Source organism: Leucoraja erinacea, unplaced genomic scaffold, assembly GCF_028641065.1.
Source record: "Leucoraja erinacea ecotype New England unplaced genomic scaffold, Leri_hhj_1 Leri_376S, whole genome shotgun sequence".
In the NCBI taxonomy this organism is placed as follows: Eukaryota; Metazoa; Chordata; class Chondrichthyes; order Rajiformes; family Rajidae; genus Leucoraja; species Leucoraja erinaceus.
This window is the reverse complement of record NW_026576277.1, coordinates 1-129,259: the sequence shown is the minus strand read 5'-3', so window position 1 is coordinate 129,259 and position 129,259 is coordinate 1. Positions and strand designations below refer to the sequence as shown.

The window sequence follows — 129,259 nt, the reverse complement described above, 5'->3', positions numbered from 1 at the left end:
GCACTAAGGAAGACTTAAATGGAGATGCCGGAAATAGCAGGGGCCCGCGGGCAAAAGGAGTGGAGGAATGGAGGGAAAATCCAGGTTGCGGAAGTGGGTTGGGTAAATTGAATGGATTAAAGGCCGATAAATCCCCAGGCCAGATAGGCTGCATCCCAGAGTACTTAAGGAAGTAGCTCCAGAATAGTGGATGGCATTAGAATAATCTTTCAAAACTCCTGAGATTCGGAGTAGTTACAGAGGATTGGGCGGGTAGTCAAAAGTAACCACTTTTAAGAAGGGAGGGAGAGAAGGGGGGGGAAAACGGGGAATTACAGACCAGTTAGTCTAACATCGGTAGTGGGGAAACTGCTAGAGTCAGTTATTAAAGATGGGATAGCAGCACATTTAGAAAGTGGTGAAATCATTGGACAAAGTCAGCATGGATTTACGAAAGGTAAATCATGTCTGACGAATATTATAGAATTTTTCGAGGATGTAACTAGTAGCGTGGATAGGGGAGAACCAGTGGATGTGGTGTATCTGGACTTCCAGAAGGCTTTCGGACAAGGTCCCACATAAGAGATTAGTATACAAACTTAAAGCACAACGGCATTGGGGGTTCAGTATTGATGTGGATAGAGAACTGGCTGGCAAACAGGAAGCAAAGAGTAGGAGTAAACGGGTCCTTTTCACATGGCAGGCAGTGACTAGTGGGGTACCGCAAGGCTCAGTACTGGGGACCCCAGCTATTTACAATATATATTAATGATCTGGAGAGGGAATTGAAGGCAATATCTCCAAGTTTGCGGATGACACTAAGCTGGGGGGCAGTGTTAGCTGTGAGGAGGATGCTAGGAGACTGCAAGGTGACTTGGATAGTCTGGGTGAGTGGGCAAATGTTTGGCAGATGCAGTATAATGTGGATAAATGTGAGGTTATCCATTTTGGTGTCAAAAACGGGAAAGCAGACTATTATCTAAATGGTGGCCGATTGGGAAAGGGGGAGAGGCAGCGAGACCTGGGTGTCATGGTACACCAGTCATTGAAGGTAGGCATGAGGTGCAGCAGGCAGTAAAGAAAAGCGAATGGTATGTTAGGCTTTCATTGCAAAAGGATTTGAGTATAGGAGCAGGGAGGTTCTACTGCAGTTGTACAGGGTCTTGGTGAGACCACACCTGGAGTATTGCGTACAGTTTTGGTCTCCAAATCTGAGGAAGGACATTATTGCCATAGAGGGAGTGCAGAGAAGGTTCACCAGACTGATTCCTGGGATGTCAGGACTGTTTCTTATGAAGAACAGACTGGATAGACTTGGTTTATACTCTCTAGAATTTTGAAGATTGAGAGGGGATCTTATAGAAACTTACAAAATTCTTAAGGGGTTGGACAGGCTAGATGCAGGAAGATTGTTCCCGATGTTGGGGGAAGTCCAGGACAAGGTGTCACAGCTTAAGGATAAGGGGGGGGTCCTTTAAAAACCGAGATGAGAAGAAACTTTTTTCACACAGAGAGTGGTGAATCTCTGGAACTCTCTGCCACAGAGGGTAGTTGAAGGCAGTTCAGTTCATTGGCTATATTTAAGAGGGAGTTAGATGTGGCCCTTGTGGCTAAGGGGATCAGAGGGTATGGAGAGAAGGCAGGCACGGGATACTGAGTTGGATGATCAGCCATGATCATATTGAATGGCGGTGCAGGCTCGAAGGGCCGAATGGCCTACTCCTGCACCTAATTTCTATGTTCTAGTTTTCTATGTAAGTCTGTTGTACTGAACCAATAAACCAGAGCTGGAGAAAAAATCAGTCGGTGGGATCCTTGACTTGTAAAGATAGCTCAGGGAGGGAAAACGGTTGTCTGCTTTTATTTGGGGTCAGTTGATCTATTTGTATGTTGTTAAATTAACATGGGCACTTATTACAATAGTTATTCATATCGACCCTGTTAACAATCATATGCAAAGGATTGAACACTGCCTTCCAACCATTGTGGCATCCTGGTTTCCTTGGCCTGTCATTAAACTGAGGCTGGATTTGAAGACTTCTGCCATTTTCAGATGTGGTTAAATATTGAACTCTGTTTTTTAATTTAATGGTAGAATTGATATAAAAGTTACATCTATTATTTTATTTAATAGATGTTAAGGCAGCAGTTAATCTGATGTTAAATACGTGGTTGATAGTGTTCTCATAATATATTTGTCTTTGTATTTGTCTTGCACAATGTTCAGCTTTCAAGTGCCTGGGCAAAAGGATTCTCCGGAAACTGCTGGAGTATCTTCGAGTATACCAAAGATCAAAGTCTGTGTGGTTAGTGGAGAAATGGAAGGCACTTCATCTCTTGCTTCTGTCTCTCCTTTAAGTAGTCCTAAAATTATGGATGTCAAATCAACTGTCGTCTCCCACAAATATCAACTGATGGTGAAAGGTTAGTCACATTTTGAATGCTGTTCATATCATAGGACATTTCATAGCTTGTAGAGTAAAAAACAAGTACTGTTTTCAATGGCATTTTTCTGGTCCAGTTACATTTAACTCCCCTTATTAATGCGAACAGTCATACAAAATGGAAACAATACTTTTTTCTCATCCTTATCAACCAAGATGCCTATCTAAAGCATCTCATTAGGTCCTTATCCCTGTAAACCTTTCTTATCCATATACATGTTCAAGTGTCTTTTAGTAGTTGTTATTACCTGCCTCAACTACTTCCTCCGGCAGCTCGTCAATTGTACATATCACCCACAGCGTGCAAAAGGTTGCCGCTCGGGTTCTTATTAAATCATTCCCCTCTCACCCGCTGCACGGGTAGGTTTAAACTAAATATGGTCGGGAGGTGGACCTTAACAACATTGAAGAGCATGCGTGGAGTTATCAGGAAAGAGAGTGCAGGAAAGGTCACGGAAGTCTCCAGAAATAATAGGACAAAGTTTAAAAAGGGAGAAAGAGAAGGGGACTATGAGGGCATGAGGAGGAGCTGGCCAAGGTTGACTGGAAAGGGATCCTAGCAGGAATGACGGTGGAACAGCAATGGCAGGAATTTCTGGGCATAAGTTCAGAAGACGCAGGATCATTTTGTTCCAAAATGGAAGAATGATTTCTAAGGGGAGTAGAAGACAACTGTGGCTGACAAGAGAAGTTAGGGATAGAATTAAAACTAAAAGAAAAGATATATAGCACAGCAAAGAGTAGCCAGAGGATTGGGAAACTCATAGGACAACACGGGCAATAGGGCTGAAAAGATGAAGTACGAGGGGAGCTGGCCAGAAATATGAAGAAGGACAGTAAAAGCTTATTTAGATATGTTAAGGGAAAAAGAATAGCAAAGTAACATGTGGGTCCCTTGAAAGGCAGGACACGGGTGAATTTATTATAGGGAACAAGGAAATGGCAGAAGAGTTGAACAGGTACTTCGGATCTGTCTTCTCTAAGGAAGACAAAAACAATCTCCCAGAGGGACAAAGGATCTAAGGGGGTAGAGGAACTGAAAGAAATTTTCATTGGGCGAGAAAATAGTATTGTGTTGGCTAAGGGACTGAAGGATGATAAATCCCCTGGGCCTGATGGTCTGCACCCCAGGGTCCTCAGGGAGGTGGCTCTAGAAATAGTGGACGCATTGGTGATCTTTTTCGAATGTTCAATAGATTCAGGATCAGTCCCTGTGGATTGGAGGATAGCTAATGTTATCCCACTTTTCAAGAAAGGAGTGAGAGAGGAAAACGGGGAATTACAGACCAGTTAGCCTGACTTCGGTGGTGGGAAAGATGCTGGAGTCAATTATTAAAGAGGTAATAATGGGGCATTTGGATAGCAGTAAAAGGATTAGTCCAAGTCAGCATGGATTTATGAAAGGAAAATCATGCTTGGATAATCTTCTGGAATTTTTTGAGGATGTGACAAGTAAAATGGATGAAAGGGAAACCAGTGGATGTAGTGTATCTAGACTATCAGAAAGCCTTTGATAAGTTCCCGCAAGGGAGACTGGTGACTAAAATTAGAGCACATGGTAGGGTGTTGACGTGGATAGAAAATTGGTCGGCAGACAAGAAGCAAAGAGTAGGAGTGAACGGGTCCTTTTCAGAATGGCAGGCAGTGGCGAGTGGAGTGCCGCAAGGCTCGGTGTTGGGACCGCAACTGTTTACCATATATATTAATGATTTGGAAGAGGGAATTAGGAGCAACACTAGCAAGTTTGCGGATGACACAAAGCTGGGTGGCAGTGTGAACTGGTGAAGAGGATGTTAGGAGGTTGCAGGGTGACCTGGACAGGTTGAGTGAGTGGGCAAATGTGTGGCAGATGCAGTATAATATAGATAAATGTGAGGTTATCCACTTTGGTGGCAAAAACAAGGTGGCAGATTATTATCTCAATAGGGGTAGGTTAGGTAAGGGGGTGGTGCAGCGAGACCTGGGTGTTCTTGTACACCAGTCACTGAAAGTTGGCTTGCAGGTGCATCAGGCAGTGAAGAAAGCTAAAGGAATGTTTGGCCTTCATAACAAGAGGATTTCCGTATAGGAGTAAAGAGGTTCTTCTTCTGCAGTTGTATAGGGCTCTGGTAAGACCACATCTGGAGTAGGTTCACAAGATTGATTTCTGGGATGGTGGGATTGTCATATGAGAAAGATTGAAAAAGACTCTGGCTTGTATTCACTTGAGTTTAGAAGGATGAGGGGGGGGATCGTATAGAAAAGTATAAAATTACAAAAGGACTGGACAAGCTAGATGCAGGAAAAATTTTCCCAATGTTGGGCGAGTCCAGAACCAGGGGCCACAGTCTTAGAATAAAGGGGTGCCATTTAACACTGAGGTGAGAAAAAAAATTTTTTCACCCAGAGAGTTTGTGAATTTGTGGAATTCCCTGGTACAGAGGGCAGTGGAGGCCAAATCACTGACTGGATGGATTTAAGAGAGAGTTAGATAGTGCTCTAGGGGCTAGTGGAATCAAGGGATATGGGGAGAAGGCAGGCACGGGTTATTGATTTGGGACGATCAGCCATGATCACAATGAATGACGGTGCTGGCTCGAATGGTCGAATGGCCTCCTCCTGCGCCTATTTTCTATGTTGTATGCATATGGTTGGGTAAAATCAGGATGTTTGTGAGAGGAGGGGTAGTTAACACCGAATTGAATGTATCGTATTTGAAGATAGACACCAAGCCGGAGTAACTCAGGGGGTCAGGCAGCAACTCTGGAGAACAGGAATGGTGGTGGTGCTGGCTCGAAGGGCTGAATGGCCTCCTCCTGCACCTATTTTCTATGTTTCTATGTAACCACATGTGATTTTTTTTTCCTATTACAAATCTCAAAGTGTGGAGTATAGAGGCAAATATATAAATGAAAGGTCTTTGTCCCAAACATTATGGAGGGCACTGTATTTATAATGTTTATCTTCCAGTAGTGCAATTCAATAAACTTTACCTAACAGCGATCAATTTGAATATTTGATGGTAGGCTGGGAACTTCATTGAATTTGATTGAGGGCTCTGTATTAATACCAGTTATTCAGAAGAAATATGAAAAATAATGATGAAACAGCATGTAAGTATCTCAAGCAAAGAGAAAGGTTGGAATATTCTGTAAGTTGAGGATTTATTTATATATTGGTACAAAATAAGATTATATATTTTACATATTTCAAAGTGAATGCATAAGGATTTCAAAATGATAACTAAATCTGAATTTACGTGCTTTAGTGTAGAGGTGTAGATATCCATCAGGATATCTACACCTCCCGCTGCCTTAGCAGGGCAAAGAATAGCATCAAAGACAGCTCCCATCCTGCGTTTGGACTGTTCGACCTGCGGCCCTCTGGAAGGCACTATAGGTGCATCAAATCCAGGACAAATAGACTCAGGAATAGTTGCTTTCCGAGAAATTATATCTCCTATAAATTCAAATTCACACATGCACTGACTTCACAGCCCAACACCCGGACTTCCATCTGTATATATGTACGTAGCGCCGCAGAATTGTGCACCTATCTTCCCCTCCCCCCCTTCTGTTTTTGTTTTTCTGTTTCTTGTTTTTTGTACTAAATTATATGTATGCACTGAGTACGAGCAGCTTTTAATTTCATTATACCTGTATAGTGACAATAATGGCATATCTATATCTATATCTATCTTTGAAGCTTAAGTGTTTACATCCGACAATTGTTTTCCACTTTGCCGTATTAAGTGAGTGGTATAGTTCTGCAATTATTTTTGTTAATTTTTTTTTTCTAGTCCTAAACGAAAACTTGACTATAACGATGCAACTCCAAATCCAAAAAAACAAAAAAAAAATGATGGACGTTCACACGACATGTCTAAGAATGGTGATGCAGCCAGAGACCTCAGTTTTGAAGATGACATAATCCTTCTTGAAGAGAAAAGTACACCAAAGCATGAAGAAAAATTGTGACTTGTCAAAGGTAAAAAAAGAGGACGGTGTGGAACATGTCATGCTTTAACAACTGCAATGGTAATGATTTGCCCAGGAGTCGTGAAGCAATATCTTCAGCTACGCAAACAATGAACTTGAAAGTCTTTGTCAAGGAAGAGGGAACTACATCTCCAGATCAGAGCTTCTCTGGAGGTGCTACTGAAGAGAGAGTACAAATTCACCCGCGCCCCATAATGTCTCACTTTCTTGCTCATCAGAAAGTGTAGATGAAAGTAGCAAAATGATAAAAATCCAGCAAAACTTGAAATCTATGACCGAACAGAAGGACAGCTTGAAGGCAACAAATGAATTGTTAGAAAAGAAACTGAAAACGTCACAAAAGCTTCTTGAAATATCTGGTAATCACGCTAAAAAAGGAGCTCTGCCACCAGTGGACCCCCCGTATGAGTCCATCATGGGGGATGAGACCGAGCGCGTGAAAGATTTCAACAACTTGAGCAATTTCCAAAAGACAGTTTAATACATGCTTGCACCGAAGGAAGTGGAATTGTTAAAGCAACAGAGCCAGGCATTGGTGAATCCCAAGCAGGAATGCTGCATAGAAAAAGAGGAAGACAAACAAGCCCAGCAGCTCGAGGACATGTCGCGGCAGCTAGATACCTGCAAATCAGAGCGGGATCAATTAAAGGATAAAGTAAGTGATTGAACTAAAAATGATAATATTATTGTGACTTACTGCTAGCAGAAAACTTATGTTGAAAGTATTATGTAACTCAAAAGTCCAAAATTGAATATTTTACTGAGGCATATTAGTTTATTTTACCACTTGTCAATTTTGTAATGTGTAAAGCGTTTTACATGTGGACTGTCAGCACGAAGATAAACTATTTTAATATATTCAAAAATTCACATTTTGGGAAATGACCGCTTCAGTGCAGTATCGCTGATTGGTTTAGTTTATTGTCACTTGCACTGAAGTACATTTAAAAGGTTTTTGTTTTGTTGTTGGATACACTATGTATTTCCAGGAACATCTCAGTCATACCTCAATTCAACGTTTAAAAATGCATTAATCTTCAATTTGTTTATTTTTGCCTTTTTTTAAATTCTCCCTTAAATATCATTAATAAAACTTAACAGCTGTATCTGATTCGGCATTTGCTGCTGTAATCTGTTACATCAACTCGTGTAACTTCCCTCTTTGCAACTTGGATATCTGCCTTTTATTAATCCTGGGTTTACCATCTTCCTCTTATTACTGAAACTTCATTCAACAGATAAACAGAACTTAAAGAAAGATGCCGTTGTGTGTTAGAACATCCTTCTTTGAGGTGCAGAATTTGAATATAGGCATCTCGCATTTTACGCCAGGGTTCTGTTCTTGAAAAGCAGCGCGTAATCAAAAACATGCAAATTAACCTTTGTCACTACGCCAGATGTAAATTTGAGCATGTTTTCCAAAATACGAGCGTGGTAAATCGGGCTTTAGTGTTAAATGAACGTGCGTTATACTAAAAACACATAAATCGTGTCTCTGTACATCGTGGACAGCTCGATTGTAATAACGTGTAGTCTTTTCCACTGCCTGGTTGGCACGCAACAAAAAGCTTTTCATTGTACCTCAGTGCATGTGACAATAAACGACATGCACATAAAACACAACGTGCCCGTATCAGAAATCAGACGGTGCATTCAATTGAGTTCTTTCTTTTGCTGTCGATCCTGTGGACTTTTATCCACCTTAACCACAGTCATGAAATAACAGTCATTGCTCATGTAAACGAATGCTATAATTACTGGGAAAACATATACAGTGCCCTCCATAATGTTTGGGACAAAGACCCATCAGCCTGAAGAAACGTTGCACATTTCCTTCGCTCCACAGATGCTGCCTCGCGCGCTGAGTTTCTCCAGCATTTTTGTCTACCTTCGATGTTCCAGCACCTGCAGTTCCTTCTTAAACACCCATTATTTATTTGTTTAAGAAAGAACTGCAGATGCTGGAAAAAATCAAAGGTAGACAAAAATGCTGGAGAAACTCAGCGGATGAGGAGGCAGCATCTATGGAGCGAAGGAATAGGTGACGTTTCGGGTTGAGACCCTTCTTCAGACTGATGTGGGGGTAGGGGGAGCGGGAAGAAGAAAGGAAGAGGCGGAGACAGTGGGCTGTGGGAAAGCTGGGAAGGAGAGGGGAAGGAGGGATAAAGCAAGGACTACCTGAAATTGGAGAAGTCAATATTCATACCGCTGGGGTGTAAACTACCCAAGCGAAATATGCTGCTCATCCAATTTGCGGTGGGACTCATTCTGGTCATGGAGGAGGCCCAGGACAGAAAGGTCGTATTCGAAATGGGAAGGGGAGTTGAAGTGCTGACCCACCGGGAGATCAGGCTGGTTAATGGGGACTGTGCGCAGGTGTTAGGCGAAGCGATCGCCAAGCCTGCGCTTGGTCTAAATTATTTATTTGCCTCTGTACTCCAGTATTTGAGATTTGTAATAGAAAACATCACATGTGGTTAAAGTGCACATTGTCAGATTTTAATAAAGGTCATTTTGCAGCCATCTTTAGCTTATGCTTGTTTTGGGGGCTAGACCTCTTAAGTTTTCTCTTCAGCATATAAAAGGCATGCTCAATTGGATTCAGATCAGGTGATTGACTTGGCCACTCATGAATTGACCATTCTTTGGCTTTGAAAAACTCCTTTGTCACTTTAGCAGTAAGTTTGTGATCATTGTCTGCTGTAGAATGAACTTCCAGCCAATGAGTTTTGAGGCATTTGCTCTTTTTAAGTACTTCTTGGCAAACTGGAACCTGGCCATCTATTTTTTTGCGGCTAACTAGTGGTTTGCATCTTGCAGTGCAGTCTCTGTATTTCTGTTCATGAAGTCTTCTGCGGACAGTGATCATTGACAAATCCACAACTGACTCCTGAAGTGTTTCTGATCTGTCGGGCAGGTGTTTGTGGATTTTTCTTTATTATAGAAAGAATTAGAAACATAGAACTTATGGGCAGGAGTAGTCCATTCGGCCCTTCGAGCCTGCACCGCCATTTAATATGATCATGGCTGATCATCCAACTCAGTATCCCGTACCTGCCTTCTCTCCATACCCTCTGATCCCCTTGGCCACAAGGGCCACATCTAACTCCCTCTTAAATATAGCCAATGAACTGGCCTCAACTACCCTCTGTGGCAGAGAGTTCCAGAGATTCACCACTCTCTGTGTGAAAAAAGTTCTCCTCATCTCGGTTTTAAAGGATTTCCCCCTTATCCTTAAGCTGTGACCCCTTGTCCTGGACTTCCCCAACATCGGGAACAATCTTCCTGCATCTAGCCTGTCCAACCCCTTAAGAATTTTGTAAGTTTCTATAAGATACCCTCTCAATCTCCTAAACTCTAGAGAGTATAAACCAAGTCTATCCAGTCTTTCTTCATAAGACAGTCCTGACATCCCAGGAATCAGTCTGGTGAACCTTCTCTGCACTCCCTCTATGGCAATAATGTCCTTCCTCAGATTTGGAGACCAAAACTGCACGCAATACTCCAGGTGTGGTCTCACCAAGACCCTATACAACTGCAGTAGAACCTCCCTGCTCCTATACTCAAATCCTCTTGCTATGAAAGCCAACATGCCATTCGCTTTCTTTACTGCCTGCTGCACCTGCATGCCTACCTTCAATGACTGGTGTACCATGACACCCAGGTCTCGCTGCATCTCCCCCTTTCCCAATCGGCCACCGTTTAGATAATAATCTGCTTTCCCGTTTTGCCACCAAAATGGATAACCTCACATTTATCCACATTAAACTGCATCTGCCAAACATTTGCCCACTCACCCGGCCTATCCAAGTCACCTTGCCGTCTCCTCGCATCCTCCTCACACCTAACACAGCCCCCAGCTTAGTGTCATCCGCAAACTTGGAGATATTGCCTTCAATTCCCTCATCCAGATCATTAATATATATTGTAAATAGCTGGGGTCCCAATATACTGAGCCTTGCGGTACCCCACTAGTCACTGCCTGCCATTGTGAAAAGGACCCGTTTACTCCTACTCTTTGCTTCCTGTTTGCCAGCCAGTTCTCTATCCACATCAATACTGAACCCCCAATGCCTTGTGCTTTAAGTTTGTATACTAATCTCTTATGTGGGACCTTGTCGAAAGCCTTCTGGAAGTCCAGATACACCACATCCACTGGTTCTCCCCTATCCACGCTACTAGTTACATCCTTGAAAAATTCTATAAGATTCGTCAGACATGATTTACCTTTCGTAAATCCATGCTGACTTTGTCCAATGATTCACCACTTTCTAAATGTGCTGCTATCCCATCTTTAATAACTGACTCTAGCAGTTTCCCCACTACCGATGTTAGGCTAACTGGTCTGTAATTCCCCGTTTTCTCTCTCCCTCCCTTCTTAAAAAGTGGGGTTACGTTTGCTACCCGCCAATCCTCTGGAACTACTCCAGAATCTAAAGAGTTTTGAAAGATTATTACTAATGCATCCACTATTTCTGGAGCTACTTCCTTAAGTACTCTGGTATGCAGCCTATCTGGCCCTGGGGATTTATCGGCCTTTAATCCATTCAATTTACCCAACACCACTTCCCGACTAACCTGGATTTCACTCAATTCCTCCACCTCCTTTGACCCGCGGGCCCCTGCTATTTCCGGCAGATCATTTATGTCTTCCTTAGTGAAGACGGAACCAAAGTAGTTATTCAATTGGTCCGCCATATCCTGGTTCCCCATGATCAACTCACCTGTTTCTGACTGCAAGGGACCTACATTTGTTTTAACTAATCTCTTTCTTTTCACATATCTATAAAAACTTTTGCAGTCAGTTTTTATGTTCACTGCCAGTTTCCTTTCATAATCCATTTTTCCTTTTCTAATTAAGCCCTTCGTCCTCCTCTGCTGGTCTCTGAATTTCTCCCAGTCCTCTGGTATGCTGCTTTTTCTGGCTAGTTTGTACGCATCATCCTTTGCTTTGATACTATCCCTGATTTCCCTTGTTATCCATGGATGCACTACCTTCCCTGATTTATTCTTTTGCCAAACTGGGATGAACAATTTTTGTAGTTCATCCATGCAGTCTTTAAATGCCTTCCATTGCATATCCACCGTCAACCCTTTTAGAATTAATTGCCAGTCAATCTTGGCCAATTCACGTCTCATACCCTCAAAGTTACCTTTCTTTAAGTTCAAAACCATTGTTTCTGAATTAACAATGTCACTCTCCATCCTAATGAAGAACTCAACCATATTATGGTCACTCTTGCCCAAGGGGCCACGCACAACAAGACTACTAACTAACCCTTCCTCATTACTCAATACCCAGTCTAAAATAGCCAGCTCTCTCGTTGGTTCCTCTACATGTTGATTTAGATAACTATCCTGCATACATTCCAAGAAATCCTCTTCCTCAGCACCCCTGCCAGTTTGATTCACCCAATCTATATGTAGATTGAAGTCACCCATTATAACTGCTTTGCCTTTGTCGCAAGCATTTCTAATTTCCTGTTTGATACCATCTCCAACTTCACTACTACTGTTAGGTGGCCTGTACACAACACCCACCAGCGTTTTCTGCCCTTTATTGTTTCGCAGCTCTACCCATACCGATTCCACATCCTCCAAACTAATGTCCTTCCTTTCCATTGCGTTAATCTCCTCTCTAACCAGCAACACTACCCCACCTCCTTTTCCTTTCTCTCTATCCCTCCTGAATATTGAATATCCCGGGATGTTCAGCTCCCAGCCTTGGTCACCCTGGAGCCATGTCTCCGTGATCCCAACTATATCATAATCATTAATGGCTATCTGCACGTTCAACTCATCCACCTTATTACGAATACTCCTTGCATTGAGACACAAAGCCTTCAGGCTTGTTTTTACAACGCTCTTACCCCTAATACAATTATGTTGAAAAGTGGCCCTGGTTTGATTTTTGCCCTGGTTTTGTCTGCCTGCCACTTTTACTTTTCACCTTGCTACCTATTGCTTCTACCTTCATTTTACACCCCCCTGCCCCTCTACTCTTGTACCCATCCCCCTGCCACATTAGTTTAAATCCTCCCCGACAGCAGTAGCAAACACCCCCCAATTTTCTTCTTTATTATAGAGAGAATTCTTCTGTGATCAACAGTGGAGGTTTTCCTTGGCCTGCCAGTCCATTTGTGATTAGTAAGCTCACCAGTGCTCTCTTTCTTCGTAATGATGTTCCAAACAGTTGATTTTGGTAAGCCTAAGGTTTGGCTGAGGTCTCTAACAGTTTTATTCTTGTTTCTCAGTCTCATAATGGCTTATTATTTGACTTTGATTGGCAAAACATTGGTCCTCATGTTGATAAACACCAATAAAAGCTTCCAAAGGTGATGGAAAGACTGGAGGAAAGACTGGGTGCTGAGAGCTCTCTAATACCTGCATTAAGGAGGCAATTAAAAACACCTGTGAAGCCATGTGTCTCAAACATTATGGTGCCCTGAAATGGGGGAACTATGTATAAACACAGCTGTAAGTTCTACATGGTGAAACCAAAACATGTAAAAATACCCTTTAATACAATCTGACAATGTGCACTTTAACAACCAGTGATTTTTTTTTTCTATTACAAATCTCAAATTGTGGAGTACAGAGGCAAATAAATAAATGATGGGTCTTTGTCCCAAACATAGTGGAGGGCACTATTTTAATGTTAATGTCTGGTTTGGGACAAGTGGCTTTTAAGTGGCTTGTTTGGAAAATAGGGAAGGTTTATTCTACGGAGTGTCAGAATTGTGAATTTGGTCCCCTAATTTGAGGAAGGACATTCTTGCTATTGAGGGAGTGCAGCGAAGGTTTACAAGGTTAATTCCCGGGATGATGGGACTATCTTGTGCTGAGAGAATAGAGCGGCTGGGCTTGTATACTCTGGAATTTGGGAAGATGAGAGGGGATCTTATTGAAACATATTATTAAGGGATTGGAGACACTAGAGGCAAGAAACATGTTCCCGATGTTGGGGGAGTCCAGAACCAGGGGCCACAATTTAAGAATAAGGGGTAAGCCATTTAGAACGGAGATTATGGAGTATATTGTCTTTATATTTTATATTCTTGGTGTTTGTAATACTTGATGGTTAAATATCATCCTTTATCTATTATCCTTTGTATTAGCATTGCTCCGCATGTTTTGAATTGTCTTTGCTCTGCATGTTTGGATTAGCTTGTTTATGTTGAGATAAGATAGTTGTGCTCGCCTTTTTGTATGTTTTGTTTATATAAATTGAGGGGGAAAATGTTTGGGTTCTCCTCCTCGAAGCTAGCTCACCACTTAGCGTAAATTAGTTGTCAGTTATATGACCTTTGTAACTTCGTTGAGATGACTAAGAGCGATAAAGGAGGCCTAAGATAGGGAAGTAAACATTTGGTTCTGCTAGCTTAGCACATAGCGTATATCAATTGTGACAATTATATGACCGTGGTAAATCTGTACCAAGCCCTAGCTCAGAGAAATAAGGGGCCCAAGAAAGAGGAGTCGTGTGATTTAAAAATAGGAATTACGGAATGGAACATAACTGGGAAGGAAGAAAAAAGTAAATGCAAGTGATTGGTTATTGCTGAGGGAATGTTTGCAAGTGATTGGGTAAGGAGTGATAAGGGAATGTGTGCAAGTGATTGGGTAAGGAAATGCACAGGGGGTGGGACATACGGAGTTAAACATGCCATAAAGAGGGACAGCTCTTTGTTTTGAACTCTCAAGTGATTTGCGCTTTGTTCTAGCCTTAATGTGCAAATCAAGGTTTGAACTTCTTGAAGAATTCTCTGCGTCGCCTGAGCTAATTTTGAGTATCAGCAACCACAACAAGATGAGGAAACACTTTTTCCACACAGAGTTGTGAGTCTGTGAAATGATCTGCCTCGGTAGAGGCCGGTTCTCTGGATACTTTCAAGATCTAGATAAAGATAGCAGAGTCAGGGGATATGGGGAGAAGACAGGAACGGGGTACTGATTGGGGATGATCAGCCATGATCACATTGAATGGTGGTGCTGGCTCGAAGGGCCAAATGGCCTACTCCTGCAACTATTGCCTATTGTTCATTGATATATTGAAGGTAGTTTTTTGTTCACGATTATACTGTAAATTCTTTATCTAGATGCTGGTTATGATGAGTAAATAAATCGGTCTTTTACCAGCTGTAGGCCCTTGCAGCATTTGCTATAATCTTGTTTTAGCCGTGATGGTGCCACAGTCGTCTCTGGCTGTATGTTCCTGCCCTATTAATGGTTGGAAAATTGGCTGTGCTGAGCTCTCTTCTGACTTCCCAATCACTATTCTGGTTAAAAGAAAATGTTTCAGAAGTGTTCTTACGATAAGAAGCGAAGTTTCAAAGCATGGTCAGTAAATAGTGGCCACAAAAATAAGGTGCTGCATTTGGAAGTAACCTTTACAAAGGTGAGATTACCTTCTGTTTTTTTTCCAAAGGTTGACCAACTGCAAAAAGAAAATGATGCATTTCAGTTGCACTGTGCAAATCTTTCGAATGAAGTTGAATGTTTAAAACAGGAAGTCACTGAAGCAAGGCCGAGCAAGTCTTCAGCAAATACTGGGTAAACATTTGAATACAGTGACCAATTTTTGTGTTTGAGGATCACACATGATAGAAGTTAAAGTTTCAAATTGATGTGTTGAGTGGTTTAATTTTTAGTTTTGAGATATAGAGCATGGAAATAGGCCCTTCAGCCCCATCGAGTCCTCACCGAGCAGTGATTACTCATACACTATTTCTATCCTACACTAGGGGAGTATTTTACAGAAGCCAATTAATCGACAAACCTGCACTTTTTTGGAAAGTGGGAGGAAATCGGAGTAAACCCACGCGGTCATGTGGAGATGCTTGCTCGAAGGGCCGAATAGCACCCATAGTCAGGATCGAACTCGGGTCTCTGGCGCTGTAAGGCAGCATCTCAACTGCTGCGCCACTGTGCCACATATAGTGGCTGATTGTCGATGTTGGGGATGTGGATGGCAAACGTTTATTATATAGCAAGAGTTAGTAGTACTTATCATCAGGGATGTGCAAAAATTATGAATTAACTGGAGAGAGAAGGTCCAAGGTAAAGCACATTTACAAATGAATTATGGGTAAATTATAATGCACAATGTGAAATAGCTTGAAGTTGTGCAGCTGTCAGAGCTGCTGCCTTACAAGTTGGGTTTAAACTTCTGGTGCTGTCTTTGCGGAGTTTTTCAAATGATGTGTCGGTTTCCTCCACGTTTTCTGTTTCTTCCAATGATGGTAGATTCACTGGTCACTGTTGGATTGATTTATTAATAAGAATTGACAAATTAATAAATGCTTCAAGTTTGATTAGTTGGACGTCAGCTCTGAGTTACAATGAGTTCCTCAGTTGAATGTTTTTTATCCATTTGCAAGTTCCTACTCTACAATCTGTATACATGTAAACCATGAATATTTCTAACATAGAATTGTCTCCTTTATTGCATTAGTGTTCTCGGACCAGGAAAGATCTTCAGAGATGTGCACGCCCAGGAATTTGAAGCTCTTGACCTTTTCAACCATCGACCCCTTGATATAAGTGGGCTTGTGGGTCCTCCCCTCAAAGTCTACAATCAGTCAATATGTTTTGCTGATATTGAGGGCTTGGTTATTGTGCAGGCACCATAAGGACAGTTGCTCGATCTCTCTTCTATATTCTGACTCATCCCCATCAGTGATACACCCCTTCCGGAGCTGCGCAAAAGTCGCCACAGGCAGGCGCCATCTTGTCCAGGTTTAGAAGCTTGCGCAATAAATTTTCATGCTTCTCACTCGCCTAGGCCTGTGTTATACTTCCTCTTTTGGTCTTTGGCTGAAATTTTACTAAATCTCACCATTCCTCTTTTTTGCTAAAATTAAAACTTTTTTATTTTGACCTAATATGATCTTAAACTCCCCTTGTTATAAACAGAGACGACCTTTCCTATATAAATGTGTGCCTTAAAGAGATACATATTACTGTAAACCATATTAATTCTTTAACAGTTACTAGCTTATATTCTTTCATACCTTTTAATGTTGTTTCCTAAACCACCGCAGCCAATTCGCACCTCGTGTTTTTGGAGTTTTCCTCCACTACATCTCTTTTGATAATGAAGCATTCAATACCAATCTACAGCAGATCTAAACAACATTTAGGCTTCATCTTACTGGTGGCACCCAGCATTCACAAAAATGGAAGGAGGGAAAAACGACCATTTGGTATCTGCCTCTGACTTTCAATAATATCAGTTTTCAATTTTCCACCATCAATATTCCTGTTAAAAGGAATATAAATTAATAGATCCTATTTATATAAATATTTTTGTAGTAATAAATAAATCCTAATTACACCTTTGCAAATTTTACATTTGTAAATCTCTCCTAATAATGAGCAATCTGTTTTCAAACTAGAAAAAAATGCCTTGGATATGTGAAGAAATCACCAGTAAAATGGAAATGCCTTATTAACAATAATAATAATAATAATAATAATAATCTTTATTTATATAGCACTTTTCAACAAAACCAGTATTTGAACCAAAGTACTTTACAGAGTTTGATTAAATTAATAGAACAGACCAAATGTCAATATATCCATACAAAAACAAAAAAGAGAAAAAAGAAAAAAAAAAGACACAGAACAGTACACTATAGAAATCAACATGAAACGTCCCCCCACAGCAGAATTCACTGTGAGGGAAGGCACTAAAAATACCCAGTTCTCCCCCTCATAGTCCACCCGAGGTCGGGGTCTATATGTGGCCTCCTCAGCCAACTCGATTTTCTCAGACCCTCTGCCGCGATCAATCACACAAATCAAAGTCAGAAAGAAAATTGCAGTGCACAAAAATATATTAAAATGTAAAAACAAATATTACTGCTTATCAAAACACTCAATTGGTAACCAGCATCAATCTTTTTGAAAAAACAAAGCTGTTGATGAGCAGCAAGCCGGTTGGTAAGTTCAGCTGCTAATCAGATCTTCAGCTTATCATCTTTATTTTTAACACACATAATTGACCTTTTTTCCAGGAAGGACATCCTCTGTAAATCTTATGCAATTGTAAAGGGGTGTCCCACTGCGGCGACCTAATTGGTGAGTTTAGGAGAGTTTGAAGAAATGTCATGTTGAAGACCTCCTTCAACTATGTAGAAGACCTCCTTCGACTATGTTGAAGACTAGCTTCGACTAACTTCAGGAAAATCGGACACCAAATAGTGGCGAGTGAAGACGATCTCCTTTGATCTCCTTCAACCTCCCTTTGACTATGTTCAAGACTACCTACGACTATCTTTGACTACCCTTTGACTACTTTCATGATGGCGGACTGCGGGGGTGATGCGCCGTTGTGTATGGCTGCTCCTCCTGCAGTCCGTCCTTTCACCCTTTTTTATTTTTATTTTTAGTCCTGTTCGTATAGAATGTTTCTTGGAGGTCTTCTTTTATGTGTTGGGTGGGGAAGGGGGAAACTATTTTAACCCCAGTCCTACCTGGTCGGAGATGCGGTTTTTTCTCCGAACCGCATCTTCGTCCTCTCTGTGCGGCCTACAATCGAACTGGAGCAGCGCTGGAGCGGCGTTTCCTGCCGGGACTGCAGCTTCGACGGCGGTGTAGATGCTGGGACACCTACATGGAGCGGGCGATGCCTTACCGGGTCGCCTTGCGGTAAGCTCCGGGGCACTGTGACCGCCGACAGCACCGCGGAGCCTGGGATCCGAGATCGCCAGAGTCGGAGGTTCGGCCGGCGCGGCCTGTGAACTTTGGTCGTTGCAGTCTTCGGGGGGGAAGCGGCCGCTTCAGTCCAAGCCGCTGATGGATGTTCACCGACGCCGATGATCCAGCTTCGCGGCAAGAGGGCCTGAAAACACCGGGTTGGCTGAGGAGGCCAGATATAGGCCCCGACCTCGGGTGGACTATGAGGGGGAGAACTGGGTATTTTTAGTGCCTTCCCTCACAGTGAATTCTGCTGTGGGGGGACGTTTCATGTTGATTTCTATAGTGTACTGTGTCTGTGTCTTTTTTCTTTTTCTCTTTTTTGATTTGTATGGATTTATTGCATTGATCTGTTCAATTAATTTTAATCAATCTCTGTAAAGCACTTTGGTTCAAATACTGGTTTTGTTGAAAAGTGCTATATAAAATATTATTATTATTATTATCTCCAGGGTATTTGTTATTCAAAAGTTTTTTTGGTTTGATGCCATTGAAAATAGGCCATGGTGGCACAGCGGTAGAATCTGGTGCTGTAAGGCAGCAAGACCCCTGTTCGATCCTGATTATGGGTGCTGTCTGTATGGAGGTTGTGCGTTCTCCCCATGACCGCGTGGGTTTTCTCCGAGATCTTCCTCCCATATTCCAAATATGTACAGGTTTGTAGGTTAATTGGCTTGGGAAAATTGTCCCTAGGATGTGTAGGATAGTGTTCAGGTGCGGCGATCGTTGGTCGGCACGGACCCGGGGCTGATAATCTAAAATCAATACCCCGTTCCAGCTTCTCCAAAACCATGCAAGAACGGTTCTCTCTACTGTTATTGCATCACACAGAATTATGTTACAATTAATATAGGAACATGTTTTGTCCTTTTTACAGTGCGGAACTCAAGTCTCTACGTATTGGTGTTGCACAGCTTCTGCAAAATATTATACCTGAACTGGACTTGAAACAAATAAATTACGAATCAAATGATGTTGATGAGATTTTGGACCAGGTTATCTCTGCATCATGAAGATCACCTCCTGTTTTGCAATCAAGATGCAATGTGAAGAAATTAGATGGATTATATAACAAAGCCAATAGCCTTGATAAACCAGAGCTTAAAGTGAAGCAGACAATGCACTTCTGTCATGAAAATTATTTCTCTTCTGATCTAAAATGTTAATTTCTCGTCTGGTATACAGTTAATGCCCCAGGAAGTCTATTGGAGCAGTTTGAAGCAAATGGAAATTATTAATTTGCAGTAAACAGTTCAAACTAGTATTAAAATATTCTTGGAGGAAAATAAATTGCAGGTGCTGGATATCTGAAAGCAGAAAAACAGTTAATATTTCAGGTTAATGATAAGTCGTTGGTCTGAAACAGTAACTATGCTGCCAGACTCGTTGAGTATTCCCAGTATTTCCTGTTTTTGTTGGGTTTTTTTAACTGCGCGTGTAGTTCAAGAGTTTCAGTACATGTCATGCTTGCAATGCCGATTTGATTAGCTGCATTGTAGCTTGTTTTTTTTCTCAAGATCTCGCAGAACTTTTACTGTAAATGGACATGGCATAATATTTAGTAAAGCTTGCAGCACAAAAGCAGATTAAGCCATTGGAATAATAATTGTAATCAACTGGTTCTTCCATTGGTAATGAATTTGCACTGCACAATCACTGTCGGGTGTCAGTCATCGAAGTTATTTTTGTATTGGAGAAAATGCAGTTGATGCACCGTGCAGAATGCCACAGTTAATTCCTTTCTGCAATTGAAACTTGTAAAACAGTGAAGAACAAACTTGTACATATTTGTACATTTTGAAAAATAAATATTCAAATTTAGTTGATACAAACAATGTGCGGATATAAAGTGAGGTAATGTAACTTTACCCGGTTGTTTTTCTTCAATTTCTTCATTTTTTTACATTTACTACAATATTTTTATTGTTCTGTGGGTTTGTAAACAATGCATGTACAATTGATTGTGGCACTGTTTACCATTTATGAACATTGTTAAACAAAGTTTACTTCAAATACAATATCGTGTTGTTCAGGGAAGATATATATATGTATAGTCAATATTCAGAATGGTAATGTATATCCTTTGTTTTTATTATTTCTTTTGTCTAATGTCTTTGTACTTGCTGGGAGTTCTAATGTACTAATTTAGACTCTTAGATTTCTGCAACGGGCCAGGTTATGAACTCCAGTCTTAACTATTTCCTTTTGCGGGCAGGGTTATGGCCTGAGCGCAGGTATATGGGACTAGGGGAGATTATGTGTTCGGCACGGACTAGAAGGGTCGAGATGGCCCGTTTCCGTGCTGTAATTGTTATATGGTTATATGGTTACTAGGCGTGGGGGGGTGGGGCGCAAGTAGATCCCAACATCAGCAATTAGTTATGGAATGATTTTACTGAATTGTGTGCAAAACAAAGAATTCTACTGTATCCAGGTACATGTAACAATAAAGTACTATTCCTATATTTCCAAAGCTCAGTGTTTAGATTGAATCTAATTAAATACATTTTAATTGAATAAATCAGATTTCTCAATGTGCGATTTAAACCTACATTCTTTTGCGTGCTATGGTTTAATTTTGTGATATTCAGATTTACCTTTTCTTTCCCATTACTTGCTCAGATACTTGAATATGAATATCTAAGTCAGATTTTTCTAGCCTATCCCAACGCCTCAACTCTCCCACGTTGGGTATTAGATTCATGCCAAATTATATTGCCTCTAGAGCAGACACAGATCTATTCTCTCAATGTTTAGTTCTGATTACAAAACTCAGCATTACATTAATTGACCACAATTTCCTGTCAACATTGTTTAATAATTGAAACTAGCAGCTGGACAATTTGAACACTGGTTGCAATTTCTCATCTCGTCTCTCAACCGTAAGATAAGTGGTTAGTGGTTGAAAATTCTTAATGGGGAGAACGGGACAGGAAGCATCTTGGCAAGTATCACCCAACCATGACGACACCACCACCATTTTTGTGGCAAACGTGCAAAACATTGAAGTTTCAATAGCTTACTTTAAGGAACTTCTGTTAAATGTTTTTTATTCCAATACCCAATCTATTTGAGCTAGCCCTTGCACAAAATACAGAAGTTGTTAAATATTTTCCTTCCTTGAGTTCGCCAGGTATTACCAAATTGCAAAAGATAGACACAAAATGTTGGAATAACTCAATGGGTCAGGCAACAACTCTGGAGGAATTCTCCCGAGATGCTGCCTGACCACTGAGTAACTCCACCATTTTCTGCCTACCTTTGGTATAAAACAGCATCTGCAGTTCATTTTTATTACCAAATTGCTTCTGGCGAAAAATAAGTCCATGATATTATCTGATGCTCAACCAAGGCCCAAAAAGCCCAGCTTTCCAATCCATTAGCTGGATTTTTAGAATTCAATCTTGACACCATACGAACATTTGTATGTACTGGAAATAATATCAAAAAACATTAAGGAAAACTACATTGTAGATTTGTACATAGATTTGAAATTCCCATATAGCCAATCAAATCAAAATAGACTTTGAAAAAAACTTTGTCAGGAAATATTTGAACAATTCACGAGTGAACCTTCACACTGTCGTCTTTGTGGGCAGAGTAGCTGTTTAATTTTAGAGATACAGCGCGGAAACAGGCCCCTTCAGCACACCGAGTCCGCACCGACCAGCACATTAACACTACCCTACACACACTAGGGACAATTTACACTCGCACAAAGCCAATTTACCTGCATAACTGTACCGCTTTGGAGCGTGGGAGCTAACTGAAGATCTCGAAGAAAACCCACGCGGTCACGGGGAGAACTTTCAAACTCCGTACAGACAGCACCCGAAGTCGGGAATGAATCCGGGTCTCCGGCACAGCAAGAGCTACAAAGCAGCAACACTACCGCCGTGCCGCGTGGCAAAATAACTTTGCTTTTTAATTAAACCTTTGTTTTTGAAGTATTCCGGTTATTTTTCATGTCTTTCATTCTATAGCCACGTTTGCAATGTGCGGTAGCAACTTGCCAAGGATATTTTGGTGCCACTAATTCAGGACTTCCATTAAATAGAGGAATAATGTCAGCAGATGTAAAAGACCGTCTTCATCTCCAAATTCCCCATGAAGGTGCATGTCATCCCGTCTTGGAAATGGACCGTCATTCCTTCAGACATTCATTGTTGCTGCAACAATGTTCTGGAACACCCTACCAACTGTAACATTGGAACACTTCCACCACTTGAGTTGCAGTAGACCAGTGTGGCATCTTTACAGGGCAACAAGGGATCAGCAAGAAATTCTTGAATTGATTTAATAAAATATTAAGACAGCAAGGACTAACAAAATTGGGAGAATTCGATGTTCATGCCCCCGGGGTGCAGACTCCCCAAACGGAATACGAGGTGCTGTTCCTCCAATTTTGTTAGTCTTTGCTGTCTCCTCCCCTTCCTCAGCCCCCCTGCTGTCTCCTCCCATCCCCCAGCCTTCTGTCTACTCCTTTTCCCTTTATTGTCCCCACCCACCCCCCGCCCCCGATCAGTCTGAAGAAGGGTTTCGGCCCGAAATGTTGCCTATTTCCTTCGCTCCATAGATGCTGCTGCACCCGCTGAGTTTCTCCAGCTTTTTTGTGTAACCTTCGATTCTCCAGCATCTGCAGTTCCCTCTTAAATACTTGTCATAAAGTATGATTACGATATGATGATGAAATGCCACTTATCCATGTTCTCCAGAGATGCTGCCTAACCTGTGCAGGAAGGCACTGCAGATCTTGGTTTAGAAGATGTAGACACACAATGGAGGCAGCATCTCTGGATAAAAGGAATGGATGACATTTTGGGTCGAGACCCAACTTCAGACTGCAGCATGTTGTGTCTATCCTGGAAAAAGTTAACTGTTTATAGAGATACAGCATCTTGACCCGAAACATCACCCAATAATTTCTATCCAGAGATGCAGCCTATCCCGCTGAGCTACTCCAGCATTTTGTGTCTATGTTGCCTGACTTGCTGAGTTACTCCAACCCATTGTGTCCTTTCATGTGATAGGAGCAAAGACGTGAGACAGCAACTTCCACCACATCCAACAGGAGTGCATATTTTGGGTGGTCTTTTGAGCCATGGGGCAGAATAGTTCATTCGGCCCACCAAGTCTACTCTGCCATTCGATCATGGCTGATCTATCTCTCCCTCCTAACCCTATCCTGCTTTCTCCCCATAACCTCTGACACTTTATCTGTGCTTCTGTGTGGTTGTGCTGATGTATAGTATGTTTTCACTGGACTGACTGTAACTAATACATAAGAGTTTCACTGTATACAGGCACACGTGGCAATACAGTAGTAGGATCTTTGGTAGCATTGAACCATTGCCACCCTGGTGCCAGCGTGTCCCAGTCCCGGCCCCCAGGTGGCGCAGCCGAGCACCTACCCCCGACTCCACTGGCAGCCGCTCCGCCGAAGTAGGTTATGGGGAATTTTTTTGCGCCATCTTGGGAATCGGCTTCCGTCATGGCGTCCACATCTACAAGTGTAGCTTACTGTTCTGCTATAAATTGCTCGAATCGCCAATGTAGGCGACCCGACCTGTCTTTCTTCAGGTTCCCCATTCAAAAGGAAAGGTGAGAAAAACATTATTACTTTCTGTTGTGTAGTAAACATATTATTTTGCCTGCTCGATCTCTCCCTGTAGCTCAGATAGTCGAGTCCTGGCAACATCCTCGTAAATCTTCTCTGCACTTTCTCACTGGTTGGAACCAAAGATCATAAAGCAAGAGCAAGATGGTACACTCAGCGGAAACAGTCGTAGTACGTCATGGGTAATTTTTAGCACCATCTTAGGAACTGTCTTTGCGATAACGGCCATGGCCTCCACATGCTCATCTACAAGCGTAGCTTGCTGTTCTGCTATAAGTTGCTCAAATTGCCAATGTAAAAGACCCGACCTGTCTTTCTTCAGGTTCCCCAAGAACAACGAAAGGTGAGAAACAATTATTACTTTCTATCAATATTCTGTAGTGAAAATATTATTTTGTGTTATCCCATCAACGATCATGGGGAAACTAGGTTTATCGGTAGATGAGCAAGATATTAGAATTTTTTTAGTAGATCTAGAGTCTAGACTTGCCATTATAACAAAGTAGACATATTTCGGATGCAATAGACAAGCGCAGGCTTGGCGATCGCTTCGCCCAACACCTCCGCTCAATTCGCAATAATCGGCTTGATCTCTCGGTGGCTCAGCATTTCAACTCCCCCTCCCATTCCGAATCCGACCTTTTTGTTCTGGGCCTCCATTGTCAGAGTGATTCCCACCGCAAATTGGAGGAACAGCACCTCATATTTTGCTTGCGTAGTTTACACCCAAGTGGTATGAACATTTACTTCTCTTATTTCAGGTAGTACTTGCCAAAGATCCTATAGCAAGCAAGATAGTGCACTCCTGCTAAAACCAATGGGCTTATGTGTGGTACACAACTGAGCGGACGTCAACCTTTTCGGCGGCCATTTCAGTAACCCAACCCGACTTTGTATATCTTTCTCGCAGTGTAATCAGCGTTTGTGTGTGTGATATAGTGTTGGATTCATGATTCATAATTCTGTTACTCTTTGTTAATGATTAATATGTTAATAAATTATAATTCTGTTAATATTCATTTTTAATGTTAAGGATTCAAAGCCCCAGGATTGGGATCGGACTGTGCAAGGGTGGAGGGGGTTCTGAGGGAAAGAGGCTGTGCCCACACGGCAATGTAAAAGGGGAGACCTTTCCAATTCACGCTTCCCGCTTTCTGTCTCCGCTGTCCCTTTTCAAAATTAGTTGTTTATTTTTTCTGCAAAAAGAGTAGACCGGTCCGGAATTTGGGAGCTGGGCAGCGAGCATGATGGGGGAAGAAACCGAAGGGACGTCTGTTCTCAGCTTCGGGTCTCATGCCCGCCCTGTCCCGTCCCCCGTCAGTGAGTCTCTTTAACGGGGCAGAGAGGCTGAGAGAAAATGAGGAGAAGATTTTTACCAAAGATCTTTGATTTTTACGAGGATGTTTCTGTAACTGGCTTCCGTCTCCGCATTAGTATCTTTGCTCTGCTATGGCGGACAAAGATGGCGGAGATGGAAGCCGGAAGATTATTCATGAACCTGCCCATGACCCTACTACGTCTTTTTCGTCGAGTGCACTATCTTGCTTGCTATATGATCTTTGGTACTTGCTTTCTCATTCCTTCCCCTCCCGTTCCCAGCTCTCCCACAGCCTACTGTCTCCACCTCTTCCTTTCCTTTTCCCGCCCCCCCCCCCCCCCCCACATCAGTCTGAAAAAGGGTCGCCTATTCCATCGCTCTATAGTTGCTGCCTCACCCGCTGAGTTTCTCCAGCTTTTTTGTCTTCCTACAATAATAAAGTTATCAGTTTTTGTACTGCTGAACATTTTTGGTTTTATGCTTGTTGTAAGGCATGCATGGTAGTGCAAGAAGATTTTAATATGCTCTTCTACATTTAAGGTAAATTGACATATTAGAGGAAAAATGCATCTTCAATATACATGTCTCGCCCCACCCTGAAAACAATTGCATTTAAGTGATATATCATCCATTCTGCACGTATGTAGTTATAATCAAATTTGTTCTTATAAGTTCTTATAGTCCGCAGGATCCGCTTGGAGCTTCAAGGTCGATCCCTGGCAAAGGGATTGCGAGCTCCAAAATGTTAACGTCCTGCAGGCTCCTGCGGATGGAGCTCCCGAAGTCGGACTCCAGCAGAGGCCTCCAACTCCTCCATGTTAGGGCGGACGTATATACGATACGGGAAAAAAAATCGCATCTCCATCATGGTAAGAGATTTGAAAAATTTCCCCCAACCCAACAGCCCCCCCCCCCCCCCCCCCAAACACATCAAAACAAGCTAAAGAACACTAAAAGCATACATTTAACCCATACTAAAGAAACAACAGTGAAGGAAGGAACAAACAGACTGTTGGCGAGGCAGCCATTGCTGGCGCCATCTGCCAGGACCATTAGCGCGATAACACAACAAATAGAAATACAATAATCAATAATAGAAAAAATTCACAATCAGCAATACTAGGTAAACTAGACTGTAATGGTGCAAAACCAGAGCACGTAGAAAATGTCCACCTCCAGATTCAGGGACAGTTTTTTCCCAGCTGTTATCAGGCAACTGAATCATCCTAGCACAACCAGAGAGCATCCTGAACTACTATCTGCATCATTGGTGACCCTCGGACTATCCTTGGTTGGACTTTGCCGGCGTTACTTAGCACTAAACCTTATCATGTATCTATACACTGTAAATGGCTCGGTGGTAAACATGTATTGTCTTTCCACTGGCTGGCTGGCACGCAACAATAGCTTTTCTCTGTACCTCGGTACACGTGACAATAAACTTAATTGTAACTTCAGCTGAACCAAAATCCATAGTAATTTGTTGCTGAGGTAAGAGTTGTGGTTTTAAGAGCCCGATGATTACTGGTAAGAAGCTGCTCATGAATCTGGGGGTGGTTATGGTTCTCAGACTATCATCATAGTTCGTAGTGATATGGGAGTGTGGCCAGGGTGGTGTGGGTATATGATGATCTTGGATGTCTCTTTGAGGCAATGCTTCCTGCAGATCCCTTCGGCAGTGGGAAGATCAATACCCCAGATGGATCAGGAGCCACCCATCTCCAGCCTTCTTCATTCCTGGCCATTCAAGTTACTGAATCAGGCTGTGACGCAACCAGTTTGTATGCTCTCTACCTGTTCCGTAGAGTATTCCATGACATGGCAAATCCCATGCACTATTTTGAGTGTTGATTCCCCATCCCAACCAAGGAAGAGATGATTCCAGCTAACAAAACAGTTTAAACAGAGTTACATTGCCCTCCATAATGTTTGGGCCAAAGACCCATCATTTATTTATTTGCCTCTGTACTCCACAATTTGAGATTTGTAATAGAAAAAAAATCACGCGGTTTTAAGTACAAATTGTCAGATTTTATTAAAGGCCATTTTTATACATTTTGGTTTCACCATGTAGAAATTACAGCTGTGTTTATACGTAGTCCCCCCATTTCAGGGCACCATAATATTTGGGACACACGGCTTCACAGGTGTTTTTTAATTGTCTCCTTAATGCAGGTATTATAGAGCTCTTAGCACCTTGTCTTTCCTCCAGTCTTTCCATCACCTTTGGAAACTTTTATTGCTGTTTATCAAATGAGGACCAAAGTTGTGCTAATGAAAGTCAAAGAAGCCATTATGAGACTGAGAAACAACAATAAAACTGTTAGGGACATCAGCCAAACCTTAGGCTTACTAAAACTGTTTGGAACATCATTAAGAAGAAAGAGAGCACTGGTGAGCTTACTAATTGCAAAGGGTCTGGCAGGCCAAGGAAGACCTCCACAACTGATGACAGAAGAACTCTCTCTATAATAGAGAAAAACCCCAAACACCTGCCCGACAGATCAGAAACACTCTTCAGGAGTCAGGTGTGGATTTGCCCATGGCCACTGTCCGCTAAAGACTTCATGAACACAAATACATTGCAAGATGCAAACCACTGGTTAGCTTCAAAACTAGGATGGCCAGGTTACAATTTGCCAAGAAGTATTTAAAAGAGCAACCACAGTTCTGGAAAAAGGTCTTCAAGTTCAAGTTCAAGTGAGTTTATTGTCATGTGTCCCTGATACGACAATGACATTCTTGCTATGCTTCAGCACACAGAACATAGTAGGCATTTACTACAAAACAGATCAGTCTGTCCATATACCATTATATAAATATATACACACATGAATAAATAAACTGATAAAGTGCAAATAACAGATAATGGGTTATTCATTATCAGAGTTTTGTCCGAGCCAGGTTTAATAGCCTGATGGCTGTGGGGAAGTAGCTATTCCTGAACCTGGTCGTTGCAGTCTTCAGGCTCCTGTACCTTCTACCTGAAGGTAGCAGGGAGTTGAGTGTGTGGCCAGGATGGTGTGGGTCCTTGATGATGCTGCCAGCCTTCTTGAGGCAGCGACTGCGATAAATCCCCTCGATGGAAGGAAGGTCAGAGCCGATGATGGACTGGGCAGTGTTTACTACTTTTTGTAGTCTTTTCCTCTTCAGGGTGCTCAAGTTGTCGAATCAAGCCACGATGCAACCGGTCAGCATGCTCTCTACTGTGCACCTGTAGAAGTTAGAGAGAGTCCTCCTTGACAAACCGACTCTCCGTAATCTTCTCAAGAAGTAGAGGCGCTGATGTGCTTTCTTGATAATTGCATTAGTGTTCTCGGACCAGGAAAGATCTTCAGAGATGTGAGAAATTCAGAGATATCAGAGTAATGGCAAGATCAAAGTATGGAGGAGAGAAGGAACTGCCCAAGGTCCAAAGCATACCACCTCATCTGTGAAACACGGTGGTGGGGATGATAATGTTCGCTTACTGAAAAACAGACATGGCACCTCCTCACTGTGACGGAGGCAAAAGTCTTAAAGTCACTGTGGTCATACTGTGGTTATATCAATCACAATCTGTGTTTAAAAAACGTCTCCATAACAGGAACTAGTCAAAGGTAATGATCCTTATCATTTACACACAGAAATCACTGTTTACACCATTTCCAGTCCACAGATAACCAGCATCCACTTCCAGCATTGTCAATTGTTCTTTAACAAACATAACAGGATTAACTAACAGAGTCCCCCTAGTCCTCACCTTTCACCCCACCAGCCGTCACATACAAAAAGTAATCCTCCGTCAGTTTCGCCACCTCCAACGTGACCCCACTACTCGCCACATCTTCGCATCTCCCCCCATATCTGCCTTCCGCAAAGACCGCTCCCTCCATAACTCCCTTGTCAATTCTTCCCTTCCCTCTCGGTCCACCCCCTCCCCGGGCACTTTCCCTTGCAACCGCAAGAGATGCAACACTTGTCCCTTTACCTCCCCCCTCGACTCCGTTCAAGGACCCAAGCAATCGTTCCAGGTGCGACAGAGGTTTACTTGCATCTCTTCCAACCTCATCTATTGCGTCCGCTGCTCTAGATGTCAGCAGATCTATATCGGTGAGACCAAGCGGAGGTTGGGCGATCGTTTCGCCGAACACCTCCGCTCGGTCCGCAATAACCAAGCTGACCTCCCGGTGGCTCAGCACTTCAACTCCCCCTCCCACTCCGCCTCCGACCTCTCTGTCCTGGGTCTCCTCCATGGCCACAGCTAGCAGCACCGGAAATTGGAGGAACAGCACCTCATATTCCGTTTGGGGAGTCTGCACCCCGGGGGCATGAACATCGAATTCTCCCAATTTTGTTAGTCCTTGCTGTCTCCTCCCCTTCCTCAGCCCCCCTGCTGTCTCCTCCCATCCCCCAGCCTTCTGGCTACTCCTCCTTTTCCCTTTCTTGTCCCCACCCACCCCCGCCCCCGATCAGTCTGAAGAAGGGTTTCGGCCCGAAACATTGCCTATTTCCTTCGCTCCATAGATGCTGCTGCCCCCGCTGAGTTTCTCCAGCTTTTTTGTGTAACCTTAACTAACAGAAGAGCTTGGTATGCAAACTTTTATGATTCCCACAGCTCCTCCAGCTGAATCAGTACCCAAAAGGTCAAGCTGATCTTTTACTTAATCTACTATTTTATTGCCTCTGTATGAGATCTATCTTTTGAACAACATAAAACTGCAATTCAGACATTGTACATTGTACATTGCCTCTTCTCTTGTGTCTTCTTGTGTCAGCATCTATGGAGCGAAGGAAATAGGCAACGTTTCGGGCCGAAACCCTTCTTCAGACTGGCCCGTGTTCGGCACGGACTAGAAGGGTCAAGATCAAAGATCTTATAGCGAAGCAAGATGGGTTACTCTCACGCAAACATGTAGTACGCTCATGGGCGGATTCATGGGCGATTTTATGACTCATTTTAGCAAGCTGCCTCCGCCATCTTGTTCCGCCATCTTGCTCCGCCATCTTGCTTCTGGCCAAAGATTGGATCCGCAGCGGGGAGAGGGGAGTGCGCGGCCCGGGGCAGCGGGAGAGGGAGTGTGGGGCCAGGGGAGAGGGAGTATGGGGTCCGGGGCAGCGGGAGAGGGAGTGTGGGGCCCGGGGCAGCGGGAGAGGGAGTGCGCGGCCCGGGGCAGCGCGAGAGGGGATAAGGCCTAGTGTGTGTGAAGTTGCGGGGAGGTTTACAATGTTTCTTATTTACAATGTTTCTTATTTAATGTCCCGTGTATAGTCTGAAATAAAGTTCATTATTGGATCAGAATATAATTGTGTGTGTTATATGATTATATACATTTATATAGTTTTCATGTATATGTGTTTATAAACATTTTATTCTTTAACAAGAATTAACAGAATTATGAACTAACAGAATTATGAATCTAACCCTATATCACACACAAAAAGTTCCCCCGCAATGTCAATTACCCTGCGAGTCGGGTCGGTTCCGGTTACTACAAAATCAACTCAAAACACTGTTTGTGAGCCATTTAAAAAGAAATGATTTAAAAAACTTTAAAAAAGACAATTACCAGAGTCAAATTTTATTCTTGACAAGTATGAACTGACAGATTTATGAATCTAACCCACACAAACTGTTGCCCCGCAACATTGATTACACTGCGAGTCGGGTCGGATCAGGTAGGCTCAGGTTGCTAAAATGGGCGTGGAAAAATGCCCAGGATCCCCTCCATAGCGTACTACATGCCAGCCCATTGCATTTCGCAGGAGTAGCCCATCTTGCTCTGTTATAAGATCTTTGGTCAAGATGGCCTGTTTCCGTGCTGTAATTGTTATATGGTTATATGGTTATATGTGGACGGAAGTGCATCTATTGGACCATGGGGTGAGAGATTGTCTGGGTATGCAATTGTTGATTCAGAAAGCGGAAATTGTAGACGCAGCTGTCTTATTCAGCACAGCAAGCTGAATTATTTGCTTTAATTCGGGCTTGTATTAGTGTGGAAAATTTAAAAGTAAATTATTACACTGATTCTCGGTGTGCATTTGGAGTGGAGCATGATTTTGGACAATTATGGAAAAATAGAGGATTTCTAACTTCCGCAGGAACCCAAATCTCAAAAATAAACAATTGGTGACAGATTTATTGAAGGCCTTAGTGCTACCCAGACAAATTTCTGTTATGAAATGTAGCACCCACACTAAAGGACAGACTCCAGTGGATATTGGGAATCGTAATGCCGACTTGGTAGCTGAGAAAGTATCATGGGAACGTAAGATGGTAGTATCCAAAATGATGAGGCAGAATAAAAGTATAACTAACAAGTCCCCCTCGGAGAGACTGATGCTAACCGTCCAAGAAATTGTTCAATTACAGGAGGAGGCTACTGAAAGAGATAAAGAACAATGGAGACAGCTTGAGTGTGTACTGGATTATATGACTGGACTGCGGATCACTCCAGCAGGGCAGACTTGCATGACAGACTCATTGGCAGTATGGGTTATAGAGTGCATGCCCTATGCAACCCTTTGTGGTGCAAGGGCGGCAGGGGACACTCTATTAACTACTTGGTGGCATCCAAAACTACAATCTTTAGCTCAGAACGTAAGCAGTAATTGTTTGGTCTGACAGAAATACAATCCAGGGAAAGGGTTAGGATGTGAAGGAGGAAAAACACCATTGCCTATGGGTCTGTTTGAGACATTGCAGATGGACTATATCGAATTAGAGAGATGCCAGGGGTATAAATACGTACTTGTCATAGTCGATGTATACAGCCTGTGGATCGAAGCTTACCCAGCCCTTGATAACAAATTGGCTACTGTTGTCAAGGTGTTAATGAGAGAAATTGTTCCTAGATTTGGTATCCCCATTCGACTTAGTTCAAATAACGGTCCACACTTTATTGGACAAATCAATAAAGAATTTCGTGAACAGCTGGGTATCCAGCAGCAATTGCACTGTGCTTATCAACCGCAGGCTGCTGCACTTGTATAAAGGGCAAATCAAACCCTTAAAACTGAATTAGCCAAATTAAAGGTGGATACTGGACTTGGATGGATTAAATTACTCCCAATAGTTCTATTTCGGATGAGAGTCACGCCTGTAGGGAAATCTAGATTAAGCCCAGCTGAAATTGTTTATGGTAGACCCTTGAAAACACCTTGGAACCAGAATGCGATGAAAATAATCAACTTCCACCATATAACTGCGGAGATGACTGACTACATTCTAGCTTTGACCAGAGCCTTAAGGAACTCACATTGTAGTGAGAGCAGCCTATAGCGAGATGCCTTTGTTAGCAACACCCATTAAAGTGAGAAAGTATCAGTGAAAGAATGGACTGCTAACTTACTTCATCCCAGGTTCTCTTAGGAACTCTGCACTCTATTATGTTCCAAGGTAAATGTTGCATTATTCAGTGAACTAGCTTCCTTCCAGAAGCTTCTGCAAGAAACATTGTTTTAGGTGCTTGTAATTGGATTGGGGAACTGTCAATAATGCATTGATGTAATTGATATGTTTGATTGGATTGTAAGGGGACCACCCCTATGTAGTTCGGCCCCTCAAGGTTCGTGGACCTATAAAAGGTAGCCCCATTTTAGATCGGTGTCGATCTTCTGGAAGGGCGCTTGGGATTGCGTGACCTTTTGGGAAATGTCTGCTTGCACGAGACTGAAGGGCTTGGCCAGGCAGAGACAAGGATCGAACCCAAGGTATCGTATAGGGGAATTTGCTGCTTGTTCTAAAAATGAAGATTAGTTGGTCCAGTGTTTGAGTCAGTGTTTTTTACTGATCTAGACTAACTATAAACCCACTGACTACCATGGCTATCTGGACTACACTTCTTCCCATCCTGCTTCCTGTAAGGACTCCATCCCCTACTCCCAATTTCTCCATCTACACCCAGGATGAGGTGTTCCACACCAGTGCATAGGAGATGTCCTCATTCTTCAGGGAACGGGGCCTCCCCTTTTACTATAGATGAGGCTCTCACCAGGGTCGCTTCTATACCCCGTGACTCTGCTCTCACTCCCCAACCCCCCACTCATAACAAGGGCAGAGTCCCCCTTGTCCTCACTTTTCACCCTACCAGCCGTCACATACAACAAATAATACTCCGACATTTTTGCTACCTCCAACGTGATCCCACCACTTGCCACATCTTCCCATCTCCTCCCTTGTCTGCTTTCCGTAGAGAAATGCTCCACTTGTCGCTTTACCTCCCCCCTTGACTTCATTCAGGTTTTTCCAGGTGTGCCAGAGGTTCACTTGCACCTCCTCCAACCTCATCTATTGCATTCGCGGCTCTAGATGTCAGCTGCTCTACATCGGTGAGACCAAGCATAGGCTTGGCAATCGCTTCGCCAAACACCTCCGCTCGGTTCTCAATAACCAACCTGATCTCCCGGTGGCTCAGCACTTTATCTCCCCCTCCCATTCCGAATCAAGTTCAAGTTCAATTTACTACAAAACAGATCAGTGTGTCCATATACCATTATATAAATATAAACACTTGAAAAAATAGACTGATAAAGTGCAAACAACAGATAATGGGTTATTAATGATCAGAGTTTTGTCCAAGCCAGGTTTAATAGCCTGATGGTTGTGGGGAAGTAGCTATTCCTGAACTTGGTTGTTGCAGTCCTCAGGCTCCTGTACCTTCTACCTGAAGGTTGCAGGGAGATGAGTGTGTGGCCAGGATACTGTGGGTCTTTGATGATACTGCCAGCCTTTTTGAGGCAGCGACTGTGATAAATCCCCTCGATGGAAGGGAGGTCAGAGCCGATGATGGACTGGGCAGTGTTTATTACTTTTTGTAGTCTTTTCCTCTCCAGGGCGCTCAAGTTGCCGAACCAAGCCACGATGCAACCGGTCAGCATGCTCTCTACTGTGCACCTGTAGAAGTTAGAGGGAGTCCTCCTTGACAAACCGACTCTCCGTAATCTTCTCAGGAAGTAGAGGCGCTGATGTGCTTTCTTGATAATTGCATTAGTGTTCTCAGACCCGGAAAGATCTTCAGAGATGTGCACGTCCAGGAATTTGAAGCTCTTGACCCTTTCAACCATCGACCCGTTGATATAAAGTGGGTCCCAATCCGACTCCTACTTCCAAAGTCCACAATCAGTTCCTTGGTTTTGCTGGTGTTGCGGGCCAGGTTATTGTGCTGGCACCATATGGACAGTTGCTCGATATCTCTTCTATACTCTGACTCATCCCCATCAGTGATACGTCCCACAACAGTAGTGTCGTCAGCGAACTTGATGATGGAGTTCGCACTGTGGCCGGCTACGCAGTCATGCGTATAGAGTGAGTACAGCAGGGGGCTGAGCACGCAGCCTTGATGTGCTCCCGTGCTGAGTATTATCGAGGCTGACACATTTCCACCAATATGAACAGACTGCAGTCTGTGAATGAGGAAGTCGAGGATCCTATTGCAGAGGGATGCGCAGAGACCCAGTTCTGCTAGTTTGGTAACCAGCTTCGAGGGGATGATTGTGTTAAATGCCAAGCTGTAATCAATGAATATCAGCCTGACAAATGAGTTTTTGTTGTCCAAATGGTCCAGAGCGGAGTGGAGGGCCAGCAAGATCGCATCCACCGTTGATCTGTTGTGACAGTAAGCGAACTGCAGTGGGTCAGAGGTAGGAGTTGATTTGCTCCATGATTAACCTCTCAAAGCACTTCATCACCACAGGCGTTAGTGCCACTGGTCGATAGTCATTGAGGCACGTCACCTTACTCTTCTTGGGCACCGGTATTATTGATGCTCTTTTAAAGCAGGTGGGAACCTCAGACCTCAGAAATGAGAGGTTGAAAATGTCCGTAGATGTTCCAGCCAGTTGGTCCACACGGGTGTTTAGAACATGACCGGGTATACCATCAGGTCCAGGCGTTTTTCGAGGGTTCACCCCTCTGAAGGATTTCCTGCCATCGGCCTCTGTGACTGAGACTGAAATACCATCACAGCGAATGGGGGCTCGGGAAGGCACATCAGTATTCTCCCTATCAAAGCGTGCGTAAAATGCATTGAGCTCGTCAGGGAGTGATGTTTCGCTGACATTCGAGCTGCCTCCTGGTTTCGCCTTGTAGGAGGTGATCAAGAGAGTCAAGAGTCAAGAGTCAATTTAATTGTCATTTGGACCCCTGGAGGTCCAAACGAAATGCCGTTTCTGCAGCCATACATTACACACAAATAGACCCCAGACACAACATAATTACATTTAACATAAACATCCATCACATAACTGTGATGGAAGGCCAAAAAAACTTATCTCTCCACTGCACTCTCCCCCCCCCGATGTCAGAGTCAAAGTCAAAGCCCCCGGCTGGCGATGGCGATTGTCCCGCGGCTTTTGAAGCCACGCCGGGTGGTGCGAGGTCGCACACCGGGTCTTGGTGTTGGAGCCCCCGGTGTGCGCTCGCAAAGTCCCGCGGCCGTTCCAGCCGCGCGGGGCAATGGTGTTAGGCCCCGCTCCAGGAGCTCTTCGACCCTGCAACACGGGCGGGAGAATTCGCCGTTGCAGGAGCCCCGAAAAGCGGTCTCCCTCCAGGGAGCCGCGGGCTCCCGGCGCCGCCGTCCGCAGACCCGCACCCGCAGTAGCAGCCTCCGACTCAGCAGCAGCAGCAGCAGCGGCAGCGGCAACGCTCCTCCACCGCTCCACCCGCTCCGGTCTCGGCCAGCTCCGCGACGGCAACGGTGAGTCGGCACCAGAGTCCCCGGCTTCTTCCCGTTGGAGGCCGCTCCTCGTTGCGGCCTCAACGACACCTGAGACCCGACGAGAAAAGGTCGGGTCTCCAGTGCAGGGAGAGATTCAAGAGTTTCCCCCCCCCTCCCACCCGACCCCCATCCCCCCACACACACACCCCAACATAAAATAACAAAAACTACATAAAAACACAGACAAAAAATAATAAAAACGCGGACAGGCTGCAGAGGCCGCTGCTGGCCAGAGCCGCGCCGCCTACCTACATTATTGATTACATTCAGGCCCCGCCACAGCTGCCGAATATCTGTCTCATCCTCCAGTTTGGAGCAAAATCCCTTTTGGCCTTTTTGATGGCCTTACCAAGGTCGTATCTGGTCTTCTTGCAGGCCACTGTATCATCAGACGTGAATGCCCGGTGTCTGGACTTCAGAAGAGTGCGGATCTCAAAGTTCATCCAAGGTGTCTGGTTGGGAAACACTCTGAAGGTTTTTGTAGGGATGCAGTCCTCCACACATTTCTTTATGAAGTCTGTAAAGACTGTGGCGTATTCGTTCAAGTCCGTTGCCAAGTCCTTGAACATTGCCCGGTCTACAGACTCCAAACAGTCCTGGAGTTGTTCCTCTGCCCCCCCTCCGACCAACTCTGTACTGTCCTCACCTCTGGGGGTGCAGTCTTCAGGAAGAAGCAGCACTGCGGCATGGTCGGATTTACCGAAGTGAGGGCGAAGGAATAGAACGGTAGGCATTCTTGATGGTGGTGTAGCAGTGGTCGAGGGTGTTTGGTCCTCTGGTGCAGCAGGAGAAATGTTGGTGGAAGTTAGGGAGTGATTTCTTTAGGTTTGCCTTATTGAAGTCCCCAGCAATGGTGGTAAATGCGTCGGAGTAAGACGTCTGGTGTTTGTTGACCATGGCGTGCAGCTCCTCCAGTGCCAGACAGAAGTCTGCCTGATGGAGGTGAATTCCCTTGGGAGGTAGAAGGGACGGCACTTCACCGTCAGATGCGGAGATCAGGAATCCAACCTTTCTGTCCTGCGCCTCCTCCATGGCCAGAGTGAGGACCACTGTAAATTGGAGGAGCACCACCTCATATTTCGCTTGGGCAGTTTGCACTCCAGCGGTATGAACATTGACTTCTCTAATTTCAGGTAGCCCTACTTTCTCCTCCCCTTCTCAGCTCTCCCTCAGCGCACTGTTTCCGCCTCTTCCTTTCTTCTTCCCACCCCCACCCTCACATCATTCTGAAGAAGGGTCTTGACCCGAAATGTTGCCTATTTCCTTCGCTCCATAGATGCTGCGTCACCCGCTGAGCTTCTCCAGCACTTTTGTCTACCGTAGACTAAGGGGGGGGGGGGGGGGTGGTAAGCTTTCGAAGCTTATTTACTCCACCCCACCCTCACACAGCCCCACTACACCCTGCCCCCACCCTCACACCACCTAGCTCCACCCTCACAGCTCCACGCCACCTTCACACAGCCCCACTCCACCCCGGCCCACCCTCACACAGCCCTCCATAGAAAACATTGAAATATAGCAGGAGTAGGTCATTCAAGCCAGCACTGCCATTCAATTATGATCATCTAAAAAAATCTTCACCCTCACACAACCAAAGATCCTAGAGGAGCAAGATAGACCACTCCTTCGAAATTCAATGGGCTGGCGTGTAGTACGTGACGGAACGTCACGGCCGCCATTTTTCAATGCGACACGCGACTTCCGGTATGCCACCCGCTGTGATCCAAAGCAAAGATTATAGAGCTCCGGTATAATCTTTGATCCAAAGCAAAGATCGTCGAGTATCTTGTAGCGGGAACAGCCCCCTCCTTTGCGTAGTTTCCCTTGCATTGTATTGCTTTAACACACACTGCACAAAATTAAATTTAACGTATACATATTATATATATTTATATGAATGTGTGTCTGTGTGTGAGAGGCAAGTTAGAGATAGTTAAGTTTATTCTCATGGATCAGAAGCAACTTTGATTTAAATAATCACTATTAATTTATTTGTCTTGTAAGATGATATACATAAACCATAAAGGCAATTATATATATAATTATATAGTAATAATATATATATGCATATATATATTTATACACACATATATATACACATACATATATACACACACATATATACACATACATACATACGTATACACACAAATACACACATACATATGGATACATTATATGCATACATACACACATATAAACATATATATACATACATGTATACACACATATACATATACATGCATATATACACATACATGCATATATATACATGCATATATATTTATACATATGATTAACATGTAGAGGAACCAACGAGAGAGCAGGCTATTTTAGACTGGGTATTGAGTAATGAGGAAGGGTTAGTTAGCAATCTTGTTGTACGTGCCCCCTTGGGCAAGAGTGACCATAATATGGTTGAGTTCTTCATTAGGCAGGCAGTGACTAGTGGGGTACCGCAAGGCTCAGTGCTGGGACCCCAGTTATTTACAATATATATTAATGATCTGGATGAGGGAATTGAAAGCAATATCTCCAAGTTTGCGGATGACACTAAGCTGGGGGGCAGTGTTAGCTGTGAGGAGGATGCTAGGAGACTGCAAGGTGACTTGGATAGGCTGGGTGAGTGGGCAAATGTTTGGCAGATGCAGCATAATGTGGATAAATGTGAGGTTATCCATTTTGGTGGCAAAAAAAACAGGAAAGCAGACTATTATGTAAATGGCGGCCGACTAGGAAAAGGGGAGGTGCAGCGAGACCTGGGTGTCATGGTACACCAGTCATTGAAAGTAGGCATGCAGGTGCAGCAGGCAGTGAAGAATGCGAATGGTATGTTAGCTTTCATAGCGAAAGGATTTGAGTATAGGAGCAGGGAGTTTCTACCGCAGTTGTACAGGGTCTTGGTGAGACCACACCTGGAGTATTGCGTACAGTTTTGGTCTCCAAATCTGAGGAAGGACATTATTGCCATAGAGGGAGTGCAGAGAGAGGTTCACCAGACTGATTCCTGGGATGTCAGGACTGTCTTATGAAGAAAGACTGGATACACTTGGTTTATACTCTCTAGAATTTAGGAGATTGAGAGGGGATCTTATAGAAACTTACAAAATTCTTAAGGGGTTGGACAGACTAGATGCAGGAAGATTGCTCCCGATGTTGGGGAAGTCCAGGACAAGGGGTCACAGCTTAAGGATAAGGGGGAAATCCTTTAAAACCGAGATGAGAAGAACCTTTTTCACACAGAGAGTGGTGAATCTCTGGAACTCTCTGCCGCAGAGGGTAGTCGAGGCCAGTTCATTGGCTATATTTAAGAGGGAGTTAGATGTGGCCCTTGTGGCTAAGGGGATCAGAGGGTATGGAGAGAAGGCAGGTACGGGATACTGAGTTGGATGATCAGCCATGATCATATTGAATGGCGGTGCAGGCTCGAAGGGCCGAATGGCCTACTCCTGCACCTAATTTCTATGTTTCTATTATTTTTTTCAACGATCAATAGATTTACGATCAGTTCCTGTGGATTGGAGGATAGCTAATGCTATCCCACTTTTCAAGAAAGGAGCAAGAGAGAAAACGGGGAATTACAGACCAGTTAGCCTGACTTTGGTGGTGTGAAAGATGCTGGAGTCAATTATTAAAGATGTAATAATGGGACATTTGGATAGCAGTAAAAGGATTAGTCCAAGTCAACATGGATTTATGATTTTACAATGCATTTAAGCCTCTCCCATTTTTATGAGATGAATTCCTGGAATATGTAGGAAGTATATTGTAACCTAGTGCTACTTGCCTGAACAATGGATGATATATCACTTAAATGCAATTGTTTTCAGTTGTGTGGAGAGACCTGTATATTGAAAATGCGTTTTGCCTCTAATATGTCAATTTACCTTAAATGTAGAAGAGCTTATTAAAATCTTCTTACAAAGACCATTAAGTATTTTCTATCTATCCTCTTTTGGACCCAAGGCATAGCAGAGCTGCCAACTCTCACGAAGAGGTAAGGGAGGGAGAGATGGAAGGGAGGGAGAGAGGGAAGGGAGGGAGATCGCGAAGAGAGGGAGAGAGAGAGAGAGAGAGAGAGAGAGAGAGAGATCGAGAGAAGAGAGGGGAGCGAGAGATCGAGAGGAGGGGAGAGAGAGATCGAGAGAAGAGAGGGAGAAGGGGGGAGGGAGAAGGAGAGGGGGAAAGGGGGGGACAGGGAGAGGGAGGGGGGGGAGGGAGAAGGGGGGGCGATGGAGAAGGGGGACCGGGAGTAGGGGGAGGGGGAGGGAGAGCGTAACGATAGCACATTATAACGCGCAGCCGTCCCATTCCGACCAAAGATTATAGAGCAGAGCTCCACTAGTATCTTTGATTGCGGCCGCCGCCACTGAACCCCCCGACCCACCATTGCACCCAAAGATGATAGAGCAGAGTTATATAATATTTGATTGCACCCTTCTTCACAGCGGGCTTGTGATCTTTGCTTGTGATGTCTTGTATGTATGTGAGTGTTGTTTGCTATGTCCCTATGTTCGAGGAATATAATGGGTAACAGCCGCCCATTCTCGGACTTGAATCTGAGCTCGAAAAATCTCCTGGTCACTGGACCTGATGTGTCCGCGGGCCATATTGTGGAGACTAATCCTTTACAAAACAAAACCAAAAACGTACAGAAGTGTTAAAATTGTCTTTATTATTGTGGTGAGTAAAGAACTATTAAAAATAAGTCTAATAACTTTCTAATGTACCGACAAACCCAGTTTCCCAATGGCCGTTGATGGGAGAACAGAAAATAACATTTTCACGACAGAATATCGACTGAAAATAATAAAAATATTTTCTCACCTTTCTTTTTTATTGGGGAACCTAAAGAGTGACAGGTCGGGTCGTTTAGATTTACGATTAGAATACTTGATAGCAGAGCAGTGAGATGGAATTTAGATAAGGGCGCCATGACAGTGTGGGGGAAGCCCAATAAATGCCTCGTAAAATGGCGTCGACGATCACACACGTCATACTACGCGTTTTTCGAGGAGTGGTCTATCTTGCTCCTCTAGGATCTTTGCACACAACCCCACCCACTCCGCCCGCACGCAGCCCCGCCCTCACGCACGCAGACCCGCCCTCGCGCAGACCCGCCCCCACGACCCGCCCACGCGCAGACCCGCCCTCACGCAGCCCCGCCCACACGCAGCCCCGCCCACACGCAGCCCCGCCCTCACGCAGCCCACACCAGACCCGCCCACATGCAGCCCCGCCCTCACGCAGCCCCGCCCTCACGCAGCCCCGCCCCCTCACGCAGCCCCGCCCTCACGCAGCCCCGCCCACACGCAGCCCCGCCCTCACGCAGCCCCGCCCACGCAGCCCACGCGCAGACCCGCCCACATGCAGCCCCCGCCCTCGCAGCCCACAGCCCCGCCCTCAGCAGCCCCCGCCCTCACGCAGCCCCGCCCACGCTCAGCCCCGCCCACGCTCAGCCCCGTAGAACCGCCCTCGCGCAGCCCCGCCCACACTGCAGATCCCACAGCAGAGCGCTCTGCTATAGGTCTTTGCTGAACAGCAAAGATTCTCCAGTGCCAGACAGACGTGAGGGTGGGGTGGAGTGGAGTGGAGTAAATAAGACCCTATAGCGGATTCTATAGCTATACGATCTTTGCTGAACAGCGGCTGCCAAAGATCCTATAGCAGAGCATATAGAATCTTTGGCGGCTGCTGCCGGGCGGATATTGCCGTCGTCAAGGGGAAGTCTGTGGGCGGGCGAAAGAGCGGGCCCTGGCGAGCGAAAGATCTTTGCTGCGGAGCGAAAGTGAAGACAGTCGGAGACGGCGTTCCCGCGAGCGGCAACGACTCTTCTATCTCCGTCCCGTACACATGGGCGGGCGAAGAGATGACAAGGACAAGATGGCTGCGGGTTTGCGAGCGACTGGATTACCGGGCCATGGGATCCCCCTCAGCGCAGTGAGTGGCCTCGACTCAGCCCCCCATCGCTTCCACCGCCTTCTCCTCTTGCCCCCACCTAACTATCTCCTCTCTTGTGTTTATTCAAACAGTTGAGCCCCAACTTCCTCCACACAAACTCCACCAGTCATACTTGGCCCTTCAGTGCCGTGGCAGAGCTGATAGGTGAGTGAGTGTCAGTCCCCAGACTGTGGGCTGTTGGTTCAAATGTAGTTTATATCAAAGGTCATAGAGCGGAGCTCTCCCCCCCCCCCCCCCCCCCCTTGCCCTCCCCCCCCCCCCCCCCTCCCCCCCCCCCTCCCCCCCCCCCCCTCCCCCCCCCCCCCCCCCCCCCCCCCCCCCCCCCCCCCCCCCCCCCACCCCCTCCCCCCCCCCCCCCCCCCCCCCCCCCCCCCCCCCCCCCTCCCCCTCCCCCCCCCCCTCCCCCCCCCCCCCCCCCCCCCTTTGAGGAAACAAGGGATTTGCGGTGCAGATCTGTTGACCATTGAATGTGTTAGCACAAGTAGATAAGGGTGATGATGCTTGCCTTTATTTGTTCGATTACTGAATATAATTGCATGAATGTTATGGTACATTTATATTTTAGGGAAAAAAAAGGTTAGGCTATAGCTGAAATACTGTGCAGTTCTGGTTGCCTATTAGAAGAATGCATGGGAGAGATTGCAGAGGATATTCACCAGGATGTTCCCTGCGTTGGAATGTTGTCAGTTAAATAATAGTGTATAGTTACAGGACCTTCCATTAGTATTAATCTCACATTATGAATGGAAATGGTTTTATGGTGTTCATTTGTATTGAGCATTTGACATTGTGAGTATCTTTATATGCTCAAAGCTCATGTTAAGTAAACTGGAAAGTTTATTTAGTGCCCAATGTTCTTGGTAGTAACGTCACAAACAAGCAATTTTGGAAGTGAATTTTTTGTATGTGCCCTGAGTAAGTACTGAGATGTATATTGTCTCGTGTACAGGTAATTCTTCTGCAACCTGATGCATTCCTAAATAACTCGGATTATAGAAATTTGCAGATAGACACAAGAGGCTTGAGTAACTCAGCAGGTCAGGCAGCATCTTTGGAGAAAAGGAATTGGTGATGTTTCAGATCGAGATCCTTCAGACACATTCAATGGGAGGAAAAGGGGGTTAGTGACCAGATAGTTTCATACTTGCAATAAAAAACTTTTTCCTGCAAGATTGTTAAAATTAAAGGTATTTTTAATAGATATTTAAAGCTATCAATACCTTGCAAATGCTACCTTGCAAATGTCAATGCAGGCGATTGTTGTCAATTGTAATGACCACCAGCACAGTAATAGATGATAATAGTGCAGTGTTCTTCAGATATAAGGGTATCTATAGAAACAGTACTTTTTTCTCCTAGACATTTTTAAACCTAGATGGTTATATGTTTCTACTTGCCAATTTCTAAAATATGTTTTAAGTGGTTCTTCAGTCCTAATTTAGTGCTCCAACTAATTTGGCCCGCATAATACAAATGTAATTTCCCTTAATTCCTCAGTCTTGTTATCCAATTAGTCATAGAATCTTATGGCGTGGAAACTGTACCTTCAGCTCAAGTTGCCCACACCGGCCAACATGTACCATCTACACTAATCCCACCTATCCTTATTTGGCCCGTATCCCTCCAAACCTGCCCTATTCACATACCTGTCTAAATGTTTCCTACACGTTGTGATAGTATCTGCCTTAACTACCTCATCTGGCAGCTTGTTAGCTCGACCGAGACGCAATTTTTTTCCATATAGTATCTCCGTCCCTACGGCGGCCTAACATCATGGAGTTTGCGGCCTTTCCTGGAGACCGACCCGGCGCTCCAAGCCACGGGAGTCTGGGGGACTCTAACATCGCGTAGCTTGAAATCACTTTGACGGGGATCGAAGCTCCAGCCACGGGGCCTGTGTACTTTAACATCGTGAAGTCCGCAGTCTCTGGTCTCGGGGGCTTCAATCGTCGGCTGCAGGCACTTTGATCGCCCGACTGCGGATGGTTTGACTACCCTGACCGCAAGAGAACATAGAAAGAAGATTGAACTTTATTGCCTTCTATCTGAGGAATGTGGTGGATGTTTATGTTAATATTTATGTGGTTGTGTGTCTTGTTACTTTTCTCTTAGGATGGCGGTGACAATAAACTGATCGTGAAACCTATATCCACACCACCCTTTGTGTGGAAAAAGTCACCCCTCAGATTTCTATTAAATCTTTTCCCCTTCACCATAAACTTAAGTCCTCTGGTTCTTGATTCCCCTATGGGCGAGAGACGTTGTGCGTTTAACCGATCTATTCCTCTCATGATCTGAACACCTCTCATCACTCCTCATCTTCCTGCGTTCCAAGGATTAGAAACCTAAATTGCTCAACCTCTCCCTATAGCTCAGGCCCTCGAGTCCTGGCAACATCCTCGTAAATCTTCTCTGCATATGTTATTGAAAACATGCATTGTAGCATACCTGTAATGCCCTGATTGATCTCTGGGCTGTTCCTCACATTTGTACGTTTTGAGATGTAGTCGCCATTGTAATGCAGTTAATGTGTCGGCCAATTCTCCCATGTACAGCAACATGTTAAGGACCAGAATTTTTTCTAAATATTATACTTGTTGAACGATGATTTGGCCAGGACACAATGTGGAGTACGAGTCCATGATATTGTTGAAACTTGCTTTTGATTGTGCTTCGCTCCACATAGATTTTATTTTCCCCATAAGTTTTAATTATGTTGGATCATTGGTTTATTAACTAAATTTAATTTTTTGTTAATAAACCATGACCTGCGTGGGTTTTCTCCACGATCTCCGGTTTCCTCGCACACTTCAAAGATACACAGGTTTGTAGGTTTAATTGGTTTTGGTAAAATTGTAAATTGTCCCTAGTGTGTATAGGATAATATTGGTGTGTGGGGATTGCTAGTCGTCGTGGACTCGGTGGGCCATAGGGCATGTTTCTGCACTGAATCTCTAAACTAAACTAAGAGAGGATTAATGTGTGCAATTGATGTACCTACCTGGACCTTTAAACATTGTTCAACAAAATGCCAGAAAATGATAGAAATTAAAGATGTGGTTAAAGATGAACATGGATATTACAGTTCAAGGAAACCAGCAACATAGAATTATCTTGCATAGTGTGAGACAGTAACATATATTTGGTTGCTTGCAGACAGGCAGGCATACTTCCTATCTCCGGGGATATGCCTCTTAACTCCAGGGACCTGTGCTATACTCTGATCTCAGGTGCTGTCTATATGGAGTTTACATAGAATCCCCATGATGACTTGGTTCTCACCCACATCCTGACAATCTGCTGGTAGGTTTAATTGGCTGCTGTGAATTAGTCCTGAGTATGTGGTAAAAGAATTGAGACTTGGGCTTGTGACAGAATGAGCAGTTGGCTATATTTTAAAGAGGTGGGATGTGATTGATGGAAATGCTCTGTCGAGTCATGATCACATTGAATGGCGGTCGGTAGTGGCTCGAAGGGCCAAATGGCCTAATCCTGCACCTATTGTCTATTGTCATTTCATTTTCATTGGTTCCCAACACATTGAAGGTGTGCGCGTAACCTGTGTTTCTATTTCTAATAATCCTTGATTCTCATGGAAATGTTATTTCTTGTTTTTTAAGCACTTTGGTACAATACATTATCGTATCGGTTAGACAGCACATAGTCTCACCGTTGAACTTTCATCCATTTTTCACATGTGAGGTTGTTAACAAAATGTTTCTAAATCTTTGTGCAAAGTGAATGGTTTCTTGGAACAATTAGAACTTGTAATAAAATGACCTGCAAAATGGATTTATATTACTATATTTCTATTCATGTTGCTCTCGTTTTGCTTTTTAGATAATGCATATGATCCTGATGTAAACGCAAAACAATTGTGGATTGATAAGACCACAATAAAAGGACATATTTGCCTGATATTCCTTGACAATGGCCAGGGAATGAATCATGACAAGTTGCACAAAATGTTAAGGTAAGTTGTCTGTTGGTTATAAATTGAGCATTATTGTTTGCCGCTAGGTCTTTGCGATGGTGTTGCTGGGATATTGGAATGGTTTGTGTGGCTTTTTACTTTAGAAAACTAGAAAACCTCCAGCAATATCACTGTTGCTTTTGAGAGAATTGCTATCAGACCTGTGTACAGTGTGAAACTGCACATTTGTGATGCAATGTAAAGGCAGTCCTATGTTGTCCTTCAATCTCTGGCACTGAATTATGAAATGGCCTGTGAAATTCATGTGATACTGCAACATTTTACTTTACTATTATTTACAATTAATTTTGTCATGGAGTCACACAGCAGAGAAGAGGCCTTGGGCCCATAATGTTTATATTGTCGTGATACTAATTCAATTCATCAGCACTCAGTTCACTGCCTACCATGCCTAGGTGATGCAAATGGTTGTCTGGATGTTTCTTAAATATGTGAGAGTACTTGCTTCCCCTACCATCTCAGACAATACAGGTGGACTTCAACTACCCTCTGGGTGAAAGAGTTCTCCCTCACGTCTGTTATTCATCTGTAAGAGTTAATTGCTATTCTATAATTTGCTGCCTTATTGAACCACTTCTGTAATGAAAGAGCTAATTGCTATTGCACTGCTTACTGGGATACTTGACTTTTTTTTTGTAGCTTTGTATTTCTTCTCTCGAGCAGGCTTTCTCTAGTGGAAAAGGACTAGCAGATAAGAGGGGCCAGTTAGGGAAGCCAGTACTGATAAGGAGACATACACAGACTAGCACAGAAAAAAACCCTCCATGATACGGGGCTGCCAACAATGGGTGAGAGTTGGGAGTGAGAAATTGCGAGAGACCAAGCCCGAGGGAGCGTAGCGACTGGGGAGGGGAGGGGAGGGGGGGGGGGGGGGGGGGGGGGGGGTCCCCTGGTTTGGGGCTTTTACGTTTTTTAGCTTGAAATTGTGCAATATGATGCATATTGTAGCGAGTCTTTTAACTTACACATGAATGCAATACATATGCTTTAAAGTGGATTAGCTATGAATAAGGTTAGACTAAATTACATTCCACAGTAGAGCCCAGGCTCTGATCAACACGTGCAGCACATGACTGATCTTAGTATATTCATGTATGGAAATCAGATTATAATCAAACACGGCCCATGTTGACCAACCTGGGTCTCACTGCACACCTGGCACTACTCCTGACCCTGACTCCAGTTTCATACCTTCTCTCATTCCTGACCCCCAGTCCCTGCCTTACACCTGCCCCCCCCCCTCCCCCCCCCCCCCCCCCCCCCCCCCCCCCCCCCCCCCCCCCCCTATTCTACCCTGATCATTCCTACTTACCTGCTTAGGTTCCCAGTGGTGAACACTCCCCTGGTCCTGCCACCTAGTACTATTCCAGACTGCACACCTAGTACTATTCCAGACCTTGACTCTGGATGCACACTTGGCCTTGCTCCTAGCCCCTCTGCACTGACAATATATCTGGCTCTCACATAAAGCCCCATATCTGACCCCCTGGACTTAACCTATTACGTTCAAGTCCACAGGTGCTTATCTAATGTGATAATCTTTTATGGGGCACTTCACAGACCAAATTAACTATGACAAAATTTGCTACATCCATTGGCTTCCTTGTTATCTAACATGCTCGTTACTTTGTCAAATAAGTCATCAATTGGTTGAACACATTTTATCATCCATAAAATTACACTCACTCAGCTGTATAAGTATTCTGTTACCATTTCTTTCATTTTCCTAACAAACTGTCCTGAAGTAATTTTCACCCCCAATATTTTCAGTATTCTGCTCTCTTCCTCTCAGCTGGGAAGTCCAATAACTATATATTTAAGTAATATTATTCTATTAAATGTGATCTTGAGAGTACATAATATTTTCTGTGGTATTCATAACACAACAATGATAAAAAGATCTTTGTTTTGATTGCACCTACCAACATGCATACATTATTATATTACAGTTAATATGAACAGAGGGCAAATTTTTGTTCCAATGCTCCCCATTCCCAATTACTTTTACATTGAAGTGATTGAAATCCAAGTGAAGTTTAAATGGCATTAGAAAAATAAAACCTCCAGAATGGATGATATTCATTACGTGGTTGGTTGGAGTCAGTATCAGCACAATTACTATATTAAACATGTCCTGGTTCAAGCTAAAACTAAAAACAAATAATAATCTCCTCACACATTCCCCTGCAAGTATCTCTGTCACTCCTTTAAAATATTCCCCTTCTTTGAAAATATCGCATCTGAATCCGTTTCCATCTGATTAGAATTTCTGCTATAATTTAGAAGATTGAGGGGGGATCTTATAGAAACTTACAAAATTCTTAAGGGGTTGGACAGGCTAGATGCAGGAAGATTGTTCCCGATGTTGGGGAAGTCCAGAACAAGGGGTCACAGTTTAAGGATAAGGGGGAAATCTTTTAGGACCGAGATGAGAAAAACATTTTTTCGCACGGAGTGGTGAATCTGGAATTCTCTGCCACAGAAGGTAGTTGAGGCCAGTTCATTGGCTATATTTAAGAGGGAGTTAGATGTGGCCCTTGTGGCTAAAGGGATCAGGGGGTATGGAGAGAAGGCAGGTACAGGATACTGGGTTGGATGATCAGCCATGATCATATTGAATGGTGGTGCAGGCTCGAAGGGCCGAATAGCCTACTCCTGTACTTATTTTCTATGTTTCTATGATTACACTCCTTGAGGATGTTCATCTACGTGTTCAATTAATAAAACAATGAGATTGGGGACATTTCTATTCAACCTGTCAAAGGAATTTAGGTTGGGGGGGGGGGGGGGTTAGAAATAGTCAGTGAGGTAAACACACATAATAGTTGAGTGGCAGTGCAGCGTAGGCAGAGGCAGTGCAGCGTAGGTTCATGAGATTGATCTCTGGGATGGCGGGACTATCATGTGAAGAAAGATTGAAAAGACTAGGCTTGTATTCACTGGAGTTTAGAAGGTTGAGGGGGGATCTTATAGAAACATATAAAATTATAAAAGGACTGGACAAGCTAGATGCAGGAAAAATGTTCCCAATGTCGGGTGAGTCCAGAACCAGGGGCCACAGTCTTAGAATAAAAGGGAGATCATTTAAGACTGAGGTGAGAAAAAACTTTTTCTCGCAGAGAGTTGTGAACTTATGGAATTCCCTGCCACAGAGGGCAGTGGAGGCCAAATCACTTGATGGATTTAAGAGAGAGTTGGATAGCGCTCTAGGGGCTAGTGGAGTCGAGGGATATGCGGAGAAGGCAGGCACGGGTTATTGATAGGGGACGATCAGCCATGATCACAATGAATGGCGGTGCTGGCTCGAAGGGCCAAATGACCTTCTCCTGCACCTATTTTCTATGTTTCTATGTAACTGACAATAGTGCTACCTTCCCAATATTTAACTGAAGGAAATATTGGGTTATCGGAGATGTATGTTGTGGCAGACAGCGTGACACCTTGCATGTAATTTTAATATTACACATCCAATCCCCCTGGATATTCCAGATTAATAAATTACGGTTTTGTCAACTAATTACAAATCGGGCTAATTACAAATCAATAACATTAGCCAAATCCGAAACCTGAAGCGTTGAGCATTGGGATCCAGACATCATGGACAACTGGCCTCAGTTCCCCGCTCACATCTGGCAGTGTTCTCCGTCTGAACCAGGGATCACGGAGCGTTTTTGAAAGTGGGGAGGCTGAGCGATCACTGATCACTGGCTTTGGGAGCACCTGGAGAGGGAGTGGAGCAACCGAGTGGAGAGAGGGTGTGGACGTGGGGTGTCCCTCCTCCCAGGGTAGGGACCTTTTGAAATTTGGTGTATTAAAATCATGTTTTAGTGCATTGTAGAAGTATGATTTCAATGTTTTATGTATGAATTATTTTTAAGAGCTAACTTTTTAAGGGGAAACTTTTTCCACACAAAGGACACAGGGACTCTCACGGCAGCGGCGCAACGCTTCCGACGCCTCTGATAGCCCGGGACTCTTGCACTGAGGCTGCTCCATGGCCGGAGTTGTAGTGAGCGACTCGCCAGCCCAGCAAACACTCGCCATCCCCGCTCCCCGTCCGCACCTGTCCCCGCCACTGCTTCTGATTACAACTCCCGTGGCCCATTCAGTTGATATTAGTTTTTAAATTTTCGGTGATCACAGAATTTCTCACGACAGAGCGTGAGAAATTTGTGATCAGCGTGAGAATTTGGCAAAATGCGTGATTCTCGCGCTCAATGCATGGGAGTTGGCAGCCCTGCCTCTTTATCCCAATCCAAGCTCAAGGGAAAATAAACCCAGTTTATCCACATGACTAATGGATTCCATTCCAGGCAACAACCCGGTGATTCTCTTCTGCACTTTCCCTGGTGCAATCCTTCTCTTCCTGTGGTGTGACGACTAGGATTCCTCACAATATTCCTCATGTAGCCTATCGAATGCTTTGAGGTTGTACCAATTTCATTTTGCTCAAAGAGAAAGCCTCGGCTAATAATGTTTTGCATCTATATGCCTTCTTCGCCATCTATTAACCTGTGCTACCGTCTACAGACACAAAGTGCTGGAGTAACTCAGGGGAGTCGGGGAGCATGTCTGGAGAACATGTTGGGTATGGCCCCCTTTTCTTTTCAGTTCAATTTAGTTTATTGGCACGTGTACCGAGGTACAGTGAAAAGTTGTTGTGTGCTATCTAGTCAGCGGAAAGAATACATTATTACAATCGAGCCATTTACAGTGTATAGGTACATGATAAGGGAATAACGTTTAGTGCAAGGTAAAGCCAGAAAAGTCCGATTAAGGATAGTCGGAAGGTTACCAATGAGGTAGATAGTAGTTCAGACTCTGAAAGAGGATCCTGACCCAAAACATCATCTATCCCAGTTGTGGAGACGCTGGTATCGTTGTTTTGTTGTAGGACATTGATCATTCTTTTTTATTCTGGATTTTAATTCATGTGTTTTTTTAAATATATAATTTATGATGCATTAATAAGTGATATACTAAGATTTATTTTATGGTTTTATATGCAATGTGTTTTTATGTAATGTTGTCCCTTGTCTGGACGTTGAGTCCGAAATAACGTTTATTATTATCCACGTTCTGCAGAGATGCAGCTTGACCCACTAAGTTACTCCAGCACTTTATGTCTTTTTTGGTAAATCAGCATGTGGTTCTTTTTTTCTGCCATCTTCCAGCTTCTTTGGACTTGTACAACAAATTCCCTTTGTTCTTCAATACTCTTCAGGGCTCTGCCATTCACAGTGTATGTCCTACCCTTATTTGTTGCCTCATAGTAGATTATCTCCCACATGTCAAGATTTATTTCCATCTGCCAAACCTGCATTACCCAATTTACCAGCTGATATCTTCTTTGACCATCAATTTCTGTTTCATTAAGGATTTCAATATTGCAACCCTCTGCTGCAATACTTAATGATTTGTTTGCATTTTATATTGTTTTTGGATTATCCAATCTTATTATTTAAAGTATTAAAAGTAAATGCATATTTTAACATGAATCCTTTTAAATATTTTGATTTTAAAGCACATTTTTTTCTTTCCAGCTTTGGATTCAGTGACAAAGTTACGGTAAAGGGGCACGCTCCAGTTGGACTTTATGGCAATGGTTTCAAATCTGGATCAATGCGGCTGGGAAAAGATGCAGTAGTTTTCACAAAAGATGGAGCAACCTGTAGTGTAGGCTTCTTGTCCCAGACCTACCTTAAAGCAGTGAAAGCAGAAAATGTGATTGTACCGATCATTTCCTACAGCCATAATATCCTTTTGTTTAACTGCTATCTTCATTTCAAAGATGATTCAATGTTTATGGTATTGTATTTTCCATGCATTTGTTTTCTGATTGTCTTCGTACCCACCTAAAGTATAGTGGGCGAGTGGGGCTGTTTCTGTGCTGAACTAGTCGCTAGGAAATGTGGAGCGACTGTTAGTGCATGTTTGACATCTCTGTGATATTTTACGATTGGGGAACAATGTGCTGCATGTTCATAAGTGACAGGAGCAGCATTCGACCCATCAAGTCTACTCCGCCATTCAAACATGTCTGATCTATCTCTCCTTCTCAAACCCAATCTCCTGCCTTCTTCCCATAACCCCTGACACCTTCATGACACCCAAATTCATATGTTGTATATAGGTATGTTGCAAAGCGTACCTGAAGATCGCTGAAAATCTGTCCCAGACCATGTGCGCGATTTTGGCGCCGTTTAGAGGGGAGCGGGTTTAAAACGCGATTTTCCCTAGGCTGTTCAAATCGAGGCTTTTCAGCCTAGTTAATTATTAACGAAAAATCGCTGGAAGATTCCGTAGCTGGAGCTATTTTTAGTTTTAAGGGCTTTCTTTACTTGTTATAGTAGGTTAAAAATTAACCTCTAAACCCGCGACCGCCGACAACGGGTCGGATCTCATACAGGGGAAAACGGAAGGTAGGCTGTTTATTTTTACGTTAAAAAGGGCTTCTTAAGATCCCTTTATACAAAGTTTAATGTTGCGAGTAGCTAATTTGGGCCCCATTATATCCCGCAGTATTTTTCTGGGCATTTGAGGGCACAAATCTACCGCAATGTGAACGTTCTAAACCAGCGCGTTCACAGGATCCCACTAGAAAGCTGATTTAAATGGACTTTAATTTACAGCAATTGAACACTAAATTCCTTCCATTTGGCCTATAAATTAATGTAAATGAGATTTAAAAATCATGTTTTATTGTGAATTATTTGTGAATATTATTTGGACACGGGCTATTTAAAAATTTTAATCATTTATTAAGAAATGGATAGATGTTTAGATCTAGTAATTGAAGTTTGAAATTAGCTCCAATTGGGTAACTAAGTAATTATGTGCTTTAATTTCAGGTCATCCAAGTAAGATTATTTTATATTTGTTTCAGAATGCTTCAATCTATGATAACTGAAAATTTCATTTGGTTCTCTTAATTTTCAAGAAAGTTATGTGCTTTTGACTGTCCACGATCACAGCTTTTTTGTTATGTCCATAGAAAATCAATAGGGAACAAGATGCCAATTTCCAAGTATGAAAATGGCCATAGCTTTTTAAATACTTGAGATATGAAAGTGAATTAGGTGTCAAATTAAACTTCTTTTTATGCTTTATCTGATGGGATAAATTGCAGGCTTGATTTTTAAAATCTCAAAATTTTGTAACATTGCTACTGCATATGAATTCACATTCCGTCGACCATAATATTTTTTGCACATCAGACAATCAGTGACGTTGTTATTTAGTGCAATCCTGCAGTTTTCTCTTTTCCCTCGTCCTAGAGATGTGAGTCCTTGTTATTATGGTTTCATGCACAATGATTGATCTCCGAGTTAGATGGAGCTCTAGGGGCTGGTGGAATCGGGGGATATGGGGAGAAGGTAGGCACGGGTTATTGATTGGGGACAATCAGCCATTATCGCAATGAATGGCGGCGCTGGCTTGAAGGGCCGAATGGCCTCCTCCTGCACCTATTTTCTATATTTCTGCACCTCCATAACAAGTCACCACTTCAATCGTATTGCATGATCGAAGTAGAAATTTTGTAATAAAAGTGATCAAAAGCTAAAAGATTTTATTTTTTGGATTTATAATTTTACAAGTTGCATATATGATAAAAAATTATTGTATTGGAACATTTCTCTTAATATTTACACTTCAACAGTTTACCCATGTTACTAATATTTATATTCATTTGGATGATTGGATCATTGTTTTCTTCCCCAGGTGAAATGGGGCTGAAGAGAGATGTTATTTTCTACTTTGTTCTCGGTGGGGTTCAATTTCATTTGCATAGGAAGCATTTTCAATTTGAGAAATATTGTTAAATCTTCTTACAAGCAGCTCAAGGGATGGAATCGGGATTGGGATTTGTCTTGGGTCAGGCTGTCAATTTTCATCTATTATTTCATATTCCTTTCTTTAATATTCAAAGTTGTATGAAATGTTGGGCAGTGGATCTGATCCTAGGTGAAGTAACAAAATCACGTGAATTTAAAAAAAATCACGTAAAATATGTTTTTTTGAATTTGGTTTTATTCCTTAACGCAGTTCTCACAAAAGCTTTTAAATGAAGACATGCAATTAAGCTTGAACGCAATTTTGTCCCATTCTTTATTCAAAACTGAACAGGAGCTTCATGCTGAACTGGATGCTATCTCTGGAAGAAAAGGAACAAGGATTATCATTTGGAACATGAGAGGGTAAGAATGATTTTAAATGCATGCGACACATTTTTGCGGTAAGGAGATGAGAGCAAAGATAGGATTGAACACCTCTCGCTTGCCGTTGTAAGACACTCGGTTGTAGAATTCAATGTTTTGCTTAAGTGGGGGATTGTCTAACATTGACTTTGGCACCCAAATTCAGAAATTACAAAATCATTCCCTGCCCATGTAACCTTGCAAAAATCTTATTCAGAAAATGCCTTGGATTGCAATCTAAATTTGAAGAGTTATCCCATGGATTAGTCAAGAAATTACGTGATATGCCATTCACAGTGTGTGATAGACGCCTGGTTTACCTGGCCTTTAAAATTCTTAGGAAGGAACTGCAGATGCTCGCTTAAACTGAAAATGCTGGAGTAACTCAGCGGGACCGGCAGCATCTCTGGAGAGATGGAATAGGTGCCGTTTCAGGTCAAGACCCTTCATCAGACCCTTAAGGGTCTCGACCCGAAACATCACCCATTCCTTCTCTCCGGAGAAGCTGCCTGTCCTGCTGGCAGCATCTATCTTTAAAATGCTTAAACTGAAGTTTGTGTATTCAAGGTTTCATGGTGTTAATGTTAATTCTAGAACCAAGGATGGAAAGCCAGAGTTTGATTTTGATAGTGACAAGTATGATATCCGAATCCCTGAAGAAATTTTGAATGACAGCACGGAGAAGAAAAAATACAAAAGGCAGGATCGGGTGGATCAGTTTACGCCGGAAAGCGATTATTCATTACGGGTAAGTTCATTTCCCTTGCACACTTGCACATCATAAGTGGTTAAAATGGTGCAGTATCGTCATGCTTCTGCTTCACTTCTAATGCACAGTTTGGAATTTTCATGCGGCTGATACGGGAACACCACAATCTGAAAGTTCCTGACAAAGTTACATGTATCCTGACTTTATCACCTTTCTACCTCTCTGGTGACTTGATCGGACTTTGCTGGCATTACCTTGCACTGAACGAACGTTATTTACTCATTATGTATCTATGAGAAATGGATCAATTGGAATCATGTATTGTCTTTCTGCTGACTGGTTAGCACGCAACAAAAGCTTTTCACTGTACCTCGCTCGGTACTCGTGACAATAAACCAAACTGAGGTTTTCTCCATTGCTGGATCTAAGACTCTGAATTCACTTACCTAATAGTACTTCACATTAAGTTCAACAACACTAAGAAAATAACTCACCACTGCCTGGTTGAGGGAAATTAAGGATGTGGCAAATTGTGGTCTTCTAGCATCACCATCCTGTTACTGATTCAAAAAATCCATTACAAATAAACTTCTATTTGGGAAAAAGTTACCTCTTAATTAATTTATATATATATTTTCCACTTGTTGGATTATTTTGCGTAAGAGTTTGAAATTAAATTAGAATTGAAATTCACTGACTTTATATTCCCATTAAAAAGTTGTAATTTTTTTAAAGCATAAATCTGAGATGATCGTTCAAATTGTTTTTATCCATCGTTGCATTTTATTTTCAGGCTTATTGTAGTATTTTATACCTGAAGCCACGTATGCAAATAATTCTTCGAGGAATGAAGGTTAAAACACAACTTATTTCCAAAAGCCTTGCTCGTATTGAACATGATACATACAGGCCATCAGCAGTTGTATCCTTTTTGAAAATATCTTTGAACTTTAGCATAGTCTATTGTGCATCCATTTAATGTAATATCTCTTAATTGGGAGCACATATTTTACAGTATTTATGTTTGTAAAATCACAGGTTATTGCACAGGTAGTAATTTACACAATTTAGTAATCCTACTTCACTGGCCTCTTGCTAGAGTTGTCCAATTTTTCCTTTTGTGCATCTGATGTCCCCTTGCATCCCATCCCCCTTCAGGGCCTGTCCCACGAGCATGCGACTCCATGCGGCAAGCGCCACCTAAAGGGCCTGTCAAAGGAGCATGCAACTACATGCGGCAAGCGCGACCTAACGTGGTCGCGTGAGCCGTACGGCCTCGCGGGGCCGGCCCCACTTCGATCACCGGAGCCGTATGTAGTTGTGCGGAGCTGGTCCCGACATCGCGCGGGGCTCCAAAAAACTGACCGTGTTCAAAAATTCCTTGCGGTAACGGCCTGCACCACCTCGACGCTGTACGTCACGCGCGGACTTCGCTTGAACTTCATGTCACTCACTCTACCTCCGCGCGGCCCCCGCAGTCGCAGGCCCTTTAGGTCGCGCTTGGCGCATGGAGTCGCATGCTCGTGGGACAGGCCCTTTCCCCTCCACTCTGCCCTGATGGTCAATTTCAGTTCCTAACTACTTGCTACGTTTTTCAAATATCCTTGGATCGCCCTTCCTCTCTTGGTTTCTATTCAGTTTCTATTCAATTTGCTTTGGTTCTTGAAAGTTAAGGGCTCTTCCCGCAACGGCAGAGGGGAAGCCACATTCACTGAAGAAAGGTGGCATCTCAGATATAGAATGCCTTACCTTGGGAGATGCGGTGGAGTTGGAGAAATTGAGACGTCTAATACAAACCAACTGACTCCCACAGCTGCTGTGACTATACATCCTCTCACTTTGCCTCTTGCAAGGACACCATCACTTACTCTCAATTTCTCCATCTCCTGCTGAGGTATCCTCTTTCTGCAGTAAATGTGGTTTCTCCCCAGATATTGAAGATGGAGCCATCACCTGTGTCTCCTCCGTCCCATAGAAGTGCTCTCGTCCCATCTCCCCCTCAGCTGGAACAAAGATATTCACCTGGTCCTCGCCTTTTATTCCATCAGTCTCTGCATCCAGCGCATTATTTTTTGGCATTTCCACCGCCTTCAACTGGATCCCACCACCAGTCACATCTTTCCATCTGCACCCTTTTTTACTTTCCACAGACCATTCCTTCCTCGACTCCTTGATTCACTCGTCCTTTCCCATCCATCCTGTGTTCACCCCCCACCCCAGATACATTCCCCTGCAATTGTATGAAATTAGGAAAGTGTCTCTCCACTTTCTCTCCTGCTACCATCCAGGGAACTCTTCAGCCCTTCCAGACTCAAGTTCGCCTCTTCCAACTTTATCTATTGCATTCAGTGCTCCTAATGTGGCATCCATCACACCGGAAAGACCAAGCATAGACCAAGCGACTATTACCGATCACTTGTGTTTTGTCTGCCAACATCTTAACCCCATCTTCCCATTCCCATACTGACCTTTCTTTCCTTAGCCCATCTCCATTGCCAGATTGAGGCCACACATAAACTTGAAGAAACAGCACCTCATATTCCTCTTGGGCAGCTTACAACCCAATGGTATGAACATTAAATTCTCCAGTTTGAATTAATACCCCTGCTAATTTCCTTTTCCCCCAGCCACAACCTCACCGCCCCCAAACTGGTAGGCAGACATTTCTCCCACCATCTCAAATGCAGAAGTTTCAAGATATTTAACACAATTCTCTGTGTCTAGTTAAGATATATGTACCCCTTTGCTCGAGTGGAAAGGGATTCCAGGAAAATGATAAGACGGGTCCCAGAAGTATGTGTGCTAAGTTTCATCAATATGGTGGGACACTAGTGTAATTTGAGGCAAAAATGCAGACTGTTTATTGTTAACTCAAAAGAGCAAGAAAACGATTGTTGCCTATTTTTAATTTCCAATGTAATTATGACTGGACTACAGTTTCCTTAATGCTCTTTGAAGAAAAGAAACGTAAAAATAACGTTTGGCTTCAATTGGAGAAACAAGGAACATTATGGGATAATGATGTATCACAAAAACCGTTTGATTAAACCCTATGAGAGAGTTGGCTGTCAGCTTCTTGTGAGTGTACTCCGAAATTATAAGATCTATCATTGTTTAAAATTATTATTTACTTTTGACATCCAAAATCAGAATGGTTAAATTCAATTGTCATTTTGTTTTTCAGACAAATGATGTGGGAGTGGGTGTCATTGGAGTTATTGAATGTGACTTTCTCAAGCCCACACACAATAAGCAAGACTTTGATTATTCGAACGAATACAGGTGAAAATACATTTGTGTGTGAGCTACCTTTTCACAATATGTAATATGCTTAATCGTGCCTTAAAATTTAATATACACACAAATGCTTGAGTAACTCAGCAGGTCAGGCAGCATCTCTGGAGAAAAGGATTAGATGACGTTTCGCGGGCAGGTGGGACCAACGTAGCTGGGACATGTTGGCCAGTGTGGGCAAATTGGGCGGATGGGCCGGTTTCCATGCTGTATTACTCTGATTCTATTTCTCAAACTTAAATGAAAGTCTTGTGTTTAGTAGTGTTCGGGCATTCTCAGTTGACCATTAAATAGTACACTTTGTTTTAATACCATACCATGAAGACCATTTGCCCACCTGCGTTGATTTCGTTGGCTGACATTAGTATTTGTCTTTCAATGCCTTGCCGATGTAAGTTTAGCTCTAAATGCCTCTTATACACGGTAATTGGGCCTAATTTCATCACCATCTCTGGACGTGCATTGCAGATATCAACCACTCACCGTGTTTTAAAGACAACTTGCCCCGAAGGTCCCCTTTAAATCTATCTTACCATAAAGCTATATCCTTTTGATTTGGCTCTGTAGTTTAGTTTGTTTGTATATGGCTAGCTCAGTGTAATGCTGTATTGGCACCTTTCCTATTTTATATGTATTGGAAAGAACTGCAGATGCTGGTTTAAAACAAAGATAGACACAAAAAGCTGGAGTAACTCAGCAGGATAGGCAATATTTCTGGAGAGAAGGAATGGGTGACGTTTCGGGTCAAGACCATTCTTCAGACGGGTTAGGGAAAAGGGAAAGGAGAGATATAGACAATGATGTTGAGAGATCAAGAACAATGAATGAAAGATACAGTGCCCTCCATAATGTTTGGGACCAAGACCCATCATTTATTTATTTGCCTCTGTGCTCCACAATTTGATATATGTAATAGAAAAAAAATCACATGTGGTTAAGGTGCACATTGTCTGATTTTAATAAAGGCCATTTTTGTACATTCACCCCCCCCCCCAATATTTCAGGGCACTGTTATGTTTGGGACAGCAATGTCATGTTTTATGTTTTATATGAGTGGGGCTGTGTGAGGGGAGGATGTGGAGTGGGGCTGTGAGGGGGTGGAGATTTTAGGTTAGAGGGTACTGATTTTAAATGATCAGCCATGATCATATTGAATGGTAATGCTGGCTCGAATGGCCTACTCCTGCACCTATTTTTCTATGAGGAGCTGTGTGCGGGTGTGTTGGAGTGGGGTTGTGTGGAGGTGTGGTGATGTGAGGGTGGGGCGGGCCTGTCTGGTGATGTGAGGGTGGGGCGGGCCTGTCTGAGGGTGGGGCGGGCCCGTCTGAGGGTGGGGCGGGCCCGTCTGAGGGTGGGGTGGGCCCGTCTGAGGGTGGGGCGGGCCCGGGCGATCGAACCTCGCGTCGGGGCTGGTCGAACCTTCCGTGACGTTGGAGCTCCTGCCTCGGCCTCACCCGAAACTGCGAGCCCTTGATGGTGATTCTGCGGTGGGTGCGATCCCAGGCAAGGGATCCACTCTGATGTTAAGTCCGCGCCCTGCGACAGGGCTCACGACAGTCTGAGGAGGCCTCCAGCTCCATCGATGTTAGGCTGCAGAGCCCGGAGAATTAGATCCGAAAATTGATCACATCTCCGGGAAGGTAGGAACTTGACAAAAAATTTCCCTCAATCCCTTGCCCCACATAAAACAAACCGAAGAACATTAAAACAAAACTTTTTACAAACTAAAAATAACAACAAGAAAAAACGAACAGACTGCCGGCAGGGCTGCCATCTCCCCGGAGCCCCTGGTGGTCAACCTGCATTAAGGATTAAACACACCTGAACAATTACAAACGACTGTGAAGCCATGTGTCTCAAACATTATGGTGCCCTGAGATGGGGGAACTATGTATAAACACAGCTGTAATTTCTACATGGTGAAACCAAAATGTATAAAAATTGCCTTTAATAAAATCTGACAATGTGTACTTTAACCACATGTTTCTTTCTATTACAAATCTCAAATTGTGGAGCACAGAGGCAAATAAATAAATGATGGGTTTTCGTCGCAAACATTATGGCAGGCACTGTATGCTAAAAAACTAACGATGACAAAGAAAACAGGCCATTGTTAGTTGTTTGTTGGGTGAATATGAGAAGCTAATGCGACTTGGATGGGGGAGGGATAGAGAGAGGGGGTTACTTGAAGTTTGAGAAATCAATATTCATACCGCTGGGCTGTAATCTGCCCAAGCGAAATACGAGATGCTGATCTTCCAATTTGCATTTAGCTTCACTCTGACAATGGAGGAGACCTAGCACAGAAAGTTCAGTGTGGGATTGGTAAGGAGAACTAAAGTGTTCGTAGGCTCGGGCGGACTGAGCGAAGATGTTCAGCGAAATGATCGGCCAGGGTACGTTTGGTCTCGCACAAGAGTCCACATCTTGAACAACAGATGCAGTAGATGAGTTTGGAGACGGTGGAAGTGAGCTTCTGCATGACCTGTAAAGACTGTCGGGGTCCCTGTACAGAGTCTTGGGAGGAGGTATAGGGACCGGTGTTGCATCTTCTGCGGTTGCAGGAGAAGGTACCTGGGGAGGTGGTTGTTCGGGTGGGAAGGGATGAGTTAATCAGGGAGTTGCGGAGGGAATGGTCTCTGGAAGGAGGAAAGGGGTGGAGATGGGAAGATGCCTCAGATGTCTATTTTATATGTATGTCATTCTGTTATCTCCGACAGCAGAATTTTCTGTAAATTGTTTGCATAAACTGATATACCACAATATATTAATAATTTTGGGCTATGCAGAGCGCACGCCTAAGAAAAATTCCTATTATTGACAGTGTAATATGTTTTCAGTGGCATTTTGGTATTGCTGCACAACCTATATACAAACTGAATATAAGACTGGAACTTATTTCTTGGAAAAGAATGTTAACATTTTTATTTTTAACTTAAAGACTGACTGTTAAGGCGATTGGTATGAAACTTTCTGATTACTGGAATGAGAAAAAGAATAGACAGCGTGACTTATCGAACGTTCCTGTTGAAGATTCTCTGTAAGTACTTGCAGTATTGCTGCAAAAATACACGTCCTAACTTGACTTTAAGCTGCGTTATCATTTACCTCCAATGCTATTCGATAGCTTTTTTTGTAAAGAGTTTACATATTGTCGTTCTCTGGTGTGGGGGGGGTTTGTGCTGTGGCCATTTTCTACTCTTTGGGTGGCTGTGGAACTAGATTGACCATGTTGAATCTTTGACCTGCCAACTCCAAGTGAGAAGATCTGGTAAATGAGATGAAGCACTTTTATTTTTGCAATTCAATATTTCAACACGGTGGCACAGTGGTAAAGGTGCTGCCTTACAGCGCCAGAGCCCCTGGTTCGATCCTCACTAAGGGTGCAGTCTGTATGGAATTTGTACGTTCTCCCCATGACCACGTGGGTTTTCTCCGGGTGCTCCGGTTTCCTCCCACAATCCAAAAACCTACTGGTTTGTAGATTAATGGGCGTTGGTGACATTGCAGATTGTCCCTAGTGTGTAGAATACTGCTAGTGTACGGGGTGATTGCTGGTCAACGTGGACTCCGTGGGCCGAAGGGTCTGTTCTCTCTAAACTAAACCTTTTAAATTCGTAATCTGATATTTTCCCAAACTTATATACTGTTTCATTTTTATTTATTTGTTTTTTTACAGGAAAGTCCCTGATCAAGTATGGGTTCAATGTGATGGCTGCTTGAAATGGCGAAAGCTTTCAGATATGGCAAACCAAGATATGCTTCCTGACAAGTGGTTCTGCGGTATGAATCCAGACACAAATTATAGGTAAACAGACTGACTTTTTGGTTTATCACGTGGATTTTTATCCTTTCACAGGCACATTGTATTGCACCTTTTGATCAACCAAATCCTGAAAGTTAAGATCTCATCTGCTGTACCAGGTACGGACTCCTATATATCGGCGAGACCAAGCGAATGCTTGGCAATGATTTAGCCTAATGCCTCCGCGCAGTCCACCTAAACCTACCTGATCTCCCTGTAAATATGCTCTTTTCAAGCTTACTCCCCAGTCTAGTTCAGTCAAAAACCACTGAGTCAAGCACTGGAACAACTTTATTTTTAGATTGAACAACAAATTCCCCTATACGACACCTAAACCACCGCGGATTCGATCTTTGTATCTGCCTGGCCAAGTCCTTCAGCCTTGTGCAGTAGAAACACTCCAAAAGGTCATGCACTTCCAGAAGATCTAAGATGGAGACACCTTTTATAGGTCCACAAACCTTGAGGGGCTGAACTACATAGGGGTGGTCTCCTTACAATCCAATCAAACATATTAATTACATCAGTACATTATTGACAGTTCCCCAAACCAATTAGAGTCTCCCATACATTGTTTCTAGGAGAAGCTTCTGGAAGGAAGCTAACCTAACTGAATAATGCAACATTTACCCTGGAACTCAAACAAACCTGCCAGGGCTTAACACTTTGGCCAATGAACAAACAGCAGGGTAACTGTCTCGCAACATTATTTACAATTTGTTTGCAGTAATCCAATCAACTTCATGCATTTTACACTTCTTTGGAGATCCTCTGGAAAAATCTCATTCATTCTGACAATTAAAGAGATACTTATACATTTCTTATCTGCAACTTTGATCTGGGACCTAGACTTACTGGCACCATTCTGCAGCTTGTCTTATTACATACAGACTTGACCAAAATGGCCTTACAATGCATGAATCCTTTGCTAAATTTTGGTTCTGTTCCTGCTCTCTTTTGACCAGGATTTACATTCCTTCCTTTTGTCATATGGTAACCATCATTTATGATAACTAATTGTACACTGGTGACTGTTGCATTCTATCAAACATATTAACAACAAGATGATGATGTATCTTCCCAGAATCTCATCAAGCTTCCTGAGTTTTCATGGGCGTAGCATCATGATTCCTGTCGATGAGTCTTCACCTCCTGAGTTTTCGTGCACGCGAATCCCCTCCATCCATGTTGCCAATTCATTTGTGCTTGATTCATAGTAGAGTATAAAGTTCCTAGGAAAAACCTGGGATAAAGTAAGTTAGCAGTCCATACTTCCACTGAGACTTTTACAGTGGTGAAGATATACCCATGCATTACTTTCATCTACTGTCAGCAGAAGGCCTCTCTCTGTACACTGCTGCTACTCAATGATACAATCCTTCCCACGCTATGATCTTAACTAAACTGTGGTCAGTTATCTCTGCAGTCAAATGGTGATTTCCAATGTACTCTTAATGAAGGTTCCTCATATGAATTTCAGCTGGGTTCAGTCCAGATTACCCTACAGGCGTGAGTCTTACTTAAATTAACCATGGGGAATGCTTCAATTCTGCCAAATTCAGTCTCGGCCTTTAATTTACTATTTTGAGTTATAGGGTCTGTCTTATCCCTTATCCCTTTTCGATCCACAGCTTGTGGTCGATAAGCACAATTCAACTCAATTTCTGTGGAATTCCCAGAATTTCTGTTTATATAATTTTCATCAATTTATTTCAATATGTTGTGGACCACTATTTTAAATCAAGCCAAATAGGAATGCCAAATCTAGGGACAATTTTCTTTACTCCTTGATAATAGTAGCCGCTTTATTGTCAAGGGTTGGATAAATTTCCCTTGATGTTAAATTTGCAGGAGTAGGAATACCATTATGAGGAGCTTTGTCTTTGTCTGTTGGCCTCTCCCAAATTGTAAATGTTAAAGGGACAGGACAGTATCACTTATTTCTCTCTGTTTGTCTCTATCTGTGGGGAGCTACCTGGGTGGAAATGATGGTTACACATCCTACCTGAGCTGTGTCTTCTGCCCGTTCTTGAGGGTCCACATGCCCTTTTACCTCACTCCACATATAATGGTGTTTTATAGGCAGCACTGTTCTGGAGGCACAACTCAACAAAAGGTTTACATTTGCTCCTATTCCTTGCTCCTACACCTCCTGCACAATAGATTCCTTCTCTTCTTTTCCTAGTGCCGATCTGAGTTCCTTTTAGTTATTTTCCTTTTTCTTTTGACACCAGCTACTTTGTCTCTTTTCTTTATTATTTTATTAATATAGTTTATTATATTTTATGCTCCTTTCTATCGGTGTGCTTTTCTTGATCCCAATCAGATACAATAATAGTAGTTTCTTGGAATTACTACCTCTTCTTTATAACTTCCTTCTAGGTATTTGTAAGGTTTTTTTTTGTTCTGATTTTGAATTGTTTTTTATTTCCCCTGGACCATCTCAGTGTTATGAGGAGGGTATGTTCTATTTCCTCAGATTTAATTTATGGGCTCTGAAGCATGGGTCGGGTTACTCCGTCCACACTCTGGACTGGCTGGCAGATCAGGACTACAGAAATTGATTTGATTGCGAGGAAGGTGTTTGATTTCCCGCCCCTTGATCCTCTGGCCAGCGTCCTCTACTTTGATCTTCAGGGTCCCAAGTATCCCTATAGCCCCTAGGGACCCACAAACTTCTTGGACCTCGTGACCCTCTCCTTCAACCCTTTCCTCCTTTGTTCTCTCATGGGGCAAGCTCTGCTCCAATGCCCTGTCTCTTCACAAACAACACTGATCTGGCCTAACTGTTCTGTAACTTCTCCAGTGGAACTGAGGGAAAATGGTCTTCCGAACAGGCATGTCCCTAAGATAATCTGGCAGGATCCAGGCCTTCTTCTTCTAATTTTAACTTCCAATTTTTGTATCAATTCCACTGGTCCCTGGAAGAAATGTGTAAGGGCCGTAAAAACAGCCTTTTCTCTGTCACCCTCTTTTGTTACCCCCCTCACTGAGGCTTCATATATAGGCAGGCATGTGCCATCAGGGTAGGCAAGGTAGACAGTGCCTACCCTGACTAAAATTATAAAGTGGTCATTATTTTTTATATAGATAGATAGATGGTCATAAATAGTAAAGGCACGGGTGAATTATGCTGCTCTAAGAGATCAATCTGTTAGGGAGGCATAATTCTCCCGTGCCTTTCATCCGCAGTACATGTAAAACGCGGAAGTATGTGCTACTCACGTGGCGTTGACGATGCTTCAAGCCATCAGTGGCAACGCTCCGTAAAGGCAGCTGAAATTCTGCCTTTACACCGTGGACTGCGTGCATGTGCTGCGCACTGATCATGCGCGCCTGCCTACTGCGCACACGCAAGTTTCTTGGCGGGTTTTTCAAAGATGGATAGTGATTACCTGAAGAGTTTCTCGAAGCAAACGTACGAGGAAAAGACCAAAATAATTGAAAATGGCAGACCAACGCTGGAACTTAAAGAACAGTGCAAAGGAACAAAAATAATTAGAGCATTTAAAACGGCTTGATACAACTGGAAACAAAGAGAGACAAATGGGTTTTGTGTACAAATAATATGGTAAGTAAATTTCTTTGAGCTATATGTTTTTAAAGACTTTATTAAGAGATCGGACCTATTGAAGGCAAATTACTTGATAAATGTCGACAGACCAATCTGCGCATGCGCGGTTTCCAGGTTTTTTTAAAGCCTACTGACAGCTTGCCGGGGAGAGAATAATCTGCTCATGCGCGGTTTTCAAGATTTTTAAAAGCCACTGCCTATCCTGACTAATTACGCACGGCACGTGCCTGTACATAGGGTACCCTAAAATTGTCAAGAATTCCTTAGGGGCGTATTCCTTAGGGGTGATCAATCGTTGCATTGCCTCCCATAATTTTTTGTCCGGGTTTTCATTCATGGTCATTGTTGAACTGGGCTTCGCTGGAGTGGGGGCGTCTGTAGCCCGGGGATGGTCTGCACCCACTGCACTATCCAAATCAAAAGTAGGAGTAGGCACTTTCCTAACAGGAAATAGCCTACGGGGAATTTGTTCCACTTCCATGATTTTGGCGATATCAGGATGGGCTGTCTTATAGCCTGCTATTGTCTCACCCTCAAACACTGCTTCCTTCGCTAAAGGGATCCTTATATTTTATAAGTGATTCCTTAACTTCTCCTGCTGTTCATTTCATTTGTTCTGGCACCGGCTTACAAGGAATCTTCCTTCTAGCTCCCTGAGCCACTACGCTATCCTTTGCCAGTGAAGCAATCGGTGCTAGAGAATCCTTTTCCAATGTCTCCGTTACAGGTTTAAATTTAGTGGGTGGAGACAAAGATGCTGCTGACTCCACTCAAGTGCCCTGCTCACAAGCTGTACAAGGTACTTTAGGATTAGGAACGTGAGAGGGCTGAGAGGAAGGCTGTGTCTCTGTACCAAAAAAGTCTACCCATCCTTTTAAATACTGGGCTTCCTTCCCCTCAAGGTCTACGCTAACCACAGCGCTCTTCCAATTTGTTAGACTAACAACTTCTTTAATCACTTTCCTCTCCGTATATAAAACATTCTCCATAACTAAGTTCATTTCCTTCTTCGCTATCTCCACACTACCGGATAATTTTCTCTATGTACCTTATCCCCATCACGGACTTCAGGCCACCCATCGGCCATAATTCACTTCCTAACTCTTTATTTAACTTTCCCGAAAAATGTTGTAACCTTTCGGCTTTCTGAGGGTAATTCGTTACATATTATTTGTAATGGGCTTTCAGAAGTGATAGCTATATCCTTCAGGCTAATCCCCATGTCCTTGCACAATAGAAACAATACAGACAAATTTCACTCACTCGCACCTCTTCAATAATTCACTCCTCCTTTTCAGTCTCCGAGGCTACCAAGATCGCCCCCGAACAATAGCCAATGTCTCCAAAGCTCTAACAGTCTCACACCTTTCTCAAACAATTGCACAATCAATCTTTCCAATCTACTATTCCATCATTCTATTCAATTGCTCTGTTCAATCGCTCTATTCAACTCTCTTATCAGTTTTGTCTCATTCACAACCACTCATCCAACTCCCAATCTGTAAACAGTTCTGGAAGAATCCTCAATCTCCCAGATTAAGTTGCTTAATATTTAAATATACTTTTTAGCAGCAGTTTCTCCCACTCAAAATACATCAAATAAGGACAAATGAATGAAAGATATGCCTATATCTTCAGTTTCCCTTTCCCTTGACTGTCACTGAAGAAGGGTCTCGACCCGAAATATCACCTATGCTGCTCTATGATCTTTGCTTTTGTACGTCTATCCGCGTGTTCGCTCGACGCACGCACACACGTAGATCGGTGCGGGCCGAGACCAGGAGCAGGGCGAAGGATGACATCATGGCAGCTATCGTAAAAGTCGACCAAATATCACCCAGTCCTTTTCTCCAGGGATGCTGCCAAATCCGCTGATTAACTCCAGCACGCTCATTACACTACGAGTGGCATAACTGAAGTTGGGTCGGGTTTACTGAAATGATGCAAGTTACGCTCCGGTGCGTACTGAACGTCAGTCCATTGGATTTCGCAGGAGTGGGCCATCTTGCTCCGCTCTAAGTTCTTGCTCCGCTCTAAGATCCCAAACAAGCCAAATTCTTATATATTCACTTTAACCCACTTTTACCCCAGTCTTACTCTTTACTAAAAATGACTTTCCCTCTCTCAGTTACTCTTCGCTATCAGGTACCAATCAACAATCAATCAGAGGGGGTACAAACTCCTGGTTGATCAGCCACGATTCGGAATCGATTTTACACAAACTTTATACACACTTTGAAGTTTTATACATACACAGATTAATCTGACAATATGTGCACACTTTATATTATAGTCCAGCACCTCAATGCGAGGTTCTATTAGGCAATTTCAAATCGAAGAATTTCAACTCGCTCTGATCTGACCAATTAGCTTTTTAGTGCATAACTCGATTCTAATTCAAATTTGTTCAGATATAGAATTCTTGAATTAGGGTATTTTCAACCAATCCTATACTCTAACCACCGAGTGCCCGATACCTTTACGAGGGTTCTTCCCCCATCCTTTCTGGGATCTGAATACCTCAAACAGGCGTGGACTTAAACCAACATAGACTCACCCTGTCAAAAAGGCTTCTTGCTTTCCACGTGCTTGGCACTGGGTGTCAGCGTTTAACCTCTTCAGGCTGGCAGTCGATGCCGATATTTGGAGCGCGCTTCCAATCTGCACCCCCAGCAGCGGCGCAGTGCTTAGCCGCTTAACAGCCAGGTCATCTTGAAATATCCACTCAATTGGATACCTGATCTGGGCAGGTCCTCAAACCTCTAGTTTTATTTTTTTTATATGGAATTATTTTTTTGTTTTTTATCACCAGCTGCAGCTACTAGCTATGACCAAGTTTTATGGGCCTTTAACAAAAAGGAGAGGGCCTTTAACCTAACACTAGCAGAGCCTCTAACCCCAAAGGCACTTTTGCCCTCAGTGCTTGCTAGACTGTTTTACGATCTCGTCGGGACCCTTTCCCAAGCCCGTGAATTATCGATCTGCTCCGACTAGCGAGGTGACGAAAACAGATGCGAAAAACGCACCTTGGCGCCGATTTCTGCACTCGTGATCGGGAACAGTTCAATACCCTTAATCGCAAGCTTGTGTTTGGGGGTCCGTTGAGATCCCGGATGAGCCCCCAATGTAAATATGGTCTTCTCAAGCTTACCCCCCAGTCTAGTTCAGGCAAAAAAACTCGAGCACTGGAACAACCAAACTTTATTTTTAGATTGAACAGCAAATCCCCCTATATGACACCTAAACCATCGCGGATTCGATCCTTGTCTCTGCCTGGCCCAGCCCATCAGCCTCGTGCAAGCAGACACACACCAAAAGGTCACGCAGTCCCAAGCATTTCTCCAGAAGATCCACCTAGATCTAAGATGGAGCCACCTTTTATAGGTCCACGAACATTGAGGGGCCGACCTACATAGGGGTGGCCTCCTTACAATCCAATCAAACATTCATTTCATCAGTACATTATTGCCAGTTCCCCAAACCAATTAGTCTCCCATACATGGTTTCTAGGAGAAGCTTCCGGAAGGAAGCTAATTTAACTGAATAATGCAACATTTACCCTGGAAATCAAACAAACCTGCCAAGGCTTAACACTTTGGCCGATCAACAAACAGCAGAGTAACTGTCTCGCAACATTATTTACAATATTTACAATTATTAAAAATTATTATTATTTTTTTTAAATTAGAAGCATGTATACAAATAATAGTAAGCGACAATTTAATTACAGATTTCTTACATAGCTTCAATTTTTATAAAGAATGAGAAAAAGAGGCGATGCAAAAGGAAACTACCAATAACAAGATTGTATTTGTATTCATTTTATTGTCATTATCTCATAAGAGACAACGAAATGGATTTTCCTTACGGTCAAGTAACATAAAAAATAAATAATAAATAAATGAAACATTTTTTGTTTTAAAAAGCACAAACATAGAAGTCCACGACACAACATAACCCCACAGCGGCACCAAAGTTAAGGAAGGTACCATAGTCCAGCCAGCCTGCCCGCCGATCTTCCCAGATGTTCACCCGTGGTCGGGGCCTCCCGAGCACCCGCAGTCGCCGCCACGGGCGGCCCGATGCTCAGGCCCTCTCGCCGGGAACGATGGAACCCCGACGGAGAACATCCTCAGCGGCCCGGACCTCCAGATCAGCCACCTCCCACCGGAGTCCGCGGCTCCCGAAGTCCACAGGCCCAGCCGGGCGGAGTCACAGGACTCCACGATGTTGGTCAACGTCGCCCGAGTTGGGAGCTCCGCGAACCACAGCTTCGTGATGTCGGTGCAGCAGGCCCAGCGCTCCGGAGCTCCAAACGGCGATCCCCGGTAAGGCATCGCCCGCACCGCGATGTATCCAACACTGCGCTGCTGCTGGACCCTGTTCCCCCACATAAAGACATTAAAAACCCCACAAAAAACCGCTCTTCAAACCTAACAAAAAAACAAAAAGATGCTGGACTGAAGGCGGAGGCAGCTCGCAACAGTGCCACCGGATGTCCAATTGTGGAGTTAGATCCAGGAAATGTTGAGTATAACTATTCATCCAATCCCAAACTCGTGTTTCAACCCTGATTTTGTGTTACCAAAAGTGAACCAGTTCACTTTTCCAAAAAATCAATAAATGGAGACCATATTCTAACAAATAATTCTGGTTTGTCAATTAAGACAAACTCATTTTTTCCAAATGCAAGATCTCAGTCATTTCCGTAATCCACATTTTAATTGTGGGGGCTGCTGGTTTTTTCCAAAATTTTAGTATTAATTTTTACGCAGTTATTAAACTGTAATCAATAAATTGTCTCTGACATCGTTAAGTTTGTGCTATGTTCTGATAATCCTAATATTATTCATTTTGGCTCTGGGTCCAGTTGCAGTAATCCAATCAATTTACATGCATTTTACACTTCTTTGGAGGTCCTCTGCAAAAATCTAATTCATTCTGTCAATTGAAGAGATACTCATACATTTCTTAACTGTAACATTGATCTGGGACCTAGACTTACTGGCACCATTCGGCAGCTTGTCTTATTACATACAGACACACTGACTTGACCAAAATGGCCTTACAATACATGATTTTTTTGCTAAATTTTGGTTCTGTTTTGGTCAGGATTTACATCCCGGTTGCTAAACACTTTGCCACCCCCTCCCATCCCACATTGACCTTTCTGTCCTAGGCCTCCTCCACTGTCAGAGTGGTATGAATATTGACTTCTCTAACTCCAACTAACCCATGCTTTCCCTCTCTGTACATCCCTTCCCCTTCCAAGTTCTCTGACCAGGCTGAACAGATTAAAATTTTATCAGTTTGCTTTGTCTTCACCTTTTCCTAGCTAACAATGATCTATTCTGCATTTTCCTTGATCTCATCTATTTTGAAGTCTCGTATTCACACCTTGCACTTCCTTATTTATGTATCTCCCTCTCCCCTGAAGAAAGGTCTCGACCTGAAACGTCACCCATTCCATCTATCCAGAGATGGTGCTCCAGCATTTTGTGTCTATATCTTATTGTTTAGGAAGTGGTTTTGAAAGTGATTACAACTAACACAAGTTTTTGTGTATTCATTGTTCTTTAAACAATTCACAGAGTTAGTTACAAGTAGATACATAGTTGAAAGTTGTCTTAAAAAAAAATGGTGCCCTGAAATTGGGGGACTATGTATAAACACAGCTGTAATTTCTACATGGTGAAACCAAAATGGTTTTTTTTAAATGACCTTTAATAAAATCTGACAATGTGCACTTTAACCACATGATTTTTTTTTATTACAAATCACAAATTGTGCAGTACAGAGGCAAATAAATGATGGGTCTTTGTCCCAAACATTATGGAGGGCGCTCTGTTAGAAGTCTAAACTAAACATAGTTTGCATAAAACAGTCGGCATCCAAAATCGGAAGGTATGTCATTGCTTTGCATGAGCTCAGTCACTGTAACATCATAACATGACAACTCTTCTTTCAGTTTCTGTATACACTGTAATTTATCTTTACTCTTTTATTACTCTTTAATTTACTTTTGTTCCCTGTTTTTACATCGTTAGCAAATGCAGTGTCCCAGAGGAACCTGAAGATGATACTGACGATGGCCCCAGTTATTCGAAAAAACGTAAAAAGCAGTAAGTTCCTCTCATTGATGAAAGATTAAGGTTGACACAAGGAACTGCAGATGCTGGCTTACAAAAAAACACAAAGTGCTGGAGTAACTCAGCAGGTCAGGCAGCATCTCTGGGAGACATGGATGGATAACGTTTCGAGTTGGGCTCCACCTTCTGTCTAGATCCCGACCTGAAATGTCACCCTTCCATGTCTCCAGAGATGCTGCCTGACTCGCTGTGAAATTTCAATTATTACCTAAGTATTAAAAGATATGTAACATACTTCTGTGTATTCCAGAGAACAGAAGAAAAGTGGAAAAACTCGACAAATTGTGGATAAAACCAATCAGGTCAGATAACCTATTGTACGAGTCTTATCAACTTCCAACCTGTATCCTTTGACAGCCTTCTTCACTGTCTGCAACTCTGCCATTTCTTTCCAACCCATCTGGGTTTTTGTCCAATTAATTATATATAAGAATAAAAATGACAAGCAACAGGGGTTCCAGCACTGATCTGTGCAGAACACCACAGATCACAAACATCAGTCAGAATAACACCCTTCCACCATTAACTTCTGTTGTCTATGGGTAAGCCCATCCTGACTTCAAACTACCAAGTCATCATAGATCTTAGTCTTCTGGATCAGCCTACCACAGGGAACCTTGTCATAGGCCCCTTGTTAAAATCCATGCAGACAACATCCACTGCCCTATCTTCATCAATCTTGTTCCTTAAATTCCTCAGAAAACAAAACCTCATCTAGTTTGTAAGACATGGACTGTGCTGCACAAAGCCATGTTGACTGTCCCGAATTAGACCATACTCTTTCAAATGCAAGTTAATCCTATCAATGAGAATCCCTACCATTGATATGAGACTCACTGGCCTATAATTTCCTGAATTACCCATATTTCCAGTCCTCCAGAATTTCAATTGGAACTAAAGAGAATACAAAGATCGTTTCAAAGGCCCAACATTCTCTCCTCTGTTGTTTCACCCAATAACTTATGATAGATCCATCAGGCTCCAGGGACTTATCTGCTTTAATGCTCTTCAAGAGACCCAACACACCATATTTTTATATCTCAAGATGCTTGTGCGTTAATTTTTGATGATGTTTGCTGGAGTGTGGATGTGACCATTATATACTGAACCATTTAACCATTTATTGATAATCTTGTTTCATTATTGAAAGTGGTCCTTAAGAAACCATACAGCCAATTTAAGGAACAGCTATGAGCAGCAATGAATGAGAAGAAATTAAACTAAATAGAGGTTTTAAATGGAACAAGATTATAAAGTTAATGATGTTATTGCTTTTCGATTCACAGCTAAACCTACAGAAAATAATTCTGAATTATGGTCGGGAAGCTAACGCTCTTCTAAAGGAACAGAAGAGGTTACATGCACGGGTATGGCCATTGAATATTTAATATATATCTATATTACTAAAAGTCTGATCTTGACCGCTTTTGGCTCGCTGTGGTGTGATTTCCGAGAGAACGCCGCCACCTACGGCCATCATTTTTGGCCACCTTGCTCAGAGCCCCCCTACGCCTTCCTGGACCAGAGGATTTTTCCCATCGATGAAAAATCAGAGATATTAATATTTTAAAATAATTTGCCATTCTCTCTGCTGCCCCTGCTGGAGGGAGGGGGAGTGACTATAAAACCAGGAAGTGGTGTGCCTCACTCAGTCTCTGCAAGATGGAGGAAGCCAGAGTGTCACGTGTCTGAGCTCTGAATAACACTGAATACATGTCTACTCAACTGTGAGTGCCCTTAATGTGGTTTGAGAATGAAAATATGGTTGGTTTGAAGTAAAAAGGCACTGCCTGCAAATGGGTGTTTGGGGGGGGTTTGTGTTGAAGTAAAAAGGCACTGCCTGCAAATGGCTGTTTGGGGGATTTGGATTGAAGTGAAAAGGCATTGCCTGCAAATGGTTGCTTGGGGGGGTTTGTGTTGAAGTGAAAAGGCACTGCCTGCGAACGGTTTTTTGGGATGGGGTTGAAGTGAAAAGGCACTGCCTGCAAACGGTTGTTTGGGGGGATGGGGTTGAAGTGAAAAGGCATTGCCTGCAAATGGTTGTTTGGGGGGGGGTTGGGTTGAATTGAAAAGGCACTGCCTGCAAATGGTTGTTTGTCTAAACTTGACAACTTCCTGTTTGTGGGGGCATGAACATCGAATTCTCCCAATTTTGTTAGTCCTTGCTGTCTCCTCCCTTTCCTCAGTCCCCCAGCTGTCTCCTCCCATCCCCCAGCCTTCGGGCTCCTCCTCCTTTTTCCTTTCTTGTCCCCGTCCACCCCCGCCCCCGATCAGTCTGAAGAAGGGTTTCGGCCCGAAACGTTGCCTATTTCCTTCGCTCCATAGATGCTGCTGCACCCGCTGAGTTTCTCCAGCTTTTTTGTGTACCTTAAATCCTGTTTGCACTATATTGATTTTAGATAAAACGCTACCACTTACGGCTGTGATTTTTGGCCATCTTACTCAGTCCCCCTCTGCTCATCAGGTGCAGAGTATTCTTCCCATCAATGAAAAACAAAAGTGTTATTAGTGTTTTAAAAAATGTTGAGAATCTCTCTCCTGTCAATCACGCCATGAAAGCCACACCTTTTCCGGGGGGAGGGATTATAAAACCCGGAAGTGTGGGTGTGGCTCAGTCTCTGCATAATGGGGGAGGGAGAGGTCACGACTCTGTCTGAGCTGTGAATGAACTGAACACACTGAATGTCTACTGAACTGTGAGTGTGATGTTTTGTGCGGTTTTATGGTGATTTCACCCTGCTTGAAATAGTTGGAAACTGCATTTGAATGTGGTGGCCGTGCACCCTGCATGAAATGGTATGCAACTGCACTTGAATTTGGTGGCCTTGCACCCTGCTTGAAGTGGTATGAAACTGCACTTGAATTTGGTGGCCTTGCACCACGGATGAAGGCCCCGACCACGGATGAACACGGAGGGGAGGCTGTCTGGACTATGGTGCCATCCTCACCTTGGTGCCATTTATGTTATGTTGTGTCGTGGACTTTCTGTGTTTGTGCTTTTTTTTAAATTCAATTTCAATTTTATTTCTAATATGTTCTCTTATTTATTATTTATTTATTTATTTATTTGTGATTTAAAAAAAAAAATTTTTATGATACTGCCTGTAAGGGAAATTCATTTCGTTGTCTCAAATTGAGACAATGACAATAAATTTGAATACAATACAATACAATACCCTGCTTGAAATGGTAGGAAAATGGATGTGAATTTGGTGGCCCTGCACTCTGCTTGAAATGGAATTTCAAGGAATAGCCATGAGTCAACTGCCTGCCCACCAGCCATGAGTGAGCTGCCAGCACATTGGGCTTGAGGGACTGAGCTGCCACCCCAAGAATCCATTTGGCCCACAATGTCCATACTAGCCCTCTGGAGACCAGTAGTCCCTGCAGCCAACAACACCCATACTAGCCCCCTCTCCCCACTGGCCACCAATATTGGCCACCAATATTGGAATTGGTGGAGAGGTGGAATATTGTATAGGGGGACCAGCCCTCCCGTGTGGACATGGGACCGAACGGGTCCCACTTAGTAATGTGTAAATTCTTGCTTGGTTATAGCTGTATCTCCAATGTGCTCTTTTTTTTCGGTGTGATCCTGAATATTTGAGCATGTGCTATTCATCCATAAAGTCCTTTGCAGGCAGTTAGAATCTTATTTCAGCAGAAAGTGGGAATACTCATTTAATTTCACCAAGGTCATGGAGGACCTTTGGTTGTATCCTGACTGCCAACTTTGGGAAGATCAACTAATTCCACACAAAATAGGCGGCAGTCTCTTGATTTTTGCCATAATCCATAATCCTTGCTGTTTTGGTTGCTGAAGTCGGTTGCAAGAACTTTCTATGTTGCTTGTCTTCAGTTAATCCAAGGATTACCACATCTTTTCCGATTAAATGGAACTAGATGAATAATCTGTAACTGGTTGCTGTCCAACAAGAGAACTGAACCACAGTTTAGTTTTTAGTTCAGTTTAGCGTGGAAACAGGTCCTTTGGCCCACTGAGTCCACGCTATCCGACACACACTAGGGACAATTTACAATTTTACCAAAACCAATTAACCTGCATACCTGTACATCTTTGGAGTGTGGGAGGAAACCGGAGTGCCCGGAGAAAACCAACACAAGTCACGGGAAGAATGCACAAACTCCGTGCAGATGGCACCCGTGGTCCGGATCGAACCCGGGTCTCTGATACTGTAAGGCAACAACTTTACCGCTGCACCACTGTGCCGCCATAGGTGATAAACCTCTTATCAACACCTTTATGAAATGCAAGAGCACTTTTAGTTATATAGCTAGATAATAATAATATATGGTTTTAATAGACTGCAACACGGAAATAGGCTCCCCATGGTGTAATATGTGCATTGGACACTCGATGGCGGTTACTTTTTTAACCACATTTTCTATTTAGTTTAATTACTGTGCAACTTTTGGCACTGACGAGTTATGACTTCCTTATCAATTATATTTTATATAAATCTGTGCAAAATTTCATGTAGTTCCGAGACATGGGTCACAAAATTGATTTCTAGACACATTTTTGATGCTCGGCCCACAGCCTATTTGTTCTGCTGCTACTCTTTCCCAGCTTTATTTTCCGCTCTCTCTTCAATCAGTCTGAAAGGTGGTCCCGACCCAGAATGTCACCTATCAATTTTCTCCAGACGCTGCCTGACCCTCCAGCTGAGTTACTTACTCCAGCACTCTCCTTTTTTGTAAACTAGCATTTGCCGTTCCTTGTTTCTACTCGGCAAAGAGCTTGCATGGTGTGAATGACCAGTTCCTATGCCATGTTAAATAAGAATGATCTGCATTTTGTGCCTTTCTTTGGTACACTAGCATCTGCAGATCTTTGTTATTGGTATAGTACATTCTCAGTTCAACATTGAATGGTCTTTGAATGTTTAAGTCCTCAAGTCTTAGAACATTCTGGAGGGGGAGGGTGAACAGCCAGTTGTCGTGGTGCATATTGGCACCAACGATATAGGTAAAAAAAGGGATGAGGTCCTAAAGGATGAATTTAGGGAGCTAGGAGATAAGCTTAAAAGTAGGACCTCAAAGGTAATAATCTCTGGATTACTACCAGTACCACGGGCCAGTCAGAGCAGAAATAGGAGGATATTGCAGATGAATACGTGGCTTGAAAAATGGTGCAAGGGGGAGGGATTCAAATTTTTAGGGCATTGGAACCAGTTCTGGGGGAGGTGGGACCAGTACAAACAGGACGGTCTGCACCTGGACTGGAATGGAACCAATGTCCTTGGGGGGGTGTTTGCTACTGCTGTCGGGGAGGATTTAAACTAATGTGGCAGGGGGATGGGTACAAGAGCAGAGGGCCAGGGGGGTGTAAAATGAAGGTAGAAGCAATAGGTAGCAAGGTGAAAAGTAAAAGTGGCAGGCAGACAAAACCAGGGCAAAAATCAAAAAGGGCCACTTTTCAACATAATTGTATAAGGGGTAAGAGCGTTGTAAAAACAAGCCTGAAGGCTTTGTGTCTCAATGCAAGGAGTATTCGTAATAAGGTGGATGAGTTGAACGTGCAGATAGTCAAGTCAAGTCAAGTCAAGTTTATTTGTCACATACACATACGAGATGTGCAGTGAAATGAAAGTGGCAATGCTCGCGGAACAACAAAACAACCAAACAAATTATAAACACAATCATAACACACATATTATTTTACGTAATAAATAATAGAAGGAAAAACGTTCTGTACAGTTAGTCCCTGGTGAGAAAGGCGTTTACAGTCCGAATTGCCTCTGGGAAGAAACTTCTTCTCAGCCTCTCCGTTCTCACTGCATGGCAACGGAGGCGTTTGCCTGACCGCAGCGGCTGGAACAGTCTGTTGCAGGGGTGGAAGAGGTCTCTCATAATTTTGTTTGCTCTGGAGTTGCACCTCTTGTTGTATAGTTCCTGCAGGGGGGTGAGTGAAGTTCCCATAGTGCGTTCGGCCGAATGCACTACTCTCTGCAGAGCCTTCTTGTCCTTGGCAGAGCAATTCCCGAACCAGATGGTAATGTTCCCGGACAAGATGCTTTCCACCGCTGCTGCGTAGAAGCACTGGAGGATCCTCAGAGACACTCTGAATTTCCGCAATTGCCTGAGGTGGTAAAGGCGCTGCCTTGCCTTACTCACCAGTGCTGAGGCGTGTGATGACCATGTCATATCCTCAGAGATGTGGACTCCCAGATATTTAAAACAGTTCACCCTATCCACAGGATCACCATTTATACTCAATGGAGTGTACGTCCTCGGATGATGTGCCCTCCTAAAGTCCATGATCAGCTCCTTCGTTTTTTTGATGTTCAAGAGGAGGCTGTTCTCCTGGCACCAGAGTGCTAGATCAGCCACCTCCTCCCGGTAGGCCCTCTCATCATTGTCTGAGATCAGGCCCACCACCACAGTGTCATCAGCAAACTTAATTATTGAATTGGTGCTGAACCTAGCCACACAGTCATGTGTGTACAGGGAGTACAATAGGGGGCTGAGGACGCAACCCTGGGGCGATCCTGTGCTCAGGGTGAGGGACTTCGATGTGTTCCCTCCCATCTTGACTACCTGGGGCCTGGCGGTGAGAAAGTCCAGGACCCAGGCACACAGGGAGGTGTTGAGCCCCAATTCCAGTAGCTTCCCGGCCAGTCTGGTGGGGACTATCGTGTTGAAGGCTGAACTGTAGTCTATGAACAGCATCCTCACGTAGCCCCCCTTCTGGCTGTCCAGATGGGAGAGAGCGGTGTGCAAGACCTGGGAGACCGCATCGTCCGTGGACCTGTTCGGACGGTATGCAAACTGCAACGGGTCCATGTTCCGAGGGAGGAAGGCGCAGATGTGATTTCTTCACCAGCCTCTCAAAGCATTTCATGACTACCGAGGTAAGGGCCACCGGACGGTAGTCATTCAGGCAGGCTGGGGAGGCATTTTTTGGTACCGGTACGATGATGGATTTTTTGAAGCAGGCAGGGACCACGGACTTGTCCAGGGAGAGGTTGAATAATGTAGTGAGCACTGGAGCTAGCTGCGTAGCACAGGACTTGAGTACTCGCCCCGGGATGCCATCGGGGCCTGCAGCTTTTCTTGTGTTCACCCGTGTCAGTGCCCTCCTCACGTCGTGCTCGGACAGCGAGAATGTGTGCATATTCCTCCCTTCAGCTTCAGTAGCCAGCCCGCTGGCAGTATTGTCGATAGTCGGCAGACCTGGAGTGGTGTTGCCCCTCTCGAAACGAGCGTAGAAGGAGTTCAGGTCGTCAGCTAGGGAGGTGCCGGCACATGCGGATGAGGGAGCGGTGCTTCGGTAGTTGGTTACAATCCGTAGCCCCTGCCACAGGCTTCTGGTGTCCTGCTGCTCCATCTGTAACTCCATCTTGTCCCTGTACCTTCTCTTTGCGTCCTTCACCGCCCTTCGCAGTCGGTAGGACTCTGCCTTGTAGACGTCCATGTTTCCTGATGCCAAGCCCGAGTTGTAGGCAGCGGTACGAGCATTCAAGGCCACACGAACAGACCTGTCTACCCAGGGTTTTTGGTTCGGGAAGGTGCTTACCCTTACCGTGGGGACGATGTTGTCGGTTATTGTTGCGATGAAGTCCATGACTGCTTCCGCGAACTCACTGACGTCACTGGAACTTGCTTCGAACATATTCCAGTTGACATCACTCAGTGCGTCTTGCAGCATGGCCTCTGACTGGTCGGACCACCGCTTTACGTCCCTCGTCTCTACTGCTTCCCGAACTATCCTCTGTTTATACTCTGGCAACAGGAAAATAGCAGCGTGGTCAGATTTTCCTAGGGGATTAATGATTATGATATAGTTGGGATCACGGAGACATGGCTCCAGGGTGACCAAGGCTGGGAGCTGAACATCCCGGGATATTCAATATTCAGGAGGGATAGAGAGAAAGGAAAAGGAGGTGGGGTAGTGTTGCTGGTTAGAGAGGAGATTAACGCAATGGAAAGGAAGGACATTAGTTTGGAGGATGTGGAATCGGTATGGGTAGAGCTGCGAAACAATAAGGGGCAGAAAACGCTGGTGGGTGTTGTGTACAGGCCACCTAACAGTAGTAGTGAAGTTGGGGATGGCATCAAACAGGAAATTAGAAATGCTTGCGACAAAGGCAAAGCAGTTATAATGGGTGACTTCAATCTACATATAGATTGGGTGAATCAAACTGGCAGGGGTGCTGAGGAAGAGGATTTCTTGGAATGTATGCGGGATAGTTATCTAAACCAACATGTAGAGGAACCAACGAGAGAGCTGGCTATTTTAGACTGGGTATTGAGTAATGAGGAAGGGTTAGTTAGTAGTCTTGTTGTGCGTGGCCCCTTGGGCAAGAGTGACCATAATATGGTTGAGTTCTTCATTAGGATGGAGAGTGACATTGTTAATTCAGAAACAATGGTTTTGAACTTAAAGAAAGGTAACTTTGAGGGTATGAGACGTGAATTGGCCAAGATTGACTGGCAATTAATTCTAAAAGGGTTGATGGTGGATATGCAATGGAAGGCATTTAAAGACTGCATGGATGAACTACAAAAATTGTTCATCCCAGTTTGGCAAAAGAATAAATCAGGGAAGGTGGTGCATCCATGGATAACAAGGGAAATCAGGGATAGTATCAAAGCAAAGGATGATGCGTACAAACTAGCCAGAAAAAGCAGCATACCGGAGGACTGGGAGAAATTCAGAGACCAGCAGAGGAGGACGAAGGGCTTAATTAGGAAAGGAAAAATGGATTATGAAAGAAAACTGGCAGGGAACATAAAAACTGACTGCAAAGGTTTTTATAGATATGTGAAAAGAAAGAGATTAGTTAAAACAAATGTAGGTCCCTTGCAGTCAGAAACAGGTGAGTTGATCATGGGGAACCAGGATATGGCGGACCAAATGAATAACTACTTTGGTTCCGTCTTCACTAAGGAAGACATAAATGATCTGCCGGAAATAGCAGGGGCCCGCGGGTCAAAGGAGGTGGAGGAATTGAGTGAAATCCAGGTTAGTCGGGAAGTGGTGTTGGGTAAATTGAATGGATTAAAGGCCGATAAATCCCCAGGGCCAGATAGGCTGCATCCCAGAGTACTTAAGGAAGTAGCTCCAGAAATAGTGGATGCATTAGTAATAATCTTTCAAAACTCCTTAGATTCTGGAGTAGTTCCAGAGGATTGGCGGGTAGCAAACGTAACCCCACTTTTTAAGAAGGGAGGGAGAGAGAAAACGGGGAATTACAGACCAGTTAGCCTAACATCGGTAGTGGGGAAACTGCTAGAGTCAGTTATTAAAGATGGGATAGCAGCACATTTAGAAAGTGGTGAAATCATTGGACAAAGTCAGCATGGATTTACGAAAGGTAAATCATGTCTGACGAATCTTATAGAATTTTTCGAGGATGTAACTAGTAGCGTGGATAGGGGAGAACCAGTGGATGTGGTGTATCTGGACTTCCAGAAGGCTTTCGACAAGGTCCCACATAAGAGATTAGTATACAAACTTAAAGCACAAGGCATTGGGGGTTCAGTATTGATGTGGATAGAGAACTGGCTGGCAAACAGGAAGCAAAGAGTAGGAGTAAACGGGTCCTTTTCACAATGGCAGGCAGTGACTAGTGGGGTACCGCAAGGCTCAGTACTGGGACCCCAGCTATTTACAATATATATTAATGATCTGGATGAGGGAATTGAAGGCAATATTTCCAAGTTTGCGGATGACACTAAGCTGGGGGGCAGTGTTAGGTGTGAGGAGGATGCTAGGAGACTGCAAGGTGACTTGGATAGGCTGGGTGAGTGGGCAAATGTTTGGCAGATGCAGTTTAATGTGGATAAATGTGAGGTTATCCATTTTGGTGGCAAAAACGGGAAAGCAGATTATTATCTAAACGGTGGCCGATTGGGAAAGGGGGAGATGCAGCGAGACCTGGGTGTCATGGTACACCAGTCATTGAAGGTAGGCATGCAGGTGCAGCAGGCAGTAAAGAAAGCGAATGGCATGTTGGCTTTCATAGCAAGAGGATTTGAGTATAGGAGCAGGGAGGTTCTACTGCAGTTGTATAGGGTCTTGGTGAGACCACACCTGGAGTATTGCGTGCAGTTTTGGTCTCCAAATCTGAGGAAGGACATTATTGCCATAGAGGGAGTGCAGAGAAGGTTCACCAGACTGATTCCTGGGATGTCAGGACTGTCTTATGAAGAAAGACTGGATAGACTTGGTTTATACTCTCTAGAGTTTAGGAGATTGAGAGGGGATCTTATAGAAACTTACAAAATTCTTAAGGGGTTGGACAGGCTAGATGCAGGAAGATTGTTCCCGATGTTGGGGAAGTCCAGGACAAGGGGTCACAGCTTAAGGATAAGGGGGAAATCCTTTAAAACCGAGATGAGGAGAACTTTTTTCACACAGAGAGTGGTGAATCTCTGGAACTCTCTGCCACAGAGGGTAGTTGAGGCCAGTTCATTGGCTATATTTAAGAGGGAGTTAGATGTGGCCCTTGTGGCCAAGGGGATCAGAGGGTATGGAGAAAAGGCAGGTACAGGATACTGAGTTGGATGATCAGCCATGATCATATTAAATGGCGGTGCAGGCTCGAAGGGCCGAATGGCCTACTCCTGCACCTAATTTCTATGTTTCTATGTTTCTATGTAAGTCTGTTGTACTTGAACCAATAAACCAGCTGGAGAAAACTAGTAGAATCCTTGACTTGTAAAAGATAGCTCATGGAGAAAACGGTTGTACTGCTTTTATTTGGGGTCAGTTGATCTATTTGTATGTTGTTAATTAACATGGGACTTATTACAATAGTTATCATATCGACCTGTTAACAATCATATGCAAAGGATTGAACACTGCCTTCCAACATTGTGGCATCCTGTTTCACTTGGCCTGTCATTAAACTGAGGCTGGATTTGAAGACTTCTGCCAATTTCAGATGTGGTTAAATTTGAACTCTGTTTTTTAATTTAATGGTAGAATTGATATAAAAGTTACATCTATTATTTTATTTAATAGATGTTAAGGCAGCAGTTAATCTGATGTTAAATACGTGGTTGATAGTGTTCTCATAATATATTTGTCTTTGTATTTGTCTTGCACAATGTTCAGCTTCAAGTGCCTGGGCAAAAGGATTCTCCGGAAACTGCTGGAGTATCTTCGAGTATACCAAAGATCAAAGTCTGTGTGGTTAGTGGAGAAATGGAAGGCACTTCATCTCTTGCTTCTGTCTCTCCTTTAAGTAGTCCTAAAATTATGGATGTCAAATCACTGTCGTCTCCACAAATATCAACTGATGGTGAAAGGTTAGTCACATTTTGAATGCTGTTCATATCATAGGACATTTCATAGCTGTAGAGTAAAACCCAAGTACTGTTTTCAATGGCATTTTTCTGGTCCAGTTACATTTAACTCCCCTTATTAATGCGAACAGTCATACAAAATGGAAACAATACTTTCTCATCCTTATCAACCAAGATGCCTATCTAAGCATCTCATTAGGTCCTTATCCCTGTAAACCTTTCTTATCCATATACATGTTCAAGTGTCTTTTAGTAGTTGTTATTACCTGCCTCAACTACTTCCTCCGGCAGCTCGTCCAATGTACATATCACCCACAGCGTGCAAAAGGTTGCCGCTCGGGTTCTTATTAAATCATTCCCCTCTCACCCGCTGCACGGGTAGGTTTAAACTAAATAATGGTCGGGAGGTGGACTTAACAACATGGAAGAGTATGCGTGGAGTTATCAGGAAAGAGAGTGCAGGAAAGGTCACGGAAGTCTCCAGAAATAATAGGACAAAGTTTAAAAAGGGAGAAGAGAAGGGGACTATGAGGGCATGAGGGAGGAGCTGGCCAAGGTTGACTGGAAAGGGATCCTAGCAGGAATGACGGTGGAACAGCAATGGCAGGAATTTCTGGGCATAATTCAGAAGACGCAGGATCATTTTGTTCCAAAATGGAAGAATGATTCTAAGGGGAGTAGAAGACAACTGTGGCTGACAAGAGAAGTTAGGGATAGAATAAAACTAAAAGAAAAGATATATAGCACAGCAAAGAGTAGCCAGAGGATTGGGAAACTCATAGGACAAACGGGCAATAGGGCTGAAAAGATGAAGTACGAGGGGAAGCTGGCCAGAAATATGAAGAAGGACAGTAAAAGCTTCTTTAGATATGTTAAGGGAAAAAGAATAGCAAAGTCAAATGTGGGTCCCTTGAAGGCAGACACGGGTGAATTTATTATAGGGAACAAGGAAATGGCAGAAGAGTTGAACAGGTACTTCGGATCTGTCTTCTCTAAGGAAGACAAAAACAATCTCCCAGAGGACAAAGGATCTAAGGGGGTAGAGGAACTGAAAGAAATTTTCATTGGGCGAGAAATAGTATTGTGTTGGCTAATGGGACTGAAGGATGATAAATCCCCTGGGCCTGATGGTCTGCATCCCAGGGTCCTCAGGGAGGTGGCTCTAGAAATAGTGGACGCATTGGTGATAATTTTCCAATGTTTAATAGATTCAGAATCAGTTCCTGTGGACTGGAGGTTAGCTAATGTTATCCCACTTTTCAAGAAAGGAGTGAGAGAGAAAACTGGGAATTACAGATCAGTTAGCCTGACCGGTGGTGAAAAAGATGCTGGAGTCAATTATTAGAGTTAATAATGGGACATTTAGATAGCAGTAAAAGGATTAGTCCAAGTCAGCATGGATTTATGAAAGGAAAATCATGCTTGACTAATCTTCTGGAATTTTTTGAGGATGTGACAAGTAAAATGGATGAAAGGGAACCAGTGGATGTAGTGTATCTAGACTATCAGAAAGCCTTTGATAAGTTCCCGCAAGGGAGACTGGTGACTAAAATTAGAGCACATGGTAGGGTGTTGACGTGGATAGAAAATTGATTGACAGACAGGAAACAAAGAGTAGGATTGAACGGGTCCTTTTCAGAATGACAGGCAGTGGGGGGGTGGAGTGCCGCAAGGCTCGGTGTTGGTACCGCAACTGTTTACCATATATATTAATTATTTGGATGAGGGAATTAGGAGCAACACTAGCAAGTTTGCGGATGACACAAAGCTGGGTGGCAGTGTGAACTGTGAAGAGGATGTTAGGAGGTTGCAGGGTGACCTGGACAGGTTGAGTGAGTGGGCAAATGCGTGGCAGATACTGTATAATATACATAAATGTGAGGTTATCCACTTTGGCGGCAAAAACAAGGGGGCAGATTATTATCTCAATGGGGTTAGGTTAGGTAAGGGGAAGGTACAGCGAGACCTGGGTGTTCTTGTACACCAGTCACTGAAAGTTGGCTTGCAGGTGCATCAGGCAGTGAAGAAAGCTAAAGGAATGTTGGCCTTCATAACAAGAGGATTTCCGTATAGGAGTAAAGAGGTTCTTCTGCAGTTGTATAGGGCTCTGGTAAGACCACATCTGGAGTAGGTTCACAAGATTGATTTCTGGGATGGTGGGATTGTCATATGAGGAAAGATTGAAAAGACTGGGCTTGTATTCACTTGAGTTTAGAAGGATGAGGGGGATCTTATAGAAACTTATAAAAGGACTGAACAAGCTAGATGCAGGAAAAATTTTCCCAATGTTGGGCGAGTCCAGAACCAGGGGCCACAGTCTTAGAATAAAGGGGATGCCATTTAACACTGAGGTGAGAAAAAATGTTTTCACCCAGAGAGTTGTGAATTTGTGGAATTCCCTGGTACAGAGGGCAGTGGAGGCCAAATCACTGACTGGATGGATTTAAGAGAGAGTTAGATAGTGCTCTAGGGGCTAGTGGAATCAAGGGATATGGGGAGAAGGCAGGCACGGGTTATTGATTTGGGACGATCAGCCATGATCACAATGAATGACGGTGCTGGCTCGAATGGTCGAATGGCCTCCTCCTGCGCCTATTTTCTATGTTGTATGCATAAGGTTGGGTAAAATCAGGATGTTTGTGAGAGGAGGGGTGGTCAACACCGAATTGAATGTATCGTATTTGAAGATAGACACCAAGCCGGAGTAACTCAGGGGGTCAGGCAGCAACTCTGGAGAACAGGAATGGTGGTGCTGGCTCGAAGGGCTGAATGGCCTCCTCCTGCACCTATTTTCTATGTTTCTATGTAACCACATGTGATTTTTTTTCTATTACAAATCTCAAAGTGTGGAGTATAGAGGCAAATATATAAATGAAAGGTCTTTGTCCCAAACATTATGGAGGGCACTGTATTTATAATGTTTATCTTCCAGTAGTGCAATTCAATAAACTTTACCTAACAGCGATCAATTTGAATATTTGATGGTAGGCTGGGAACTTCATTGAATTTGATTGAGGGCTCTGTATTAATACCAGTTATTCAGCAGAAATATGAAAAATAATGATGAAACAGCATGTAAGCATCTCAAGCAAAGAGAAAGGTTGGAATATTCTGTAAGTTGAGGATTTATTTATATATTGGTACAAAATAAGATTATATATTTTACATATTTCAAAGTGAATGCATAAGGATTTCAAAATGATAACTAAATCTGAATTTACGTGCTTTAGTGTAGAGGTGTAGATATCCATCAGGATATCTACACCTCCCGCTGCCTTAGCAGGGCAAAGAATATCATCAAAGACAGCTCCCATCCTGCGTTTGGACTGTTCGACCTGCTGCCCTCTGGAAGGCACTATAGGTGCATCAAATCCAGGACAAATAGACTCAGGAATAGTTGCTTTCCGAAAATTATAACTACTCTTAATTCAAATTCACACATGCACTGACTTCACAGCCCAACACCCGGACTTCCATCTGTATATATGTACGTAGCGCCGCAGAATTGTGCACCTATCTTCCCCTCCCCCCCTTCTGTTTTTGTTTTTCTGTTTCTTGTTTTTTGTACTAAATTATATGTATGCACTGAGTACGAGCAGCTTTTAATTTCATTGTACATGTATAGTGACAATAAATGGCATATCTATATCTATATCTATCTTTGAAGCTTAAGTGTTTACATCCGACAATTGTTTTCCACTTTGCCGTATTAAGTGAGTGGTATAGTCCTGCAATTATTGTTGTTAATTTTTTTTTTCTAGTCCTAAACGAAAACTTGACTATAACGATGCAACTCCAAATCCAAAAAAACAAAAAAAAAATGATGGACGTTCACACGACATGTCTAAGAATGGTGATGCAGCCAGAGACCTCAGTTTTGAAGATGACATAATCCTTCTTGAAGAGAAAAGTACACCAAAGCATGAAGAAAATTGTGACTTGTCAAAGGTTAAAAAAGAGGACGGTGTGGACATGTCATGCTTTAACAACTGCAATGGTAATGATTTGCCCAGGAGTCGTGAAGCAATATCTTCAGCTACGCAAACAATGAACTTGAAAGTCTTTGTCAAGGAAGAGGGAACTACATCTCCAGATCAGAGCTTCTCTGGAGGTGCTACTGAAGAGAGAGTACAAATTCACCCGCCCCATAATGTCTCACTTTCTTGCTCATCAGAAAGTGTAGATGAAAGTAGCAAAATGATAAAAATCCAGCAAAACTTGAAATCTATGACCGAACAGAAGGACAGCTTGAAGGCAACAAATGAATTGTTAGAAAAGAAACTGAAAACGTCACAAAAGCTTCTTGAAATATCTGGTAATCACGCTAAAAAGGAGCTCTGCCACCAGTGGACCCAGTATGAGTCCATCATGGGGGATGAGACCGAGCGCGTGAAAGATTTCAACAACTTGAGCAATTTCCAAAAGACAGTTTAATACATGCTTGCACCGAAGGAAGTGGAATTGTTAAAGCAACAGAGCCAGGCATTGGTGAATCCCAAGCAGGAATGCTGCATAGAAAAAGAGGAAGACAAACAAGCCCAGCAGCTCGAGGACATGTCGCGGCAGCTAGATACCTGCAAATCAGAGCGGGATCAATTAAAGGATAAAGTAAGTGATTGAACTAAAAATGATAATATTATTGTGACTTACTGCTAGCAGAAAACTTATGTTGAAAGTATTATGTAACTCAAAAGTCCAAAATTGAATATTTTACTGAGGCATATTAGTTTATTTTACCACTTGTCAATTTTGTAATGTGTAAAGCGTTTTACATGTGGACTGTCAGCACGAAGATAAACTATTTAATTATATTCAAAAATTCACATTTTGGGAAATGACCGCTTCAGTGCAGTATCGCTGATTGGTTTAGTTTATTGTCACTTGCACTGAAGTACATTTAAAAGGTTTTTGTTTTGTTGTTGGATACACTATGTATTTACAGGAACATCTCAGTCATACCTCAATTCAACGTTTAAAAATGCATTAATCTTCAATTTGTTTATTTTTGCCTTTTTTAAATTCTCCCTTAAATATCATTAATAAAACTTAACAGCTGTATCTGATTCGGCATTTGCTGCTGTAATCTGTTACATCAACTCGTGTAACTTCCCTCTTTGCAACTTGGATATCTGCCTTTTATTAATCCTGGGTTTACCATCTTCCTCTTATTACTGAAACTTCATTCAACAGATAAACAGAACTTAAAGAAAGATGCCGTTGTGTGTTAGAACATCCTTCTTTGAGGTGCAGAATTTGAATATAGGCATCTCGCATTTTACGCCAGGGTTCTGTTCTTGAAAAGCAGCGCGTAATCAAAAACATGCAAATTAACCTTTGTCACTACGCCAGATGTAAATTTGAGCATGTTTTCCAAAAATACGAGCGTGTAAATCGGGCTTTAGTGTTAAATGAACGTGCGTTATACTAAAAACACATAAATCGTGTCTCTGTACATCGTGGACAGCTCGATTGTAATAACGTGTAGTCTTTCCACTGCCTGGTTGGCACGCAACAAAAAGCTTTTCATTGTACCTCAGTGCATGTGACAATAAACGACATGCACATAAAACACAACGTGCCCGTATCAGAAATCAGACGGTGCATTCAATTGAGTTCTTTCTTTTGCTGTCGATCCTGTGGACTTTTATCCACCTTAACCACAGTCATGAAATAACAGTCATTGCTCATGTAACGAATGCTATAATTACTGGGAAAACATATACAGTGCCCTCCATAATGTTTGGGACAAAGACCCATCAGCCTGAAGAAACGTTGCACATTTCCTTCGCTCCACAGATGCTGCCTCGCGCGCTGAGTTTCTCCAGCATTTTTGTCTACCTTCGATGTTCCAGCACCTGCAGTTCCTTCTTAAACACCCATTATTTATTTGTTTAAGAAAGAACTGCAGATGCTGGAAAAATCAAAGGTAGACAAAAATGCTGGAGAAACTCAGCGGATGAGGCAGCATCTATGGAGCGAAGGAATAGGTGACGTTTCGGGTTGAGACCCTTCTTCAGACTGATGTGGGGGTAGGGGGAGCGGGAAGAAGAAAGGAAGAGGCGGAGACAGTGGGCTGTGGGAAAGCTGGGAAGGAGAGGGGAAGGAGGGATAAAGCAAGGACTACCTGAAATTGGAGAAGTCAATATTCATACCGCTGGGGGTGTAAACTACCCAAGCGAAATATGCTGCTCATCCAATTTGCGGTGGGACTCATTCTGGTCATGGAGGAGGCCCAGGACAGAAAGGTCGTATTCGAAATGGGAAGGGGAGTTGAAGTGCTGACCCACCGGGAGATCAGGCTGGTTAATGGGGACTGTGCGCAGGTGTTAGGCGAAGCGATCGCCAAGCCTGCGCTTGGTCTAAATTATTTATTTGCCTCTGTACTCCAGTATTTGAGATTTGTAATAGAAAACATCACATGTGGTTAAAGTGCACATTGTCAGATTTTAATAAAGGTCATTTTGCAGCCATCTTTAGCTTATGCTTGTTTTGGGGGCTAGACCTCTTAAGTTTTCTCTTCAGCATATAAAAGGCATGCTCAATTGGATTCAGATCAGGTGATTGACTTGGCCACTCATGAATTGACCATTCTTTGGCTTTGAAAAACTCCTTTGTCACTTTAGCAGTAAGTTTGTGATCATTGTCTTGCTGTAGAATGAACTTCCAGCCAATGAGTTTTGAGGCATTTGCTCTTTTAAGTACTTCTTGGCAAACTGGAACCTGGCCATCTATTTTTGCGGCTAACTAGTGGTTTGCATCTTGCCGTGTAACCTCTGTATTTCTGTTCATGAAGTCTTCTGCGGACAGTGATCATTGACAAATCCACACCTGACTCCTGAAGAGTTTCTGATCTGTCAGACAGGTGTTTGGGGATTTTAGAAACATAGAAACATAGAAATTAGGTGCAGGAGTAGGCCATTCGGCCCTTCGAGCCTGCACCGCCATTTAATATGATCATGGCTGATCATCCAACTCAGTATCCCGTACCTGCCTTCTCTCCATACCCTCTGATCCCCTTGGCCACAAGGGCCACATCTAACTCCCTCTTAAATATAGCCAATGAACTGGCCTCAACTACCCTCTGTGGCAGAGAGTTCCAGAGATTCACCACTCTCTGTGTGAAAAAAGTTCTCCTCATCTCGGTTTTAAAGGATTTCCCCCTTATCCTTAAGCTGTGACCCCTTGTCCTGGACTTCCCCAACATCGGGAACAATCTTCCTGCATCTAGCCTGTCCAACCCCTTAAGAATTTTGTAAGTTTCTATAAGATACCCTCTCAATCTCCTAAACTCTAGAGAGTATAAACCAAGTCTATCCAGTCTTTCTTCATAAGACAGTCCTGACATCCCAGGAATCAGTCTGGTGAACCTTCTCTGCACTCCCTCTATGGCAATAATGTCCTTCCTCAGATTTGGAGACCAAAACTGCACGCAATACTCCAGGTGTGGTCTCACCAAGACCCTATACAACTGCAGTAGAACCTCCCTGCTCCTATACTCAAATCCTCTTGCTATGAAAGCCAACATGCCATTCGCTTTCTTTACTGCCTGCTGCACCTGCATGCCTACCTTCAATGACTGGTGTACCATGACACCCAGGTCTCGCTGCATCTCCCCCTTTCCCAATCGGCCACCGTTTAGATAATAATCTGCTTTCCCGTTTTTGCCACCAAAATGGATAACCTCACATTTATCCACATTAAACTGCATCTGCCAAACATTTGCCCACTCACCCAGCCTATCCAAGTCACCTTGCAGTCTCCTAGCATCCTCCTCACACCTAACACAGCCCCCCAGCTTAGTGTCATCCGCAAACTTGGAGATATTGCCTTCAATTCCCTCATCCAGATCATTAATATATATTGTAAATAGCTGGGGTCCCAATACTGAGCCTTGCGGTACCCCACTAGTCACTGCCTGCCATTGTGAAAAGGACCCGTTTACTCCTACTCTTTGCTTCCTGTTTGCCAGCCAGTTCTCTATCCACATCAATACTGAACCCCCAATGCCTTGTGCTTTAAGTTTGTATACTAATCTCTTATGTGGGACCTTGTCGAAAGCCTTCTGGAAGTCCAGATACACCACATCCACTGGTTCTCCCCTATCCACGCTACTAGTTACATCCTCGAAAAATTCTATAAGATTCGTCAGACATGATTTACCTTTCGTAAATCCATGCTGACTTTGTCCAATGATTTCACCACTTTCTAAATGTGCTGCTATCCCATCTTTAATAACTGACTCTAGCAGTTTCCCCACTACCGATGTTAGGCTAACTGGTCTGTAATTCCCCGTTTTCTCTCTCCCTCCCTTCTTAAAAAGTGGGGTTACGTTTGCTACCCGCCAATCCTCTGGAACTACTCCAGAATCTAAAGAGTTTTGAAAGATTATTACTAATGCATCCACTATTTCTGGAGCTACTTCCTTAAGTACTCTGGTATGCAGCCTATCTGGCCCTGGGGATTTATCGGCCTTTAATCCATTCAATTTACCCAACACCACTTCCCGACTAACCTGGATTTCACTCAATTCCTCCACCTCCTTTGACCCGCGGGCCCCTGCTATTTCCGGCAGATCATTTATGTCTTCCTTAGTGAAGACGGAACCAAAGTAGTTATTCAATTGGTCCGCCATATCCTGGTTCCCCATGATCAACTCACCTGTTTCTGACTGCAAGGGACCTACATTTGTTTTAACTAATCTCTTTCTTTTCACATATCTATAAAAACTTTTGCAGTCAGTTTTTTATGTTCACTGCCAGTTTCCTTTCATAATCCATTTTTCCTTTCATAATGAAGCCCTTCGTCCTCCTCTGCTGGTCTCTGAATTTCTCCCAGTCCTCTGGTATGCTGCTTTTTCTGGCTAGTTTGTACGCATCATCCTTTGCTTTGATACTATCCCTGATTTCCCTTGTTATCCATGGATGCACTACCTTCCCTGATTTATTCTTTTGCCAAACTGGGATGAACAATTTTTGTAGTTCATCCATGCAGTCTTTAAATGCCTTCCATTGCATATCCACCGTCAACCCTTTTAGAATTAATTGCCAGTCAATCTTGGCCAATTCACGTCTCATACCCTCAAAGTTACCTTTCTTTAAGTTCAAAACCATTGTTTCTGAATTAACAATGTCACTCTCCATCCTAATGAAGAACTCAACCATATTATGGTCACTCTTGCCCAAGGGGCCACGCACAACAAGACTACTAACTAACCCCTTCCTCATTACTCAATACCCAGTCTAAAATAGCCAGCTCTCTCGTTGGTTCCTCTACATGTTGGTTTAGATAACTATCCTGCATACATTCCAAGAAATCCTCTTCCTCAGCACCCCTGCCAGTTTGATTCACCCAATCTATATGTAGATTGAAGTCACCCATTATAACTGCTTTGCCTTTGTCGCAAGCATTTCTAATTTCCTGTTTGATGCCATCCCCAACTTCACTACTACTGTTAGGTGGCCTGTACACAACACCCACCAGCGTTTTCTGCCCCTTATTGTTTCGCAGCTCTACCCATACCGATTCCACATCCTCCAAACTAATGTCCTTCCTTTCCATTGCGTTAATCTCCTCTCTAACCAGCAACACTACCCCACCTCCTTTTCCTTTCTCTCTATCCCTCCTGAATATTGAATATCCCGGGATGTTCAGCTCCCAGCCTTGGTCACCCTGGAGCCATGTCTCCGTGATCCCAACTATATCATAATCATTAATGGCTATCTGCACGTTCAACTCATCCACCTTATTACGAATACTCCTTGCATTGAGACACAAAGCCTTCAGGCTTGTTTTTACAACGCTCTTACCCCTAATACAATTATGTTGAAAAGTGGCCCTGGTTTGATTTTTGCCCTGGTTTTGTCTGCCTGCCACTTTTACTTTTCACCTTGCTACCTATTGCTTCTACCTTCATTTTACACCCCCCTGCCCCTCTACTCTTGTACCCATCCCCCTGCCACATTAGTTTAAATCCTCCCCGACAGCAGTAGCAAACACCCCCCAATTTTCTTCTTTATTATAGAGAGAATTCTTCTGTGATCAACAGTGGAGGTTTTCCTTGGCCTGCCAGTCCATTTGTGATTAGTAAGCTCACCAGTGCTCTCTTTCTTCGTAATGATGTTCCAAACAGTTGATTTTGGTAAGCCTAAGGTTTGGGCTGAGGTCTCTAACAGTTTTATTCTTGTTTCTCAGTCTCATAATGGCTTATTATTTGACTTTGATTGGCAAAACATTGGTCCTCATGTTGATAAACACCAATAAAAGCTTCCAAAGGTGATGGAAAGACTGGAGGAAAGACTGGGTGCTGAGAGCTCTCTAATACCTGCATTAAGGAGGCAATTAAAAACACCTGTGAAGCCATGTGTCTCAAACATTATGGTGCCCTGAAATGGGGGAACTATGTATAAACACAGCTGTAAGTTCTACATGGTGAAACCAAAACATGTAAAAATACCCTTTAATACAATCTGACAATGTGCACTTTAACAACCAGTGATTTTTTTTTTCTATTACAAATCTCAAATTGTGGAGTACAGAGGCAAATAAATAAATGATGGGTCTTTGTCCCAAACATAGTGGAGGGCACTATTTTAATGTTAATGTCTGGTTTGGGACAAGTGGCTTTTAAGTGGCTTGTTTGGAAAATAGGGAAGGTTTATTCTACGGAGTGTCAGAATTGTGAATTTGGTCCCCTAATTTGAGGAAGGACATTCTTGCTATTGAGGGAGTGCAGCGAAGGTTTACAAGGTTAATTCCCGGGATGATGGGACTATCTTGTGCTGAGAGAATAGAGCGGCTGGGCTTGTATACTCTGGAATTTGGGAAGATGAGAGGGGATCTTATTGAAACATATTATTAAGGGATTGGAGACACTAGAGGCAAGAAACATGTTCCCGATGTTGGGGGAGTCCAGAACCAGGGGCCACAATTTAAGAATAAGGGGTAAGCCATTTAGAACGGAGATTATGGAGTATATTGTCTTTATATTTTATATTCTTGGTGTTTGTAATACTTGATGGTTAAATATCATCCTTTATCTATTATCCTTTGTATTAGCATTGCTCCGCATGTTTTGAATTGTCTTTGCTCTGCATGTTTGGATTAGCTTGTTTATGTTGAGATAAGATAGTTGTGCTCGCCTTTTTGTATGTTTTGTTTATATAAATTGAGGGGGAAAATGTTTGGGTTCTCCTCCTCGAAGCTAGCTCACCACTTAGCGTAAATTAGTTGTCAGTTATATGACCTTTGTAACTTCGTTGAGATGACTAAGAGCGATAAAGGAGGCCTAAGATAGGGAAGTAAACATTTGGTTCTGCTAGCTTAGCACATAGCGTATATCAATTGTGACAATTATATGACCGTGGTAAATCTGTACCAAGCCCTAGCTCAGAGAAATAAGGGGCCCAAGAAAGAGGAGTCGTGTGATTTAAAAATAGGAATTACGGAATGGAACATAACTGGGAAGGAAGAAAAAAGTAAATGCAAGTGATTGGTTATTGCTGAGGGAATGTTTGCAAGTGATTGGGTAAGGAGTGATAAGGGAATGTGTGCAAGTGATTGGGTAAGGAAATGCACAGGGGGTGGGACATACGGAGTTAAACATGCCATAAAGAGGGACAGCTCTTTGTTTTGAACTCTCAAGTGATTTGCGCTTTGTTCTAGCCTTAATGTGCAAATCAAGGTTTGAACTTCTTGAAGAATTCTCTGCGTCGCCTGAGCTAATTTTGAGTATCAGCAACCACAACAAGATGAGGAAACACTTTTTCCACACAGAGTTGTGAGTCTGTGAAATGATCTGCCTCGGTAGAGGCCGGTTCTCTGGATACTTTCAAGATCTAGATAAAGATAGCAGAGTCAGGGGATATGGGGAGAAGACAGGAACGGGGTACTGATTGGGGATGATCAGCCATGATCACATTGAATGGTGGTGCTGGCTCGAAGGGCCAAATGGCCTACTCCTGCAACTATTGCCTATTATCCATTGATATATTGAAGGTAGTTTTTTGTTCACAATTATACTGTAAATTCTTTATCTAGATGCTGGTTATGATGAGTAAATAAATCGGTCTTTTACCAGCTGTAGGCCCTTGCAGCATTTGCTATAATCTTGTTTTAGCCGTGATGGTGCCACAGTCGTCTCTGGCTGTATGTTCCTGCCCTATTTAGGGTTGGAAAATTGGCTGTGCTGAGCTCTCTTCTGATTTTCCAATCACTATTCTGGTTAAAAGAAAATGTTTCAGAAGTGTTCATACGATAAGAAGCGAAGTTTCAAAGCATGGTCAGTAAATAGTGGCCACAAAAATAAGGTGCTGCATTTGGAAGTAACCTTTACAAAGGTGAGATTACCTTCTGTTTTTTTTCCAAAGGTGGACCAACTGCAAAAAGAAAATGATGCATTTCAGTTGCGCTGTGCAAATCTTTCGAATGAAGATGAATGTTTAAAACAGGAAGTCACTGAAGCAAGGCCGAGCAAGTCTTCAGCAAATACTGGGTAAACATTTGAATACAGTGACCAATTTTTGTGTTTGAGGATCACACATGATAGAAGTTAAACTTTCAAATTGATGTGTTGAGTGGTTTAATTTTTAGTTTTGAGATACAGCATGGAAATAGGCCCTTCAGCCCATCGAGTCCTCACCGAGCAGTGATTACTCATACACTATTTCTATCCTACACTAGGGGAGTATTTACAGAAGCCAATTAATCGACAAACCTGCACTTTTTTGGAAAGTGGGAGGAAATCGGAGTAAACCCACGCGGTCATGTGGAGATGCTTGCTCGAAGGGCCGAATAGCACCCATAGTCAGGATCGAACTCGGGTCTCTGGCGCTGTAAGGCAGCATCTCAACTGCTGCGCCACTGTGCCACATATAGTGGCTGATTGTCGATGTTGGGATGTGGATGGCAAACGTTTATTATATACCAAGAGTTAGTAGTACTTATCAAGGATGTGCAAAAATTATGAATTAACTGGAGAGAGAAGGTCCAAGGTAAAGCACATTTACAAATGAATTATGGGTAAATTATAATGCACAATGTGAAATAGCTTGAAGTTGTGCAGCTGTCAGAGCTGCTGCCTTACAAGTTGGGTTTAAACTTCTGGTGCTGTCTTTGCGGAGTTTTTCAAATGATGTGTCGGTTTCCTCCACGTTTTCTGTTTCTTCCAATGATGGTAGATTCACTGGTCACTGTTGGATTGATTTATTAATAAGAATTGACAAATTAATAAATGCTTCAAGTTTGATTAGTTGGACGTCAGCTCTGAGTTACAATGAGTTCCTCAGTTGAATGTTTTTTATCCATTTGCAAGTTCCTACTCTACAATCTGTATACATGTAAACCATGAATATTTCTAACATAGAATTATCTCCATTATTGCATTAGTGTTCTCGGACCAGGAAAGATCTTCAGAGATGTGCACGCCCAGGAATTTGAAGCTCTTGACCCTTTCAACCATCGACCCTTGATATAAGTGGGCTTGTGGGTCCTCCCCTCAAAGTCTACAATCAGTCAATATTTTTTGCTGATATTGAGGGCTTGGTTATTGTGCAGGCACCATAAGGACAGTTGCTCGATCTCTCTTCTATATTCTGACTCATCCCCATCAGTGATACACCCCTTCCGGAGCTGCGCAAAAGTCGCCACAGGCAGGCGCCATCTTGTCCAGGTTTAGAAGCTTGCGCAATAAATTTTCATGCTTCTCACTCGCCTAGGCCTGTGTTATACTTCCTCTTTTGGTCTTTGGCTGAAATTTTACTAAATCTCACCATTCCTCTTTTTTGCTAAAATTAAAACTTTTTTATTTTGACCTAATATGATCTTAAACTCCCCTTGTTATAAACAGAGACGACCTTTCCTATATAAATGTGTGCCTTAAAGAGATACATATTACTGTAAACCATATTAATTCTTTAACAGTTACTAGCTTATATTCTTTCATACCTTTTAATGTTGTTTCCTAAACCACCGCAGCCAATTCGCACCTCGTGTTTTTGGAGTTTTCCTCCACTACATCTCTTTTGATAATGAAGCATTCAATACCAATCTACAGCAGATCTAAACAACATTTAGGCTTCATCTTACTGGTGGCACCCAGCATTCACAAAAATGGAAGGAGGGAAAAACGACCATTTGGTATCTGCCTCTGACTTTCAATAATATCAGTTTTCAATTTTCCACCATCAATATTCCTGTTAAAAGGAATATAAATTAATAGATCCTATTTATATAAATATTTTTGTAGTAATAAATAAATCCTAATTACACCTTTGCAAATTTTACATTTGTAAATCTCTCCTAATAATGAGCAATCTGTTTTCAAACTAGAAAAAAATGCCTTGGATATGTGAAGAAATCACCAGTAAAATGGAAATGCCTTATTAACAATAATAATAATAATAATAATAATAATCTTTATTTATATAGCACTTTTCAACAAAACCAGTATTTGAACCAAAGTGCTTTACAGAGTTTGATTAAATTAATAGAACAGACCAAATGTCAATATATCCATACAAAAACAAAAAAGAGAAAAAAGAAAAAAAAGACACAGAACAGTACACTATAGAAATCAACATGAAACGTCCCCCCACAGCAGAATTCACTGTGAGGGAAGGCACTAAAAATACCCAGTTCTCCCCCTCATAGTCCACCCGAGGTCGGGGTCTATATGTGGCCTCCTCAGCCAACTCGATTTTCTCAGACCCTCTGCCGCGATCAATCACACAAATCAAAGTCAGAAAGAAAATTGCAGTGCACAAAAATATATTAAAATGTAAAAACAAATATTACTGCTTATCAAAACACTCAATTGGTAACCAGCATCAATCTTTTTGAAAAAACAAAGCTGTTGATGAGCAGCAAGCCGGTTGGTAAGTTCAGCTGCTAATCAGATCTTCAGCTTATCATCTTTATTTTTAACACACATAATTGACCTTTTTTCCAGGAAGGACATCCTCTGTAAATCTTATGCAATTGTAAAGGGGTGTCCCACTGCGGCGACCTAATTGGCGAGTTTAGAAGAGTTTAGGAGAGTTTGAAGAAATGTCATGTTGAAGACCTCCTTCAACTATGTAGAAGACCTCCTTCGACCTCCTTCGACTATGTTGAAGACTAGCTTCGACTAACTTCGGGAAAATCGGACACCAAATAGTGGCGAGTGAAGACGATCTCCTTTGATCTCCTTCAACCTCCCTTTGACTATGTTCAAGACTACCTACGACTATCTTTGACTACCCTTTGACTACTTTCATGATGGCGGACTGCGGGGGTGATGCGCCGTTGTGTATGGCTGCTCCTCCTGCAGTCCGTCCTTTCACCCTTTTTTATTTTTATTTTTAGTCCTGTTCGTATGAAATGTTTCTTGGAGGTCTTCTTTTATGTGGTGGTGGGTGGGGGGGGGGGGGGGGGGGGGTGAAGGGGGGAAAGGGGAAACTATTTTAACCCCAGTCCTACCTGGTCGGAGATGCGGTTTTTCTCCGAACCGCATCTTCGTCCTCTCTGTGCGGCCTACAATCGAACTGGAGCAGCGCTGGAGCGGCGTTTCCTGCCGGGACTGCAGCTTCGACGGCGGTGTAGATGCTAGGACACCTACATGGAGCGGGCGATGCCTTACTGGGTCGCCTTGTGGTAAGCTCCGGGGCACTGTGACCCCCGACAGCACCGCGGAGCCTGGGATCCGAGATCGCCAGAGTCGGAGGTTCGGCCGGCGCGGCCTGTGAACTTTGGTCGTTGCAGTCTTCGGGGGGGAAGCGGCCGCTTCAGTCCAAGCCGCTGATGGATGTTCACCGACGCCGATGATCCAGCTTCGCGGCAAGAGGGCCTGAAAACACCGGGTTGGCTGAGGAGGCCAGATATAGGCCCCGACCTCGGGTGGACTATGAGGGGGAGAACTGGGTATTTTTAGTGCCTTCCCAGTGAATTCTGCTGTGGGGGGGCGTTTCATGTTGATTTCTATAGTGTACTGTGTCTGTGTCTTTTTTCTTTTTCTCTTTTTTGATTTGTATGGATTTATTGCATTGATCTGTTCAATTAATTTTAATCAATCTCTGTAAAGCACTTTGGTTCAAATACTGGTTTTGTTGAAAAGTGCTATATAAAATATTATTATTATTATTATCTCCAGGGTATTTGTTATTCAAAAGTTTTTTTGGTTTGATGCCATTGAAAATAGGCCATGGTGGCACAGCGGTAGAATCTGGTGCTGTAAGGCAGCAAGACCCCTGTTCGATCCTGATTATGGGTGCTGTCTGTATGGAGGTTGTGCGTTCTCCCCATGACCGCGTGGGTTTTCTCCGAGATCTTCCTCCCATATTCCAAATATGTACAGGTTTGTAGGTTAATTGGCTTGGGAAAATTGTCCCTAGGATGTGTAGGATAGTGTTCAGGTGCGGCGATCGTTGGTCGGCACGGACCCGGGGCTGATAATCTAAAATCAATACCCCGTTCCAGCTTCTCCAAAACCATGCAAGAACGGTTCTCTCTACTGTTATTGCATCACACAGAATTATGTTACAATTAATATAGGAACATGTTTTGTCCTTTTTACAGTGCGGAACTCAAGTCTCTACGTATTGGTGTTGCACAGCTTCTGCAAAATATTATACCTGAACTGGACTTGAAACAAATAAATTACGAATCAAATGATGTTGATGAGATTTTGGACCAGGTTATCTCTGCATCATGAAGATCACCTCCTGTTTTGCAATCAAGATGCAATGTGAAGAAATTAGATGGATTATATAACAAAGCCAATAGCCTTGATAAACCAGAGCTTAAAGTGAAGCAGACAATGCACTTCTGTCATGAAAATTATTTCTCTTCTGATCTAAAATGTTAATTTCTCGTCTGGTATACAGTTAATGCCCCAGGAAGTCTATTGGAGCAGTTTGAAGCAAATGGAAATTATTAATTTGCAGTAAACAGTTCAAACTAGTATTAAAATATTCTTGGAGGAAAATAAATTGCAGGTGCTGGATATCTGAAAGCAGAAAAACAGTTAATATTTCAGGTTAATGATAAGTCGTTGGTCTGAAACAGTAACTATGCTGCCAGACTCGTTGAGTATTCCCAGTATTTCCTGTTTTTGTTGGGTTTTTTTAACTGCGCGTGTAGTTCAAGAGTTTCAGTACATGTCATGCTTGCAATGCCGATTTGATTAGCTGCATTGTAGCTTGTTTTTTTTCTCAAGATCTCGCAGAACTTTTACTGTAAATGGACATGGCATAATATTTAGTAAAGCTTGCAGCACAAAAGCAGATTAAGCCATTGGAATAATAATTGTAATCAACTGGTTCTTCCATTGGTAATGAATTTGCACTGCACAATCACTGTCGGGTGTCAGTCATCGAAGTTATTTTTGTATTGGAGAAAATGCAGTTGATGCACCGTGCAGAATGCCACAGTTAATTCCTTTCTGCAATTGAAACTTGTAAAACAGTGAAGAACTTGTACATATTTGTACATTTTGAAAAATAAATATTCAAATTTAGTTGATACAAACAATGTGCGGATATAAAGTGAGGTAATGTAACTTTACCCGGTTGTTTTTCTTCAATTTCTTCATTTTTTTACATTTACTACAATATTTTTATTGTTCTGTGGGTTTGTAAACAATGCATGTACAATTGATTGTGGCACTGTTTACCATTTATGAACATTGTTAAACAAAGTTTACTTCAAATACAATATCGTGTTGTTCAGGGAAGATATATATATGTATAGTCAATATTCAGAATGGTAATGTATATCCTTTGTTTTTATTATTTCTTTTGTCTAATGTCTTTGTACTTGCTGGGAGTTCTAATGTACTAATTTAGACTCTTAGATTTCTGCAACGGGCCAGGTTATGAACTCCAGTCTTAACTATTTCCTTTTGTGGGCAGGGTTATGGCCTGAGCGCAGGTATATGGGACTAGGGGAGATTATGTGTTCGGCACGGACTAGAAGGGTCGAGATGGCCCGTTTCCGTGCTGTAATTGTTATATGGTTATATGGTTACTAGGCGTGGGGGGGTGGGGCGCAAGTAGATCCCAACATCAGCAATTAGTTATGGAATGATTTTACTGAATTGTGTGCAAAACAAAGAATTCTACTGTATCCAGGTACATGTAACAATAAAGTACTATTCCTATATTTCCAAAGCTCAGTGTTTAGATTGAATCTAATTAAATACATTTTAATTGAATAAATCAGATTTCTCAATGTGCGATTTAAACCTGCATTCTTTTGCGTGCTATGGTTTAATTTTGTGATATTCAGATTTACCTTTTCTTTCCCATTACTTGCTCAGATACTTGAATATGAATATCTAAGTCAGATTTTTCTAGCCTATCCCAACGCCTCAACTCTCCCACGTTGGGTATTAGATTCATGCCAAATTATATTGCCTCTAGAGCAGACACAGATCTATTCTCTCTCAATGTTTAGTTCTGATTACAAAACTCAGCATTACATTAATTGACCACAATTTCCTGTCAACATTGTTTAATAATTGAAACTAGCAGCTGGACAATTTGAACACTGGTTGCAATTTCTCATCTCGTCTCTCAACCGTAAGATAAGTGGTTAGTGGTTGAAAATTCTTAATGGGGAGAACGGGACAGGAAGCATCTTGGCAAGTATCACCCAACCATGACGACACCACCACCATTTTTGTGGCAAACGTGCAAAACATTGAAGTTTCAATAGCATACTTTAAGGAACTTCTGTTAAATGTTTTTTATTCCAATACCCAATCTATTTGAGCTAGCTCTTGCACAAAATACAGAAGTTGTTAAATATTTTCCTTCCTTGAGTTCGCCAGGTATTACCAAATTGCAAAAGATAGACACAAAATGTTGGAATAACTCAATGGGTCAGGCAACAACTCTGGAGGAATTCTCCCGAGATGCTGCCTGACCACTGAGTAACTCCACCATTTTCTGCCTACCTTTGGTATAAAACAGCATCTGCAGTTCATTTTTATTACCAAATTGCTTCTGGCGAAAAATAAGTCCATGATATTATCTGATGCTCAACCAAGGCCCAAAAAGCCCAGCTTTCCAATCCATTAGCTGGATTTTTAGAATTCAATCTTGACACCATACGAACATTTGTATGTACTGGAAATAATATCAAAAAACATTAAGGAAAACTACATTGTAGATTTGTACATAGATTTGAAATTCCCATATAGCCAATCAAATCAAAATAGACTTTGAAAAAAACTTTGTCAGGAAATATTTGAACAATTCACGAGTGAACCTTCACACTGTCGTCTTTGTGGGCAGAGTAGCTGTTTAATTTTAGAGATACAGCGCGGAAACAGGCCCCTTCAGCACACCGAGTCCGCACCGACCAGCACATTAACACTACCCTACACACACTAGGGACAATTTACACTCGCACAAAGCCAATTTACCTGCATAACTGTACCGCTTTGGAGCGTGGGAGCTAACTGAAGATCTCGAAGAAAACCCACGCGGTCACGGGGAGAACTTTCAAACTCCGTACAGACAGCACCCGAAGTCGGGAATGAATCCGGGTCTCCGGCACAGCAAGAGCTACAAAGCAGCAACACTACCGCTGCGCCACCGTGCCGCCTGGCAAAATAACTTTGCTTTTTAATTAAACCTTTGTTTTTGAAGTATTCCGGTTATTTTTCATGTCTTTCATTCTATAGCCCGTTTGCAATGTGCGGTAGCAACTTGCCAAGGATATTTTGGTGCCACTAATTCAGGACTTCCATTAAATAGAGGAATAATGTCAGCAGATGTAAAAGACCGTCTTCATCTCCAAATTCCCCATGAAGGTGCATGTCATCCCGTCTTGGAAATGGACCGTCATTCCTTCAGACATTCATTGTTGCTGCAACAATGTTCTGGAACACCCTACCAACTGTAACATTGGAACACTTCCACCACTTGAGTTGCAGTAGACCAGTGTGGCATCTTTACAGGGCAACAAGGGATCAGCAAGAAATTCTTGAATTGATTTAATAAAATATTAAGACAGCAAGGACTAACAAAATTGGGAGAATTCGATGTTCATGCCCCCGGGGTGCAGACTCCCCAAACGGAATACGAGGTGCTGTTCCTCCAATTTTGTTAGTCTTTGCTGTCTCCTCCCCTTCCTCAGCCCCCCTGCTGTCTCCTCCCATCCCCCAGCCTTCTGTCTACTCCTTTTCCCTTTCTTGTTCCCACCCCCGATCAGTCTGAAGAAGGGTTTTCGGCCCGAAATGTTGCCTATTTCCTTCGCTCCATAGATGCTGCTGCACCCGCTGAGTTTCTCCAGCTTTTTTGTGTAACCTTCGATTCTCCAGCATCTGCAGTTCCCTCTTAAATACTTGTCATAAAGTATGATTACGATATGATGATGAAATGCCACTTATCCATGTTCTCCAGAGATGCTGCCTTACCTGTGCAGGAAGGCACTGCAGATCTTGGTTTAGAAGATGTAGACACACAATGGAGGCAGCATCTCTGGATAAAAGGAATGGATGACATTTTGGGTCGAGACCCAACTTCAGACTGCAGCATGTTGTGTCTATCCTGGAAAAAGTTAACTGTTTATAGAGATACAGCATCTTGACCCGAAACATCACCCAATAATTTCTATCCAGAGATGCAGCCTATCCCGCTGAGCTACTCCAGCATTTTGTGTCTATGTTGCCTGACTTGCTGAGTTACTCCAACCCATTGTGTCCTTTCATGTGATAGGAGCAAAGACGTGAGACAGCAACTTCCACCACATCCAACAGGAGTGCATATTTTGGGTGGTCTTTTGAGCCATGGGGCAGAATAGTTCATTCGGCCCACCAAGTCTACTCTGCCATTCGATCATGGCTGATCTATCTCTCCCTCCTAACCCTATCCTGCTTTCTCCCCATAACCTCTGACACTTTATCTGTGCTTCTGTGTGGTTGTGCTGATGTATAGTATGTTTTCACTGGACTGACTGTAACTAATACATAAGAGTTTCACTGTATACAGGCACACGTGGCAATACAGTAGTAGGATCTTTGGTAGCATTGAACCATTGCCACCCTGGTGCCAGCGTGTCCCAGTCCCGGCCCCCAGGTGGCGCAGCCGAGCACCTACCCCCGACTCCACTGGCAGCCGCTCCACCGAAGTAGGTTATGGGGAATTTTTTTGCGCCATCTTGGGAATCGGCTTCCGTCATGGCGTCCACATCTACAAGTGTAGCTTACTGTTCTGCTATAAATTGCTCGAATCGCCAATGTAGGCGACCCGACCTGTCTTTCTTCAGGTTCCCCATTCAAAAGGAAAGGTGAGAAAAACATTATTACTTTCTGTTGTGTAGTAAACATATTATTTTGCCTGCTCGATCTCTCCCTGTAGCTCAGATAGTCGAGTCCTGGCAACATCCTCGTAAATCTTCTCTGCACTTTCTCACTGGTTGGAACCAAAGATCATAAAGCAAGAGCAAGATGGTACACTCAGCGGAAACAGTCGTAGTACGTCATGGGTAATTTTTAGCACCATCTTAGGAACTGTCTTTGCGATAACGGCCATGGCCTCCACATGCTCATCTACAAGCGTAGCTTGCTGTTCTGCTATAAGTTGCTCAAATTGCCAATGTAAAAGACCCGACCTGTCTTTCTTCAGGTTCCCCAAGAACAACGAAAGGTGAGAAACAATTATTACTTTCTATCAATATTCTGTAGTGAAAATATTATTTTGTGTTATCCCATCAACGATCATGGGGAAACTAGGTTTATCGGTAGATGAGCAAGATATTAGAATTTTTTTAGTAGATCTAGAGTCTAGACTTGCCATTATAACAAAGTAGACATATTTCGGATGCAATAGACAAGCGCAGGCTTGGCGATCGCTTCGCCCAACACCTCCGCTCAATTCGCAATAATCGGCTTGATCTCTCGGTGGCTCAGCATTTCAACTCCCCCTCCCATTCCGAATCCGACCTTTTTGTTCTGGGCCTCCATTGTCAGAGTGAGTCCCACCGCAAATTGGAGGAACAGCACCTCATATTTTGCTTGCGTAGTTTACACCCAAGTGGTATGAACATTTACTTCTCTTATTTCAGGTAGTACTTGCCAAAGATCCTATAGCAAGCAAGATAGTGCACTCCTGCTAAAACCAATGGGCTTATGTGTGGTACACAACTGAGCGGACGTCAACCTTTTCGGCGGCCATTTCAGTAACCCAACCCGACTTTGTATATCTTTCTCGCAGTGTAATCAGCGTTTGTGTGTGTGATATAGTGTTGGATACATGATTCATAATTCTGTTACTCTTTGTTAATGATTAATATGTTAATAAATTATAATTCTGTTAATATTCATTTTTAATGTTAAGGATTCAAAGCCCCAGGATTGGGATCGGACTGTGCAAGGGTGGAGGGGGTTCTGAGGGAAAGAGGCTGTGCCCACACGGCAATGTAAAAGGGGAGACCTTTCCAATTCACGCTTCCCGCTTTCTGTCTCCGCTGTCCCTTTTCAAAATTAGTTGTTTATTTTTTCTGCAAAAAGAGTAGACCGGTCCGGAATTTGGGAGCTGGGCAGCGAGCATGATGGGGGAAGAAACCGAAGGGACGTCTGTTCTCAGCTTCGGGTCTCATGCCCGCTCTGTCCCGTCCCCCGTCAGTGAGTCTCTTTAACGGGGCAGAGAGGCTGAGAGAAAATGAGGAGAAGATTTTTACCAAAGATCTTTGATTTTTACGAGGATGTTTCTGTAACTGGCTTCCGTCTCCGCATTAGTATCTTTGCTCTGCTATGGCGGACAAAGATGGCGGAGATGGAAGCCGGAAGATTATTCATGAACCTGCCCATGACCCTACTACGTCTTTTTCGTCGAGTGCACTATCTTGCTTGCTATATGATCTTTGGTACTTGCTTTCTCATTCCTTCCCCTCCCGTTCCCAGCTCTCCCACAGCCTACTGTCTCCACCTCTTCCTTTCCTTTTCCCGCCCCCCCCCCCCCACATCAGTCTGAAAAAGGGTCGCCTATTCCATCGCTCTATAGTTGCTGCCTCACCCGCTGAGTTTCTCCAGCTTTTTTGTCTTCCTACAATAATAAAGTTATCAGTTTTTGTACTGCTGAACATTTTTGGTTTTATGCTTGTTGTAAGGCATGCATGGTAGTGCAAGAAGATTTTAATATGCTCTTCTACATTTAAGGTAAATTGACATATTAGAGGAAAAATGCATCTTCAATATACATGTCTCGCCCCACCCCTGAAAACAATTGCATTTAAGTGATATATCATCCATTCTGCACGTATGTAGTTATAATCAAATTTGTTCTTATAAGTTCTTATAGTCCGCAGGATCCGCTTGGAGCTTCAAGGTCGATCCCTGGCAAAGGGATTGCGAGCTCCAAAATGTTAACGTCCTGCAGGCTCCTGCGGATGGAGCTCCCGAAGTCGGACTCCAGCAGAGGCCTCCAACTCCTCCATGTTAGGGCGGACGTATATACGATACGGGAAAAAATCGCATCTCCATCATGGTAAGAGATTTGAAAAATTTCCCCCAACCCAACAGCCCCCCCCCCCCTCCCCCAAACACATCAAACAAGCTAAAGAACACTAAAAGCATACATTTAACCCATACTAAAGAAACAACAGTGAAGGAAGGGACAAACAGACTGTTGGCGAGGCAGCCATTGCTGGCGCCATCTGCCAGGACCATTAGCGCGATAACACAACAAATAGAAATACAATAATCAATAATAGAAAAAATTCACAATCAGCAATACTAGGTAAACTAGACTGTAATGGTGCAAAACCAGAGCACGTAGAAAATGTCCACCTCCAGATTCAGGGACAGTTTTTTCCCAGCTGTTATCAGGCAACTGAATCATCCTAGCACAACCAGAGAGCATCCTGAACTACTATCTACATCATTGGTGACCCTCGGACTATCCTTGGTTGGACTTTGCCGGCGTTACTTAGCACTAAACCTTATCATGTATCTATACACTGTAAATGGCTCGGTGGTAAACATGTATTGTCTTTCCACTGGCTGGCTGGCACGCAACAATAGCTTTTCTCTGTACCTCGGTACACGTGACAATAAACTTAATTGTAACTTCAGCTGAACCAAAATCCATAGTAATTTGTTGCTGAGGTAAGAGTTGTGGTTTTAAGAGCCCGATGATTACTGGTAAGAAGCTGCTCATGAATCTGGGGGTGGTTATGGTTCTCAGACTATCATCATAGTTCGTAGTGATATGGGAGTGTGGCCAGGGTGGTGTGGGTATATGATGATCTTGGATGTCTCTTTGAGGCAATGCTTCCTGCAGATCCCTTCGGCAGTGGGAAGATCAATACCCCAGATGGATCAGGAGCCACCCATCTCCAGCCTTCTTCATTCCTGGCCATTCAAGTTACTGAATCAGGCTGTGACGCAACCAGTTTGTATGCTCTCTACCTGTTCCGTAGAGTATTCCATGACATGGCAAATCCCATGCACTATTTTGAGTGTTGATTCCCCATCCCAACCAAGGAAGAGATGATTCCAGCTAACAAAACAGTTTAAACAGAGTTACATTGCCCTCCATAATGTTTGGGCCAAAGACCCATCATTTATTTATTTGCCTCTGTACTCCACAATTTGAGATTTGTAATAGAAAAAAAATCACGCGGTTTTAAGTACAAATTGTCAGATTTTATTAAAGGCCATTTTTATACATTTTGGTTTCACCATGTAGAAATTACAGCTGTGTTTATACGTAGTCCCCCCATTTCAGGGCACCATAATATTTGGGACACACGTCTTCACAGGTGTTTTTTAATTGTCTCCTTAATGCAGGTATTATAGAGCTCTTAGCACCTTGTCTTTCCTCCAGTCTTTCCATCACCTTTGGAAACTTTTATTGCTGTTTATCAAATGAGGACCAAAGTTGTGCTAATGAAAGTCAAAGAAGCCATTATGAGACTGAGAAACAACAATAAAACTGTTAGGGACATCAGCCAAACCTTAGGCTTACTAAAACTGTTTGGAACATCATTAAGAAGAAAGAGAGCACTGGTGAGCTTACTAATTGCAAAGGGTCTGGCAGGCCAAGGAAGACCTCCACAACTGATGACAGAAGAACTCTCTCTATAATAGAGAAAAACCCCAAACACCTGCCCGACAGATCAGAAACACTCTTCAGGAGTCAGGTGTGGATTTGCCCATGGCCACTGTCCGCTAAAGACTTCATGAACACAAATACATTGCAAGATGCAAACCACTGGTTAGCTTCCAAACTAGGATGGCCAGGTCACAATTTGCCAAGAAGTATTTAAAAGAGCAACCACAGTTCTGGAAAAAGGTCTTCAAGTTCAAGTTCAAGTGAGTTTATTGTCATGTGTCCCTGATACGACAATGACATCCTTGCTATGATTCAGCACACAGAACATAGTAGGCATTTACTACAAAACAGATCAGTCTGTCCATATACCATTATATAAATATATACACACATGAATAAATAAACTGATAAAGTGCAAATAACAGATAATGGGTTATTCATTATCAGAGTTTTGTCCGAGCCAGGTTTAATAGCCTGATGGCTGTGGGGAAGTAGCTATTCCTGAACCTGGTCGTTGCAGTCTTCAGGCTCCTGTACCTTCTACCTGAAGGTAGCAGGGAGTTGAGTGTGTGGCCAGGATGGTGTGGGTCCTTGATGATGCTGCCAGCCTTCTTGAGGCAGCGACTGCGATAAATCCCCTCGATGGAAGGAAGGTCAGAGCCGATGATGGACTGGGCAGTGTTTACTACTTTTTGTAGTCTTTTCCTCTTCAGGGTGCTCAAGTTGTCGAATCAAGCCACGATGCAACCGGTCAGCATGCTCTCTACTGTGCACCTGTAGAAGTTAGAGAGAGTCCTCCTTGACAAACCGACTCTCCGTAATCTTCTCAAGAAGTAGAGGCGCTGATGTGCTTTCTTGATAATTGCATTAGTGTTCTCGGACCAGGAAAGATCTTCAGAGATGTGAGAAATTCAGAGATATCAGAGTAATGGCAAGATCAAAGTATGGAGGAGAGAAGGAACTGCCCAAGGTCCAAAGCATACCACCTCATCTGTGAAACACGGTGGTGGGGATGATAATGTTCGCTTACTGAAAAACAGACATGGCACCTCCTCACTGTGACGGAGGCAAAAGTCTTAAAGTCACTGTGGTCATACTGTGGTTATATCAATCACAATCTGTGTTTAAAAAACATCTCCATAACAGGAACTAGTCAAAGGTAATGATCCTTATCATTTACACACAGAAATCACTGTTTACACCATTTCCAGTCCACAGATAACCAGCATCCACTTCCAGCATTGTCAATTGTTCTTTAACAAACATAACAGGATTAACTAACAGAGTCCCCCTAGTCCTCACCTTTCACCCCACCAGCCGTCACATACAAAAAGTAATCCTCCGTCAGTTTCGCCACCTCCAACGTGACCCCACTACTCGCCACATCTTCGCATCTCCCCCCATATCTGCCTTCCGCAAAGACCGCTCCCTCCATAACTCCCTTGTCAATTCTTCCCTTCCCTCTCGGTCCACCCCCCCCCCGGGCACTTTCCCTTGCAACCACAAGAGATGCAACACTTGTCCCTTTACCTCCCCCCTCGACTCCGTTCAAGGACCCAAGCAATCGTTCCAGGTGCGACAGAGGTTTACTTGCATCTCTTCCAACCTCATCTATTGCGTCCGCTGCTCTAGATGTCAGCAGATCTATATCGGTGAGACCAAGCGGAGGTTGGGCGATCGTTTCGCCGAACACCTCCGCTCGGTCCGCAATAACCAAGCTGACCTCCCGGTGGCTCAGCACTTCAACTCCCCCTCCCACTCCGCCTCCGACCTCTCTGTCCTGGGTCTCCTCCATGGCCACAGCTAGCAGCACCGGAAATTGGAGGAACAGCACCTCATATTCCGTTTGGGGAGTCTGCACCCCGGGGGCATGAACATCGAATTCTCCCAATTTTGTTAGTCCTTGCTGTCTCCTCCCCTTCCTCAGCCCCCCTGCTGTCTCCTCCCATCCCCCAGCCTTCTGGCTACTCCTCCTTTTCCCTTTCTTGTCCCCACCCACCCCCGCCCCCGATCAGTCTGAAGAAGGGTTTCGGCCCGAAACATTGCCTATTTCCTTCGCTCCATAGATGCTGCTGCACCCGCTGAGTTTCTCCAGCTTTTTTGTGTAACCTTAACTAACAGAAGAGCTTGGTATGCAAACTTTTATGATTCCCACAGCTCCTCCAGCTGAATCAGTACCCAAAAGGTCAAGCTGATCTTTTACTTAATCTACTATTTTATTGCCTCTGTATGAGATCTATCTTTTGAACAACATAAAACTGCAATTCAGACATTGTACATTGTACATTGCCTCTTCTCTTGTGTCTTCTTGTGTCAGCATCTATGGAGCGAAGGAAATAGGCAACGTTTCGGGCCGAAACCCTTCTTCAGACTGGCCCGTGTTCGGCACGGACTAGAAGGGTCAAGATCAAAGATCTTATAGCGAAGCAAGATGGGTTACTCTCACGCAAACATGTAGTACGCTCATGGGCGGATTCATGGGCGATTTTATGACTCATTTTAGCAAGCTGCCTCCGCCATCTTGTTCCGCCATCTTGCTCCGCCATCTTGCTTCTGGCCAAAGATTGGATCCGCAGCGGGGAGAGGAGGGAGTGCGCGGCCCGGGGCAGCGGGAGAGGGAGTGTGGGGCCAGGGGAGAGGGAGTGTGGGGTCCGGGGCAGCGGGAGAGGGAGTGTGGGGCCCGGGGCAGCGGGAGAGGGAGTGCGGGGCCCGGGGCAGCGGGAGAGGGGATAAGGCCTAGTGTGTGTGAAGTTGCGGGGAGGTTTACAATGTTTCTTATTTACAATGTTTCTTATTTAATGTCCCGTGTCTAGTCTGAAATAAAGTTCATTATTGGATCAGAATATAATTGTGTGTGTTATATGATTATATACATTTATATAATTTTCATGTATATGTGTTTATAAACATTTTATTCTTTAACAAGAATTAACAGAATTATGAACTAACAGAATTATGAATCTAACCCTATATCACACACAAAAAGTTCCCCCGCAATGTCAATTACCCTGCGAGTCGGGTCGGTTCCGGTTACTACAAAATCAACTCAAAACACTGTTTGTGAGCCATTTAAAAAGAAATGATTTAAAAAACTTTAAAAAAGACAATTACCAGAGTCAAATTTTATTCTTGACAAGTATGAACTGACAGATTTATGAATCTAACCCACACAAACTGTTGCCCCGCAACATTGATTACACTGCGAGTCGGGTCGGATCAGGTAGGCTCAGGTTGCTAAAATGGGCGTGGAAAAATGCCCAGGATCCCCTCCATAGCGTACTACATGTCAGCCCATTGCATTTCGCAGGAGTAGCCCATCTTGCTCTGTTATAAGATCTTTGGTCAAGATGGCCTGTTTCCGTGCTGTAATTGTTATATGGTTATATGGTGGACGGAAGTGCATCTATTGGACCATGGGGTGAGAGATTGTCTGGGTATGCAATTGTTGATTCAGAAAGCGGAAATTGTAGACGCAGCTGTCTTATTCAGCACAGCAAGCTGAATTATTTGCTTTAATTCGGGCTTGTATTAGTGTGGAAAATTTAAAAGTAAATTATTACACTGATTCTCGGTGTGCATTTGGAGTGGAGCATGATTTTGGACAATTATGGAAAAATAGAGGATTTCTAACTTCCGCAGGAACCCAAATCTCAAAAATAAACAATTGGTGACAGATTTATTGAAGGCCTTAGTGCTACCCAGACAAATTTCTGTTATGAAATGTAGCACCCACACTAAAGGACAGACTCCAGTGGATATTGGGAATCGTAATGCCGACTTGGTAGCTGAGAAAGTATCATGGGAACGTAAGATGGTAGTATCCAAAATGATGAGGCAGAATAAAAGTATAACTAACAAGTCCCCCTCGGAGAGACTGATGCTAACCGTCCAAGAAATTGTTCAATTACAGGAGGAGGCTACTGAAAGAGATAAAGAACAATGGAGACAGCTTGAGTGTGTACTGGATTATATGACTGGACTGCGGATCACTCCAGCAGGGCAGACTTGCATGACAGACTCATTGGCAGTATGGGTTATAGAGTGCATGCCCTATGCAACCCTTTGTGGTGCAAGGGCGGCAGGGGACACTCTATTAACTACTTGGTGGCATCCAAAACTACAATCTTTAGCTCAGAACGTAAGCAGTAATTGTTTGGTCTGACAGAAATACAATCCAGGGAAAGGGTTAGGATGTGAAGGAGGAAAAACACCATTGCCTATGGGTCTGTTTGAGACATTGCAGATGGACTATATCGAATTAGAGAGATGCCAGGGGTATAAATACGTACTTGTCATAGTCGATGTATACAGCCTGTGGATCGAAGCTTACCCAGCCCTTGATAACAAATTGGCTACTGTTGTCAAGGTGTTAATGAGAGAAATTGTTCCTAGATTTGGTATCCCCATTCGACTTAGTTCAAATAACGGTCCACACTTTATTGGACAAATCAATAAAGAATTTTGTGAACAGCTGGGTATCCAGCAGCAATTGCACTGTGCTTATCAACCGCAGGCTGCTGCACTTGTATAAAGGGCAAATCAAACCCTTAAAACTGAATTAGCCAAATTAAAGGTGGATACTGGACTTGGATGGATTAAATTACTCCCAATAGTTCTATTTCGGATGAGAGTCACGCCTGTAGGGAAATCTAGATTAAGCCCAGCTGAAATTGTTTATGGTAGACCCTTGAAAACACCTTGGAACCAGAATGCGATGAAAATAATCAACTTCCACCATATGACTGCGGAGATGACCGACTACATTCTAGCTTTGACCAGAGCCTTAAGGAACTCACATTGTAGTGAGAGCAGCCTATAGCGAGATGCCTTTGTTAGCAACACCCATTAAAGTGAGAAAGTATCAGTGAAAGAATGGACTGCTAACTTACTTCATCCCAGGTTCTCTTAGGAACTCTGCACTCTATTATGTTCCAAGGTAAATGTTGCATTATTCAGTGAACTAGCTTCCTTCCAGAAGCTTCTGCAAATAACATTGTTTTAGGTGCTTGTAATTGGATTGGGGAACTGTCAATAATGCATTGATGTAATTGATATGTTTGATTGGATTGTAAGGGGACCACCCCTATGTAGTTCGGCCCCTCAAGGTTCGTGGACCTATAAAAGGTAGCCCCATTTTAGATCGGTGTCGATCTTCTGGAAGGGCGCTTGGGATTGCGTGACCTTTTGGGAAATGTCTGCTTGCACGAGACTGAAGGGCTTGGCCAGGCAGAGACAAGGATCGAACCCAAGGTATCGTATAGGGGAATTTGCTGCTTGTTCTAAAAATGAAGATTAGTTGGTCCAGTGTTTGAGTCAGTGTTTTTTACTGATCTAGACTAACTATAAACCCACTGACTACCATGGCTATCTGGACTACACTTCTTCCCATCCTGCTTCCTGTAAGGACTCCATCCCCTACTGCCAATTTCTCCATCTACACCCAGGATGAGGTGTTCCACACCAGTGCATAGGAGATGTCCTCATTCTTCAGGGAACGGGGCCTCCCCTTTTACTATCGATGAGGCTCTCACCAGGGTCGCTTCTATACCCCGTGACTCTGCTCTCACTCCCCAACCCCCCACTCATAACAAGGGCAGAGTCCCCCTTGTCCTCACTTTTCACCCTACCAGCCGTCACATACAACAAATAATACTCCGACATTTTTGCTACCTCCAACGTGATCCCACCACTTGCCACATCTTCCCATCTCCTCCCTTGTCTGCTTTCCGTAGAGAAATGCTCCACTTGTCGCTTTACCTCCCCCCTTGGCTTCATTCAGGTTTTTCCAGGTGTGCCAGAGGTTCACCTGCACCTCCTCCAACCTCATCTATTGCATTCGCGGCTCTAGATGTCAGCTGCTCTACATCGGTGAGACCAAGCATAGGCTTGGCAATCGCTTCGCCAAACACCTCCGCTCGGTTCTCAATAACCAACCTGATCTCCCGGTGGCTCAGCACTTTATCTCCCCCTCCCATTCCGAATCAAGTTCAAGTTCAAGTTACTACAAAACAGATCAGTGGTGTCCATATACCATTATATAAATATAAACACTTGAAAAAATAGACTGATAAAGTGCAAACAACAGATAATGGGTTATTAATGATCAGAGTTTTGTCCAAGCCAGGTTTAATAGCCTGATGGCTGTGGGGAAGTAGCTATTCCTGAACTTGGTTGTTGCAGTCCTCAGGCTCCTGTACCTTCTACCTGAAGGTTGCAGGGAGATGAGTGTGTGGCCAGGATACTGTGGGTCTTTGATGATACTGCCAGCCTTTTTGAGGCAGCGCGACTGTGATAAATCCCCTCGCTGGAAGGGAGGTCAGAGCCGATGATGGACTGGGCAGTGTTTATTACTTTTTTGTAGTCTTTTCCTCTCCAGGGCGCTCAAGTTGCCGAACCAAGCCACGATGCAACCGGTCAGCATGCTCTCTACTGTGCACCTGTAGAAGTTAGAGGGAGTCCTCCTTGACAAACCGACTCTCCGTAATCTTCTCAGGAAGTAGAGGCGCTGATGTGCTTTCTTGATAATTGCATTAGTGTTCTCAGACCCGGAAAGATCTTCAGAGATGTGCACGTCCAGGAATTTGAAGCTCTTGACCCTTTCAACCATCGACCCGTTGATATAAAGTGGGTCCCAATCCGACTACTTCCAAAGTCCACAATCAGTTCCTTGGTTTTGCTGGTGTTGCGGGCCAGGTTATTGTGCTGGCACCATATGGACAGTTGCTCGATCTCCCTTCTATATTCTGACTCATCCCCATCAGTGATACGTCCCACAACAGTAGTGTCGTCAGCGAACTTGATGATGGAGTTCGCACTGTGGCCGGCTACGCAGTCATGCGTATAGAGTGAGTACAGCAGGGGGCTGAGCACGCAGCCTTGAGGTGCTCCCGTGCTGATTGTTATCGAGGCTGACACATTTCCACCAATATGAACAGACTGCAGTCTGTGAATGAGGAAGTCGAGGATCCTATTGCCAGAGGGATGCGCAGAGACCCAGTTCTGCTAGTTTTGGTAACCCAGCTTCGAGGGGGATGATTGTGTTAAATGCCAAGCTGTAATCAATGAATATCAGCCTGACAAATGAGTTTTTGTTGTCCAAAATGGTCCAGAGCGGAGTGGAGGGCCAGCAAGATCGCATCCACCGTTGATCTGTTGTGACAGTAAGCGAACTGCAGTGGGTCAGAGGTAGGAGTTGATTTGCTCCATGATTAACCTCTCAAAGCACTTCATCACCACAGGCGTTAGTGCCACTGGTCGATAGTCATTGAGGCACGTCGCCTTGCTCTTCTTGGGCACCGGTATTATTGATGCTCTTTTAAAGCAGGTGGGAACCTCAGACCTCAGAAATGAGAGTTTAAAATGTCCGTAGATGTTCCGCCAGTTGGTCCACACGGGTGTTTTAGAACATGACCGGGTATACCATCAGGTCCAGGCGTTTTTTCGAGGGTTCACCCCTCTGAAGGATTTCCTGACGTCAGCCTCTGTGACTGAGACTGAAATACCATCACAGCGAATGGGGGAACAGGAAGGCACATCAGTATTCTCCCTATCAAAGCGTGCGTAAAATGCATTGAGCTCGTCAGGGAGTGATGTTTCGCTGACATTCGAGCTGCCTCCTGGTTTCGCCTTGTAGGAGGTGATCAAGAGAGTCAAGAGTCAAGAGTCAATTTAATTGTCATTTGGACCCCTGGAGGTCCAAACGAAATGCCGTTTCTGCAGCCATACATTACACACAAATAGACCCCAGACACAACATAATTACATTTAACATAAACATCCATCACATAACTGTGATGGAAGGCCAAAAAAACTTATCTCTCCACTGCACTCTCCCCCCCCCGATGTCAGAGTCAAAGTCAAAGCCCCCGGCTGGCGATGGCGATTGTCCCGCGGCTTTTGAAGCCACGCCGGGTGGTGCGAGGTCGCACACCGGGTCTTGGTGTTGGAGCCCCCGGTGTGCGCTCGCAAAGTCCCGCGGCCGTTCCAGCCGCGCGGGGCAATGGTGTTAGGCCCCGCTCCAGGAGCTCTTCGACCCCGCAACACGGGCGGGAGAATTCGCCGTTGCAGGAGCCCCGAAAAGCGGTCTCCCTCCAGGGAGCCGCGGGCTCCCGGCGCCGCCGTCCGCAGACCCGCACCCGCAGTAGCAGCCTCCGACTCAGCAGCAGCAGCAGCAGCGGCAGCGGCAGCGCTCCTCCACCGCTCCACCCGCTCCGGTCTCGGCCAGCTCCGCGACGGCAACGGTGAGTCGGCACCAGAGTCCCCGGCTTCTTCCCGTTGGAGGCCGCTCCTCGTTGCGGCCTCAACGACACCTGAGACCCGACGAGAAAAGGTCGGGTCTCCAGTGCAGGGAGAGATTCAAGAGTTTCCCCCCCCCTCCCACCCGACCCCATCCCCCCACACACACACCCCAACATAAAATAACAAAAACTACATAAAAACACAGACAAAAAATAATAAAAACGCGGACAGGCTGCAGAGGCCGCTGCTGGCCAGAGCCGCGCCGCCTACCTACATTATTGATTACATTCAGGCCCCGCCACAGCTGCCGAATATCTGTCTCATCCTCCAGTTTGGAGCAAAATCCCTTTTGGCCTTTTTGATGGCCTTACCAAGGTCGTATCTGGTCTTCTTGCAGGCCACTGTATCATCACACGTGAATGCCCGGTGTCTGGACTTCAGAAGAGTGCGGATCTCAAAGTTCATCCAAGGTGTCTGGTTGGGAAACACTCTGAATGTTTTTGTAGGGATGCAGTCCTCCACACATTTCTTTATGAAGTCTGTAAAGACTGTGGCGTATTCGTTCAAGTCCGTTGCCAAGTCCTTGAACATTGCCCGGTCTACAGACTCCAAACAGTCCTGGAGTTGTTCCTCTGCCCCCCCCCCGACCAACTCTGTACTGTCCTCACCTCTGGGGGTGCAGTCTTCAGGAAGAAGCAGCACTGCGGCATGGTCGGATTTACCGAAGTGAGGGCGAAGGAATAGAACGGTAGGCATTCTTGATGGTGGTGTAGCAGTGGTCGAGGGTGTTTGGTCCTCTGGTGCAGCAGGAGAAATGTTGGTGGAAGTTAGGGAGTGATTTCTTTAGGTTTGCCTTATTGAAGTCCCCAGCAATGGTGGTAAATGCGTCGGAGTAAGACGTCTGGTGTTTGTTGACCATGGCGTGCAGCTCCTCCAGTGCCAGACAGAAGTCTGCCTGATGGAGGTGAATTCCCTTGGGAGGTAGAAGGGACGGCACTTCACCGTCAGATGCGGAGATCAGGAATCCAACCTTTCTGTCCTGCGCCTCCTCCATGGCCAGAGTGAGGACCACTGTAAATTGGAGGAGCACCACCTCATATTTCGCTTGGGCAGTTTGCACTCCAGCGGTATGAACATTGACTTCTCTAATTTCAGGTGGCCCTACTTTCTCCTCCCCTTCTCAGCTCTCCCTCAGCGCACTGTTTCCGCCTCTTCCTTTCTTCTTCCCACCCCCACCCTCACATCATTCTGAAGAAGGGTCTTGACCCGAAATGTTGCCTATTTCCTTCGCTCCATAGATGCTGCGTCACCCGCTGAGCTTCTCCAGCACTTTTGTCTACCGTAGACTAAGAGGGGGGGGGGGGGGTGGAGGTAAGCTTTCAAGCTTATTTACTCCACCCCACCCTCGCACAGCCCCACTACACCCTGCTCCACCCTCACACCACCTAGCTCCACCCTCACAGCTCCGGCCCACCCTCACACAGCCCCACTCCACCCCGGCCCCCCCTCACACAGCCCTCCATAGAAAACATTGAAATATAGCAGGAGTAGGTCATTCAAGCCAGCACTGCCATTCAATTATGATCATCTAAAAAAATCTTCACCCTCACACAACCAAAGATCCTAGAGGAGCAAGATAGACCACTCCTTCGAAATTCAATGGGCTGGCGTGTAGTACGTGACGGAACGTCACGGCCGCCATTTTTCAATGCGACACGCGACTTCCGGTATGCCACCCGCTGTGATCCAAAGCAAAGATTATAGAGCTCCGGTATAATCTTTGATCCAAAGCAAAGATCGTCGAGTATCTTGTAGCGGGAACAGCCCCCTCCTTTGCGTAGTTTCCCTTGCATTGTATTGCTTTAACACACACTGCACAAAATTAAATTTAACGTATACATATTATATATATTTATATGAATGTGTGTCTGTGTGTGAGAGGCAAGTTAGAGATAGTTAAGTTTATTCTCATGGATCAGAAGCAACTTTGATTTAAATAATCACTATTAATTTATTTGTCTTGTAAGATGATATACATAAACCATAAAGGCAATTATATATATAATTATATAGTAATAATATATATATGCATATATATATTTATACACACATATATATACACATACATATATACACACACATATATATACACATACATACGTATACACATACATATGCACACATACAAATACACACATACATATGGATACATTTATATGCATACATACACACATATAAACACATATATATACATACATATATACACACATATACATATACATGCATATATACACATACATGCATATATATACACATGCATATATATTTATACATATGATTAACATGTAGAGGAACCAACGAGAGAGCAGGCTATTTTAGACTGGGTATTGAGTAATGAGGAAGGGTTAGTTAGCAATCTTGTTGTACGTGCCCCCTTGGGCAAGAGTGACCATAATATGGTTGAGTTCTTCATTAGGCAGGCAGTGACTAGTGGGGTACCGCAAGGCTCAGTGCTGGGACCCCAGCTATTTACAATATATATTAATGATCTGGATGAGGGAATTGAAAGCAATATCTCCAAGTTTGCGGATGACACTAAGCTGGGGGGCAGTGTTAGCTGTGAGGAGGATGCTAGGAGACTGCAAGGTGACTTGGATAGGCTGGGTGAGTGGGCAAATGTTTGGCAGATGCAGCATAATGTGGATAAATGTGAGGTTATCCATTTTGGTGGCAAAAACAGGAAAGCAGACTATTATCTAAATGGCGGCCGATTGGAAAAAGGGGAGATGCAGCGAGACCTGGGTGTCATGGTACACCAGTCATTGAAAGTAGGCATGCTGGTGCAGCAGGCAATGAAGAAAGCGAATGGTATGTTAGCTTTCATAGCGAAAGGATTTGAGGATAGGAGCAGGGAGGCTCTACTGCAGTTTTACAGGGTCTTGGAGAGACCACACCTGGAGTAGTGCGTACAGTTTTGGTCTACAAATCTGAGGAAGGAAATGAATGCCATAGAGGGAGTGCAGAGAAGGTTCACCAGACTGGATCCTGTGATGTCAGGACTGTCTGACGAAGAAAGACTGGATACACTGGGTTTATACTCTCTAGAATTTAGAAGATTGAGAGGGGATCTTATAGAAACTTACACAATTCTTAAGGGGTTGGACAGACTAGATGCAGGAAGATTGCTCCCGATGTTGGGGAAGTCCAGGACAAGGGGTCACAGCTTAAGGATAAGGGGGAAATCCTTTAAAACCGAGATGAGAAGAACCTTTTTCACACAGAGAGTGGTGAATCTCTGGAACTCTCTGCCGCAGAGGGTAGTCGAGGCCAGTTCATTGGCTATATTTAAGAGGGAGTTAGATGTGGCCCTTGTGGCTAAGGGGATCAGAGGGTATGGAGAGAAGGCAGGTACGGGATACTGAGTTGGATGATCAGCCATGATCATATTGAATGGCGGTGCAGGCTCGAAGGGCCGAATGGCCTACTCCTGCACCTAATTTCTATGTTTCTATTATTTTCCAACGATCAATAGATTTACGATCAGTTCCTGTGGATTGGAGGATAGCTAATGCTATCCCACTTTTCAAGAAAGGAGCGAGAGAGAAAACGGGGAATTACAGACCAGTTAGCCTGACTTTGGTGGTGTGAAAGATGCTGGAGTCAATTATTAAAGATGTAATAATGGGGCATTTGGATAGCAGTAAAAGGATTAGTCCAAGTCAACATGGATTTATGATTTTACAATGCATTTAAGCCTCTCCCATTTTTATGAGATGAATTCCTGGAATATGTAGGAAGTTTATTGTAACCTAGTGCTACTTGCCTGAACAATGGATGATATATCACTTAAATGCAATTGTTTTCAGTTGTGTGGAGAGACCTGTATATTGAAAATGCGTTTTGCCTCTAATATGTCAATTTACCTTAAATGTAGAAGAGCTTATTAAAATCTTCTTACAAAGACCATTAAGTATTTTCTTTCTATCCTCTTTTGGACCCAAGGCATAGCAGAGCTGCCAACTCTCACGAAGAGGTAAGGGAGGGAGAGATGGAAGGGAGGGAGAGAGGGAAGGGAGGGAGATCGCGAAGAGAGGGGGAGAGAGAGAGAGAGAGAGAGATCGAGAGAAGAGAGGGGAGCGAGAGATCGAGAGGAGGGGAGAGAGAGATCGAGAGAAGAGAGGGAGAAGGGGGGAGGGAGAAGGGGAGGAGGGAGAAGGGGGAGGGAGAAGGGGAGGGGGGGACAGGGAGAAGGGGGGAGGGAGAAGGGGGAGGGAGAAGGGGGAGGGAGAGGGAGAAGGGGGAGAGGGAGAGTGGAACGATAGCACATTATAACGCGCAGCCGTCCCATTCCGACCAAAGATTATAGAGCAGAGCTCCACTAGTATCTTTGATTGCGGCCGCCGCCACCGAACCCCCCGACCCACCATTGCACCCAAAGATGATAGAGCAGAGTTATATAATATTTGATTGCACTCCTTCTTCACGCTTGTGATCTTTGCTTGTGATGTATTGTATGTATGTGAGTGTTGTTTGCTATGTCACTATGTTCGAGGAATATAATGGGTAACAGCCGCCCATTCTCGGACTTGAATCTGACGGGTTAAAAAGTGTGAAGCCGGGACTAACCCCACACGTGCCGGGGGGCAGCTCGGCGTGGGGGCGGGACGAGCATGCAACTCCGCACCTGGATCACTGCCGCTCCACACACACGGTTGCGAGGTGCTGCTGCTGCTGCCTCAGCGTAATGTTGCCCCCCCCCCCCCAGTGCCCTGACAGGTGTTTGGGCAAGCAGAACCGTACTCATGCTTGTTCAGGGGACGGAACGTTGCCCGCTCCTTCACTGTTTAAGGATGGAGGATAAAGCAGTGATGGAAAGTGCAACACAGATACGCTCTGAGTGTGGGATTGATGCTGCAAAGAATGCAGCCGCTCTCAAACAGTCCCTGTAGCAACGTGAGGCCGATGGGCTTTGGACAAATGTCAGTGGCCACATCCCAGGAGTTTAAAATCTTGAATTGTACCCATCTTCCAGACTTGACCACTGCGAGCCCCCCCGCGGAGTGTGAAGGCTTCCCCTTCCACACACACTGTTTACACCCGCCCCACACCCCCAGCCAGCCCACACTGCAGACCCACAGCAGACCTACCATGTTATGGATGTTTGGTTTTACAGCAAAGATACACGAGCCCTGTACCAGGACGTGAGGGTGGGGTGGAGGGGACTCCCTTAAATACCCTCACCTCACTCCCCCCCTTCACCGCTATCGCTCTTCCCATCCCCATCGGACTCCCCTATACTGCACAAGTAGAGAGCATATAGAATCTGTCCCCTCCGCACCCCCCCCCCCCCGTGCCGTCACTAAGCTTCCTACTCGTGCATGGAGGCGGTAAAAGAGGCGAACAAGAGCTGCCCTGGGCGAGCTTTCACACTCTCCCATCTGCCCATCGGAAAAAGTCCCATACACCCTACCTTCTCCCCCCGTTCACACCCCCCCAAGGAACTTTCTATCTCCGCCCCCCCCCAATCCCCCTTCCCTCCATCCTCAAACCACTGGCCAGAAAAGAGATGGACATCCCCAAAGGACAAGCTTTTTTGCATTACTCATCATGCGACGCGAATCAAGTAATTATTGGATTATAGAATTTGGAGGATACCTACTCAGGTGCAGGGAGTGGACCGACTCATCGGCCCTTCGAGCCTACACCGATTTATCAATATGAACAACCAAATAAATATACAACTCGCTTACGTTATTTCCTTCTCCCAGTACCAGCCCGGACTCCATTAGCAAAAGGGCCCAACAGTCATAACTTGACTTTAAATATAATGAACTGGCCTCAACTGACTAGCTGAGTAAGTGCTAGCGTCAGTCAGAGATGTGGGATGTTTGGTTTTTGTTCTGGAAATGTAGTTTGTTTTTTATCCTCGGTAGTGAGTTCTAAAAGAACTCCCACCCCCCCCCCTCCCACTAAAAGGGACCCCTTGTAGGGACCCCCCCCCACCCCCCCCCACCCCCCCTCCCCCCCCAACTCCCCACCCCTCCCACACCACCCCGCCCCCCCCCCACGGGGTCGGAATCCCCCCCACACCCTCTGCCTCCACAACCACCTGGGGGCCCACCCACATTCTCACCCCCACCCCACCCCTACTTTGGACGCCCGACTCTCCCCCACACTCCACTCTCCCACCCCCCACATCTCTCCTCCCACCTCTCCCCCACACTCCCCCCCCCCCAACACCCTCTCTCCCCGCCAACACCCCCACCACCTCCCCCCTCCCCCCCGCCCACCCCTCTGCCCCCTCATGTTCCCACCTCTCCATCCACCACTCTGCCCCCCACACATCCTACCACCTACTCTACCCCCCCACACACACTCCCCACACACTCTCACACCCCCCACTGGCACCCACAAACCCAGCTCTTCCCCATCCACCCCATCCCGCTCCCACACTAACTCCACAGGCCCCCCCCCCACGCTCTCCCCCACCCCCTCACCCCTCCCCCCACACACCCCCCCCACCAACCCTTCCCCCCCCCCCCACACACACACCCCCAACCCCCCCCCCCCCCCCCCCCCACCCCACCACCCCCCCCCCCCCCACACCCCCCCCCCCCCCCCCCCCCCCCCCCACCCCCCCCACCCCCCCCCCCCCCCCCCCCCCCCCCCACCCCCCCCCACCCCCCCCCCCCCCCCCCCCCCCCCCCCCCCCCCTCCCCCCCCCCCCCCCCCCCCCCCCCCCCCCCCCCCCCCCCCCCCCCCACCCCCCTCCCCCCACCACACCACCCCCCTACCCACCACCCACCCCTCACCCACCCCAAACCCTCCCCTCCCCCCACTCCCCCCCCCCACCCCCGCCCCCCCCCTCCCCCCCCCCACCCCCCCCCATCCCTCCTCCCCCCCGCCCTCCTCCCCCCCCCCCCCCCCCTCCTCTCCTGTCCTCCCTCCACTTGGACTCCTCCTTCCCTCCTCTCATCATGGCTCTAGTTCTTACCCCCCCCTTTTGAGAAACATGGATTTTGCGTTGCAGATCTGTTGACCATTGAATGTGTTAGCAAGCAAGTATAGATAGGTTGATCGCTCTGCCTTTTATTGTTTCGATTACTGAATATAATTGGCAATGAATGTTATGGTACATTTATATTTTAGGGAAAAAAAAGGTTAGGCTAAGCTGAAATACTGTGCAGATTCTGGTTGCCTATTAGAACGAATGCATGGGAGAGATTGCAGAGGATATTCACACCAGGATGTTCCCTGCGGTGGAATGTTGTCAGTTAAATATATCGTGTAATAGATATTTCCAGACCTTCCATTAGTTATTAATCTCACATTATGAATGGAAATGGTTTTATGTGGTTCATTTTTGTATTGAGTCATCTTGACATTTGAGTTATCTTTACATGCTCAATGTAGGCTCATGGTAAGTAAAACTGGAAAAGTTTTAGTTTGTGCCCCAATGGTCTTGTGGTAGTAATCGTCACAAACAAGCAAATTTTTGGAAGTGAATTTTTTGGTATGTGCCCTGAGTAAGTACTGAGATGTATATTGTCTCGTGTACAGGTAGGTTCTTCCTGCGCAACGCTGATCCATTCTGTAAATACTCGGTATTATAGAATTTGCAGAGATAGACACAGAGGGCTTGAGTAACTCAGGCAGGTCAGGCAGCATCTTTGGAGAAAAGGAATTGGTGATGTTCAGATCGAGATCCTTCAGACATATCAATTGGAGGAAAAGGGGTTTCGTGACCAGATAGTTTCACTAAACTTGCACTAAACACTTTTCCCATGACCAGACTGTTAAATTAAAGGTATTTTTTAATAGGATATTGAAAGCTATCAATACCTTGCAAATTGCTACCTTGCAAAATGGTCTAATGCTAGCGAATGTTTGTCAATGTTTAATGCCCCACCGACACAGTAAGAGATGATATATTACATGTGTTCTTCAGAAGATAAGGGTAATCATAAAAACCCAGTACTTTCTTTCTCGCTATAGTTTGTTACATCCTAGGATGGTATATTTTTCTACTTGCCAATTTCAAGCATCTCTTTTACGTGTATCTTCAGTCTCCTAATTTATGAGGGCTCCCAACTAATTTTGGCCCCCGCATAATACAAATGTAATTTCCCTTCATTCCCTCAGCTCTTGTTATCCCAATTAGGTCATAGAATCTTATGGAGTGTAAACTGTAACCTTCAGCTCAAGTTGCCCACACCGGCCAACATGTACCATCTAACACTAATCCCGCCTATCCTACGTTGGCCGTGTCCTCTCCAAACCTGCCCTACACATCCTCAGCCACTAAATGTTTTCCTATCCGTTGTGATAGTATCCTCTCTTAACTACCATCGATCTGCAGCTTGTTCGTGCTCTACCGAGACTCAATTTTTCTCGTTCCACATGGGATCTCCGTCCCTACGGCGGCCTAACATCATGGAGTTTGCGGTCCTTTCCTGGAGGGACCGACCCCGCTCTAAAAAAAACATACCAAGCCACCGGAGTCTGGTCGGACTTTCTCTACCATCGCGCTAGCGTTGAAATCACTCGTTGAGAGGATCGAAGCTCCACCACGGGCCTTGTACTTTAACATCTGAAGTCACAGTCTTGGTCCCATGCGGCTCGATCGTCGGCTGCAGCCACTTTGATGTCGCCTGACTGCGTGCATTGTTTGAACTCCCCACCCTGCATGAGATCATAGAAAGAATGATTGAACTTTTATTTATTGCCTTCTATCTGAGGAAATGTTTGGAGTTTATGTTAATAATTTATAGTTTTGTGTGTCTGTGTTACTTTTCCTCTACGGATGGCGTTGAACTATAACTGATCGTGAACCTATAATCCACAACCACCCTTTGTGTGGACAAAAGCGTCACACCCTCAGATTTCTATTTCAATCTTTTCCCCTCACCATAACCTTAGGCCTCTGTTGTTGATTCCCCCATGGGCAGAGAGACCCTTGTGCGCATTAACCGACTCTACCTTCTCTCATGATCTGACCACCTCTCATTCCACTTTCCTATCACTCATCTTCCTTAGGAGCTTCCAAGGATTAGCAAACCTAAATTGCTCCCCTCTCATACATTCCCTATAGCCCAAGCCCTCGAGCGCACAATCCTCTGTAAAATCATCTCTGCAGTGTTATGAAAATACATGCTTGTAGCCTACCTGTAATGCCCCATGATTGAATCTCTGGGGCTGTTCCTCACATTTGTACTTTTTTGAGATGTAATCGCCATTGTATTTGATGTTACTGTGTTCAGCCAATTCTCCCACGTAACAGCCACATGTTAAGGACCAGAAAGTTTTTCTAAATATTATCTTGTTGAACGATGATATTGGCCTAGGACACATGTTGGAGTAACCAGTCCCATAATATGTTTAGTTACAACTTGCTTTTTTGATTGCGCTTCGCCTCCACATACGATTTATTTCCCCCATAAGTTTTTAAATCTATGTTGGAATCATTGGTTTATTAACTAAATTTAATGTTTTGTTATACACCCTGACTTCGTGGGTTGTTTCTCCTACGATCTTTCCGGTTTCCCCTCGCACACGTTCAAAAGATACCAGGTTTTGTAGGTTTAATTGGATTGTTGGTACAAATTGTAAATCTTGCCCTCGTGTATTACAGGATATCTGGTGTGTGGGTATTTCGCTAGTCGTCGTGGACTCGGTGGGCCATAGGGAATGTTTTCGCACTGAATCTCTAAACTAAAACTAAGAGAGGATTAATGTGCTTGCAATGATGATGTACCTGTACCCTGGACAGTGTTAAACATAGTGCAACAAAAATGGTAGAAATAAAGATGTTGTTAAAGCATGACATGGATATTTACAGTTTAAGGAAACCGCTCAACATAGAATTATCTTGCATAGTGAGAGGACAGTAACATTCATTTGTTTGTGCTGCTTGCGCAGGCAGGCATACTTCCTATACTCACTGGGATATGCCTCTTCACCTCCAGGGACCTGTGCTATACTCTTGATCCTCAGGTGCGTCTGTCTATATGGGTTTACATATAATCCCCATGATGACTTGGTTCTCACCCGCTCCTGCCAACTCTTGCTAGGGAAGTTATTAATTGGCTGCTGTGGAATTATTCCTGAGTATGTGGTAAAAAGAATTGTCGAGGCCTTAAGTCTTAGTGACAGAATGAGCCGTTGTTATTTGAAAGCCGATGTGCTTGATGGAAAGGTCTGTCTAGGTCCTGATCCATTGAATGGCGGGTCGCTGCTGGGCTCGTAAGGGCCCAATGGCCTCATCCTGCACCTATTGTGCTATTGTCTTTCATTTTCATTGTTTCCAACACATTGAAGGTGTGCCGTAACCGTGTGTTTCTATTTCTAATATCCTTGATTCCTATGGCAAATAGGTATTTCTTGTTTTAAGCACTTTGGTACAATACATTATTCGATCGGTTAGACAGCCACATGGTATCACGTTGAACTTTCCTCCAAATTTTTCACAGTGAGGTTGTAACAACCTGTTTCTAAATCTTTGTGCAAAGTGAAATGGTCTTGGCACAATTAGAATTGTAATAAAAATGACCGCAAATGGATTATATACTATATTTCTCTTCTGTTGCTCTCGTTTTGACTTTTTTAAGTAATGCATATGATCTGATGTAAACGCAAAAACAATTGTGATTGTCAGACCACACTAACGGGACATATTTGCCTGATATTCCTTGCCACTGGAGGGAATGCATCAGACAGTGCACAAAGGTTAAGGTAGTGTCGTTGGTTCTATAAATTGAGCATTATTGTTTGCGTAGGTCTTTGCGATGGGTGTTGCTGGGATATGGAATGGTTTTGTGTGGCTTTTTCCTTTAGAAACCTCGAAACCCTCCGCAATTCACTGTTGCTTTTGACCGGACTTGCTATCAGACCTGTGTACAGTGTGAAATGCACATTGTGATGCAATGTAAAGGCAGTCCTATGTGTCCTTCAATCTCGGCAGAATTATGAAATGGCCTGTGAAATTCATGTGATACTGCAACATTTTACTTTACTCTTATTTACAATTAATTTGCATGGAGTAAAACGCAGAGAGCGGCTTGGCCCATAATGTTTATAGTGTGTGATACCTCAATCATCAGCACTCAGTTCTGCCTACCAGGAATAGGTCCGAATGCACCGGGTGTCTGAGCCATGTTTCTTAAATACGAGAAGAGACTTGCTGCCCCGGACATCTCAGACAATACAGGTGGACTTTCAATACCCTTGGGTGAAAGAGTTCTCCCTCAGTTGTTATTATCTGTAAGAGTTAAGCTATTTATAATGCTGCCTTATGAACCCACTTCGTAATGAAGAGGTAATTGCCTTTGCAAATGTTCCTGGGCTACTTGACTTTTTTTTTTTGTAGCTTTGTATTTTTTCTTCGAGCAGGCTTTCTCTAGTGGAAAAGGCCAGCAGATAGAGGGGCCAGTTAGGGAAGCCAGTCCTGCTACGGAGACATACACGATAGCACAGAAAAAACACTCCATGATACGGGGGCTGCAACCAGGGGGACGAGTTGGGAGTGAGACTGCGAGAGACCAGCCGAGGAGCGGAGCGACTGGTGAGGGGGGAGGGAGAGGAGGGACGGGGGGGGGGGGGGGGGGGTCCCTCCCCATGGTACGGGGTTTCCATTTTTAGCTTGAAATGTGCAATATGATGCATATTGTAAGTGAGGTCGTTTAACTTAAACATGGAATGCAATACAATGCTTAAAGTGGAAATTAGCTATAATAAGGTTTAGACTAAATACATTCCACAGTTAGAGCCCGGGCTCTGATCACACGTGCAGCCTTGAATGATCTTTAGTATATCAGTATGGAAATCAGTTTTAAGCAAACATGGCCCATGTTGACAACCTGGGGTCTCATGCACACAGGCACTACGCGACCTGACTCCAGTTCATACCTTCTCTCCTTTCTGACCCGAGTCAGCCTTACACGGCACTCCTCCCCCACCCCCCCACCCCCCCCCCCCCCCTATTTACCCTGATCATTCCTACTTACATGATTAGGGATTCAGTGGTGAACACCCCGGGTCTGCACTAGTATATTCAGAATGACACCTAGTACTATTCCAGACCTTGACCTCTGGAGACCTGGGCCTGCCTCCTAGTCCCTCTGCCACTGACAAATATACTGTCTCCTCACATAAGATATCTGAACCCAGGACTTAACCTATCCGTTCAAGTCCACAGGTGCTATTAATGTGGAAATATGTTATGGGGCACTCACAGACAATTAACATGAAAAATTGTACATCCATGGTTCCTTGTTATCTAACATGCTGTAATTTGTCAATAAGTCTCAATTGGTTGAACACATTTTTCATCCATAAAAATTACACTCACTCGCTGTATACGTTATCTGTACCATTTTTATTTTCCTAAAAACGGCTGAGTAATTTCACCCCACGATTTTCAGGATTCTGCTCTCTGCTATCAGCTGGGAAGTCCAATAACTATATATTTAAGTAAATTATTGCGTAATGGATCTTGAGAGGCAGACTATTTTATGTGGTAGTTCAAAACACACCAATGATAAAAAGATCTGTTTGGATGCACCTACCAACAGCATACATTATTACATTATCGTTAATATGAAAGGAGGGCAATTTTTTCCAATGCTCACATTCCAATTCTTTTACATTGAAGTGATTGAAATCCAAGTGAAGTTAAAATGGCATTGAAAAATAAAAACTCCAGAATGGTGATATTATTACGGGTTGGTTGGAGTCAGTATCGCACCATTATATATTAAACATGTGCCTGGTTCCAAGCTAAAACTAAAACAAAATAATATCTCCCACACATTCACTGACGTATCTCGTCCCGTCCTTAAATATTCCCATTCTTTGAAAATATAACATCTGAATCCGTTTAATCTGATAGAATGCTGCTATAATTTTAGAAGATTGAGGGGGGCGCTTATAGAAACTTACAAATTATTAGGGGTTGGGACAGGCTAGATCAGGAAGATTGTTCACGATTTGGGGAAGTCCAGAACAAGGGGGTCACAGTTTAAGGATAAGGGGGTAATCTTTTAGGACCGAGATGAGGAAAACATTTTTCACACAGAGAGTGGTGAATCTCTGGAATTTCTCTGCCGCAGAAGGTAGTTGAGGCCAGTTCCTTGGCTATATTTAAGAGGGAGTTAGATGGGCCATTGTGGCTAAAGGGATCAGGGGGTATGGAGAGAAGGGCAGGTACAGGACTAATGGGTGGGCTGATAAGCCATGCTCATATGGAATGGGTGGTGACAGGCCGAAGGGCCGAATGACTCCTCTGTACTATTGC

The 129,259-nt window shown here is 43.9% G+C and overlaps 2 protein-coding genes across 3 annotated transcripts; both read left to right on the top strand.

The window, feature by feature from the left end:
• The first annotated feature begins 6,427 nt into the window (after positions 1 to 6,427).
• LOC129693647 (MORC family CW-type zinc finger protein 3-like) lies at positions 6,428 to 21,351 on the top strand. 2 transcript variants are annotated; one of them, XM_055630431.1, is made up of 3 exons: positions 6,428 to 7,055; positions 14,829 to 14,953; positions 18,978 to 21,351. In XM_055630431.1, exons 1-3 carry the CDS (start codon positions 6,885 to 6,887, stop codon positions 19,111 to 19,113), a joined length of 432 nt encoding a protein of 143 aa, XP_055486406.1. In that variant the 5' UTR covers positions 6,428 to 6,884; the 3' UTR covers positions 19,114 to 21,351. The 2 variants fall into 2 exon arrangements, with proteins under 2 accessions (XP_055486406.1, XP_055486405.1); XM_055630430.1 differs by lacking the exon at positions 18,978 to 21,351 and adding an exon at positions 15,855 to 16,852.
• A 19,885-nt stretch (positions 21,352 to 41,236) lies between these two features.
• On the top strand, positions 41,237 to 100,198 carry LOC129693648 (MORC family CW-type zinc finger protein 3-like). The gene is made up of 18 exons (XM_055630432.1): positions 41,237 to 41,675; positions 41,768 to 41,840; positions 45,537 to 45,669; positions 51,234 to 51,446; positions 53,745 to 53,888; positions 54,483 to 54,636; positions 55,391 to 55,519; positions 57,556 to 57,675; positions 57,782 to 57,879; positions 60,833 to 60,931; positions 61,571 to 61,699; positions 71,318 to 71,392; positions 71,670 to 71,721; positions 72,706 to 72,786; positions 82,506 to 82,699; positions 86,458 to 87,304; positions 95,062 to 95,186; positions 99,245 to 100,198. Exons 1-16 carry the CDS (start codon positions 41,589 to 41,591, stop codon positions 87,128 to 87,130), a joined length of 2,454 nt encoding a protein of 817 aa, XP_055486407.1. The 5' UTR covers positions 41,237 to 41,588; the 3' UTR covers positions 87,131 to 87,304; positions 95,062 to 95,186; positions 99,245 to 100,198.
• The last annotated feature ends 29,061 nt before the right edge of the window (positions 100,199 to 129,259 follow it).

Excerpts from the sequence above, each read along its gene's own strand:
- LOC129693647 (XM_055630430.1), top strand. The coding sequence starts at position 6,885 with ATGCTTGCACCGAAGGAAGTGGAATTGTTAAAGCAACAGAGCCAGGCA. Across the intron at positions 7,056-14,828 it reads GGGATCAATTAAAGGATAAA|GTTGACCAACTGCAAAAAGA; the intron begins GTAAGTGATTGA and ends TTTTTTCCAAAG. Across the intron at positions 14,954-15,854 it reads AAGTCTTCAGCAAATACTGG|TGTTCTCGGACCAGGAAAGA; the intron begins GTAAACATTTGA and ends TTATTGCATTAG.
- LOC129693648 (XM_055630432.1), top strand. The coding sequence starts at position 41,589 with ATGGGCGGGCGAAGAGATGACAAGGACAAGATGGCTGCGGGTTTGCGA. Across the intron at positions 54,637-55,390 it reads AAAGCGATTATTCATTACGG|GCTTATTGTAGTATTTTATA; the intron begins GTAAGTTCATTT and ends TTTTATTTTCAG. Across the intron at positions 57,676-57,781 it reads GAGTTGGCTGTCAGCTTCTT|ACAAATGATGTGGGAGTGGG; the intron begins GTGAGTGTACTC and ends TTTGTTTTTCAG.